This window comes from Molothrus aeneus, chromosome 3 (genome assembly GCF_037042795.1).
Source record: "Molothrus aeneus isolate 106 chromosome 3, BPBGC_Maene_1.0, whole genome shotgun sequence".
NCBI lineage: Eukaryota > Metazoa > Chordata > Aves > Passeriformes > Icteridae > Molothrus > Molothrus aeneus.
This window is the reverse complement of record NC_089648.1, coordinates 89,447,722-89,591,900: the sequence shown is the minus strand read 5'-3', so window position 1 is coordinate 89,591,900 and position 144,179 is coordinate 89,447,722. Positions and strand designations below refer to the sequence as shown.

At 40.4% G+C, this 144,179-nt stretch overlaps 2 protein-coding genes across 8 annotated transcripts; one reads left to right on the top strand and one right to left on the bottom strand.

Annotated features, from left to right (window-relative positions):
• The first annotated feature begins 56,909 nt into the window (after positions 1–56,909).
• NT5E (5'-nucleotidase ecto) lies at positions 56,910–82,899 on the top strand. Its single transcript, XM_066547367.1, has 9 exons — positions 56,910–57,230; positions 61,761–61,983; positions 67,476–67,664; positions 72,182–72,379; positions 73,795–73,946; positions 77,170–77,282; positions 78,122–78,267; positions 79,776–79,976; positions 81,566–82,899. Exons 1-9 carry the CDS (start codon positions 56,910–56,912, stop codon positions 81,721–81,723), a joined length of 1,701 nt encoding a protein of 566 aa, XP_066403464.1. The 3' UTR covers positions 81,724–82,899.
• A 1,260-nt stretch (positions 82,900–84,159) lies between these two features.
• Positions 84,160–137,614, bottom strand: SNX14 (sorting nexin 14). 7 transcript variants are annotated; one of them, XM_066547360.1, is made up of 29 exons: positions 137,492–137,614; positions 137,289–137,409; positions 136,391–136,467; positions 136,200–136,278; positions 129,573–129,616; positions 124,823–124,910; positions 121,115–121,199; positions 118,704–118,860; positions 118,352–118,427; positions 117,475–117,519; positions 117,312–117,392; positions 117,053–117,167; positions 116,506–116,661; positions 116,095–116,219; positions 114,976–115,034; positions 111,453–111,479; positions 99,434–99,566; positions 98,610–98,811; positions 97,572–97,655; positions 97,340–97,440; positions 96,940–97,051; positions 95,141–95,181; positions 94,859–94,978; positions 90,560–90,683; positions 89,848–90,012; positions 88,728–88,823; positions 87,933–88,024; positions 87,722–87,778; positions 84,160–84,342 (listed from the first exon to the last, which is right to left on the bottom strand). In XM_066547360.1, exons 2-29 carry the CDS (start codon positions 137,391–137,393, stop codon positions 84,304–84,306), a joined length of 2,685 nt encoding a protein of 894 aa, XP_066403457.1. In that variant the 5' UTR covers positions 137,394–137,409; positions 137,492–137,614; the 3' UTR covers positions 84,160–84,303. The 7 variants fall into 7 exon arrangements, with proteins under 7 accessions (XP_066403457.1, XP_066403461.1, XP_066403462.1 ...); XM_066547364.1 differs by having other exon boundaries at positions 84,160–84,345; positions 136,391–136,464; XM_066547365.1 differs by having other exon boundaries at positions 136,391–136,464.
• Positions 137,615–144,179: the final 6,565 nt, after the last annotated feature.

Genomic DNA, 144,179 nt, shown 5'->3' with positions numbered 1-144,179 from the left:
AGGCTTTGCATCTTGCACTGTTATATTTATTTGTTAGAACTGTTTTTAATTTATAGTATTTTGCAAGTGAAGTTTAGTTAGTTCAGAGGAAACTTGGGGTATACATTTAAGGAACTGGAACAAAAATTATATCACAGTTTTATATTTTTCAAAAAACTCAGTCTACATAAATCACAGACCTTTGGATGCAGCAAATCAGCACAGCACTACTGCAATCAGCTCTATCTGCAGCTGTGTCTCTGGCATGGGTAAAGCCTTTCTTGTTGAATTAATAGCACTTCTCCTTGTCAGCATCTCCCTCCCAGACAGTCGTTCTCAAGAGCACTGGTTATGGCTGCTCAAATATTTTATGACTAGAGAAGTAGATTAATAATGATAGGCCACACAGTAATGATATTTCTTTCATGTCTTTCTTTTTTTTGTTGTTGTTGCAAGGAACAGGTGGACCCAGGTCCCAGTCCCATATTTCATCAACTCTGTCATTTCAAGTAGAAAAAAAGGCAACTTTCAATCAAACATCAGGAGTATGCAGGTTGGGAAATAGAAAAAGCCTTCTAGTGGGATTACTTTGTAAATACTGGAATAGATTTCCTGTAGGAATTACAGCCTCTTTAGTGGACGTGCATAATAATAGGAAAGATAAACTCCATGGGAGCAACAGAGCGATACTGTATCTTACCTCTAGACAGGATAATGGACAAGGTGATGTCTTAGATCCTTACAGACTTATTTTCCTGATTCATTAGTACTGTCAGTTATTCTTCAGTGTATGTGAATATCACATCTCTTTCCTATGTGCCATGTCAAAACATTTGTTCCATTTAAATCTCCTTCTCTGACATTGCAGTGTCACATTTAGTCCTTATCTGCAGTTGTTTATTATGCAAATCTGTGATCATTAGTTTACAGAGTCTCTTCTAAAATTTCTAAATACCATAAATTTATTAATTAATTCATTTATTTATTTTATAATTTCTTTCAAACTCACCAAAATGTTGCTCTCATTTAACCAGAATTAAAGACATGTTACAAGGCACCAAATTATCAGATGTCAGAGAGCAACCCAAATTGAAGTTCATAGCTAGCTGTGTATGTGGTCACAGATACTGTACCAGTGAATGGTGAATGATTCAGCCTCCCTCTGGGGGATTATATGCAGGAATCACTGCACAATTCTGGATATTTTAATACCAGAAAAAGGCAGTGGAAAGATGGGCGTGTGGAAAAAAGAACCAACATAAAAATAATTGATCAGCTGGGGGGTTTGATTTATGAAGAGACATTAAAGGAATGATGTTTGATTGTCTGCACAATGTCCAAAAGCCATATGTTAAACACTTCAAGTATCTGAAGAGTGTAAACAGCAAGCAAGGGAATAATTAACTAGGCTACAACAAGAAGGTGTAACTAAAAATACAGAAAATAAATATATTAGGGGAAATTCTTAACAATGAGCTTTGTTAATTACAGATAAGTATCTGAAGAAAAGCAGCAGGAGCCTCATTTTTCCTTGTAACTTAGAGAGTGAACTTGACAAATCACTGAAAAAAAAATTAAATATCTATTTGGGGCTTGTTGGCAAGAGAGCTTGACAGCTATTATTGTTTGATAATATCTTCCTTTGTGGTATTTGTAAATCAAAATGCAAAACACAAGTGGCCACTCAATGAACTGAAATAGCCATTTACCTCAATTAACCCTACTTTTCTAAAATGTTAGAGCAAACTAAATAACACCCTTATGCAAACCATATTCATGAACACTTTCCGGAGGTATTTTCTGTCAGATATTTTTCAAAATAATAAAACCAATAACACTGCACATTTAAAACAAACCAACAAACAAAATTGTTCCTACACAATTGTTTAGGACACAAAGTTGGAACCATTAACAGAAAACCAGCATCTTCTGCACTTGTAATCCAGAATTCAGGGAGTCTTCTTTTCTTCTGCAGCTTCAGAAATGTTCTCTTGTACTTCTCCTTTGCTACTCAGCCAGGCTGTTATAAGAAGAAAAGTTTGTTCCATGTCAAAAGGCTGGAATTCCCATTTATTAGCAAAAGAGGAACTTGATATTCCCACTCCTCTTACACAAAGCCATATCATTATTTACTAATTCCCTCTTAGTCCTGCTACTGTGTTTTAAAGATGGATTAGAAGGTGCAAAAGATAAAAATGTACTCTAGATGAACTCCAGGGAAAATTCGCCTCAAAAAAAAATCTGCTTTGGAAATAATTAGACTCAAGCTCAGCCAAATAAAGGTCATAAGAAACAGAATGGGTTTGAGTTGGAAGGGACATTTGAAGGTCATCTAGCTCCAACTCCCCTGCAATAAGCCTGGACATCTTTTACTAGAACCAGGTTGCTCAGAGCCCCATCCAGCCTGGCCTTGAAAACTTTCACGGTTAAGGCAAGTACTACCATCTCTGGGCAACTTCTTCCAGTGCATCACTAGTCTCACTGTAAAAAATATCTTCCTTATATCTAGTCTAAATTGACCCTTGTTCAATTTTGCCCCTTGTGCTATCACCACAGGCCCTTGTAAAAAGTCCCTCTCCAGCTCTCTTGTAAGCCCCTTTAGGTATTGGAAGGGACTATAAGGTCTTCCCAAAGAGAAGGGAGATCAAAGGTCTTACAGAAGTCCTTTGGGAGATTGACTTCCATGCTTCCATGCTTCTGATTGTAATAGCATGAGTTATAACATCTGTATTGTCTCACCCTTCACATGAGACTGAAAATAGAATAAAAGTTTTTAAAATGCCTTTCAGTTGCCCCATCTCTGGGTCAAAAAAGAGCTTAATCTGACATCAATCCACTACTCAACAATGCAGGAAAGGAGATTATACCAAGAGCTGTCTCATTTGAGGAAATTTAATTCCAGTAGTAAACAAGGGCCTCTACAGCTGGGAACAGGGTCCACAGCCAAAAGAGGAAACAAGCCAAAGGAACTTTGCTGACACGCTGGTACAGCCTAGAGTACACACTCACAGCTTCACCTATGGGGGACAGACACCAAAATGCAAAATGCTTGTAAGAGTATCTAATATAGAAAGGAAAACCCATTTTTCCAAAAAACAATTTGAACATAGGTGGAGAATTGTTGCTTCAGTCCGCTTACTAAGTTTACAGCTACCAACATTATACATTCAAATAATTTCTAAAAAACAGAGACTGCTTTTTCAAATTGAAGTATTTTGTGTAATTCACAGTGCTCTTATTTTTAAGCTTTTTTTTTTCTTACTTTCCCGGCCATCCCAGAAGGAATGAATCTAGAAACTAAAAGCAGAAAAAGTGAGAGGAAAAGGGGGAAGAAAGAGAGAGAAAACGAAAATTCACCATGGAAAATGTATTTCAAAATACCAGAAAAAGCTAAAAACAAAAGTGGAGAAGTCTCATCAGGATCCAATGAGGGGCTTTCAGGTTACTATCTCATCTCCTGGTGAAACTACTCACGGAAATCTACCCAAAACTTTGGCAGAGCATTTAGTAAACAAAGGAGCAAACAGGTGGAAATCCACGACTGAGAAAGAGAATCCATCCTGCCAAGCTGGCATCACAGCCATGACCTGCTGGCTCCAGCTCTCTGCAAGGTTTAATGCCCACATCCTTAAAAACAGTTAATGCATTTAATAGGGGTCAGTGGAAATGAAGAACCTACATAATGGTTAGTCACCTACATAATGGTTAGTCACCTAAATATCTTTGCAGATCCAGGTCTTATTTCATCAAAGGGCACAATAGAGCACTATTTGTCATGGAAATTAAGATTCACCACATTACCAGTGACAGAAATTTCTAAAGGTCCCAAGCTGAGCAGCTTTCTTTGGAAATGACCACGTGTGCAGCAGCAGCTACTTTTCTGAGCAAATGTGCACATTTACACTTGGTTCCCAGGGAAACAGTTACAAGAACACTGAAATATGGAAAGAGTTTTGCTGTATCAGGTGTTTTTATAATAGAAAGTTTGTCTGTAAACATAGTCCTCCAAAAAGGAAAGAAAAAAAAAAAAAGAAAAATAAAGAAAGTGTGACTAAAGGGGGAAAAAAAGCATCCAGGGCAGAACAGAAAGTAAGCTAACAGCCCTGTGAACCCAAAACAGCCCCCAAAGAAGATGTGTCTGCCAGCAGAGCCAGCCGCGGCGTCAGCCAAAGAACTCAGCCACAAAGCCAGACACGGCTGCTGGAAAAACACATTCCAGGTCCTACACACTGCTGCCAAGTCCACCCCATGATTATAGCCATCGGATTTTGGAGAACCCAGAGGAAGAAGGTGAAAAGGAATAGGATCAACACTGCCTACAGGGAGAAGAGGCAATGCCAAGGCAACACAAAAATTACTGGTTTATCCGATTTTACTTTGTTCTTGCCCTACTTTAATGGAGAGTCTAGCTACAGCCTTTCAAAGTTTAAAGGAGACTTTGTCATTTTTGGCAACAAATCCAGCTTTCATAGCAAACATGATAATGGCCTTACATTATATGGACTTATGGCCCAATGGATTCCAAAGCGTTTTACAAACTTCAGCTGATACATGGCCAATGTATACAGGGACCTCTTCATCCCCCACTGAAATGTGCTCAGCCTCTAAGACAACCTGTCACAAATACTTAGCAAAGCACAGAAGCTCTCCACAGTATTTAAGGCCAGGATATTGCGCCACTGAATCTGAACGGGAAGGAGGAATAAAATTATGTGAGCAGATATTCAGTTGCACTCACACTCCTTCTGCTCTACACCTGCTCTTAAACTCTTACTACAGTGCCTTTCAGTGTCACAGTTTGATGACCTTTCTTTTCCAAAGTCTCTTTGGGTAATGTCCTCAGCTACACATTGGATTCTCTCTATTCTGACTGGTGCATATTCTGGGCTCACACCAGTGGTTACCCCTCCACACATGTGTCCCAGTACAGTTCCCAGCCAGATTCAACTTCTTCTGAGACAGAAATATATAAAGACCAATAAAATTCTGGGTGAAGTCTTGTAGATCTCTTCTCCTTTTTTTATTTACTGCACAGTGGTAATTTGCCATATATGATGCTTTCTTTCATTTCGTAAGCATTGATGTATTTTAACTCTCTCTTTCAAAAAAAGAAAAACAAACAAACAAAAACAAACAAACAAAAAATCAACCCAAACCACCATTTCACAAGCAGTACCAAGTTTTTCAGGCCCAATGTCTACCTGTCAACATGAGCATTCATCTTAGCCACAATTTTATTCCATCCCCTAATTTTATAACAAAATGATCACTTTTACTCTAAGATCTCTATTAAGCACATAAATCTTGTGGCTTTCGAAAGTCAAGAGGTCAAATTATTTAATCCTGTAAAAAAAGCTTTGTATAGCCAAGCAGATTTGTACAACATCTAGAAAGTTTGATGGATTTTGAAATGTGACAAAATGTAATGCAGATTTTCAGACACAACAACAACAGAAATCACAGATACTCTAAACAAAATAAAATCAAGCACACTTCTAAACTTCACCTCCAAGACAGGGATATAGACACATATTTCTCTTCAAGGGATGTTAGGGAAAAAATATTTCTAGTTCTATTTGTTTTCAACTTCCTTTTTCTTCTCTCATTAAGTATTTTCTCTGGTAAGAAGAATTTTTACACCTGTCACTCACACTGCATCTAAATTTGGCCCATCCAGTGCCACCACGGACTCATGTCAGGATAATCACTGTAAGAATGTCAAACTCTGATTTTTTTTATTTTTAGCTTTTGAAAACAGATGGTATTTTCCAAAGGTAAAATATTTCTGGTCATGTGTGAGAAAGAAATATTAACTGTCATTGACTGAAAATTTCATCCTAATACTGAGCAGATGGTCCCACCCCTTTCAGCTCACCTGAGTGTGTCACACAGTCCTACACTGTGCATCCAAGTACAGACTCAGGCCTTCTTCATATGGTGTATGTACTATCACTTCCCAAGGATCAGGTAGGAAATCTGTAACAGTCTAGAAGAGGTGATAAAAATATGACAAAATTGACTACATTTGCCTCAGGAAACTTCTACAAATCAGGTGCATGCAAGCCTTGGAAAACTGCTTTCAGAAGCTCATACACATCAGAAGACCTGAAATAAAACTATTTATTATACCTCAAAACCATGCCATTACACTTCTAGTAAAATCAAGCACATGTAAAAGTCAAGCCTGTCAATCTCAAGCTGGGTTGTATCTCAATGTTCTTATTTTCCTTAAAAAGCTTCTTATACCCAAAAAGTGAGGATAATGTGCTAGATCTGGATCCCACGGTCTGACTTCACAGGCCTTTACCTCACACCCAGTTACTCCTGTGCTGGGCTCAGCAGGTTGAGCTGGGCTGACTCCTGTGAGTGCAGCACACCCATCAGGCACCAAGGCTCTGGTTTGATTTGCAGATATCCAGAAATGGAGACACCAACATTCCACACAGTGGTATTTTCCAAAGGTTAGTCTTTTCCCTGTTAAAACTTGTGTCTTATTTCCAGTATGATTTTGTCTGGCTTCATTTCAGGCTATTGGCTTTCATTATTCCTTGGGCAAATAAACCTGTTCATAATCATACACGTAGATACACAGCTCCTATCCTGCTTTCTCTGCAGCTCCCAGAGATCTGAACAGATGGCAAAGGCAGATAAGCTCATGTGTTAAAAATGGGAAAGCCCAGCTAGGGAAAATACTGCACTTAAGAAAGTTGTTTTGTTGTTTGTTTGGTTTTTTTTTAAGAAGACAACAGCACCCACAAAGACATGCAGCATTTTGAGACCACAGTCTTTTGTTGATCTTCTCACCACCAGCTCCTTGCTGGAGAGCTGTCTCCACAGAATCCCTCCCCACAGCAGCTAGTGGTGAAAATACTTTTCCTGCTCCAATTTTTCTTGATGGGGGAACCAAATTTATTCCTTGGTTTGCCACATTTCAAAGGGAATTGTACAATGCCAATCTCTTCCAGTGCTTCCCTGTTGGACTGCTACTCTTAGCTGAGGTGGCTGCAGAAAATCACACCAGGATTTTAATGAGGAATTCAGAGAAGTTAAAAGACCTTTCCATTGGTGTTTAAATCTCACACAAACACCAGGCTGCAGCTGTAGCCTTTGCTGCTTATGGATAAATGTATTATTTTAGAACATGGCCAAGACCTCCTTCTAGGAGGTCCTGCAGGAGTGGAGCCAACAAGTGATTATGAAAGGCAGCCTAAAGAACATTTGACACTGTTTTCTGCCTACGCTTAACAAGCACCTCGTAGTTCGGGCTGTAGTTTGCACGATTTTGGCTTTTAGAAAATATGAAACACCTTAGTAGATGGATTTTACGTCTAGGAGATTCCATGTGAGGCACTGAACCCACCCAGTTTTATTACTTTCAAAAGGTTGGGAAAAGCTTCAAAGTCGCATCTGACAACTTCATGAACTTATTCTAAAAAAATATCTGGAACTTTGGCATCCATGCACTTTTTTAAAAAATAAACACATACAAAAAAAGATCTACACTTCAAATAAATCTCACTAGACTTATTTTCTTAAGCTAAAATCAATGAATTTGTTCATTATTATGTATTTCATTTCCTTTGAATAAATAAGCCTTTGTTTACTACCTTTTGAAATACTACCCAGTATGTCACTCAGCCCTAGTCTGCCTTGTGATCCAGTGACGGGGATGGGAGAACCAGCTGGCGACTGAGAGCATTTGAGTGGAATAAAAGCAAAGAGCAGAAGCTGCAGACTGGGCAGAGCTACAAAGGTGAAGAGAAGGGCATCATCCATTCCAGGAGAGAAGCTGGGAGCACTGTTAGGAGCAAACTTCTGAGGACTGCATATGGGTTGCCTCCCTCTCCATGTCTTTTCTAATTATTTTAATAAGACACACTTGCCTTGACCCACAAAGGCACTTGGGTAAATGGTGACAATCTTATATAGTGCACGGCCATTAGTGTCAATTCCACAGCATTGAACAGCCACTGGTGCTCACTGCATTCTGCACAGGGCTATCAGGCAAGAAGACTGGATTGAGAATGAGGACCATACTGGAAAACCAACAGAAAATGCTACAGAGAAGTTACCTGCACATTTGGGATTTTAATTTCAGGTAAAATAGTGTAGAGCTTTAAAAGACTTGATTAGAGCTCAGCTCCAGTCTCCCCCAAGTAACACTCACTTACTTGGACACAAAGACACCTATCAAGTTATATGAAATTTGCATTTATTTCTACAGAGCAGCCCAGCTACAAAAGGCAGATTGGAAACTGCCTCTTACAATGTTAAGTTGATCAATATCATTCTCTCAGAGTTCATCTGAGAGAAGAACTGACTTTGGTTTCCCACTCTTAGCAGAGTTATTTGTCCTGGGTTATTTGTCCTGACCACACTAGTTTGTGCTGGAGGTGTCCATCAGAGGAGCACCACCAAATCTGAGGATGGAGGTGGTGTACCCTGATAAGAAAGGCAGGGAGGTTGCTAATTTTGGCCACTGCAACTGTAGGTACTCTGCTGATGTGCTGTCTTATGAACTGCTTTTAAATATATTGCAGTTGTTTGCAAAGGTGTTTTCTGCAGCATTGCCTGCTGCTCACAACCTTAGCCCAGAGGGACTAAATCGAAGGAATATGAAGGAAACAAGTCTTTTTGCAACATCTGACCTTGGCATGCCAGAAAATCAGGTGTTCATCCACAGGATGAGATCAATAGAAGTATGGGGGCAAGGGACAAAAGAGAAAGAGCAAGCAGAGGAAGGCAGCACAAAGTAATAAGTAAAGGGGAAAAGTGAACAAATGACAAATGGATCATGGCAAATTTCCACACAAGCTTGAAGTCACAAATGAGAAATTAGAAGCTCCAAATGAGAAAAAAAGAAATCAGAAACTCCCTTAAAGACCATTAAGGAAGACAGAGTCTGGACAAGCAATCTAATATACGAGAGGCAAGGCTAGACTTGGGCAGGCCTTCAGAATTTAATTAGGAATGGAGCAGGCTGACTCTACCCAAGAAGGAGCTCAGAGGATAAAAAAAAGAATGTAGGACAACCTATACCAAGGAATTGTGTAGGGTTACTAGCCCACCATTCAGAGATTTGAGCCTGGCAGCTCAGACATCCAGTGACTGAAACACTTTAAAGAGATGCACAAGAGAGCATGACCACTGGAAGGACCATTACTAAACAGAACTCCAGACTGAGAAAAGTCAGCAAGTCAGACAATGATGTGAGGAAACAGCTCAACCTCACCCACGCAATAAAGAAAGCAGTAACATCACATTTTGTTGGGCCAGCCAGCTTTCCAGCATTCCAACACTTCTCATCCTCTGGTATCATAAAATATGACTAATTCAAGAATTTCAGGTAGAGAACAATTGCAGTTGGCACTGCTGCATTTCTAAAAATATGCTCTATTAAACCAAAAGTGCACGAAGTCTCCACAAAGTCGCTATGCTCCTCTACCTTCAAAATTAATTGTTATTAATTGTTACCTGCAGGAACCAGATAGTGTTTTCCACCATCATACTCCAAAGTCTGCAGTTTTCTGGGCCTAGCTTAGTTATTCCAGTTAGCCTAGGAACAGGTTAGCTCTGGACTGTTTTAAATCCTAATTCTTGAATTCAAATACAAATTCAGCAATTTGCCATCAAGTTGCTTGAGCTTTCAACCCTTCTACTCTGCTACCCCTGGATGTGAAACTAAACATATAACAGCTGAAAATAAACTAAAATTATTGGTAGATTGTAGCAGTAAAATTATAAGTAAATGAGTATGTCTTGCAAGAAAAGGTGAATTATATATGAAGCAAGTTAGGACAAGTATGCTTGAAGATTCTCAATTGAGGTGCTAAGACAGTTATTCATTTATTACACAGTTCACAACTGTGAATGGCTTACCTTATTTTCTCTTCTTTATTTACTTTTTCCATTTGATATGGAATATCAGGACAGGTACTCTTTTCAAGTTTGGAGAGGAGGATGAAAGTGTTGTTTCTTTATAGTATTCTGTCCTTTTTGTTCATGTACATAATGCCTAAAGCAGGACCATAATGGAAATTATGGTTAAAGTATTTTCTAGAGGAAAAGGTCAGCCTAAGCAAGAAAGAAGGATGATCTCATATTTCTGACAGCTCAGATACAAGCAAATCTTAGCACCAATAAGTTATGTCATCTGTTAAATTCACATAAGCAGAATGCTTATGTAGATTTTGCACTGTTATGACAAGGCTGTAGAGCATAGGGGTAAATATTCCATATGAAATAGCTATCTATACAGGGTTAGTTGTATCTATTATTATCTTTAAATAAATCAACTTGAGAGTTAAGGCCAGCATGGTTTTCTATTCTGTCTTCAGAGACCCGAGCTGTGCCACATTAAAAAACATAGAAAGCATAAATTTCTATTTGGCCAGAATAACAGAAAGCCATACCTTAGTATCTTACTCACTGAGATACTGTCCATCCTGACCTTGGCTGTAGCTCCATATTTTACACACTATAACTGTCATAGTAACAGACAGAGCCAACAATAATTTGCTTATACAATTTACAATACATTGTCTCCCAGCCACACTGAGATCTCTTTAACCATCAGCAGATGTGTTGCTTGTATTAGCTGTATTTGAACAAAGCAGAATCTATTCAGCCCTAAAGTCCCTATGGCTGGTTGGCTGTGTTTTGTGCTTAGTGCATAGCTAATTTGGTGTTCATACCACTGTAAGTAATCACTGCACATCTGAGGAGGTCCAGAAGTTTTAGCCCATAATCTGCTGTCTAAATTTCATGTGTTTCTCTCCTTGCTGGCAACTGAGTTTTAGGATTCCATGCTCAGAAAAGTTAACTGACAATTAATACTGTAGATGTTCTGTGATGTTCAGTTCTTAAAGTTCTTTCTACGTGAATAATGTCCAAAATTTCTTTCACCATTACCTTAAAATATTAAATATCACTTTTTAAATTCTCAGTATTCATGCTTCATAATAAAGCCACAAAATCTTGGACAAAAATCTATAGTCACATTAATAATCATGAAAAATAAACTAATGCAAAGAAGAAAAACACCACCACTGTTGTCCCATATAAAAGACAGAAGGGCTGTGGGTTTTTAATGTACAGGTATGGACCTACTTCTGTACGCAAAGGCACTAAATAAAGAAAAAAGCAGACACTCCCAAAAAAGGAAAGTCTTTTGTTCCAAATTTGGGTTCCTGATACAGCAATACAAATGTACCTAGCACAGTGCAATAAAGAATGCAGCTATAATTAAATTTTTTCTGGGTATAAAGTCATTCTGACTGGTGAAAACAGGTTGATCCTAATACTTGGTTAGGATCAGTAAATAACTTAAACTAGTAGTCCCTGAACTCAAATTCATTTGGACAGAAAAGCTGTGTGGTTTCAAGGCTGGGAGCTATGACTACTGTCTTTAACAGTAGAAGTAGACAAAGAATTGCCTTCCCAGAAGGTTCCTCAGACAACTTTTGCTTCCTATTGAAAGAATAAGAAGGAAAGAGAAACGGCTCAGAAAACTGCAATATATTTTACCTTTCTTTGCTAATTTTTGTTCTTTTACATTTCAGAATTAGAAGACAAGGAACAAGGCAAGTCTGAAATAGATGGAGTTGACTCAAGCAGTCTGTATATCCTTCTGCTTACTTACCCCTTCTTCTATCAGTATTTCCTCACACATTTTACCCAGAATACAGTCTTTTCTTTTTAATACCTTTATCCCATCATTTATTTCCCTTCCTGGTATCCATAATACCCATCTTTGACCTCTGGCTATTAAACCTACCATTATAGCACAAGAAAAAGCATGGAGTTTATAAAGCTTGTTGATTATTTTGATAGTGTGGCTCCACAGCCCAAATATTTTGCTTTTAAGCCTGACATATCCAGTCTGCAAGGGATTCATACAGCTGTAGAGATGTTCTTATGCCTGTTAGAAAATGAGAAATTTAGGTTCAGAATTTCCCCTTCTTCTTGCTGCCTCCACAGGAGATAGTATTTCTCTAAGCTGATCCCCAGCTGCTTTATTGGACCCTTGAGTCCATTGCCAGATAATACATAACCCCAAACAGCCTGAAGTTTGCTGGAAGTTCCTGAAGGGTCTGGATGCAGGAATACTGCAACTCAGAAAAAGGCAGCTTTATACTTCCTCCCCTGGGCGTCCTTTTTGCTCTTTGGACATAATAGAGCATCCGGACTTCATATTTCACTTCTTTCTCTCTGCTTCCCTTTCTGGAATGCCAGTGTACATCAGGCCTCATGTCTAAAAATCTAGGTGAATTTGCTATAAAGTTAGATATTGGTCTAATTGCTGCAGCCTGGATGTTTAATCCTTCTGCTGCTTCTCTGAAAAATCACAATGCCTGAACTGTCAAGCACTGGCAATGTTTCTCTAGGATCTTTTGTTCTTATATAATAATATTCATTTTAGTGGAGATGATTATGAAATGAAGAACCTTATTACTTTTCCTAAGATGGTTTTGCTTAGTTCCAATACTTCTCCAAATTTTCTGAACTTCAGGGTAGTAATTGTCATCGAAATAGATAATTCTTTTCTTATACAGCTCTTCATTGTTCTTCCCAGCTGCCTGAAAAAAATTATAGCTGAGTTTGATAATTCTGGAAACAAAAAACAACGTATCTTGAGGGCTTTTGTGCTTCTGCCCTTTAAGAACTTTACATAAGACTATCAAAATGCAAGGATTGTATAAGTGACAGAGACAACATTCCCACATTTTAGTTATTTTCTGTGTTTTTAGGAATGCCATAAATCCTGTCATTGCTTCTCCTTTGAGCTGTTTCCTAAATCACCACATTTTACTCTTCGGAGCCTGTTCTGTTTTACCAGGAAAAATGAGATGTGAGTTCCCTGCACAAGGTTAATCGATAAAATCTTTACAGTCTCTTCTCATCTGGCCAGCCTCACTTTAATTTCAGTAACAGTGCTGTCAACTCACTCAGAGAGGCAGTTTAAGCTTTCTGAAGCCTTTGTACTTCTTTTCCCCATTCTTTTTCTCTTTATTGCCAACTCTTTTGAATGTATTATCCAAGTTTCTGATAGCCAATTGTTTTCACAAAACCCAAGCTCTTCAAGTCATGTTACCTTGTGAAAATCTCAATTTTTAAGAGTATCTGTTAGCCCTCAAAGGTGTGGAAGATTACTTGGAAAACATGTTGTAATGTTCGGGAAATACTGAAAAAACAGGGTACAAATATCTTCAAATGCATACTGTCCCTAAAAGTTCTAATTTTCTTCTTAATCTTGTGATTTTTGAGGCCTGATTCATGATTTTCAAATGCCTGAGACTGGCAGTGATATTTTTTCTCAAAAGCAGAGCAAATTTTATTTTTGGCCATCTGAGTACCTCAGGACAGTTCTGGACAAGAGTCACTCTATATCTCACCACTTAAGCCATTTTCCCCAGGAGTTGCTTAATACCATACTTCACCTTCGTTCCAATGGAAAAGACTCTTACCAGTGTTCCAAGTCCTTTTACATCAATTTTTTCACCATCTAAGTGTTGGAATGGACACAGTGTGGCAGGCAACATTTATTTTAAAGACATATTTTCCAATACCAGTCACATTTACACATGCATCTCTGCAGCTTATATACACAGAGACATGTCAGAAGATTGGGTGATCAGGCACAAGAGCAGAAATGAATGCTCAAGGACTGTCAGGATTTGGTTGTGCCAGACTATTTGGTGCTTGTGCCAAATACCTCACCACAGCCTGAGGTCTGATGGAACTGAATGTTTTGGAGAATACTGTGAAAAGCTGTCAACATTACCCTTAAAATTAAAAAAAAGTATGAAATATTGTATTTAATTTTATGACTCTGAGAAAAGTAAGCTATTTATTCAGGATAAGCTTTATGACTGAAATAGATTTTTTTAATTGGCAATTTCACTGTACCTTATTTTTTCAGATCCATCTGTCTGATGGGAACAGGAGCTGAAATGATGCACAGAACTTAAGCAAGGTACCAGGGCTGTTCAAAATTTGTAACATTAATGTACTAAAAATATCTACTATGTACTAAATGTACTAAAAATATCTACCATTTTTCCAGTCCTCTCATTGTAATATTTGAGAACCTGAGATTTTATATTCATAGCATTCTAGTTTTTAATTAAGGGAATTAAATTATAGGCATGAAAAACAAGGAAACGAGAATAGTGAAAAACAGCTAAACATAATTCAAAGTGAATCTTCCTTCTATCATGGCCTAAAGATTACTGCATAGGCAACAAACTCAAAGTTTTCCAAATAAAAATTACCCTAGACAGACCTGACAGGAAAGCTGAGAGCTGAGTTGTTAAACACTGAAAGTAGTGCAAACACGAAAGCACAAAAAGGCCTCTTGGGCAAGTCTGTAAAATATATTTGAAAATACAAACCTGAGGAGATCTGGGAGTCACTGAAGAAATTTAAAAGCTAACTTAGGCTGGTTTATACTGTAAATTTGGGTGGGTCTACAGTTCTGGATAACATGAAGAAGGGATCAAATACACATGGCAGCTTCCACTGCAAAGAGCCACATATGGCTATCAAAGGGCCATCAAATGCAGGTAGTAAGAGCCACAATTGAAACAAGCAGGACATGGCAGCAGCCTGCAAACTCATGCAGCTCCTCAACTAGGAGCAAAACAAATTTTACATTCTGCAGCATCATACAACTAAATTTTTATTAAAATTAATTGTTATTCCAATAGTTATAAATTCCATCTTTAAAATGAGGGTTTTTTTCCAAAATATTCCTTTTAGAGATATTTTAAATTAAAAAAACCCTCAAAGTGAATATTCTTCTTTAAATAAAACACAAATTTTAAGAAGATTAGAACTAGAATGTGTTTTAAAACCTACCAGTTTGGTGTGTTAAATAACAAATACATAATGCAAGAATAGATCTTTTTCTGTTCCCAGTTGTCTAGAAGCAATGTCAAAAATCTTTCTAAACAGCAGGATTAAAATACTGCACATTACTTATTATGCTGCTAGCAGCTGTACTATCCTCTGCAAGCTTAGCTTTTCCAAATGATTAGAGGTACATATTACAAAATCATGGTTTGTTTACTTTTCTATCTAATACCTTTAATTTGCACTCTGAATGGAAGTGCTTTAGGTTCCAACTCAAATAATAGTAGGTTTTGAAGCTGTAGCCACAAGGGCTTTAATCATGTGCTATATGGAACAAGTCCTAAATATTAAGGAGAATATGAGCTCCACAAGCTAAATAAAAGGCTGGAATCCAGCAAAACTTCTCTGCAAACACAAACTGAATCTCACTCTCTGTGTGATCTTGAGCAAGCTACTTGATCTTTTTGTGCCTTGACAAGACAATTATTAAAACTTGGACTTCTCTGACTAACAGATGTTTCTGTACAGCAGCATAGAGAATACTAGAGTAAACACATTACTGAAAACATTCATGACAATAAAACGATGTGGAACCAAATTTCTTTCATTCCCTGTGATTTGCATCCTCATAATTCTTACTGCAATCACTGACAAAGCCACTTAAACCATGAGATCACTTGTTTTCCAACAAATTAAGTCCCAATACTTGCCAATCACTCTGCTTCAGAGGTCAAGGAAGATAAAGTCCTTCTCTTCCTTGCATAGATCCTTAAGACCATTAGAATTACATTTATTTGCAAGAAGTGCTCACAAAGCTAACAAGTTCCAAATGTTTCCTTTTCTTAAATGCATGTTTGTTTCAAATCACATGTTTTTAATCTGCACAAACTGCCCATTTCTTATGTATCTCGAGTATATGCTGTCCAAGAGATAGCATAACTAATACAAGTTAGAAAATACTTTTTTCTTGCTATCACACAAACTGTTGAGCTAGACAAAAAAACTCTATCTTCTCGTGATCAAATTATGATGTCTGTAGTACCACATAGTAAAATACTAGTTGCAGAGAGTATCATTAGTAAAGCTGATTATTTAAAATAGGCCTAGCCATAATTAACACTGAATACATCATGGTAAAATGTTTCAATGCTTTGGAGTCACAACCACATTTACCTAATCAGTGTAGGTTCATTACATGCTATCCCAAGGTGATCATTCAAAGGTTAAGTTCTTATTCAAAGCTCATCTTAAATTCTAGATGTATCTAAGAGAGGAAGGGAAATGCTTCTGAGGGAGGGACATCCCACCCTCAACCAGCTGATTAAAGTCACCTGTCTCAGTGTAGAGACAGTCTACACAAAATTCCTAGTTGAGTTATCAGGTTGAACACCTAAATTCAGGTGAGAAAAATGCCAGCCAAATGTGGGACAGTCTTCTTAATGATGCCAGGCAAAGAATGTAAAATTAACCAAGGTCAATAAGTCTGTTAGATAGCAAAATACTTCTAGGTCTCAATTTCTTTTATGTGTAATGCTTGGTCATTCTTCCTTGGGAGGAAGACCTATGAAGCATCTTAAAACTATTTGGTTTTTGTATTTTTTAAATTTATATTCAGATGAATCAACATATATTTATGTAAATAGAGAAATAATATGCTTCAACATGTGTTCAATGGTTCTACTGTAAAAAGAGCAGTGTTGAAAGAGATAATGCATAAAACAGAGAAGGGAAAATATTAAAATTCAGACACACAAGAAGCACCATTCCATAATTAGTATGACCTCTGATAGATTCAGATTATTGCTAATGTAAAAGAAAAACCCATTAGATGTTGCAGACTCAAGATGGTTCCATGAAACTTGCTCTTCCAGTAGATATCATTATAGATTTTGGGCATTATTTTATTTTCATAGCATTGATAAGCTTTTATCACAGGGCAATTAAAATACAAGTGTTTAAACAGTGGGTTGGAGAGTTTTGAGGGGATCTTTTTTGCTTTGCTTAACATGAAAACATCCAATAAAAATTATTACTTCCACTTAGGGTTATTATATGTGAATCCATATTTTGCCAAGGATACAACCTTGTTAAACAACCTTTCTAAGATTGTTTAACAGTTAGGGTTTGAAAAATAAATTCATGTATATTATATACCTAGACATAGATATATATATGTCTAGGTATATAATAATATAGGGATTAACCTCTCTCTGGTGTCTCAGACTGATTCCAGAAGGTCATCCAACAACAGCAATGATGTTATATGTTATGTGTCATATATGCATCTTGTCATATCACAGCAAGAACCTATTTCATACCAAAAGGAATAATTTTGGCAAGGAAACTAAAGGGATTCTTAGGTCATGTCAGCTGATGCTTACATGCTGTAGTGGTATCCATTCTTCCAACAAATTAATGGGGACTAGAACTAGCTGCAGAGCTGGGAAGATAAAAGGGTAATTTAAAAGAATTTGTGAGCAACATTGATGGAATTATGCTTCCAATTTGAGTCTGGTATGAACTCTTATGAGGTCTCTTATGAGACAAGTGGAAATTTCTTTTCTTTGCCAATTGTATCAAAATAGCTCCAGAAATTTGCACTTAACTCTAGATGCAATGTAATGAGTTTTCTCTCCATTCTTATCTAATTCTTAGAGACATTGAAAATCTAACAATGCTAAGTGCTTGAAAGATGTCTTCACAAGACAGTTTCCAGCACATAACATTGTCAAGGCTCTCACCCATTTCCATGCAGTGAATGAAATACTGACATATAAAGATATTAATCCAAGAAGCATTTTTTCACTTCTAGGTTAAAAGAGCCTCACAACAAAACCCTGCTGTATGTCAGTATCACACAGGCAGTTGTCATTGCAACTGGCTCTGTCTAGCTTTCTTTACTGTGATCAGAGCTTGATATGAAACCTGAAGCCTTTTACCATACCTCTCGAGAAAAGAAAAGAAAAAAGACAAAACAGCCAAAAACCTGACTTATGTTTCCCAAAGCTGTAAATGCAAAGTGATGCTAGTTAGCAGGTTTCTAATGCGTATATGAGTAATTAATCAGTTTCTTCTGGGACAAAACAAATCTGCAAACATCAGTTATACTGTTGACCAGGGGAAGAGTTAGGTTTTGAGGGATTTTTCTAAGACAGTAAGAGTAGAAACCCATATGGACTCTTCCTATGGATTGGCTTCACCTTCTTCTACATGGAAGTAAAACATAAGTTCTTTCCCGTGCAGAGAAGTCCCAATTTAAATGTAACATTTTTTTCCTTTGAGAGCCCCACTGCAAGGCAACTTCATCAAGTCTCCTCCACTGTCACCTCCTGGCCCTGGCAAAGCAGGCACCCCAGGTCTGCAGGAGGAGGATAAACGACAGCAAAGCTCACAGCAAATTTGGGGGTGACGTGCATCCCCTCTTTCACTCCCCTTTTTGAGTAGAACCTGGCACACCTGGAAGCTCCCACAATTTCCCTGGGCACTCAGTGTCCCCCACCCCATCCCTTAGCAATCTCTTTCCCAACCTTTATGCCATGCCATGTCATTTCATCTTTCATCAGTCCTCTTCCTGGTTTAATTCCTCTGTTTCCTTCTTCTTGGCCCCTCCCAATTGGTCAAGACTTGGTTAGGACTGAACATTTGTCCTAAAAGGAAAAGGACAAAATAACCACAATCTAGTGGTTACAGATGCTCTCCTACCTTTCAGTCTGAATGTATCTATATCATTTTGCAGCCCTGTGCCCTCCTTCCAGAGTTAGGTAAGACTGAGTAGATCCCAACTTTTTTGTTTATTCTTATTGCCCTAACCCACAAATTACATCTATGAACTATTTACATCCCTTATCAATCTTCATCAATCAGGTTAAATATAAATTATTTTTAGTCTGCCTTCCTGAAGCAGGTTTCCTCTTCCACCCTTCTCTGCACCTGTTTCAATTTGAATATTTTTTGTGTTTTTTAACACAAGCAGATAAAATTGTATGAGAATTCAGCTAAGGTCATATTGGCACCACACAAAAAAATTCCTCTTTTGTTTAATGCTTCTGCTAGCAATATTCCACTTGAGATTTATATTTACTTTTTTCCCAGCTGTACCACATCCTTGGCTCAGTCAGAAACTTTTGTCTTTCCCTGCTTTCAACTGCAGCTTCCTGCTTCACATAAAATTTAAGAGAAGCTATGGCAATGAATTGAAATGTGTTTAATAATGTCTTGCTTCACTTAATTTAGTCACAATGAAGATTAAATGTTATTTATAGTGCTATTTTACTTGTTTAGATTAGAAGAATTTCTTATTCTTGAAATTCCAATAACTCAAAAATTATACCAACAATTATAAACCAAAGGCAGGGTGAAGAGCAGGCATCTGTGCTGGTCTGGGACTGCAGTTCCAGAAGCTTCAGCTTTGCTACTGTCAGCTTCAAAGCCTGACTACAGTTTCAAAGATGTCATCATCTTGCTGTAAAAATTAAGGCTATTTTAAGAGGTTCCTCAGCTGTTTATAGGGATTCAGCTCTCAGCACAGTCAACTCAAGAGGTGGGGGCACATATTTGAGGACATCTCTGGGTTTCTCAGACGTGCATTGGACTTTCTTCAGTGCATGTTCAGTATCCTGTAGAGCCTGAGACTTATCATGGAAATTAGCAATGAGTTGAGCACCAAAAGCCACAATCATGCTAAACTAACTCTGGTTGAAACATGAGGTTCTTTGCTTTTTCATATTCCTTGAAAAGGTCATGGCAAAATGACAGATTTACAGATCACATAATCTTTCTCCAGCTGTTGCTGAAGCTGTGTCTCCTCCCATGCTGGATGTGGCCAGTCAAGCCAGCATTGTTGCTGTGAAGCATTAGTAGATCAACAAGCCCAGGAATCAAGGCCTTTCATAGATTATGATGCCAGAGAGATTATCCTTTGTAACAGATATAATTCCTCAATCTAAATATCTTGCAGCTGAAGTAGCTTTATCAGTGCTGTTAAACTTTTCCAGAAAATGCAAAACTTGCTGTATTATTTTACTGGCAAAGTATTTTTACTTTGCTGATTGCTGGAGTGTGTGCACATTAGGAAGCTGGCCTTCCAGGCCATGCTCTCTTTTTTTTTTTTTATTTTCCTTCAATGATTTGTCATTGGATAAAACAAAAGAGCCCTGGGGGCATGATCTGAAATCCCAATTCTGCCCTTGGCCCAAGCAGAGTAAAAGACTAGTCAGGCTCCCTTCTACCTCCTGCTCTCCCCCTCCTATTTCTCAGCTGAGTGTCTTTAGAACTACCCCATCATGCAAGAGGCAGATGGCAGCATGTCAGATGAGGAAAGTTGCTTCCCTGACCAGATACAGTACCAGAATGCCTAGAATTTGAACATTAGGACAGTGTTAAGTGGGAAATAAATTCCTCTCTTGAATGAGTGAGAAATATATTCAAGACTAGACATGAGTGACTTAAATGAAATTCTTCAGGCTGTATGGGTTGGTGTCCAATAAATCTGCTTTCCTGTGGAGCTGCCACATAAAAAAGTAGGTAGATTGGATGACCACTTGGCCTGTTCCAGAATATTTCTGCCTTTTATCGCTCCGCTGCAAGGGTTAATGTGATAGGGGCTGTAATGAACTGGCCAGCTCCTGACATGAACAGAATCTGATTGATTATATGCATAGTACACTAACTCTGTGCAGATGATAATGGCCATTCATGTATCATGCATTCAGCAATCACCAACATCTTTAATACAGATGTAAACCTTTGTATTGATGCCAGTTATGCTACAATGAAGAGAGAAAGAATGTCAGAGAACATTCATTTTATTTCAAAGGGTCACTCCCAGCAGTGCAGCATGCCATTTTGTGCTGCCGTTGTTTCTCAGAAACATAATTCCCAGGAATGTACTGTTCCTAGTTTCAGAAGTAAGGACACAATTAAACAGAGAAATACTGCAAACAGATAAAATCCATTGCAGCACAGCTCTCATCCTTTATGCAACAGCATGACAATGCAATGGCATTTGTGACAAGATGTCAAAGGGGAGAGGGTGACCACTGTTCCCTGCTGGACCATTTAGGATGAGCTGGACACTAAATAAATTCCAGTAGGTTTTTCTTACTTTCAGTTCACAAGAGTATTTGCAAGTACAATGTCACGGCATTTTCAGAATAACCTCAGATCCTCCTGGAATCAATGAGAGACAGAGGCAGATATCACAAAACAAATCTGCAGAAGAATAACTCAAGGAGAAACTTGTGCAGGGAATGGAAATGAGGTGCAAGTGGAAAAGAGGATAGTATGCAAAAGAAACAAGAAACATTTAAGAGCAAAAGAAAGGAAAGAAAGGTGAGATACCTACATTTCCTAGTTTTCAGTATGGCAATATCACATAAAAACTTGCATGACAGACTAGACAGGCAAGGAACAGACAGCAGGAAAGCATGGGATGGGTCATAACAGAAACCTGAAATTGCCAGGACAACTAACCTGAGCTGAAAAGAAAGGTGAGATAAATAATAATTTCAAAGGATATGTTTCTTTGCAATTTAAGCCAAGATGAGTCCTCCTAGGTGCAACTACTATATCATACTGCTAAATCCTAGCCTTGTGTTGAACACAGGCAGGGCTGGAGATGGTGCCCCCGGACCCTGCCCTTGGGTAGGTGTCACCCTGTTTTGCTTTACACTCAGCTCTTTTCTCTCCTGTGCAAGCACAAGCACTGAGGCAGCAATGCACCAAAGAGCTCACCTGGATGAGAAGTAAGAAGGAAAACACAGCCATTCCTCACCTGCATCAGTTTTCCAATCAAATTCAGTAGGAGCTGTTGCAAATGGTTCTGTCAGCATAACACAAGAGTCAGCAGACAGAGACTGGCATGAAGAATGAGTGTTCATGGAATGGGGCATGGACACATGCAATGAATTACACCCTTGACATTTGCTGCTTCTGCTTCATATCTGAAAGAGGGCTTGTATGCCTGAAATCTTGTCTGTGTTATTTTATCAGTTAGTCTAGTAAACACAATAACAGAGAAGGGTCAGAATTAATATTTAGAGCAAAACCAGCTCTAGTTTGTAACTAAAATAGTTGCTCCCTTGAATAAGTAGATTCACAAAGTTAGCTCTGCTTTGCCTGTATGGTTCAGTACACTGTAAGCCAAGTTTTGAAGCAGTTGGAATTATATCACAGTAATGGGATTGGTCAGAAAACAAATTATAAAATAGAGTAGCTTAAAGGTCAAAGTCCCAAAGAGTTAAGCATTCTTTGAGGAATATTTCCATTCCCTAATGTAGATGGGTGTAACTCTCAGGCTTGAAGTCATTGATAGGAGTGGCTGATTGCATCAGGTGCATAAATATGGCTCCTGAGAGGCCAAAATATCCCTCAACACCAAATTAGATAAATAGGAGATTTGTTTTCTCTTTAACTCTCCAAGTGGTACTTCTTGTTTACTTCTTCTTCCTCTCTACCCTCCAGCAAATGTGTAAGTCACTTTTCATGCCAAAATGTCCAACCGGGTTGCTTCTCCTTTCAAGACAAGCTTAACCTATCTGATGTGCCATACCAAAACCATGACAGATATTCAGCAAATCTACATTTACCCACACTGTATTTAGGCAATATTTTGATAGAGGTCATTTAACACTGGGACAAATGAGATGGTGTTAGGTGTCTGTACTATTTGAAGGAGGGGAAAATATTTACCACAATTATTTTTGTATGTATGTAATTCTGAGAGACCTATGTATTCTGGTACTTAATAATTGTATGTCCATAAGAAAAAACAGTCACCAATTCAGTTTATTCAGTGGTTCTTGCTGTATTAAGACACTAAGAAAAAAAGAGAAGCAAAAATATCTTCCATGTGCTGGAAAAGAACAGTCTAGGACACCAGAGAGACAAAGGAATGCAAGTCCACTTAATGTATAATCAATTCACCTCACTTTATAATGGGAATTAATCTCACTTCCTCTCATGCAATAAAAAGTATGCAAACAAAAAAGTGTACCTGATGAAAGTATATAAGAAATGTCAAATATTCCACAGATGCAAGCCAGGAGCTCAATTTAATTGGCAAAGTACAATCAAGAGAGAAAATAGATCTAAGAACTTACTGTACTTCTCTTTTTGTATAGCTAATTCCCATGTATGTTAATGTCCTGCAAAAATTATTTGGCCTCAACACATCACAAAAAAATCAGAATTAACTATTTCATGCTGAAGGTGTAATTTTAGGAGACTATGGTTCAGCATTTGAACCACTCAGCAAAAGCATTTAACATCAATTAATATGTCTGAAATTTTCTGGGGGAGATTACTGAAACTAGGATCTGTCACTTTCTTTGTTTGTTTGATTTGTTTGTATCCACAATGGGGATTTCAGACCTCTGCGTTTCCTCCCCAGGAAAGCGTCCCATTTCTGGCATGGATTCAGCCACCTGTAGGTCTGCCCAGATGCTCAGCTCTTCCACTCAAGCAGAGATATATAGAACCTTCCTACAGCACAAATTCACTCAGAAATAGCTGAACATGGCCACCAGGAACACAAATAGCTCCTATACATAACAGTGTTGGTGAATTTATCTTTTTCTCCTCCAGAATGAGTCACACAGAAACTGATGTCAATACCGCCCCTGAAGATGATGATCAAATCATAGGATCATAGAATAATTTGGGTAAGAAGGGATGATAAAAATTCATCTAGTCCCTGCTTTGTGCAGGAACACCTTCCTCTAGATAGTTTGCTCAAATCCTCATCCAACCTGGCCTTGCATACTGTCAGGGATGGGGCATCCACAACTTCTCTGTGCAATCTGTTCCAGTGCCTCACCACTCTCATAGTAAAAGAATTTCTTCCTAATGTCTAATCTAAACCTACCCTCTTTCAGCTTAAAGCCATTGTCCCTTGTCACTACAAGCCCTTGTAGAAAGTCCCTCTCCAGCTTTCTTGTCACTCCTTTTACATACCGGAAATGCTAGAAGGTCTCCCCTGAGCTTCTCTTCTCCAGGCTGAACAACCCCAGCTCACTCAGCCTGTTTTTCTTAGGAGAGATGCTCCAGCCCTCTGATCATCTTTATGGTCCTCCCCTGGACTTGCTCCAGCAGGTCCACATCCTTCTGATGCTGGGGTCCCAGAGATGGATGCAGCACTCTGGGTGGGGTCTCACAAGAGCAGAGCAGAGGGGCAGAATCACCTCCCTCAATCTGCTGGTCACACTCCCTTTGACTCAGCCCAGGACATGGCTGGCTGTCTGGGCTGTGAGGGCACATTGTGGATCATGTTGAGCATCATATCACTAAGATAACCTATCACTCCCAAAGTCTTCTCCTCAGGGCTGCTCTGAATTCATTCTCCACCCAGTCTGTGTTTGTGCTCAGGATTGCCCTGGCCCAGGGCCAGGAACTTGCACTTGGCTCGGTTAAACTTCATGATGTTCACTCAGACCCACCTCTCAAGCCTGTCCAGGTCCCTCTGGATAACATCCCTTCCCTCCAGCGTGTTGACTGCTCCTTGCAGCTTGGTGTCATCAGCAAACCTGCTGAGGGTGCACTCAGTACCACTGTCCCTGTCACTGAAAAAGATGTTAAACAGCCTCCATCCCAACACCAGTGCTTGAGGAATGTCCCACTCTTTGAGCATGACCATCTAGCCAATTCTTTATCCACTGAGTGGCTCATCCATAACATCATGTTTCTCCAGTTTAGAAACACAGATCTTGTAGGATGAACAACTAAAATAGGGAAAGATTTGTGTATCCTTAGTTCTCTACCTGTCTTGATTTTGAGTGAGTAGTTGAGATGCAGAAATCCAGAACAACTTCAAAATAAGATGTAAATACCTTCAGGGCTTAGGATTCCAGCCAGCAGCAGATTTCCTTGCAGGTCACAGTTATTTTTAGTGTCAATCCTGCTGTCCCCAAAACATTGAGTGGCTGAGGTCTCTAACATTATAGTGCTTGTTACAGAAGTTCTCCTGCTCTGTCATATCTCAGAAGAGGTATTGGAGAGGTCTCTTGCCTACTGCAGAATTTGTTGAGCATCTCTTGCAGATCATTTTCAGAGCTACGTGCCAAAACTGCAAGTCCAAATAGAGCCTATGAGCACCACTATGATATCCTACTATAACAGTCATCCTCATCACCACGACTTTCTTGGCTAAACAGAAGGAAGAAGTACCCACAAACAAATGGGACATACAAGAAAATCTAGGACTAATCTCTGAAACTGCAGGATGTTCTTCTTCTTGATGTCCCCAAATTACTTCAGGCTCCCCTGAAGCCCTTCAAAATTAATTTCTGGCAACCACTGGGAAATACCAGAGGATGAACTACCTGACCAGCTCAACACCTACCTAACACATGAACTCTCTTCAGATCCACAAACCAGGCAACCTGTTAATCTCTCCTGAGACACTCAATCCAGCAAGTGCTTGAAGGAACATGCAAAAGGCAGTGGAGGCTGCCATAGTTTTCCAAAACAGCTCAGTTTAACCAACACTGGATTTGCTCCCTCTCTTGCTGCCAGCTATGGAGACCTACCCTTCCCTTTCACCAGCTCTTGCATTAATTTGACCCCTTGGAAAGTGAATTTAGCTCACTAAACTGGCAGAAATCTAACCCAACAAAACAAAACAAATCAAGAAAAAGTGAATACTTTTCACCACTTTAGTGAGCTAATGGATCAGACACATCCCAGGGATGACAGAAGGGAGACAAATGGAGTGTGTGTCCAGGAACAGGCCTGGCCCTTTCACCAGCAGCAAATTCGTGGGCTGAATCAGCTGCCTCATGAAGCCTCACCCACAGGAGAGGATATAGCCTGTTGTAGAGGCCAGATACTCTGAAGAGGACTGGGAGAGATAGAATGAGACCTTTCTAGTCCAGCTGCAGTGCTGGAGGGCCCAAGCTGCTAGAAAATCAGGGCCAGGTAAGTCTTCTCAGAGGAGAGTTGTGACACCCTCTGGCTTGAAGTTTGATCACCCACCAGCTCCAAATGGAAGGAGAGGCAGGAAGGGCAAGGGAGGCTGTCAAAGCCTGTCAGCCCCTGGAGGACTGCTGGACTGGTCGTGCCTTTGAAACCGTAGTGCTACATTGAGCTGTGAGCACAAAAAATGATGTGTCCTCCAATAAGAAAATTAAGGACCAATCACAACAAAGTTTACCACAGTGACTGAGGACATAAAGGCCTGAGCTGAAATAAAAGCCGATCTAACACAACAAAACTGGACCACATGCAACATTTCTGGTTAGTATATACAATTGAGAAACATCAGAGAGCAAGAAGTCTGGGTTGACAAAGCAAGTAAATAATTTGTCAAAGAGAAGAACCTGCCCCGTGTTATATCCATGTATGGATATAATTGACCACATTTCATCTTAGGAGAAAAGAAAAGTTGTGGCCAACTTCAAAGGGAACTGAACAAAAGTATTCTAATGATTAATGAATTAGCATCGTTGAAGTAAACGAGCTATTCTGAATGCCTGCCCAGAGGCAGTAATGGGAAAGTTTCCAGAACTATTGTCATTTTTCCTGGAACTCATTGACTTTAAGGACTCCACAGCTGCAAGAATTGTGTGAGCATTTCAAGACTGTCATTTTCACCACCGATTTTCTGAAAAATTCTTCCTGAACTGATTTTTATTGGTTTCAGCTGGGGAATCCATTGCACCCAGCCAGGAAATGCCACATGCCTCCTAAGCTACTGCTCTATTCTTCTTGCACTGATGCTATCAGAGACTCAAATTCACTGCAGGGAGAATGCTAGGGGCCAAATTTGCCCTCTGATGTATGCACACAGCTCCCATAGAGCTAATGCAGAATTTTTTCGCCTTTGATGCCTCTTATAAAGAAGCCTGGAAGTATTGCATTAGAACAGGGAGTTCACACTATTGGTGGTCCCCATTGTCATTAACACAGTTAGTGGCGTTCCAGTGCAAAACACAGAACAACTCTTTTGTTTGTTTGTTTTATAAGCAGATTTTCCAGGGTGGGATCTGGCTTGCTAAAATCCTGCCAAAGATGAAACTTCAGCCTCTAAAATCCACGTAAACCAAGAGTGATCCATTCTGCCTTCTTTTGAGAACTGTCTAACCTTTTAGGCCCTCAAATAAATCAGGCACTCTCCTCCTCTGCCTGAAAACTCTACGGGCAACTAATTCACAGCTCCATGCTCAGCAAGGCCAACTGAGCACACTCCCAAAAGGAGTTAGGGAGGGTATCTCACTCCTGTTCCCACTCTTACTCTCAGCTACACGAAGCCATCCCTTCTGTTGTGCTAACTGTGATGCTCATGGGACCCTTGCTGTGGCAGTTTAACTCACTGCACAGCAGAAGATCATCCACTTCTTTGCAGGGCTTGTTTTCTGCTACTACAGTGAGTTGGATCAGCTCCCAGAGGGTCTCAGTCCCACAGACAGCCCTATGTGGTTGCACATGCAGACAGGAAGTGTGAAAGAGACCACTCTGACAACATTTTTGGCTCATGAAACTGGTTGCTCCATTGCCAGTTCATGTTCAGAAGGTCCATTTCTGCGGAGAGAGGAGCTCTAAGTCATCTGCTGCAACTTGCAAGCAGAAAACTACTCCAGATCTACCCCTACCCTCAGCAAAATCTACATAACTAAGTAAGGCCAAGACTACAGCTACTGGGAATCACTGACTCTTGAAAAAACCTACATCAGGCAAACTTGTTCAGTTGACTTGGCTTTTCTTTGATACAGTTTTTGGACTTTTTCTATGAAGTCAAATAAAGACAGACAAATTAGAGCAAATCGTTAAAGTGAATTAAATACATATAAACATGATTTCACATTGAAGGAAACATAAGTGAAGACATGTAACTTGGAGCAGAACTGAAGTCCATGCCCACCAGCTGCAGCCAGTTCACCTCCTCCTTCCCGCATGAGCCCACACCCCGGGTGTGCTGCTCTGTGGAACTTCTCTGGTCCTCTGTCCAGACTCCCAGCTTCAGCAGAGCTTTGATCACAGCTCCTTCCTGAATGCATTCTTGTGTGCTGGAGCAGCCATGTGAGGGGCCTGGATGGGACTGAGTGCTGAGAGCCGCAACAGAAACTCATTTAGTTTGATGTGACAAAACTGCTCCTCAGACAAATGCTCCGTGGTGGTCCCATGGTAGGAACATGTGTAGAAGGCCTTGCTGAAGTAATAATACTGAAGTAATTTCATGCCTCCACCCACTTCCAGGCCTTGAAAATTTGTCATCCTCAATTGGTATAAATGGATGCAGCTTCTCTGAATTCAGTAAAGCCATGGTAATTTACTGAGGATTCAGATTTACTGAGGGTCTGGTCTTCATGGTCTTACAGTAAACTACCATAATGAGCTTTATTCTCCGTCCTATTTATAAATAAAAGCTTGTTCTTCGTAAGTTCAATCTTTCTCAAGTCACAAAAATGCTCAATTTTTTCTAGCTTCTGATTAGAGAATAAACTTATAGATACATGTATTTATAAGTATCTAAATACTTAAACTCCTATTTCACAAAATTAAGGACCCAAGTCCTGTAGGAGATATCATATAAAAGAATTCTTTCCCAGGTCTACAATGACGCTTCAGATGAATCGGATATCCTAAGATTACGAAGAAGAAATATTAACACCTAAAGCTAGTAAATCAATGTATGAACTTTTACAATACCTTCTGAAGCAGTTATTTGTATACCTGTATTCAGGTTCTTATGAGCTCATTTGTTAAGCAACTCCATTGCTTGCATAACTACCATCAGTAACCTACAGACACACATCATTTTGGCAGTCTAATTAATTACTGTTGGCATTTATCCAGCAATTTTTCAAGTACATGGAAGGTCTAGATTCCCAGGACCACCAGTGGTAAAAAAGAAAGAGGATACAACAGATTCCTCTGCCATCAAAAGAAAGCAGCCATTAATCCATCAGGAGTCTTGAGCAAGACTCAAAAATGAGCTTAGACAAGATTTGGGTGCAACAGAAAAATTTCCAGAGAGCTAGATGTGACACATAGGCTGAAATTGCAACCTCAGCTTTGGCTCTCCACAAGAACGGGCCAATATAATCTCATACCTTGCTTGCAAACCTGGTGTTCGAGCAACCATCTGAAATTCCAAAATAAGTGCAGAATGTTAAAACTGTTAAGCTGTTTAAATCTGATGGGACGCATTCAGTGGGGCCAGTTCTCTAGTAAGTGGATGTGAACTGAAATTCATTGAAACTGTGGTCTCTTCCAGTCCAAGCCATTCTGTGATTCTCTGAAACACTGTTTAACAGCTATTTTATTTAATGAAGTACAATCACAACCAGGTTTTACATTTTCCTAAGGCCAATGGAAAAAGTTAGAGCATTAGATAATTTCATTGCCTGCTTAGAACACAACATTTCACACTGGAGCAGGATGGAAATCACACAGATCACTGCCAGGTATGCAGATTTGTTCTTATAAGATCTCTCAGACGCAAACTAATTTTAGAATAAAGAAAAACTCTGCTTCAAACTACCCTGCAGTACAAAAGTTCTAGTGACAAACTTCTACTCTCTCCTTTTATATTCCACATACCCTTTCAAGTCCTTCTCTACTCCACTGTCAAGTTCTGTTAGCATCACCACACTGTGATAGAGACTGGAAACAAACCACAAGAAAACCTGTTTTGCTAAAATAAACCTGATTTTTCTTTTCATGTGAGATGACTAACTAGCATTTAAAACCTAGCATTTTATTTTAGTTTAGTGAAGAGGTTTGCCAGAACTGCAAAATTTTGGATAGAAACTTGGTTTTCAATTTTGTTTTTCAAATTTCTGTTTATACTTTCAAAGTCAAATGGATTTAGGCTTGTGTTTTGACCTCTTCTGCAGGTTTTTCCTCAGTGACCCACCATTCCACTATCTTTCCTCAGAACCTAAGCTTCCTGTTAACAAAGAACAATATATTTGCACACTGACTTTCTAACATAATGAGCATAGTTTTAAACCTGAACTGCTGGACACTTGAAGTTCTCAGGGAATGGTTAAATGAGGGCAGCCACAGGAGGGGCCTAAAATAATTAAAGGTAAATTAGCACTACAATCATAGAGGCTAAAGGACAATGGTGAGCAAGGAACCATCTCTTTTCCATGAAGCAAATAAGGGGGAAAGATCATTGAGCCCAAGGTCTTATTGCAATATTTCATTAGCAGTGGATGATCTATAGAACCGGCATATTTAGAGAAGGTTAGTGTTTTCAGTGGAAAGGAAAAATCTGACATAATAATCATGCATACACTTTCTCTGAATTCCAAACAGAGAGAGACTTGCTGCTTTAAGATCTTTGGACAATATTAAAAGGGCTAGAAGACTATTGGGACTGTCTTGAATTAGAACACAGCAAAATATCACATTGGGAAATTCACACGGCAAAGCTTGTGACTGTTGCAACAAAAATTACCTCAAGTGTATAATTTAGTGTTTTGAATTTCTCAAACTTTAGCTGAAAAAAAAGGAATATTACAAGGCCTGTTCAAGTTGGCCAAATATTCAAACACTTTTATAGTCAGTGAACAGAGATAAAATTTGACAAGAACTATTAATCCTAGTCAGATATTCTAAATGGAGTCAAACCATCTTGGGAGTGCTCCTATCTACTGCCTGAAGAGACAGCCTGGACATCTGGTCCAGAAATCCAATGTCTAGATGTGTAGGATACATGAGCTGACTCCTTCCCAGCAAGTTCTTGAAATGTATCTGTCCTGGAGCAAAAAGGACAGTACTTGCCTGGACTCCACTCTAAGGAGTAGGGAGGGATGGGGTGGAAAATGGAAGTGGGTTTGTGACTGTGGATTTTTAGAAGACAAAGTGCCAAAAAGCAAAACAGACAATGAAATTTAGAATGGAATTTAGGAAAACAGCTATCAAGAAATGCCACATTAACAGGTTAGAAAAAGAGTCCAGTTCAGGACATTGTTAAAAAGCAGTAATTCTTCCAATTTCTCCAATGTCTCATTGTCAGATGGTGGCACATCACATCACAAAAGATGCCAGCCTCTTGTGGGGAGCCTGAAGAAGATGTCTAGAAATACAAGGAAAATTAGGAATTGCTGAAAGAACTCAGAATATTTAAGTCTAGGAAAAAAACCCAGACTGATTTACAAAATTGTGATAATACTCTAAAAATAGAGTAGTGCAACATGAAGGAGATTAACCAGTTAGCGTGAACATGTCTGATTTTGAATTGGTCAAAAATGCTCTGAACTTACAGCAAAAGATGTTTAGGCTGACATTAGAGACTTCTTTCTCTAGCAAGACTAGTGAGGTTGTGCAGTGGAAATTCAACAGTCCCAATCTATTAACAAAACTCCATTAGAGTTTTATGAACAACTTTCATCAGGGCCTGCAATAAATGTAGATAATTGCCTTGGAGTAAGTGGTGGAGTAGATGAGCTCAGCCATTTCCTAAAGCAGACTCCAGTAAAGCTAATTTTAGCCTAGAGATGCTAATTCCTCTTGGCTCTCTCCACAGTTAGTTGAGAGCAGCTCCTAAAGATGTAGATAGAGAACAGAACTCTCCCCACTGGCCTAACATGAAAAGCTCCAATATTTCCCCAAAGCTAAGTACATCCATCCTGGTCCCCTCCCTCCACTACTGCCACAAATAGTTTTGTGCTCCTTTCAATCCACTCACAGTCTTCTCTTCCTGATCTTTTCAAATACCAGACCTCAGCCTGTGAAACCCGAAAAGATTCCCATTCCTTCTCACTGTTATCCTTGTTCCTTATTTCTCAGTTTTGAAGAAGCATAATTTATCAAGAATTCTTACAAAACAACTGATCAGAGTATCAGGGTTGTGTATGAGAAATGCCTTGGTCTGAGTTACAGTCCAATCTGTTTTTCAGGAAGTGCAATTACAGTATCACAAGTGTCCTTTATCTCAAATTTTTTTTAATCAACACTAACTAATTGGCAGATATTGGTGCTCTCTGGAATATTCCCTCAGGTTTGAAAAGTAGTCACAAGTCAGCAATCATTCTTAAATACTTGCACAAGAAAAAAAGTGCCCTCTTTGCCTTCCAAGAAAACTTCATAGAGCCTTCAAAATTAACTATAGTTTAGTAGGGCATATTGCCCAGTTGTGAAAACAAAAACAAAAACATAATCCCTGACAGACAGAGGTCAACAGCAACAGCAGGCTCACAGTCACTCTCAGGTTTCTGCCAGGGATAGGGTTCAACTTCCACTGTGCAGGTTATGTGCAGGTTCAGTGCCCACAGAACATGCCCTTGAGCCTCCCACTTTCCTCAGGATAAGCTGGCTGCAGAGTGCCCCACCCAGTGCTGTCCTGTGCAGATGCTTCAGTCTGCATTGCATGGGCAGGCCTGACCAGGGACACTGATCACTCAGGGTGAGACCACAGCCAATTCAATCTCAGAGGCACACACACAACCTCTGTGCTGTGCTTCCTCTAAGAGCAAGGCAAAAAAAACCTTTGTGGCCAAAAGTATTTTATTAATTGTTTTTGCTTGCCAAGAAACGCTTGGGGACACCTCATTCAAACCCTCAGTTCAAAAATCAAGATTCTATCTAAAGCCTCAGGAGATAAAGCATAGTACAGGGTAATCCAGACACATGCAGGTTTCAAAATTATTAGAAGAGTAAACACTTGAATCTCAAGTACTGCTCAGCCCTTAACATTATGGTCTGCTAACTCCAGTATTATTCAGCTCCAAATCCTCTCTATCACTTGCTTCTGTCTTATAAGCTCCCATACTGGGAGTCCCTGGGTGAGCGACAGCAGATGATGTGATAGGACAAGGCCAGAGCCCAGTATTGGCACAGGCAGCATAGCCTCAGCACTGAACCCACCTAACTCACCCTTACATTCCCACTAGCCAGCTGCAGGATAAGAAGGGCTGTGGATAACTGCTGGGGGCTGTAACAATAGAACCACAGAATCATTAGACCTCCAAGATCATCAAGTCCAGCCTTTGGCTGAACACCCCCTTGTCACTAAACCACAGCACTAAATGCCACGTTCAGCTGTTTCTTGAGCACTTCCAGGGATGGTGAAGCACTTCGAGGTGATGGCTGTTTCTCCACCACTTCCCTGGGCAGCCAATGCATTGGGTGTGACAGCACTTTCCACGAAGAAACTCATCCTGATGTCAAATCTAATGGTTTGGAAGGAAGCAAAAGTTATGTTTACACTGTTAAAAAGGTCCATAGGTCACGGCTTCTTCCTTAGGAGATACTAAGCAGTATGAAGCCAAAGCAAACCACTGGGCTGAAGTGTTGTTGGCAGAAGAGACTTGAGGCTTGGCAGAGGAACCCCGCTATTCAAGAACTGTGAAAGGAGTAGAGTGAATGAGCAGCTACAAACTCATTCACATAAGAACATTGAATCTGAATTAGATACCATTAAAAGGTAAAACCACATTATCTGTTGACAATCAGACAATCCTACTAGGTCATAAGGGGGAAAAAAACCTGAAAATGGCAGAGAGAGCACATGGATTGCTCTCTGTGAAAACCAGAATGAGAGACACGAGAGATAGTTTGCTTAAAGTAACCAGAAAATGGCCAGAGAGAAAGAACTTGCTAAGAGAGAAAAGCAGAGCATCACTTGGTGAGAAGGTACAGTCTGTGGCCATTTCTGTAAGTAAGTACCAGAACTAAGGCTCAAATAAGGAAGAAGTCAAGATGCAAGAGATTAAAAGGTCCCTTTAGCTGCACCCCGAGCTGGAAAAGGAAGACTGTTCAGGAAAAAAGAGCAATCAGTAAATAGGTAAAAAACTTACTAAGAAAAGTAAACAAACAGGAAATATCATTCAACAGACACACTTGGTTTATTTTTCAGCTCATTGAATTGAACTCACTTAAACAAGTTTATGAACAAGTTTATGATAAATGTTAAGACCCATGCTGCCTAAGAAAAGCAACAATGTATTAACATAAGCCATGCCAACTGAATACTGACTGCACCATAGGAATGCTATTGAATAAGAATGAATAAGAAATATTGAATGCCTGGAGATTATTATCTTGATGATGCCTCTATTATTCATGCCATAACCAGAGCTCAGCACTCCTACTGAGTAGCCCTTCATAGCTTCCAGCAAACCCCTGTTTCTTTTCTATTCCAAATGGTGAAGTTTTGTCTCAAGGTTTTAAAAAGGTAAAGGACAGAAGACAGGTCTTGGTGAGGTACATGATCAGTCATTGACTCTTCTGACAAATATTCACCATAATTATGATTTTAAAACAAAATTTCTTTGAAGCATTTTCAGGCATTGCTTTACAGTTTTCCACACATAAATTTTGGATACAAATAGCAGCAGATTCTAACATTCTGCTGGCATTTCCAGTAGTCCACAGTCATCAAACTGGCAGCTGCACGGCACCAGCAACACCACCTGTAATTTAAGATGCATACATAAATAGTCAAGGGTGTAAAAATAGGCTGTCAGCTTTCCTGAATATGAATGCTAAAGAGTAAAGTGTTGCAGTCCCTTTTCTCAGGTGATTCAGATTTATAATGAACAAACTTCTTATGAATCCTCAGCAAGTATGCAGACAACTGAATGCTAGCCAAAGATCCAGCACAAAGGTAGGTTGAAACACAGGAAGAGAAGTGTAATAGTAGCAATATATAATTTATTCCAGTATCCCAGTTACACTTGTATCTGCTTTCATCTCCACCCAGATATTTTCCCGCACCCTATAAAGAAATGTCAAGCACATTCCTAATCTGGTGTTGAGTGTAATCCGACATTTGGAAAAGTTTGGTAACTAGAAGGTGAGGTCACATACACCCCTGAGAGAATCTGGATACTTCAAAGGATGAAGTTACCAAGCAAGCAGAAATTATTTTTGCAACTTGCACCACAATACTAAGATTAATTACATCTTTCTCCATTATTACTGGATGGAAAATAATCCTTATTCGAACACTATTCTTCAAAGACAGCCAGAGGTTCTAGGCAGATAGCAGGGCCCTTTCACTTAAAAAAAACCCATGAAAAATTATTTTTTAAATTCTGATTACATTTCTAAAAGAGGAGGAGGAAAGGTTCTCCATAAAATACCCCAAATAATGAGCAACATAGGAGGGTGAGAATGGCTGTGTAGCAGATTGCAGAGTAGCCCAGCTTTCAGTGGGATCATAAAAATTCCAGTAGATCTCCTGGTTCCCCCTGTCCCTGGCTGTGCCAGAGCAGCAATAGTGCTGTGGTCCTCACTTCTGACCCACCAGGCTCCAGCTGTCCTTTCCCTGTATGTAGATTCCTGTAGCCCACTGACAGGGGGGCTTCTCATGCCTCAGTTTTCAGTCTGCCCAGCACATTTCACATGCACCTCATGCTGTTCCTCACCAGTGCCTCACAGCACCATGGGCATTCCTCAGGCCCTTTCCCATCAGAAGCCAGCTCCACACAGACTTCCTCAGCCTTTCTTACCTTCCCCTGTCTACCAGCCTTTGTGAAAGATCCATATCCCACTTGATGAGAGTAAATCATTAAGTCATCACCATTTCTAGCCTGTCTTTTACTAGAGATCAGATCACCTCCCCCTGCTGTTCCACAGCTTCATTCTGCTTCATTCTGTCTTCCCTGCTCACAATTTCTTTTGTACAGCAGACAGCTTCAAACCTCATTTTTGCCATCTGGAAGACAAGACAGCATGCTTTGAAGAGTTCCCCTCCACCATATTTAATCCAAATCCCTTAGCCTTGTGGGGATGAGTTGGTTTTGTCAGTAATTTGAGTAATAAGAGCACAAACAAAATTGCTAACCAAGCCAAGCTGTTTCTGAGCTTTCCTCAGTAAAATTCCTGTCCTAAATCACAGCTCCCTGTGTTTTAAGAAATAATTGCTCTCCCAATTCCATCTGCCTTACAACCAGAATGGAGTCAGTGTCTTTTACCTGACTCCAAATAAGCAAGAGAGATGGAGGAACCAGAAATTTAGCTAACAAGAGGGATTGAGAAGATCAGCAGTGCCAGCTTGCTATAGAAGTTCTAATAAATGAGAACAGTCCAATTAATAATGGCCTTTTTAATTTTTCTTTCAGTTCTATTTAGTAGATGAGAAATTCTTTTCAAGAAAGATATTCCTAGTTTCTGGTTTGGTATTGGACCCCCTAGCAAAAATTTTTCTTTAAATTCTGTGGCCTATTTGCCTTCATTCCTGATGACTTCTTTTTCTTTTTTTCAAAGCCCATGAAAGCTCTTATTAAGCGTTCATCAGAACACACACATCAGTTCTTGTGTGCTGCCTTCTAGCAGAATGCTTTTAATTGAAAGGAAAACCCGGCCTCCTGCTAGGTTTGGGTGGGTTGCAATTAGTTCCATACTAGTTAGTTTTCCCAAAAAGTCATATAACTCTTCTACACAGGCATTCCCACTCTGGACCAGCTGCAAACAATATGCTGAGTCAGAAAAAATAAAAAAAAAGGGGGGGGAAGGAAAAAAAGGCAGCAGAAGGAATTTTTCATTGAATTAAGAATCCATTCTGTCCTCAAATCTTATAAAATATGTGTTGTATTCCATCTGCCTTGGAAGATACCCACTCTGATCATGACATTTCCTGGCACTTGCATGGGACCCGTGTGCCTGCAGTGATACTGCAAATTCCCTCACTGCATGGCTTTGGACTCCATCAGCCAGGGACAGCACCTTGCAAACTAATGGAGTGGGCCTGTGTGGGAAGCAAGATATAAATGTCCCATTTTGCCTGAACCATGCTTCTCAGTGAAAAAAAAAAAAAAAAAAAAATTGGCAAATTCAGATGCAAATGAAAGTTGGAAGAAACCTTTTTCAGGGTACTTCTGGTTTATTTGAAGCCAACAAAGCATAAAATGGTCTTAGCAGTTTGTTATTTTTTGATGTAATGTGAGGATCCAGAATCTCTTGACAAGTGGAGTAGGAGCTCGAGTTTCAGTTCGTTGATTGGTGGTTTTCTGGATTCGTCCAAGAAATGTATTCAAACAGCATGTGCAGCAGAAACCGTTGTAGTCATGAATGTTCAATAGCAAACATCTGAAAGTGGACATCAGTTAAGTAAATAATCATTTTCATTTCCAAAGACAACTGTTAGAATTGGGATATGTTTTATCTTCTCACATGCACCAAGGTCCGTGCTGAGATTTTTCTATGTTCTAACAGAAAACCATGAGTTGCAGGCACATTCAGAGCCTTTACTAGACCTAAGAAACACTTATGTTGAGACCCATTAATTTTGTGGGGTTTCATATCCATGGCTTGGATCAGCACAGTTGGTCCTCCAACATAACAACTACTGCATAAAAATTCAAAATAGTCAGCCCATATTTAGCTTATTCTTTCACAAGCTTCTCTTGGTAGTAGTAAAAGACACCAGGTAAATTTTGCATTGTTAACTATAAGTAAAAGGAGTGTGTTGCATTTTATTTCACATGGGAAGTGAAAAAAGGAATCTTTATTTGAACTTTTTACTTTAAAGTTGCAGTGATTTAGTACGAAAACCATGATTTAGAATGAAAAAAAAACTTTTGGAGGTATTTGCTGTGGGAAATTGAAAGTTTCCAGTGGAAATTAAGTAACACCATAAAAAATCCACATTAACAAAACAGTATTTTTGGTAAGAAAATCTTCTGCACTAAATACTGTGGCCAAGAGTAATTACAATTTATCCAAAAGCCTGAGAGAGCTACAATGGATTTTTGGAACCTTTTAAATATCCCACCTAGTGCAGTAATAATGTTGCACAGTGAGAGCATGAAAAGATTATAGTGAAAGGTTCGTATCTCAGCAGCACCTGAATATAAACAACATGTTTGTTTAACTGACAACAGCTTTTTCCATACATGATTTTCAATTTGCAGAAAACTATAAATAGATAGCACTTTCACTGAAAGCATTAAATTAACCAACTGGGTACTCAACTTCGTAATGTGGAGCAATGTGGAGTGATAATGAATACCATGTGTGTGTGATAATGGGGGTTGTAGAAAATAGATCTGGCCAGCTGAGTGAAAAGGAAATGCTAAAAAGGAAAAAATCTGAAGTCCAAGCCAAAACAAGTGACCTAGTGGAGCAAGTAAAGGTTTGTATTTGGGGCAGGCTAGAGGCCTGAGAGAGATCAGCAATTCAGCAGGGTATTTTTAAGCACATGCTCAAGGCCCTCCTTATTCAGCAGGAAACTTAAGCATATGCTCAGAGGTTAAGCATCAGCTAAAGTCTCATTGATGTCAATGGGTCTTAAACACATGCCTAGAGATACATATGTGCTGAAGTGCTTTTACAAATAAAAATGGACTGGGGATCAGGGCCTCAGTCCCCTGGTATTCCATAGCAGGCTAACCCTGCAACCTCCTGGCTTTCCAAATTCTTCGGAGTAGATCTCATTTATTATACACACAGGACCAGACTTAAGCGTTAAGAACTTGCATTACTGTACATAACTGCCATTGGCCCTTTGGTACCGAAATAAATAGGAAAGTACAGATACATTTATAAAACACCAGTTATTTCTACTGCAATGTGTCCAAAGAATTGTCTTAATGATAACAGTGAAAGCATAAAATAAGCAGAAAGACAACTTTTAAGCAGGTCATTTAGTCTTTCCAATACTGATGTAAGAAGATTTCAACAATAATGCATTTAAAGATAAAACTGAATCTTAACTGGAAACTGACTTTGAGTAACTTATTCTAAAAGAGCACACGGTGCTCTTAATTTTAGTGCAACCAATGGATCTGTATTTCCTTATGACCTTCTGTGCCTGATTAGTCACAGATAAGTCCACTTATCAACCACAGAGCTGACTGGACATCAGTGCAACAACAGAATAATCACTTTGGCAATTCATCTTCATGTAGGCAAACTGCAAAGCATTAATCTGCCATGATACAAATTTAGAAATCCACAACAATTATTCTCTGAATCTCAGATGGCATATTAACATTATGAAAAAAGTCTCCAAAAATTTTAGGTAAGTTATGTCAGACTCAAGTATGGCTTGCCCTTCTTTAAAACTGCATGAAAATATACCATAAAATGGCATGGGGAATTCTATGGTCAGGCTACTAATGATATTAAATATTGTTTCCATGAAGTTAGTTCAGAATTTGAAATTATCAGTGGAAATCCTTCCTGTGCATTTCAGTGAACCTGAACAACCACTTGGTCTTTGCATTTTGTAACTCTCCAAGGACAAATATGTGGCAGAGGAAATGGTAATAAAGATGCACTGCAGGGCCAGTTGAGAGCTACTTTAGATGGATTCTGTAAATGATGGCCCATTTTAAAACACTCTTAATGCAACAGGAGCAAACTGGGGTGCATTTGACTATCAGGACACTGCCAGAGTACTGCTGTGTGCAAGCATTGCATTGCTTTTCTCTAGTGATGCCACAGAAGCAATTATAGCAAAAAGCTGACTTAAACAAACAAACAAACAAAGATAACTTAAATAAAATTTATTAAGAAAATCTATTCTTTGCACGTGTGTTTTCCCTCTGTCAGAGGACCCATGTCTTTAACTGGAGAGCATTGCAGTTTGGCATTTCCTGCAAATGCACTGAGGAAAAGCCACAGCAATATAGTACTCCTTCCATAGATGTTAACGTTTAAAGACTCACAGAAGTGGCTAATGTTCAATTTCTGGTTAACATTTGATTACTTTCTTGCTTTGTTTTTCCAGATGAAGACAACCTGGTGAAAGCATTCCCACATTCCTCTTTGCACTTCTGCTATGACAAATCTTAGCTGATGTAGGCAAATTCAAGTTCCAAAAGCATATATCTTAGTCCAATTTTGTTTCAAGTTTCTGCCGCGTTATTAACTAGGGAAGAGCACCTCTTCCTTCTTGCCCAAGAAAGCTGCTGGTTATCATTCCCATCCCTCCGGTCGGTTGAGTAACACATGATGCTAGCCTAGTATAAATAGGAAACAGGTTCCTATGGAATCTGAAATAGTGTTTGTACATCCTACCACTGACCACAGTGGAACAATGGTGTGCCAATGACAGAGAAAAAAAATAACTCTATTTGCTTGCTCTTTCTGTGCCTCTGTCTGAAATATACCTAACTCCAAAGCTATTATTTATAGTTATGAGGTGACAACTGAGAGCTAGCAGTCTGCTGAGTGAAAAAATGTTTGCATTTATCCTTTCTAGAGATATCCTATATATGCACACACATGCATGTGCAGCAGCTATTCATACATACTGGATAAGGAGAAATACCTAATCAACTACAGTGCTTATTCAGTGCTATGAAAGAAAAGTAAAGAAAAGTTCTTTATTTTGTGTGAATTAAGTGGCAGAACTTCATTTTTTATGATTATTCAAAATGGAGATAATTTTAATCAAAGCCTACAGCTACATTGGCATTGTTTAAAACACTGAGAAGCAGTGTTATAAGCTTTCTGTGAACACTTCTGGGTATCAATTTTATTAAAAAATCACCTCTTCAGAGTTGCAATATGTTGTAACTTGCAAATATGTTTTTTTTAAAGTCAATCTTGGACGAAAAGGTTGGACAGGAGAGACATTAGGAGGAATATCTTCACAGAAAAGATTGTCAAGCATTGCAACAGGCTGCCCAGGGAGGTGGTGGAGTCCCCATCCCTGGAAGTTTCCAAGAAAAGACTGGACATGGCACTTAGTTCCATGGCCTAATTGACATGGGGGTGTTTGGCCAAATATTGGACTCAATGATCTCAGAGGTCTTTTCCAACCTAATCAGAGGTTTTTTCCAACCTAATTGATTCTGTGATTTTTTTTTTTAAAAATGACATTGTTCACACAATCACCAAAATGCTGATGTTGGAGGCGTCTTCTGGAAGTTATCTAGTTTAGCTGCCTGTCTGCAGGACTATCACCAGCACCAGACCAAGCCACCACATGGTTTTCCTTTGTTAAGTCCTCAAAACCTTTAGGGATAGATATTCTGCCTTTTCTTTGGGTGCTCTGCTCCAATCATCCAAAGCAAAAACATTATTCCTAACCTCCATTCTAACACACAATTTGATGTTGTGACCCCTTTTTGGCCACTTGAAGCTGTGAAGAAGGGTTTAGCTTCATCATCTCCATAGCTTGCCCTCAAGCAGCTCCAGACTGCCCATAGCTCTTCCTCATCAGGCGCTACAAGCACAGCACCTTTCATGTTTCTGTAAAAGGCACGTCCTCCAGGCTTCTGGCCACCTTGATAGCCCTCCATGTGTCCCTCCCTAGCATCTCTACACTCCCGAAGTTTCAGCCAATCTCACACATCTCTTCTGTAGTTATGACAAATAGGATGAGCTCAGCTTCATTGGGGTTGTTTGTAAGGTTAACACTGAACAAGCCCTTTATTCTGTTGGGATTTATGGTACAGCCTTTGACAGGCCCAGCTGAGGCAGTCTAAGACATTGGTGCCCCAGGCTGTGCCTTTTCCCAATTCCAGAGGTGACCACCCCTAGCTCAGAGATGGCAGAAAATGTTGTGCCCCAACAGCCCTTTTCTGTTAGCTCTGCTCTGGGGACAGCACAGGGTGGCAGATCATGAGGCCTGTAATGGCTGCTATCACCGCACCTAAATCCCTTGGAGGTCATTTCCAGGTGGACTTTACCTCTGAATTTCAAACAATGTCTTTATTCCTGGGCCATTTTTCTCCATGAATGGGTCATTTAAAGGAAATATAAAAAACAGTTCTATGATCAGATGCAGTCTAAGTCTTATGACCGCTGCCCTTGATTTAAGAGGAGCAGAAATCCCCTACACAACTCTTTCCAGCAGAAAAGCATTTAATAAATCTTGTGAAAGTGTGAGATAAATATGGGGGGGAAAGAGACACTGATAAGAGAAATACTTTCAAAATAGACAGTAACAACAGACAGTTTAAAGTAATTTTCTAGCCAAGTAATTACAAGAGTTCTCAGTCATAATTTCCCACGGAGGAAAAAATTCAAAAACAAATAGGTAGTAATTTGCTAGTCTGAACCACAGAAAATCTGTTGTACTGTCCTTCTAAGGGAAGGTTAGAACTTATGTCAAAATAGGAGGTCTCTGTTTTTCTAATCACAAGAACATGAAGTCTACATCAGTTCTTGGCCCTTGATTGCATGGGTTATGGTGGATACTACCCCTCTCATGAGCAGTGCAACTGACTGTGGCCTCTTCTTCAGCAGTTCAGCTGCGTACTTCCCTCCTTAAGGTGGGAGAAACAACTACTGAACAGAAGAACTACATTCTAATAGCTGTGATTCCACCCAAATCTCATTTTTCAGCATGTCAGGATGTTGTGTCCATGTTTCCTACAGAGCAAAGCTAATTCCATTTCCCTATTCCTTTAGGTATCTCCCTGCTCAGTGCCTTGTTTATGCTCTCTGGGCTGCTTTCCAGAAGCCATCAAAGCTGCCTGGCTCTCCCCACATGCTAGGAAGAGGGGATGAGGTGGGATTTAGGTTATCTGACCATGGCCTGAAGCAGAGAGTCCAAGTATCCCACCAGCCGGTGACAATTGCTTGACTCTCCTCACCTCAGCCATCATGCATGCCTGATCCAGGCCAAATCCCACCCAGCCCAGGGGCTACCCATTCCTACAGGCTTCCAGTCAACATTTGGGAGTTCAGTGTATACACACACACACTCCTCAGGCAGTTCCCTGTGAGTGTGCCAGGCCATTAAAAATGTTTCTTGTTCCCAGCTTGGAAATATTTGACCAGTTGAAGAGAAATATACTTTTGGCATGTACTCCCAACCCACACTTTGTTTTCATATTCTTTGCTATCAGTAAAGACATTTTAATATGCCACAAAAAAAGCTCTGGATGAATTTGCTCAGTTAAAAGTATTTCTGAATCTACACCATAAACAGAAACAGAGCTGACTCAACAGCAACACTTCCTAAAACTCCAAAACTCAACAGCAAGTTACGTACAGGAAACAAGATAGTTTTAGTCATAAAAAGCAAATTCTAATCTCATATTGGGTATTTCTGTCATCTATATGAGGCACAGTAATAAGTAATCAGACTTCTGTCATGTTATTTTCTCAATGCCTTAGGATGCAAATTAGTTCTGGAGAAGTAATGAGCCTATTATGACAATATGAAGGAGACATCTTTCCTTTTTGCACACCAGGAAACTTGAAAACCACCTCTAAAGATGCCTACATACATTTGCTCTCCAGCCATCAACTGACACAGAACAGCAGTGGCAAAGGCCAGCAAATTCTCTCCAGAACTCTCCTGGAGACACACTGATGGGATGGGATTTAGGATTTTGAGTCAAGCTAGATGTCAGCTCAATTTGTGCCATCACAGCATCACGGAGCAATTACAGCACTGAAACCAGTGGATCAGCCACGTGAGCAGTTCCTGCTCTGTCAGATCCCTCTATGCAGTCTGGACACGGGTACAAAGGAGACCATGTATAACCAATTGCATGAAGCTGCATATTCTCAAGGAATAAACCTTCTAATACCCTGGGAGGCTGAGGCTGGAGGTAAAAAACCAAGGTTTGACAGATTCCTCCCCCCCTTTTATGCCTGTCTTAGGATTAGAGGTGTCATTGGGTAACCCTTTCTCAAGGGAAAGGGAAAAAGAGAAGTTCTGGTAGTTGATCTGTTGTTTTTGTGAACATTTTGTTCTAAACTCCTGAAACTGTTTTCAAGAAACAGAAACAGTTTTCAAGTTTTTGCTTTGCAAGGACAAAAAAGTGCTCCCCTTCAAAGAGAGGATAGAAGTGCATCAAAAAAAAAAAAAAAAAAGAAAGAAAAACAAAAAAAAAAAGAAAGGCATACTTTAGGAATGTTTCTCACAGGAAAAAAAAGGACACTCATACAAAAGGACATATAAGGCAAAATTCACAGGGGTATAAGATCATAATAAAAGAAACATTAAAGCTTACCAAACTTTTCTGGTAATCACACAGCTAACCTGTCTGAGTCCTCTCGCACACGACCAGACAAGCTGCTCCCAGGTGAATGTCAGTAAGAACAGACCCCACTACAGCAGGCTCAGGATCTTGACCCAGACTTACACTCTTACATGGACACTAAGGACATTGCTAAAGAAACACAGGCCCTATTGTTAATCATTGCTTTTAGCAAACTTCCCTCACAGCCTGAGCTAAGCACCATATTAAATTGTGAAGAAATCACTAGAGCTACTATGCTGCAAGTGACTTTTAAATCAAGTGCATCAGTTATACGATATTTAGCGCTGTGCTGTAAAGGGTGGTAAATGGAGGTGTCATAAATATCTGACTTTATCATCTGTTGACTCATAATCCAGATGCCAATGGGATATAAATCATGTAAAGCATGTTTCCAGATTAGGAAAGTCTGGCTGTTCACTATTGTTCTAGCAAACCACGTTATTTCTTTGTAGGATCAGGAGTGCCCTCTGATGGATAGCAGCTATTACTGGGAAGTAAGAGTTGACTGGAAAGTGACACCTCCTAAATTGTGTATGCAATACAAGATATTCTCACTTCCTGCATTTACAGTCTTCTGTATGCTTAACTACTATAATAACCAACTTTTTTTTCTCGGAAAGAACTTTTTGCATATTTCTCTTTCCATTTCCATCATTTGTATTAGTATTAGGAATGCAATCTGGGCTCTGCATACGCATACATCAAGTTGTAAAATAAATAAACTGAGAGAAATTTAAGACATGAACTACAAAATTTGTGTAACAACCTTTGAGAAAGGTCTTGAAAGGCTCTGACAAAGTCAGACACCTGAAAATTCAAATATTCAGCTGAATATAAAAAAATATATAACTGGGGAAACAGGTAAACTCTCCTAAGTGCTTATATGCATGTAAAAGCCCAAGAGCTAGTATGTATTTTTCTAGCTCTATAAGGTCTATAACCTAATAAAACATGTTACCTCTCTCTGCAAACTTTGCCTCATTCATATCCTTAGGCAATCACAAAAGAGCTATGAGAAAACAGGAAATATTTTTTTTCCTCTCCCATCTGTTACTTTACCTGTGTGTCAGCAGCACCTTCAGGCTGCTTAAAATTTTAAATTTTATCACCTCTGATATCAACTGCACTTTCCAAACTGATTTAGAAGCTGGAGAAGAGTCACAGACTTGGAATTTTTTGTGAAGATGACTGTGCCCAGTACCTGGTAATGTCTCTCCCTTCCACTAGAGTAGCAGGACTAGAGCTAACTCCTTTGATGAAACAAAATCCCCTCAAACTGGTCTCAAACACACACTTTCCCTACTTTACACCAAAACAAATACAAATACAAATTTGAAATATCCAAGCCCTTATGACACTCATGAACAGAACCTTAAGGTTAACAGCAATTAATATTAATACTGACCACTCAAGGACCCTTTAAAAAGGCAAAATACTAAGAATTGCACATTGTTTAGTAAGTTACAAATGCAGACACCCACAAGTTTCAGAGCAAAGCCCATCTCCTTAGATGTGCAAAGGATGATGGGTGGCATCAAGGAATGTGGCTGGGGAACTGTGTGCATTTCCCCACATCTCCACCACTGCTGCTGATGCACAAAGGCATTTGTGCAGCCATTTCATCCCAGGTCTCTTGTACCCTGTTGGCAGAGACCCACGCAAGCTCTGCTCTCTGACTGTTACTTTATTTTATTGTTATTGTTAAGAGCTAAACCAAACGTCACTTTTAGATTTTCCCTCTGATGAGCAAAGCAGGAGGAGACAGCTTCGAATGAAAGAGATCAGAAGAAAGTTTTTCTGTGATGGATTTTACTCGAGTTTTACATATACCATAGAACCCTAAATATTCTGAAACAGCCAACACTTGGATACTATGATTGTAGCGTCCCTTTCTCACATGGAATTGCGACCAGCCGAGACTCAGACTGGGATTGTCCAGACACTGCCCTGGGTGGGGTATGAGGCATCTCCTCAGCACGTCCGTCTGGGAGAGCTCCCGTGTGGAGGAGCCCAGCAGCCCGGCCGGCCCCGGAGGAGCGGGCCCGCTGCCGGCAGCGCCTCCGGGCTCCTGAGGGCTCTCCGTCGCTGGCAAAGGACGTTCCTACCGCTCGGTCTGAGGAAGGACTGCCCAAGCCCTCGTCCCTGAGGGTTTCTACGCCTCGGAGGAGATGCTCTGGAGCGAGCGGGAGGAGGCAGGCGCCCTGCTCGGGCCGGGCGGGACCCGAGGCGGGCCAGGGGCTCTGCCCGGCCCCTCCTGAAGGCACCGGCCCCTCACGGAGCGCGCTACAATTCCCCGCTAGCGATGAGGAAGGGGAAACCTCCTGCAGTGTCCCCTCAGCTGCCCGCGGCCCCCAGTTAGCCACATGCCGTCTAACAGAGCTTCACGCAATCGCTCCCGACGGGCTGAGCCCGTCCCAAGGCTCCAGCCTCCGCCGCGATCACCCCAGGCTGCGAGAAGGAGGCAGCGGGGCGAAGACCGAGCCCTGCGGCTGGGAGCCGGCAGAGCCACGGCCTTTTCCAGCCGGAGGGTCCCCGCCCGTCGCTGCCAGCACTGCCAGGGCGATGGGTGCGCAGGGCGGCGCAGGAAGGGCCGCGATCCCAGCAGCCCCGCGCCTCCACCGCGAGTGCCGCGGGAACACAGGGCCACGGGTGCCCGGGGTGTCCTGGAGGGCTCGGAGCCGCCTTAGAAAAGGCAGGAAAACGGCCTGGGAAATCGCTTGGAATTTTAGCTAATTTATGCTGAATTGGTGGAAGAGGGTTAAGGTCGAAATGAAACATCATTTCCACTTTTCAGTGGGCCAGTTAATTTTATATTCAGATTTGTGAAAATATCGAAAGCGGTGCCTTTTGGCTGGTTTTAGAGCAGGATTTTCATTTCCATGCTATAACCTTTCCCGCACATTACCACTGCCACCCCACCGCCCTTTTGAAGGTGCTGAGGTGCTGTGCTGAGCCTCGGGGCCATGCCACATCCTTGATTCAAGCCCATCTGAGTCCAGATCCAGCCTTCATGCCTAAATACCCCTCCACATTAATTTTGTATTTTCTTGCATTTTCCCATGTGGGGTTGGGGAAGGTTGGGGAGCACAAGTCTTATAAGGAGTGGCTGAGGGAGCTGGAGATGTTTAGCCTGGAGAAGAGGAAGCTCAGAGGTGACCTTATCACTCTCTACAACTCCCTAAAAGAAGGATATAGCCAGATGGGGGTCAGCCTCTTCTCCCAGGCAGCCAGCTGCAGGACAAGAGGACATAGCCTAAAACTGCACCAGGGGAGGTTTAGTTTGGACATTAGGAGGAATTCTCCACAGAAAAGATGATTAGACATTGGAATAGGATGCCCAGTGGGGTGGTGCAGTCACAATCCCTGAAGGTAGATCTGGTAAAGACCAGATGTGGTGCTTAGTGCCACAGTGTAGTTGACAAGGTGATTTTCAATCATAGGTTGGACTTGATGATCTCAAAGATCTTTTCCAACTTAATTGATTCTGTGATTCTGGTGCTGTCACCCACAGGCCTGCTGTGGTCTGTGAGCTTGGTGGGTAACTTGCATATACATGCCCCGGGCAAGTGGCATTATAGCTCTGCAGGAAAGATTTGTAGCAGAAAACTGAGTCTTGTTCTAAAACTAGCCAAAGGGCACCACTTAAGATATTTTCATGAAAAATAATCCAAATAGAAAATAAAATAGATCCACTAAAAATGGAAAAGTAGTTTTATTTTGGCCTTAACACTTTTCCACCAATTTAATAATAAATTAGCTAAAATTCTAAATTATGTGCCATTCTAAATTTAAAAAAAAGTTTCAATTTAAAAGGTGAGATGAGTTATGCTCTTAGCATCTCTTCAAAACACTTTTCCATTAAGATCTATAGGAACTAACCTTTTAAGCTTGACATTTTTTTTTCCAAATGTAAGCATTGTGCAGTGAGATAATAATCATCATAATAATCATCATTACAATATCACCAACACTATTTGGCATCACAAATACCATGAGATCCCAGTTCTCTTCTGAAATCCCAGTGTCTCCAGTATCTATATGTAGGAGTGTGGAATACCTGCTGTTACAGTTTAGCTATGGCAGTAGCATCTACAAAATATAATCTGTTTTCAAAATGTGAAATGGGTGGTAAAAAATATTTGGCTAAGGGAAAATACTTGTAGTTTTCTAAGAGGAACTAAGCTCTATGGGAGTAGCTCAGAAACAGCAGCTGGCTTATGAGTATGCAAAATAATATGGTAAAAGAAGATGCCTCCTGGGTCCTTCCTGTGTTCAGGGCCCTTGGTGAAATGCTTATGTTATGAACAGTGTCAGAAGGAAAGTATCTGAGCTGGAGCAGGGAAAAAGTTACAGGTTTTTGAGGTTGTCCTTCAGTGAAAACAATATAGTTTGAAATTGTTCTGGGTTTCTTTAGAATAAAATACTGCCTTTTGTTGCTGCATAGCACTGGAGAAGCAAAATTACTGCATTTGTGCTCTTAAGCAATGAGGGTATTATCAGTTAAGTAGTATGACACCATTCCTGTGTGAACACATGGTTTAAATTTATTCTCCAAAGTTTGACTGGACTTACTCTTTATAGGTGAGGCCTTTCAGATCCTGCATACCTGTCTCTGCCATAAATAAGGAGTCAGAAGTGCAGTGTTGTACTTTTCATTTTACTTGTCATTCCTCTGATCTGAAATCTTCTTTTGATTTGCTGACAATTCAGGGCAATCGTGATTTAAACCCAATAGATATGAGAAAGGCAAAATTAAAAGCAGTCCAGAAACAGAACTCTATGGACCAAAAGGCAGTGAATTCCCTAGTCACTGGATGGATGGACTTTAATTTGTCAATAATTCATCAGTGTTATGGAGAAGTATCAATAATAAAATGAGATGAAAATACCAGTCTTGTTGCTTTATGGACAAATCGACCTAGCCAGTCCAACACCTTGAATGAGGGGAGACTGACATGCAAACCATGGTCTATACATCTTTACCCTTCAGGCATGCTGAGGTGATGGCAAGATCAAAGAGGCTTTTGAAATGCCAAGTTCTGAGAAAGGAAATTGGGAAATATAACTCCAGAGTTAGCTGGAGGGGGCAGGGATGAGGGTCATGTTAGAAGGTGTTAACCACTGTAGAGAGAAGAGAGACTCTTATCCCAGATGGTGCAGACATTTCATTGTTGAAATACAACTGTGACCAGCGCATGTTATAAGGTAATGAAATCTGTCACAACTGGAACATCAAAAGTGGTCACAGGCTATAAAGGAACGGTGTTTGTGGGAGCAGTAGGGGCAAGCAGTGTCGGACACTGGAGGCTGTGTCTCTGAGACGCTGTAGCCAAGAGGATCAGAAAGGAGAGGAAGGAAGAGACTGTCTTGCTGACAGCTGCCCGAGGATAGGAGCGGAGGACAAGTAAGATATTGCTTCCTTTGTAATGAATCCAAGATGTACCTCTGTAGCCTGACATTTACTGAGTAAACTGAGTTAGTTGCTCACTCAGACAAGTCCTTTCAGTCCACTCTGGTTTTCCTATACATTCTTAGTACATTCTGTTTTAATTAGACCAGTTTAGTCCTTGATTGTTTGCAAATTTCATGCAGACTTTTCCTTAGCGGTGCTTCTAAAGAAGAGAAACTACAGGAAGATGCCTGGAGCCTATCATAGTTGGGATGTTTGGTCAAGGGGGCTTGGACTATGGAGAATTCTCACAGGAGATGGCACTTGCAGAACTGGGGACTGGCAAACACAAAGGAAACACCTGGATGGTTGGATGTCTTTTTGTCTTACTCTGATTTTCTTATGAGTTCGAATTTGAGAATTATGGAAGTCAAATCAGAAAGAGGGCTGTCAGTCAGCTTTCATGAAAATCGATGCTGCAAAGTAGAAATGTATTGAAAAGTGCAAACTGATTGCAGGAAAATAGGGGAGAGCCGACTAAAAAATGCAAGTAGCAGAACTAGACACTTCCAGCAGAGTGCAGCATCACCCTGGACGAGCTGTGCGTGAGCATGAAGGCTGAGAACCACTTGCCTACTGATAAAAGATAAAATAGTAGGTGTCTGTTGCAAATAAATCTCTCAGAAAACTGATTGCACCTTTCAATTTTTGACTTTTGAGTGATACTTAGATGCTCTTAAATGATTGACTGTGTATGATAAATGTGGTGGGGATGAAAAGTAGGAGAAAGAATCTGGGACAGGAATTGGAAGTGGGAGGCGGGAAGATCCAGGCCAGGCACATGGAGAGGAGTGGAGGGTCAGCCAAAGAAATAATGAGTTGACTGGTAGCTTGGTGATAGCACAGGACATTGGAAATAAATGAACTCATGGAACTGACAGAGCAGAGAATGAAATGAGAGGAAGTACAGGCAAAGAGAACAGGATTAGTACCTGGAGCCAGAGACAGGAAATAGAAAAGTATACTGGAAGAGATGAGACAGGTGGGATCAAAGAGAGAAGGAACAAGCAGAAAGGATATTCTGTTAGCCAGTAAAGCCCATCTCTCTACAGAGGCCTTGGGATGCATATGTGGAACTATTCTGCTTCCTGCAAGTCTCTGTGAGACCCCATGTCTGACATAATATAATACTGTCCTATCAAGGATGAAAACATACTGTTGCTGTCTCTCTTTTTGAAAAACATCCCCAGGATTTAGTGATCCCAAACCAACTGTGGTATCATGGTGATAGTAAGATGCTGCCACATGATAGAACTTATGATTTTTTTTGTTCTCATTTTATTTTTTAAAAAAAACTAGGACATTGCAGACAAAATTATTTTTTAAAACCTTCTTAAGTTTGCAGAGTCAAATCTGAAAAATCAGGCAATGAGACAGTCAGGGGATTTTACCCAATCCTCTGTGAAAAAGCATTGTGATGGGTTCTTGAAGCACATTGCCACCTGGGTCTTTTTCCACTGGAATTCTGTTTCATTTTCTGTATGGAAAAAAGCTTGGTTTGGAGGTGATCAGATTTGTACAGCGAAGGAGGGTGACTTCCCTCCCTTTATACCTCTTTTGTTGCAGAAATACAAAGGACATAAGACATGTGGAGAGAAGTTTATAGAGAAGGACAACGATATGGTAAGAGTCACTGGACAAACCCTGAATAGTAGCACTTTACTTCAGTGCCCTAGCACCTTCCTAGCTTTGTGAATATCTGGGAATTCAGTTAGTGAAACTTTGCTAGTTGTTTTCGTTTTCTTCTGCTTTTTTCAGCCCACTTTTGTTTTCTATGTGGTGATCATGTCATAGGGTGCTTGGCTTGAGGATCAGTGGTATGCAGTGTGTAGCACTACCAAAGGCTACAACTGAAGCAGTATCGTGCTTGAGACAAAAAAAGTACTCTGGAAAGCCAGGTATCAGGAGACTGAAGCTGGGGAAGGTGACAATTCTAATCCTAATTTCTGTGCACCATAAATTCCTGATTTATAAAATTGTCATGATGATGTCACTGCATTACCCTAGAAAAGCAATCTAGAAATTAAATAACAATTTGGTAATACTGAGGGTACAGCAGTGAGGGATTCCATAGTCCATCTTGCACATGAATCAGAGGTGCAATTGAAAAGCATATTTTATGATCTTCTCATTAAAACCTGATCATAACACAGACAGAGTGAGGTGAAATTAATATTGTGTGGCCAACCTGGGATTCATCTGACCTAGTTTTAGTCATCTAGACTTGCTCCAGTCAGTAGGGATTTTATTCCAAAGTAGTGTCTGTGACAGGCAGGGCACTTGTCTCTCTCTCTATGTCTACTTGCTAGCTGCTTTCTCAGAAAAAATTTATTTAAGAACTAGGTATTTTGCTTCATGGCTTAAAAATTACTGTGCTATTTCACATTGTTTGTGAAAACCAATGTATTTTATTAATGGCATGTGCAAAATACACAACAACACCCGGTGAGTCAAGAAGAGACACAATTATCTGGTGAATTTGATTTCTAAACTTTATTTTCTGACCAAACAATAAAGGTGTAAGTAAAACCCAACTTTGATCTCAAAACTTGTTTTATTTTAGATTCCTACATTATCCTTTCCAGACCCTTTTTTTTCTACCTGATACTTTTCCCTAGACAGTTCTTTGTTTAGCAGCCTGTTCCATGTACTCTTAATCTGGACTGTAAACTCTGGGCTAGGGTCTCTTTTTTATGTGCTGTCTGTGTAACACCTAACATCTGAGACACCTCTTGGGTTTGAAACTAAGCATTTCCATAGAACAGGTAATAAATACTCATAATTCCAGTATCATAATGATTTCAGTCAGGTAGAAGTGAAGCAGCATAGGTCAGAGATCCATGGCTGAATCTTGCACTGCATCCAGATCTAAAGAGTACTGTTGAAATCTCTACAGTGAACCATTACATGCAGGTGCCATAGGAACGGAAACAGAGACTAAGGAAGTTAAATCTGCTTTCAGTAGCAGCACAGGGTTCAACCAACCACACGTGGTTGCTGTTCCATTCTCAGGGAAGAAGTAGTGACTGTCCCATAGCAGCTGGAAGGGATGCTATGAGTCACTGGTACCTTCCCACTCAGATCTACTCCAATGTGGAAAGGAAGGGGCATTTTTCTAGAGGTTTTTTGCACATTTCTGACTAGCTAAACTGCCTTAGAAATTTCATTATAGAACTCCCCCAAAAAATTAGGGGCAACAGACGCTCTCCTTTCCCTATCTCCCCAGTCATATGCACAGAGCAGTGAATTATCCTCAAGAAAAGCAAAGTGCCTCCTCATTTTATTAAATTAAAATCACTATACTGGACATAAAGCATATGTTTAGATATTACATCAGTTAATGCCGCAAGGCTAACAGCAATTAGTGCTATCAGCAGAAACTGATGCACAGACAATTTCACATGAATATGAGGAAGAACTTCTTTACCATACAGGTGACTGAGCACTGGAACAGATTGCCCAGAATGGGTGTAGAATCCCCCTCACTGGTATTTGAGAACCATCTGGATGCAATCCTGTGCTTGAGGAGGGAAGGTGGACCAAATGAACCACTGTGGTTCCTTCCAACATGCCCCATTCTGTCATATAGAGAAAAGTAAAAAATACAGCTGCATCAAAAGGGACTGAGTCTGTTTGGACTAAACATTGCAATGAAAATTCATACTTCTAAGACACAGAAGGGAGAGACAGTAGATGAGAATCCCCACTTCACCAGGATGGAAGTGAAAATGATGTCCAGTCAGGAGGATTGTTTTGTTTTTTAGACATGCCTACAAGCCCATTACCAGAGGCATGAGACTGTGCCCAAGGAGAGCATGCTCTTGTTCAGCCCTGGAAAAGCAATGACAGCATGTCTCAGAGATTATGTAAACCAGGGCAAAATGAAGCCATTCTTGGAGGTGATGAGCTATATGAGAAGCCAAGGACATTTTTTATGTCCCTGATGGCCTTCTGAAGTTGCTGAGACAGTTCATTGCTCTGGGTTCTCACTCAGTTCAGACTCCCTCCATCACACAGCTAGAAGGATAGCCTATGTGAAGGCTGAAGACTGAAGTCTGGTTATTCCTGTAATACCTCCAAGGAAAGAAATGCTGTGAATCACCATTCCTTGCAGTTTAGTAGATTGCTGAGCCACACCACCCTGGAATCTTTGTGAAGAGTATGAGAAATTCCACATATGTGGGGCATTTACCCAAGTGGCTGACAGGCTCTGTGACAGCTCTTAGTTGTCTCAGAGCCAGTGCCTGAAGTGAGGACTCTTCTGGCCTCACTGCTCTGAGTTCCTCATCGAGTATAGCTGAGTGGCCCTCTCTTGGCCCATTCCAGAACATTTGGAAACCAAGTATTTTGTAATATCTAATGTGAGCTGCTAGGAATTGCAACAGAGATGTCAGGAAGGAATACAGTGACTAAACAAGGCTTTTTTGTGGACACTCTAGAATTTCTTCTTAGCAACATTTGAACCCTAAGGTCAAGATATATAAATTAGCCTTTGTTCCACGCTGGCCTCCAGAGTAAGACCAAGAGTTTGTTTCCCATCCAGTTCTGCTGAGTTACCTAGAAGGACAGTACAGAGCAACCTATCCATAGAGGGAAACAGCAAAGGAGAGGTAATACCCATGGTCTCTCAAGGTACTGCTGGCTGGCCGTGGAGGTCACCAACCAAGGTTTGCAACACTTGCCCATGTCAGAATTAGTCCTGTGTGAGAGGTTTGGAGATGGTTAAAGAAACTTCAGAAGAGCATTTATGAGATATATGCCTGTTCTGAACATGAAGAATGATCTCCACTGTCCTGGGATGTGCCACTGACATTCTGGAGCAAGTCTTAATCACTTCTTTGTGAGGAGCAGAAGGGAAGGAAGGAAGGAGTCAATTGCATTGCACATTAACCCCTTTCCTCTCTCCCTTTAGTTCTCTCTCTTTCTCATAGACTTTCTAGACAGACACTTTCTGATGCTCTCTTGTCTTCTCTCACTTCAGTTTCAGCAGTCTCAGGTTTATTTCTGTATATTTTCGTGATGTTACTCTTTTCCTTAAAGCATCGGCTGGGGAGGCAGTGATAGGAGCAGATGGATTAGGTATCCAGGGACATCTTGTTTTAGTAGCACATCCCTTGGCTCAGATACCCTTGTTTGGGGCATCCCAGCATGATTCTGGAGTAGACCATTTTAGCAAACAGTTAGTCCCACACATTTTCCTCTTATTGCCTGAATTAGTATCCAAGAAGCTATTTTCCAGCATAAAAGCGGCATCAAAGAGCCCTTCCCACAGCAAAAGGATGCCTATTTATGCACCGATTGCATTGTAAATGGATGTCACTTGAGATGGGACCTTCACGGCATCAGAAGGAACAGCTTCCTAAGAGAGTCATCATGGACAGCCAAGGCCAGCAGACACAAGTGGCAGGGTGACCCCTCACGAGTGCTTCACTGTCCACCCTGTTCCATGAGGTGCAGGGTCAATTCAGGACAGCCCAGGCTATTTCTGCTGCTCTCTGCCCAACCAGACTAAAGTATGAGTGTTCCAGGCATGGAGAGCTCTGTGGAATTTGAGGTAGGGCTGTGCTCTACAGGCCAAAGACAATATTGTGTATACAAGTCCTCTTTGCTTCATTTGGGGTTTTGCTGTCTCTCTATTTGCACACAGCTGTGGTGGACAGAACCAGCATCTGTTTAGAAATGGTGTGGCTGTGGATGGGGATTGATGAGGAGAGGAAACAAGGCCAGACAGATGCCAACGAGATAAATGGCGTTGGTGCACACAGACATCCAGAAGCAGAGTGACTGGCCAGAGTTATCTTTGTTTCTCACACAGCTGACTTTCCAGCAGATTTGAGACACTTGGTAATGATGGTGTTGCTATTTGTCGAGCAGATTAGAACAGGGCCACTGGATGCGGATGAAGTGGATGTGACTAAACTCAGGACTGGTGTTTACTTTCAACATATTGTGAGCCCTTCAAACTCACCAGGTCAGCAGAGACCTAGTCTAGGGACTGCACCCCAAAGAGCAATCCATCAGGCCTGCCATGGCGTGTGACACTCACTTGTCCAAAAACAGCCAGCCAGACACCCAGGCCTCTGCCATATGAGGCTGGCAGGTATGGCACAAGATCCTCCTTACGGAGGGAAACCTGGAGAGCACCAAGCAAAACCAGCACCTTTGTTTGAGTGATGAATCCCAGCTGGTGTGTCTACTTTATTGTGACCAGATCCCTCTCTAACTGCCCATGACTGTCCCAACCAGATTTCCTCTGGCCACAGTGAAAGTTTAAGCAAACTAGAGCACATGTAGTCACCTCCTTGTGGACACCTGAATGTGTCCTGGCTTTGAGCTGAATCCCAGCCAGGCTGCCAGCAGGGGCCAGCTGAGGAAGAAAGCATAGCCAAAGAGGATGTGAAAAGGAGGGCAGGAAGCACAGCTCCAGATTTTGCTTGCATGCAACTCATGCCATTAAGAATTGCCCTGTGGTGAGGTGGGCAGTGCACAGTGCAGTCACCAGGGCAATAACAAGATACCACACAGCTGTTTTAATTCAAGTCACGTCTGGGAGCACAGGACAGCAGAGCATAGCCATCATGGAAGAAAATTCAGATTCATTCACTTTCCAGCCATCTGAGGAAACAAACAAACCAAATGAGTCCAGATTCCATTCTGTGGACTTCGGGTACTCAGGAAACTGGGTCATGACATCATCCAGCAGAAAGGAGACTGCAGCTTGTTCAGCTTCTGTAGTGCTGTAAGAAACCACCGCTTCTCTGCACAGTGGGGGAGCTCATGTTTTTAAGGGAAAAAGTGACCTGTCAGTCACCACTTACAATGTGTGATTGTCCAGAAGTTCCAAGGAAGTGCACAGAGGTGGCAGCACTTCGACCTTGAAAAATTTCTTTCTCCAGATAATTTTTTTGTTTAATAGTGGAAGAAGATGTGGACTCTCACTGTGAGTGCATGAGTCAAAGGAGCAGGTGGAATCCCCAGTCAGTCTGATTTTCCCAAGAGATGGTCACCCCATGCTGTACCCCTAACAAGCTGTTTATTTAAGGCATTGGCAGATTTTCCCCTCACCGTGCATTTGCCAAACCACAACTAAGAGCTTTCCATTTAGCCACGGAAGGAAAATCTTGAAAGCAATTCATGAGTCTACACTAAAACCACTAGAGCTATAATTAAATCAACTCTTAAAGTAGTGTAACTCTTTTTATGGCTGAAATAGCAGTCTTTATTTTCAGCAGCATTGGAGAAAGAGGAGGAGAGAGGCAAACATTTCCATGTGAAGGCTTGGAAACTCCTTTCAGCGTACTAAACATTCACCAAGGCTTCCTGTGAGCACTGGAGTTTGTCCTTTCCCTGCTGGCTGGATTTTCATCCCGTTTGACCTCCAGCAGCCGGCTGAAAGCCCTTCTCCAACCCGACAGCAGCTATCTTCGGGTCAAGGACATCGGTGGGACAGCGGGGACTGGGACGTGCGCGGGCGCAGGACATCGCCTGGAGCTCGGAGAGCCCCGAGGACGGGCGGACAGCGAGAGAGCAGCGAGGGGCACAGCGGGCAGCGCGGGCGGCCGCGCCGAGCGCTGCTCGCACACGCCCGGCGGACGCGGCGCACCTGCGGCGGGCGGGCCGCCCGTGCCTGGCGGCGGGGCGGTCGCGCCGGAGGCTGCCCGGGGCGGCGCGCAGCCTGCGCGGTGTCTCGGGAGGCTCGCCCGCTCCCCGCCCCAGAGCCGCGCCGCTGCCCAGCCCTGCTCCCGGCCGCAGCCAGCCCGTGCGCGGAGCGGCAGAGCCCCCGCGGGATGGCGGGGCTGTGTCTCTGGCTGTGCCTGTGCCTGAGCACGGCGGCGGCGGCGGAGCTGCGGCTGACCCTGCTGCACACCAACGACGTGCACGGGCGGGTGGAGGCGCAGGGCGCGGGCCCGCGGCGCTGCGCGGCCGGAGCCCCGGGATGCTTCGGCGGCGTGGCGCGGAGAGCGGCGCGGGTGGCGGCGGAGCGGGCCGCGCACCGCAACGTGCTGCTGCTGGACGCCGGGGACCAGTACCAGGGCACCGTGTGGTTCTCCCGCTTCAAGGGCCGGGAGGCGGTCCACTTCATGAACCTCCTGCGCTACGATGCCATGGTAAAGCGGGCCGGGAGACGGCGAGAGGCGCGGTGGGGTCTTCCCCTCCCTCTCTCCCCTTGGGTGCTGGGTCTATTCCTGCCTTTCCTCGCCCGATGCCGGTTTTTTGCATTGCCGCCTCCTCCGGTGCTTAAAGTTGCATCAGAAAAGGCTGTAGGTAATGCTAAAATCGTGACCAAAGGCAGGTGGGAGGCAGGCGAGGACAAGGGAAGTGATTTGGTAATGGGTAATGGGTTCCCGGCCGAATTAAGCCGTGAGCTGGCAGCCCCGCGGGCATCCAGAGACCGGGAGATGCTGGCAAGGCTACCCAGAGTGATGCAATGGAACTCTCCTTCGCAGATGCGGGCAAGGGGCTGGATGGGCTCTGTTGGAGAGGGGGTGGCAAGCCATGGAAATGACCCAGCAAAAGCCAGGCGAAGGGTCTGGTCTGAGACAAGGGAGTTAACTCTGCCTGAGGCCCGCAGCCTCTCCTGCTTCGGTCCTGCAGGAGGGCACAGGTGGCACAGGTTGGCAGTGCTATTTCAAAGGGGGGAGGTTTTTAATTTTCATCGGTCCCACCCCGGTTGTGTCCAGTGGCCTCAGAGCTGTGGTCATGACAGGGTATATAAGGAGCTGTGTACAAGCAGCCCAGAGCCTACAACAGCGCCTAGTGAGAAAGGTCTCGGAGGCTGTGCCAACCGCGCACCTTTACTCTGCCTCTTTTGGTCATGCAAGTGCTGAGAGGAAGGCAGAATTTGTGGCTGAGGTTGGGGGATGTCACTCCATGTCCTTAAATCTTTTGTCGCAGGGCAGTGGCTTATTTTGCTTGTGTACAATCCTGGAAAGGAGAGAGATTAAAGTCATGTTTGAGCATGACTGCTGTTGTGAGAGTGACTGGAACTTTATTTCATCCCATCTGTCAGCTTGAGGGGAAAATCTTCTGGGCATATCACATTCTCTGTCTTCATCTTTTTTGCTTTGTCTGGAAAGGACGGTGCTGTCCTTTCCAGGTGAAAATGGCTTCATCTGTGTATTCCCTCTGCTTCAGGACAGCTGTTGAAGGGAAAGTCATGCCCCAGTGCACTTTCTTAGGCTAAGCACCAGACAGACAGGTCTGTGAGGGGTACTGCTCCCTGTTCATGTACCCTAGTGAACGTTTTTTAAATTGTGAAACATTAACAGGGTCTTTCCTCCCAATGGTGATGGAGAGTGTGTACATTCAGGACTCATCCTCACTGAGAGCTGGAGAGCACCTTGGGGTTCTGCAGTGCAAGAAATAGCTTGAGGTGGTTTTTCCTACTTTCTTCATAAAGCTTTCTGCTGTCTGTCATTTTTCAGTCTTGTGCTTGCTGGTATAACTGGTTCATGGGCAGCCTGCGAGCCTGTACAGTTCCTGATTATATCACAAGAAGAATTTTTTTCAGGCAGTGTTGAAGAACTGTTCAGTTTTAGAAAAGTTATGTAGGAACAATCTGGTTTGGAGATACCATGAGTTTTTTCATGAGAATAAGCTTTAAAAAATAAACCCACCCCATACCAGATATCCAGAGGCTTGTGCCAGATGTGAATGCCTTAGGCGAAGTAGCCAACCACTTGTCCTCTGTGGAGGTGCTGCTTATTACAATTTGAATAGAAGGTGACAGGATAGCTGTTAAACGTTCTGTAGCTTCTCAGTCTTTCTCTGCTGCCAAAAACCCTGAGGGATAGATGCCCAGTGTCGGGCAGTGCTGCAGCATGTGTTTCTATTCTGTCTGGGGACCGTGGGGGGCCGTGCAGTGGGGATGGTGGCTGGGTGGGGGCACAGGGAGCAGGGCAAGAGCCGCACTGAGAAGGGTGAGATAGTGTTTCTTTAAGCAGAATTTGGGGAGCCACATCCCTGACAGTAGGGGTGGGGATTACTGAACGTTTAGAAATGGCCTACAGGAGTAGGATTACAAACAGGGTGAAGGAGGGAGCATGAGTCATTAAAGTTGTTACAGGATGCGGGCAGGAGCCATAGGAGGATTTGGGACAGCCTAGAAGCATTAGAGCTTTTCTCCACAAATAGGAGAAATTTCCTTTTTTAAGTTTACCTTTTTCTGATTTATACCTGTTATCACCTCCAAACTGTTTTCTCCTGTTTCATTTCCTCCCAAAAAAATTTCATGACACCAGCCTTTTTTTCTGGTGTAATTAAGACTAAAATCCAATATAAATTCCTCAAATGCAGTAATTGGAAAGGTGATACAAGTCTTCTAGCTTTACTTTTAAGTTTCATCTTTCTGTTAATTTGTATCCTGTTTTTTGAAATATTTTTAGACTTGCTACTTGTGAAAAACAGGATTATATTAATCACATGTTGTGTGCCTGAATATTTCTGTTTATTCCCCCTTGTGACTTGCACTTATGCTGGCCAAAAGATTCAGATTTGGTTAAGGGATATTGCACAGGTGCAGAGTCCCAGGAGCTCTGAGTGTAAGGGTAGTTAGGTAGAGTATAGCAACCCAAAATTGTCCACATCTTCCTCCTCAGAGAAGGAGTAGCATCAAAAGTAAAACTGTATTTTTAGCCACCAGTGATTTCTCATTAACAACTTAGTTACCACCCGCACCACGGGAAAAGTTTTGATTAAAGCTAGTCTCCTAATGGACATGAAATAATCCAAATGCAAGACAACGAAGCCAAGAGAAACAATCTTTCTTAACTGGTTGGTTCAGTTAGGATTTTGGGATTTTTTCCTCAGCAAGCTGGTGGCAGTTATAGCCCATTCAACTTCTTAATTCATTTGCAACCTTTTTTTTTTGTTGGGGTTTAATTGCATATTTATGAGGAACAAAGGGATGTGCACTAGCCATTCCAATACACTCTACCAGTCCATAGATATCTTTTCAGAACATGCAGACAGCACGAAGATTAATTTTTTTCCTCTCTTTATTAGTATTTTTTTTACGGCAAATTAGATTGCAATTAGAATACAGTTAGAAATGGAACATAGTTGGAGTGCACTGTGTTTTCCCAAGTCAGGATTTTTTTAAAGATAGTTCATGGTTCTTTTGGAAAAGTGCTGCAGCAGCACACAAACAATTTGGCTCCTTCCTAGGGGTGTGAGCAGTGTTCTCACCAGTGTCAGCAGGGACAGCTGATTTCCAATGCACGTTACTGCTGATATCTTGAAATTTCCACCGAGCCGTTGACTAACTGCCTGTGAGGATAAAAGGAGCCAGGAATCTTTGTCTATTCCAAAAGAAAAACACTACCAACCAATTGACTGAAATACTGAGCTCCCAGACCTGTGGTGGCTTAAGGTGCTCCTTGGTTTGGAATGTGATCAGGGTTCATACAGCCAATTCCAGAATAAAACTGGGGCAAGCACAGCTGGGTGTGTGGGCTGTTTAAGTAGAACAGAATGGTACATAAGCCTTCTGAGATGATGAATGCAGCTTTACCCACTTAATTTCAGAATGAAATTTTGGAACACTTTTGCCTGGAAGAGTTGGCCCGTTGGCTTTGGTACCTCTTATGTGCTTTGCTCCAGCTGCAACCTGAAACCTCATATAGATTTATTATTTACCAGGTTACACAATTATAGTGTTTCTGTGGCTACATCTTTTCCTTGCCTAACACCTAAATATGCTACAAAGTCCTTGCATGTATTGTGCTTCTGCAAAATGCCATCTATGGAGGTTTTGCTGGCTTATCACCAAACTTGCAGGCATGGGCATGTGGCAAATGAGGCTGAGTACGAAAAAGGGGCAGATAGGGGAAATTTTCCTCGAGGTAAGTCCCTTTCAAAACCAAACATTCTCATCTGGGTGGTATTGCCTTGCTAATAAATAAACAAGACTGCTCGTTTTGTGTGGCAGTCTCAACATTTCACATGTTAAGTGCCCACCACCTGTGTGCACACACATCCACTGTGAGTTGGCTCTGGGGACTCTCCCTGACTGATAAACATTGCATCTTCCACAGGCTAGTAATGATATTGATGGAGGATAGGAAATGATATTTTCTTGTTGCATGGTAAAGCACAGAAAAACCTTTACTAAGTGCAACGTAAGTATGTTTTAAAAACTGTAGTCTAAGAACAAAGCTCCTAAAATGCAATTTTATTTAAAGACCGGGCTAAATATCAATGACAATATTTGTTTTCTTCAGTATTTAAACAACGTATTTTCCATACGCAAAATATATGTTTTCCTTTGTGGTTATTGTTAATCCTTTTTTTTAGAGCTACAGGATGTAAAATGAATGGGTTTTGATCTGATACACTGTCACAAACAGATAGGTTTTGGATTTTGAAATCTGTATCGTGTATCTGTATCACATGATCTGTATTTCATATCTGAATCCATGTAAGAGAGTCTGAAAAACAAAAACCTACATCTAAAAGGAAAAATAACCCAACCACTTCTGTGTTCATGAGAAACAGGAATGTATTGTTTTAGAAAAGTTTGGGTTTTCTTTCATAGAACATAGACTTTGTTTTCTCAAACATACCATGTAAATAATTATGAGACAATTTACACCAAATATTTGAGGTAGGGTCTCATATTTTCTTCTTGCTTTTCGCAGGCTTTGGGTAACCATGAGTTTGATGAAGGTGTGAGTGGATTATTGGATCCTCTTCTTAAAAATGCAAATTTTACAGTCCTGAGTGCAAATATTAAAGGGAAAACTCCATTAGGAAATGAAATGATGAAATATGTTCATCCTTATAAAATAGTTCATTTTGACTCAGAGTCAGTTGGAATTGTTGGCTACACTACAAAGGAAACTTCTTTTCTTTCCCAGCCAGGTATGTTTTCTTTAGTATGTAAGTTTTTGTCCTTTGTTACTATTTTGCTATTTGCCTACTTTTTTTAAATCCAAAGATGAATGTTTGCAGCAGAAAAGTAGGAAGGAAGTCTGTTGCTTTATCAGTATCTACTTGTATTACTCAACTTTGCCTGATTTTTAACCTTAAAAAGACTTGCTAGCATTAAAACCCTCTTTTATACAGACCTGGACCGTATCTGTGAATATCAGAAAGTCATTGAGATTGCAGAAGAGCTCAGGGGTTGTTGGGATTTTTATTCTTGCTTGGGTTTTTAAAGTTATATTCCATGATATTTTACAGTTATTTATCCATTTGAACAAAAGTTAAAACATGAATACAACTAGTCTCTAGCATGAAGTGTGACATTTCTCTGTGTGTTGAAATTTTGTTCTTGGATGCCTCCATGCCTAAAAACAAGAAGTTCCTACTTGTTTTTGAAGCAAAATTTGCCCAAGATGTTTTTAGCCTCTCAAAATATTTGCAGAAATTTGACTACAGAAGGAACACCCATCCAGCTTTTACCACAATTGCTTCATTCATGAGTAAAATTAGAATTGATGAGGAAGAAGACTTCTCAATTTCTGACTATTTTTTCCAGCTTTTCAGGGGGTTTGGTTTGATGAGGGTTTTGTTTGGGTTTGGGTTTTTTGCTAAAATAAAATGGTCTACTGGAATGAGAAACACATTTAAATCAGCTGTAGGAGATATGAGTCACTGCCCGCTCAGAGTTCAGCCTACATGTAACAAAAACAGAGTTTCTTCCCTGGGTTTTGCAGTTAGGGATACTCTTAGCACTGCTTTGTAACACTTTCACATTGAAAAGGGACTTCATATTATTATTTCATATTATTATTTCTCTTTCTATTGCTTAGTAATACAGAAATAGTGCATTGTTTTCCTGAAAAAAAAGGAATATTATATTCTAATATATTCTAATACTTTGAGGAAGTATTAGAATATAAAACTCTTCCTTCTGTGATTTTTAATTCCAATGCTGTATGTTTAACCTGTCGAGAAATGGACATCTGAGGTCTGAATAGACTTACTGATCTCACTTCTATTTTTTAGTGACGTGGTTTTGGGTTCCTGTCTTTTTGTCCCCCAACAAAAACAGAAAACTAATCTGTTTTTTGTGAAGGCAATAGTATTTTACCTGTGCCTGAGGGCATCAGGGTGGATGTCATCAGATGTCATGCTAGGTTTGAATAATGACAGCCAATATTGTCCTCTGTTAGGGAATAATAAAATCTGCTGCTGCTCTTCTTCCAAACACCTGTGTTAGGGCAGTGAGATCATCAAAGTAACCATCTTGCAAATAAATACACTAGGTGAAAATCCAGATAGTGCTGGAATGATTCTATGAAGCATTTGTATAAATTTCCAATAACATTCAGGCATCATAACGAATGCCTCAGTATGCTGAGATACTGGAAGAGACCACAGCTAGATAAAAAAGCAGTGGTAAAAGGGAAGTCCTATTAACTCCATAGATGGAGCTGAAGCATCCCTAAGGAAGTATATCCCACAGTGTAACTGAGCAAAAGGCAGAGGAAGTTTTAACAACAACATTTATAGTGATCAGAGTTTTTCTAGTTTTCTGCTTTGCCTTTTTGGTGTGTGGAGGAACATTTAGAAGCTTTGAAAATGTGAATTCAGGACATGTTAATACACCTCAGTGTCTGTATCTTGCCATGACCTAGCAATCCTTCAGACTGGTAAAATCATGGCAGACATGGGTCGGTGGCTAAATAATTATCAATCTAATTCCTTATATTCAACTGATAAGGGACCTTGCTAATTTTAAATTCAGCACCTTGCTTATCTCTACACATTTCTTCCAGATGATTCCGTTTTCTCTGCCTCTGTGTGCTTTGGCATGCTTACACTCTTAGGACATTCTCAAGGCAAACAGGAAGCTTGAGAATGCTGAAATGTGAATTCTTACATTACTGCCTTCTGTGGAAGTATTTTGTGAGTGTGTTTTCTTCTATTGTTAAATCTCCATAACTTCCACCCAGCTATGAAATTATAACTTGTACTTTTCATAGTCTGCTTAAAAAAAAGGTTATCAAAAGACTTGAACAGAATATAAAGTCCTTAAATCTCAGTGTTTGCACTGGGAGGGACCAACTAATCTCTGCTGAAGGTACTGTTAATGCCACTGTTTGGAAACCATAGGGATAGGAAACACATTTATAGATTACAGCCAATTGGCAGTTTTTCTGGAGTTCTCTGTTTTGCTATGTACAGCTATCTCAGCTGAGTGCCCAGCAGGTTTTCCCATGTCCTGAAAGAGTAGCTCATAACTTGTCACACAGACACAGTTACCTGTGTATTTACTTTCTAGTATTTGATGGTTCCAGCCCACTTGCTTTAGTTCTGTAATGTTGTTTGGTCCACTGTATTTTTTTATAATGTGTAAATACAAACCTACTTACTCTGTAGTAACCTTACAGGCAGCAAAATATTTACTTAAACTATCAACTTGGCAGAGTTTTCAAAAGTGGAATTTTAAATTGCATTTATTCCACTTCCACTTTATTTTGGCTATCTTGCATAATATTTTTAACAGGCAGACGGTTCTTCTCCCTTGTTCAGTTGTAACAGTTTGGCTGTTTTTTCTGAAACTCTACCTCACCTAAAAAGAGAAGAGGATGCCAAATCAGCTTAAAACTTTGAAAGAGAAGTGGAATATTGACATGAGCAATAAGTTAGTAATTTTGATTCAGATTGTTTTGAAAAATGCCCAGATGAGTGCTAAGCAGAATGCTGCTTTTTGCCTGGTTTCTTAGAGAATTGAACACTGTGTAATTGCTCTTACAGTTCCCCACTGTAAAACTTTCAAACCTGCTAGCCCATTTCATCTCAACTGCATCAAATACTCCGATGACCAGGATGCAGAGCTGTGTGCAATGCCATGGCTAGGCCATGGAGAAGGGGTGAAAGAAGCCCCTGCAGCCCCAGGCAGAATTCCCTTTCTGAGGGCAAGGCAGACAATGGGACATCAGTGGGTGGGTGGATTGGCAGTGGGATGACCCACCCGAGCTCTGGTGTCTCTCTGTCCTGACATGACAGTCCTGGGAGAGGGATGGGCTTACCTGCGTGGGATGGGCCTTGTTCTTTCCCTCATGATGAGACTGGGTCAGTTTGTTTTGATACCTTTTCTCTACAACTGTCTGGAAGAAGGGTGTAGCAAGGTGGGGAACAGTGTCCTTCTCTAAGTAACGAGTGACAGAGGAAATGCCCTCAAAGCTTTTCCAGGGGAGGTTTACGTTGGATTTTTGGAAAAAATTCTTCTTGGAAAGGGTTGTCAAGCACTGGAACAGACTGCCCAGGGAAGTGCTGGAGTCACCATCCCTGGAGGTGTAGATGTGGCACTTAGGAACACGGTTTAGCGGTGGATTTGGCAGTGCTGGATTAATGGTTGGACTCTATGATCTTAGAGGCATTTTCCAGCCTAAAGGATTCTATGATTCTGTGGGTTGAAGACTAATAATAACATGTCTTCAATGCAGAAGGCTCATTTGTATGCTGCAATGGCGTAGAGGCATAACAGAGCTGGTGCTGATGGGGACAGTTTTTTGTCATGGACTGCCTGGCTACTGGCCATGGGAGAAGTTAGCCCAAAGGCACCTGCATGCTGGCATAGCTTGTCAGTGGCTTGTTCCTGCTCTCTGTTTCAAGAGCTCAGCTCTCTTTGCAGAACTGGTCCCCACACCAGTGGGGTGCAACTGGTCCATGGTGGAGGGAGGAGTACGTGAGGAGCCTGTGCTCAGGGATCAGTTCTTGCACTTCCCTTTCTGCCAGCTGCTCTGCATCAGGCCCAGCTGCTTTCAATGCAAGGATGTGCAAAGAGGGGCTGAAGCCAGTGGCTTCCTTCAGCCTGGAGAAGAAGGCTAAGAGGGAACCAAACGCAGTCTTCCACTGGTATAAGGGGATTTTTTAGAGAAGACAGGGACAGAGACTTCCCAGAGGGGAAGAGAAAGGACAAGAAACAATGGGCTCAAGAAGTAACAGAGGGAATTATGGTGGGGATTTAAGGAAAAAATTTGTCATGGTAAGCATGGTTAAGCCATTAAACATGTTGCCTAGAGAGACTGGAATTTCAGCCAGCTCAGACTAGACCCTGAGCATCCTCATTTGGCTTTCAGTTCCTGCTTTGATGGGTTTTGGACTACATGGCTCCTGGAGGTCTCTTCCAACCTCAATTAACTTCTGACTCTTTAATTCTGAGAAGAGGTCCACAGGAAGAAAATGTGGGGATGCGCTGCGCAATTCACTCTGCAATGTGCAATACAAAGATTCCCTCGGGCACTAACAGAACTATTGAATGGGTGTGGTGCTGAACCAATTTATGTAACTCTCTTTTATCTCTTCCATTGTAGCAGCTTCCTCCTCATTTCCTGAAACATTTTGCAGTGGATTGTGAATTCGTTTCACTCCTCCCTTTGTTATGAAATAATGTAAATCCTTTTACTTTAAAGGCATTTTTCAAAATGATTTGATCAAAAAATTCTTCAGGAAGGAGAGGAATTAGGTAGAGGAGGAATTGGTAGAAAATTCACTTGGTTGTCTTCACCAGAAAGTCAAAGTTGAACCTGTCCTTAAGCTTTATTCTTAAAACTTTGTCAGGGAAATTATCCTCTTACATAGGAAGTCCTTTTGTGCAACCCAAACCACTGTGCCCAGGATAAGAACGCCTGTTCTTCTAGAGTTCATGTAACTGTTTGTAACATTAGAGTAATTTCAACAGGCACAGAAAACTTGCAGAAAGACTGTTGGTTTCCCAACATCCTTGTCCAGAAAAGGTTTCCCCTTTCCAGACTTTCCGTTCCTTATGCTGTTGTTTCAGGATGGTAGCTCAGATGTGTGCTGTGCTGTACTGGCATTACTCAGACTGGTTCACATTAGGTGAGATTATTTGTATCAAAAGGCAATTCAGAGTTTAATGGAGGACTTTGAAGAAGTTGCTGTTTAAAGCCTTGGGAAGGGGGGATAAAGGAAAGACCAAGATGAGTGTGCAGTAAAAAGGGAGATTTAACTTGGGAGAAGATAGATGGTCTCCAAGAAATACAGTTGGGGAAGAAAAAAACCTTTGTAATAGAATACAAGTGTTTATATGCAAACATTTCAGTTTCCTTTCCCTAGTATAAATAATAAAAATCATTCAGTTTTTTTACCATTGATGCCACTGAATTTTTTTATGAAGTTATAACTTTTTTTAATCTAGGCAAGTACATCCAGCTTGTTGCAGAAATGTTGTATTAGTCTAAGCACACAGGTGCTCTTGAGAGGCTGAAAAACATTAGCTCAGATCAAGAGCTTGAACCAGCTAAGGATATTTGAAAGGCACTGCCATTCAAAGTCCTTTTAATTATACAAACTAATATCTGATGCCAGCTACTTTATCTCAAAGTAGCAATTAAGGTACTTTGTAAGTAAATTCTTTTTGTTTATTTTCTTTTTTTAAGGGGATGATGTAACCTTTGAAGATGAAATTGAAGCATTGCAACTGCAAGTGAATAAACTTACTGCTATGGGAGTGAACAAAATAATTGCACTAGGACATTCTGGTTTTACTGTGGACAAAAATATTGCTCAAAAAGTGAAAGGAGTGGATGTTGTGATTGGAGGACATACAAACACATTTCTCTACACAGGTATTTTACTTCTTACTAAAATGTTGCTTCTGAAGCTAAGATGAAACTGTTTGTTTTTAAACTTGGAGAACTTTCACTAATGTAGTTTACTGCTGGCTGCACCCAGCCAGGTTCATAGCTGGTACATCTCCATAATTTCCATGGAAGAAACCAATTCAAAACAGCCTGTTCACACCAAGTACCACAACTCACTGAGAGCTTCCACAATGCTGTGGATGTTCAAGGTGACCTATGCAAAGTGGGGAAGAGGAAGAAAGGTAGTAATACCTGTAAATTACTGCTAAACATACTATAATTTAAGCTCACATCTATAAAAGAGTAAATTGGTTGTCTACTTTTAAACATGCATGTGTCTTAACCAGAAAAATCAATCACAGAAGACTTCAAAACTGCTACTGGTGTTGATTTTCTCTGTGATCTGATTCTATATTCATAGGTCTTCATTTAGTCTGACATTAAAATACTTTCCTCAAGTTTCATCTGTTTTTCTCAATACCTCTTTTATTCTTCTTTATTCTTCTTTCCTTTATTCTTCTTTTCTCTAGAGGCAGATGTCATTCTAGAGATAAACATTGCTAATCAGTTTTCTCCTGCAGTTGTGCTACTTTAGGCAACACCTGCCATCAGCAGCCTCCCCAATGCTGTTACCTTCCCCAGAGTGTAAGGACACAAGTCAAAGAGAGGCTGTTTTGTTGTTCTGTTTGATTGAATTTTAAAAATCCTTTAAATTTAACAGAAGCTTTAGTAAATAGTTGAGACTATAATGGAAATTTTCTGTAATTTTTAGAGAAGTTTCCTATGTTATCAGAGATAGCATTATGTACCCTACCCTAGGAGCTTGACCACTTAAAAGGTTTGCACTATCATCCTCTCCTCTCCCTTTCCATCTCCTCTCTGTTTCTCATGCCTTTTTTTTTTCTTATCTGCACTCTCACCTTTTGTTATCTCACTTGTTAAAAAGAAACAACTGCATGCCACAGTTACACACTGAGCAGATCAGAATATCTCTTGAATTTGGCCTCAGAGAATAACTTTGATGACTAATCTGGAGGCACAAAGCATTTGCACACCTACCTACAAGTCAGAGCTCACAAACACTTTGCATGGCGGTGCAGCAGAGAAGTAGCCAAAGTGGAACAAAAAACAGGATGGAGCATCCCAATACCATGTGTCTAAGAGTGACCAAGGGGGATGGTTGAGGGATCTCCACTGGATGAGCCTGTGGAGACACTTTACTCAGATCTGCCCATGTTTCCCACCAGTTTGCAGCTCAGGGATTCCCCAAGATAGAAATTATATTTTGATATTTGCTGGCTCCATCTCCTCCTGACTACCTTCAAGTTCCACAGCAGCCTGTATGTAGCAGGGCCTTCCAACACTGACCTGCACAAGCCACAGAGACCTTGATCTTGTCTTGGGGTGCAGCCTGCAATTTTACTGAATTATTTTTGAGATGGGAAAAACAAGGATGGATTCCATATCCAAAGTGTGCATTCCTTGTGGATTTACACAGTGAAATCCATATTCTTTTGCACTGCGTTGTGCACTATGTCTGTAGAGAGTGTGCTGTGTTGGCCAATGCCTGTAGAGATTTTGTGCCTCATCATGGTAGCCACAGTAGTCAAAATACCTTTTTGGGTGTGATCCAAAGAGGTGCCACATGTCACAATTTGGAACCATGATGTGAAGTGCTGCAGGAGCTCATATATCTGAGCTCATATCTTGTCTAGATCTGCAGGAGTTTGCAAGCACAGCTCTAGTCATCCTAGAGAGTAGCCTGCTCTGATCAGACTAGACTATGTCAAGCTGTTCCACCCCTCCCTTTGAAGATGTCCAAGATTCACAGTGCCAGAGAGAGCACAGGAGACTCTGCAGCCTTCAGATTAAAAATCTCAGCCAGGAATGAGTTCTGGTCCCTTTTCCAAGGGCTCTACTCTTTTGATGAAACAAAACTCTCTTAATAATTAATACTGGCAAGGTGAGAAAAATAAACAAAGTAATGTCTGGGGGAGATACACCAAAAGTATCTATTTAGTCTAAACATAAACAAAGTAATGTCTGGGGGAGATACACCAAAAGTATCTATTTAGTCTAAACACGATTTTTGACAGAATGTGGTCTGAGCATATAATTTTTATCCCAAACACATGCTCACCCATTCAGGAGCATCCTGAGTGCATTTGTGAACCATGCCCTGCTGAGTCAAAGCCACCAGTCAGCATTCCCAGAGAAACAGCCACATCTGTGGAGGTGCTTTCACAGCAGAGTAAAACATCCGATTTGAAACATCTTTCTGCATGTCTCATGCTTATATTAAGCTTGTAAGCTCTCATTTAAATCAAGAGGTGTAATCAATAAGTGTCAGCAGAATCTGGGTGAATGTTCCAGCTCAGTCTAAGTGGAGATGTATGAGCTGCTCAGCCTGTTCTGTCATGGAGGTTTAGAGACATACTGCCCATGGAAATGTCTCCACAGAGAAATCTTAATGTAAGGGTTTCATCTTGGACTAGTCCAACCTGTCTCTAAGATATTTGCCAATCTCCAGTTTATCCACAGGTTATAAGGCAAATATTGTCCTGGCTTGTTCAGGTGTGCATTTGGTTTGTAGAACTGATTCAAGCAGCAGTGGCAGTTTTGGGTTAGAGCAGTTAAATTTCTGGTTTTCATCAGAACTGATATTATGAAAATGTAGTGTGTTGGCTAAAAGAGGGTAGAATATAGGAAAGTGTTACAGGTTCTTCAGTCACCCAGTATGAATTTGTGCATTTGTAATGAAGCAGCGTCTCATGCCTTGACTGCGCATGTATTCTAGTGCTGCTGGGGTAAGATGCACTGAATAGTCTTCGCATTTCAGAAGGAACACATCTATCTTACAAGGGAAAGATGTCAGAGTGCTAATTAATCCTGAAAGGAAGCATCAGAATCAGAAAGTATTTTGTTAGAAAACAAGAAATGAGTAGGACTCTGGACAAGCACTTAACTACACACAGCTGATATAAACTATAATAATGCCTAGAAAGAATAATCTTCTTAAGATTAAAGAAATATCTTTCTTTATCTGTTCATTTGAGGACTAAAGAAGGACAAGAAATCAAAACTTATTCCTTTTTCAGTTCAGAAAACCCCAAAGCCACTTTTGCTTGCATAAATACTAGAGAGTTCTCATTAGCTACAGGATTTCTTAAATTCTTCCCTAAATAAACAAATAGTTAAGTGGCACTCCAAGGAACCAGCTCTGTTGGCCTGGCTGAAAGTAGAAAATCTAGTTCTGTGGTAAGTTTGGTTCAGTTTGTTGCAGCTCCTCTCCCTGGAGAAATAGGAGGGATTAGAGAGGAATATGAATTGTATTGGAGTTCTAGCAGGAATATTTATCATGCTGCTTATCCTAGGATTTGCTATTAAGTAAACAAATGTAAATGGAAGAAAACAAGTTGTTCTGTGAGCAGTGGAAGTGAAGAGGCTGCTTTCCTCTGGATCCACCTCCTCTGCACCTGCCTCCCCCGCCCTGCCTTGCCAGCAGCCCAGAGCTCACCAACACACGGATAGGAAATGAGCAGGCTCTGAGGAAGCTCTGTCACACAGCACAGAGTGATGGCTCTTGGAGCTACCCAGCCTTGGTCTGACAGTGGGGCAGAAATAATGACAGGAATAACAGCAGGGAGAGATACTACTCAGATAATATTGTCAACATTCAGATAATATCAAGGAGACACGGAGAAGCCTGGTACCCTTGAGGCAAGAGCTGTGCTGTGCAGGTCCGGTTTTCTTTGCCACTTTCTTCCTTGTGTGGCTTCTAAATACTGTGGCCAATTGAGCTATCTCTTTTTTGCTGCCATGCCAGTGCCTTCCCTTAATCTGTTTCCAAGTCCTATCTCTAGTCATCTTTCTTTGCATGTTGATAGGAGTTTTAAATTCATGACCACACAACTTTAATGCTAATGAAGGTTGGTTTTGCAGAGGGTTTACAGGCTGTCTGAAATTTTGGAGGCTGTTTGGTATAGTGAAAAAAAAATCAGCTGGCTCTATGTACAAATTTACAGAACTGCTTATAGGTATTCTGTCTGCTTATTAGCAGTAAAATGCATTAGACTTTTTCAGACCAAGAAGTCTGATGTATGTTTTACTCCGATTCTTACTTTCTGCCTGATGCAGAATAATGTAGTGTGAAGGCTCAGCAGTAAACTTTTGATCCAGTGGATGGTATGTTTGCATTACTGAGGGGTTTAGATTGCAATAATTGGAATGAAAAGTTGCTTTGTTGCTGTTGTGATGTGATGCCATGGCAGAGTGTGCTGTCATAACTTCAAAAAACACTGTGGTAGTTATTTGAGTTCATGTCCTGAAAACAACATTGTCTCTTATGAGATAACTGAGCGATCAAATATCTGCTTGTTAGCCATGGCTGTTTCTATCCTAGCTGGGTTTGTTAAGGCTGAGAAACATTTGAAATGTCACTGTAGTAACTCCTTGAAGGTCACATGAGCTGAAGAGCCACTTTTCATGCTTGTTCTGTGCAGGCACCCCACCCTCCACTGAACTGCCAGCTGGCCCCTATCCATTCATGGTTCACTCAGATGATGGCAGGAAGGTGCCAGTTGTACAAGCTTACGCTTATGGAAAATATCTTGGTTACTTAAATGTTACATTTGACAAGAAAGGAAATGTAGTTGAAGCAGTTGGAAACCCCATTCTGCTGGACAGCAGCTTCCCTGAAGGTATGTGAACTAGGCATTTGAGTTTGCCTGCAGCACTCTGCTACAATTCAAGTCTTGTCATGTTAAACACAATGTCTGAATAAGAATTCAGCTTTCTTTCTGAGCTTGCCCATTCTCTTCTGTGAAGGGTTCAGCCTGAGTAACAGTTGAATATGCATGCATTCAGAGTGTGTTTTTATCTATTTAAAATCCCTGAATGTCCTTTTGTAAGAGTTCAGGTGATACAATACCTTACCACTTTGTAGGACCTGTTTTAGCTAGTCCTGTAATTGTGATTTAAAAGATTATGAGGACTAATTTACAGTTTTGCACAGGCTGGGTTCTTCAGAGCAGAGTTTAGAGCAATATGGAAAGTGGAAATGTTCCAGGAAAAACTTGAACTACCCTGCCAAGTGCTCTGCCAAAGTGCAAATACAATGCAAAACTGCATACAAACCCATGAGTTCTTGTATGCAGTTTTAACTCTGAAACATTTAAAGAAGTGAGAGGAGGAGAATCTCTCTGTCACTTTTTGTTTGCAACTCCATCTGTGCTTTGTTAACTGGTTTTTTGTCAGCTCTGCAATTACCCTGATTTTCTAACCTATTTCTTCTCCAGTGTTTGCTGTATGAAGTTCTGAGGTTTTATCAGACTTTCTACGTTCTACCTGAGTATTTGTAAAACAAATAGTTTAAAAATTATTTGTTAATACATATTGAATGTGTTATTCTCAGTGACTTAATAATGTAGTGAGATGATGTAGTGAAACTTTACTTTCTCCCTCTGAAGTCAGTAAAACTTAAAGTTCAGATACACTGATGGTATAATTTCATAGATGTTGTTCTTGCTGACAGGTGTGAGCAAATTGATTAAAAACTAGTAGCTGATATAAAATAGTTGTAACATCTGTCTGCATATATAAGTATCTTTGGTTTCTTTCTGAAATAATTAAATTTTCACCTAAGAGACAGATGTGCATAAAGAATTAATTTCTATAAATTGTTTATTCCCTGACATTGATATTTGAGCTATTTTTCCTGTTAGCACAACATTAAAAGGAGGAAATTACAAACAGAAAAAAAAATAATGCATCAAAGACCAATCTCACATGTATTTTTAAAAATCTGTCACCTGTCAAGGTAGGTACCAGAAACCCCATCAGTCAGTGGTTAGAACAGGACTGGGCAAAAGTACAGAGGAGGTAACCTTGTTGTGGCAAAGGACTGGATTATTCCCTTGATTGTCCTGTCCTACCTTCTCCCCTTACAGGCTTTTTTTGAAGTGAATATTCTTGCCATGTTGCTTGAGAAGTTTTTAGGGAAAGTGCCACCTTTTAGAATCTTGAATCTTTTCTTTTCCTAACTTTGTATTCACTGAAACATCATTAATACAAGACATGTATGATGCTTATTTTACACTTTTATATTACTTTACAGATGAGCACATTAAGGAAGAAGTGGAAAAATGGAGAGAAAACCTGGGGAATTATTCTGAAGAGATTGGAAAAACTAGTGTTTACCTGAATGGTACAAGCCAAGCATGCCGTTTCCAAGAATGTAACATGGGCAATTTGCTTTGTGATGCTGTGGTAAGGTGTTTTCACCACTACAGGTGCCAATTACATCTAAGGGTTACTGCAGAGCTATCCAGATCCAAACAATCAGCACATGGGCTCTGTGCCTGCTTTTCTACTGTGCAATATCCAGCGTGTCCCTAGAAAGACCTGGCAGAAGCGAGGCTGTAAGGAATGCTGCTGCAGAGAGTAAGCAGCAGTTTATTCTTTGTGCACAGCCTCACAGAGAGAACAGCTTTTTCACAGATGGCTTTGAGGCTGCACTTTCAAGGGACGTGGCAGTCTGATCTAAGAGCCCAGCAAGGAGGAGAGCTCAGCTCCCCTGCCCCTCTCCTGCTACTGGCCCCTGCTCACAGCACTCATCCTCTGTCCTCTCATTACTCACTGGGCTTTGCTGTCACTTCAGTGCACTGGCACAGAAAATAAATCTGAGTAATTTTCTGTCAAGCTGCTGACAAGAATTGTCCCCCTGAAGAGCCCAAAAGGTGCCAGCTGAAGCAAGGAGGGGGTGGGAAAGGCCATGAACCCAGCTGGGCACAGGACACCCCAGCCCAGAAGGAGCCACCAGCCCCTGCTGTGTTCTGGCAGGCACTACTGAGCTTTACAGTCACATAACTCCAGAAAAGTCTTTTTACAAGAGGTCGCTTCCAGTTTTTAAACTTCCTGAGTTTGACTGTTTTACTGCCCTGCAGCAACATCATTTCATTTAAGTGTTTCAGGGGGAAACATTCACTAATGTAACTGTTTCCAGAAAACTAACTTACCCATAAAGGGAAAGTTAAGGGACAGTTAATAATCATGACTTTTGACTTAGATATGTCCCCAAAGCTATTTATCTAGTCCATGGTATTGCTCTTATTGTAGTCCTCAAAATAATTCTCTAGTTCATGAGCTGATTTTCAAATCAGACTAATGTTTGGGAATTCTGCATAAAGTTCTCCTAGAATTGGAGCATCTTTCTTTTTTTTTCCATCTGCTAGAATTTTTAATATCTTTATTTGCAAAAATGTGAACAAATGCTTTGGCACTTTTCAAGCTTAAAGAAAGTAACCCTGTAATCTTTCAGAAGTCTGTAGATTTTCTTGCAATACATTTTTTCTTAGGGGATCAAATTCTATTTTAGTTCAATCAATGTCCCCAGACAATCACCTGCGGTCATCAGCAAATACATAGATTTCTCTTCATGTTGCCTTGCCGGTTCTGTACTTGCTTTCCTGTCTGCTGACATGTGGTCAGAGGTATAAAGGTAAAAAATAGATCTGCCTGTTCCACAAGCTTTAATATTTAGAGTTGTCCTGAGAAATGGAGAGATTGAGAATTGCAAAAGACTGATTGAATGTTTGTGCTGGGTCAAAACAGAGATCCATTTAGTTCAGTGATGCATCTCAAGCAGTAACCCAAAATCTGAGAATAGAAAGGTTGACAGGCCTAGATGGCATTTTACAAAGGACTTTAAAGGGACTCAGAGGTGAAAAGACTGTGAAATTGGCAACAGCACTGTGTGAGCTCCTCTTTTAAGCTGCCTCAGCTCAGGGCTGGGAAGTTGCAATCCTTTGATTAAGAGTTACAAACCTAAGCATGGATCTGGCCTCAGGGCATGACTTTGATGACTAAGCTGAAGGCACAAAGCATTTACACAGCTCCAAGTCAGAGGTCACAAACACTTCACAAGGGGTGCAGCAGAGAAGTGACCCACCTGGAACACATGACAGGATCATTCATCCCAAAGTTTTGTCTCCAAGAATGACAGAGTGGGGATGATAGGGGAGGAGCATACTCCTGGACAAGCCTGTGGAGCTGCTGTGCTCAGATCTGCTGTGCTCAGATCTGCTGTGTCCCCCACCAGCTTGCAGCTCAGGCATTCCCAAGGCAGAAGAGGTCTCTTGACATTTACTGGCTCAACTGGAACATGTGAGGAGAGCAAGAAACAACAACAGGGAGAGAGGGAGGGAAAAGGGTAGGGAGACAGTGGGGATTAGCTCCTGCAGAGTGGCTCCACTGCCCTTTGCCTGCCTCCAGCCTTCCCAGCAGCTGGTGGCAGGGTGTTCCACTGTGGACCTGCACATCCTGCAGAGACCTTGCTCTTGTCAGTGCCTAGCTTGCTGCTGCCCACTGCCTGCATAACTGCCGGGGGTCAAGAGGCCCTTGCTCTGGAACTTGCTTCCTATCCACCATCATACCACTCATGATTTTATAGCCTTCAAGAATACTTCCTTCCATGATCTCTTTACCAGGTCAGACAGTCCAAGTCTACATTATCATTCTACATTCAGAAGTTTTGTGTGTCTTTGGCCATCCTTGTCACCCCTCTCTGAATCTTTTAGGGTTTTTATCATTCTTGAAATGAGAAAAGACACAAATTCCTACCCAGCTTCCACATGCCCTTCTTCATTTCATAGGCTTCTGTCATGTGCTTCCTGTACTTCTCTCTGTAAAACTGAAGAGTTATGGCCATAGTCACTCCTGCATGGAAAGCAGTCCATCCTTTCTATTATCCTAGGTCATTTCAGCCTTTCCCCATTCTACTCAGTTATTTCTGAGGATTAACACTGGAGACTTATCATCCTGATGTAACTGGGCAAATTTCTGGTCTCCATTTTCTTTACTATTAAGGATGTCACAAGCAAATATTATCCTGTCCTTGCATTTTGTCAGAGCCTCGCCACTTAACTGCTGGGGACCCATTGCTGTGCAGAGTAGACTTTCTCATCTAGTACTCCTGTTCTTCCACTGTTCGACACCTTTCTAGTTACCCTAGACCATTCCAAATACTAAAAACCAACCACAGAGAAGCTGAAAAAACTTAGTTTCTGACAAAATGATTAATTTATGCTTTCCCTAAGAGATTTTAATGAACAACAGTATTTAAGGTCCTCTTCACTTCTCAGTTCCCCAAATATGCTTGAATCATTTGTCTTTATCACAGTCACTAAAATAAAAAAATCACTTTTCCTTTGTTCAGCTGGCCTGCCTTGACCATGCCATAGACACACAGACTAGGGCAGAGCCTGAGAGTTCATTACAGTGAAGGGCAAATATTTTTCATGCTAAGAATTTTAAAAAGCAAAATAGTTACTTGGGTTTTTTTAGCAACTAAGTATTTTACAACAGGGCTGAAGATAATAAGAAAAAGTCAAAACCTTTCTGTGTTTTTTCAATCTCAGATTGTACTTGGTGTAAATTTCCAGAGGCTATAGTAAGTGAAGATAAAATCTGTTTAAACATTTTCCTTTGGTAGCTTTATGAGAATGTCAGGCGTCCGGATAAGAATTCATGGAACCACGTTTCGATGTGCATCCTGAACGGAGGTGGGATACGGTCACCCATTGATGAGCAGAGCACTAATGGTAGGTAAAATTACCAGTTGAATGGCAACTTCATCAGACAGAAGGAATCAGGTTATGTCAGCCTGAACACAGCCATAGGTATGGGCTTATTCTGATGGGGTTTGCACAGTGTTAGGTGTGATTTCAAACTTTTTCAAATGGTTGTCCATCATTTGAGCACAACTGCACTCAGGCTGACATTGACAGAAGTCTCTAGCATTGTTTGTACACAATGCTTTTTACAATTTCCCTCTCTCCCTGCTGCCTTGGAACAAAGGAAGGTCTCCTGCTGTACAGGGTCATCTGGTATGGTCGCTGTGAGCCTTCTGTGGTCTGCTGTAGAGTAAGTAAATTCTGAGGTTTCTGAATGCTAAGGTTTTAGTTTTTATTTTCCTGATACCACATAAACGCAATGTGAAAACAAACAGCTTTCTCAGTTCAGCTAAATCTTTCTGTAGGACTATGTGAATAAATCGTGACTGGAAAAAGTGCCTGATGTAGTATGAATAGCTGTGTTTCATCTTAGATTGGTGCTTTGTCATGTATTTTAGTAGCTCTGTTCTAATAGCAATACATGCAGTTACACCAAACTCTGATTTATTGGTCTTGATACTTGCTGGACAATAAAAGATATAGGTTCTTTTGGAACCTGCAAAAAATATGTGAATCTCACTCCTCCAAGCCCTCATTTTCTTAAACTGTATTTGCCATGTTCCTTGTCCAAAACTTGATGTTAAACAATCCTAAAATAATTCTGTAAACAACAGGAAAAAGAAACACACGCACACACACACACACATATACACCAACAATAACTAAAAAACCCAAGCAAAGAAGTGAACAAAATCTCTTTCCCCCAGGTAGCATTACTGTGGAAGATTTGCTGTCTGTTCTGCCATTTGGAGGTCGTTTTGATATGGTGACATTAAAAGGCTCCACACTGAAAGAAGCTTTTGAGCACAGTGTGAGGAGATATGGAAAAGGAAGTGGAGAGCTGCTGCAGGTTGGAGGTATATTTTCTTCTTTCCTCTTCTCAGTTTTCCAAAACAGCCATCCCTCCTGTTGGCCTTTTTACATCTGGAAAGGCTTTTTTTAAGAATGGAATGTCAAGCTGGCCATACATCCTCACCCTGTGCCTCCCACATGCCAACCAGCAGCCACTTTTTATCCCATGTGTGTTTAATTGAGCCACAGCAGCACACAGCCCATCGCTGCTCCCTTCAGCAGAGACAGTGCTCCTGAGCTTCCCAAACCCATAATGGCATCAGTTTAACACTGCAATTAACCTGGGGAAAATAGAAATTAGTATAGCTGTAGCACAGAAACAGCTACAACAAACTCCAGTTTTTAGTTCCTAACTGGCAGCCTACCTGAAACGCCAAACTGCATAGCTGTGCTGAATTTCAGTTTATCAAAATCATTTTGTGCAATTCTCTAATGACTGATGACAGTTTTAGAGTTCATCCAACTGGGCTGTGGAATTGCTCCAGTGAATTTCTAAACATTTTATGGATGAACAGTTAATATAAAAAATCTACTCATATCTTTAATTGCAGCTATCTATATGTTTATCCAGATGTGTATTAGGCTACAGTCATGTTTATTCCTGGTCTCTCTGTGATTTAGTGCAGATTTTATTGTTTAGTTAGCAGAAGAGCTGAACTTTAGGACAGGGGCTGATGCATTCCCTCCCTCCAAGCCTCTCATCTCATACACCCTGACAATGTGATCCCTCACACGCCACAGACACAGTGTCTCACACTTTCACCAGTTCTTAGGTACCTCTGAGGTAAAACAGGAACAAGCTCTGCTTGCTGCCTCTCCACAGAAAAAGAAGAAAACCAGTAGCTCTGGAAAGGGTTCAGGATGAAGATGCAGAGCAGGAAGAGTGCCGGGATTGGAAGAGCCTCAGTGCTTTGAAGGACCCTTAGTGGCTTCCTCATCTGCAGGATTTTGGCAGGGCTGCTCTGGGAGCCTGGCTCTCCCCTGGCCTTGATCAAGGCAGGCTCACAATGAGAAATGTTGCTTCTCCTACAGTGAGGAGACATTGCAATGTACAGCCCTGGTCTGTCTTTCCTTTTTCAGGACACTGCCTATTACCCAGAATAGCTACCAAATTAAGCTGTCTGGCTTTGAAAAAAGTAATTTCAGCCAACAGCCAGGCAAATGAGAAAGCATGTGACTACAGAAATAAGAGAAGGTATTTTTATCTTGCAGTACTCCAATCCCATGACCAGTAATTTCCTTTTGTGGAGTAGTGATGAGAACAGACATCAGATAAGTAAATGAGGTGGGACAGTGCTCCAGCAATTCTTATTTCGCTGGAATGTTCTTGCATAGTAGTTGAGTAAGTGTGCAAAGGACACAGGGCATTAACTGGTGCAATTCAGAATGATACAACTCTCGGTCACAGAAAGCAATGCAAAGATCCAGCTGAAGATGAGGGAGAATGCTGCTTCTGACCCTGTGTGTTCAACATGCCCTGCACTAAGGGGCATTCCAATGTGTATTTTTGTAGGCATCCATGTGGTCTATGATCTCTCCAGAGCCCCAGGAAGCAGAGTTGTTAGCTTAGAAGTGCTTTGCACAGCATGCAGAGTCCCAGCCTATGTCCCACTCCAGATGGATGGAATATACAACGTGACTCTGCCATCCTATATGTTATTTGGAGGAGATGGCTACATCATGCTGAAAGACAAAAATCTGGGATACAGTAAAGGTAAGGGGGATACAGTCCGGGTAAGTATGGGCACTAACAGGGTAGCAGGCAAACAACTCACAAAAATTAAAAGATCTTTCGACAGTATAAACCTCAGACTTTTTTGCCTATACTCAATGATTAAATTTGCTTCTACCCTGACAGCTTCTGGCTTGCTACATTTGGTTGTAGGCAGCAACTCTATTCTTTTTTCAGTTAAAATCACAAAAGTTTCAAAGAGAAACATTATCAATTCAGCAGTGCTCAGAGAGCAGTCCTGAGGTTGTGGTAAACCAGAAAAGCAGCAAAGAACACACAGAGTACATCTTACATTGCCTTGCACTTATACTCATTACTGAACAATGCATCAAAAAGAAAGGTGCTATTTCTACAGACCTTAAATTTCCACTGTATAGAAGTATTTAGAAAGACAGAATCATCGCCTCCACTGTTAAACAAAATGCAGCTCAGGTGAACAACATAAGGTGAGGGGAAAGATGCCAACCGGCTTGAAGGGAATTTTGGCCCAGCCAAAACCAGGGAGCCCCGGGAGCTCTGCAGGCAGCAGAAGGCAGCTCTGCAGACATCACACCACAGAGGTGGGAGAGAGGCGTTTTATAACACTGGCTTAAGGTCCTCTAAAGCTGCATGCAAAGTGTTAGAATGTCTGTGTTTGTACAATTGGTATCGTCCATCCTTTAAGATGAAGGGAAACTTGAAAAAAATTGAGATTAAAATCCATTATTCCTGAAAACACAGAAGGGATGTAGTGCTGTATTTTTAAAAAAATGTCTTGTTGGAGCCCATCTACATTTTTGCAGAACTTTAATTTTTTATGTTCTGCTTGTGCATGGTGAAAGCATGCTTTTACCTCAAAATTTTCCTTCTGGATCTTTGTTACGTATTTTTTGTTTCTACAGGTGTTTAAATTTAAAGCGGATTCTCACAGATACAACTGGTGTTTTAAATCAAGTTCAGCAAAATTTGATTTAAAACATCAGCCCTACTCATGAGACTGAGAAAGATCATTAGGAATAGGGAAAGGCAACAACCTGTAAGGTCTTTCAGTAAAACAGAAGGGTAAAACCGTAATTATTCTTAAGATGGACGGTTAAGAGCTTGGATCAGAAGGGGCTCATTGCATGGTTGGCAGCCGTGACTGAAAAGGGTCTCCCACTGTAGAAAACCCATGTAATACCTTGTGCTTGTGTGCACACAAGCAGTGCCAAGACTAAAAACTTCTCCTAAAAAAAGTAAATTTGAAAAAGTATAAGCAATAGCTTTGCCAGGTCTACAGCCCTATACCCCAAACAGGTGGGAGACTATCTCAATCTACCTGAACTGGAAAATACCATTATAACAAATTCAAAATGAAACAAACAAAAAAAAAGCCAGACAAAACAAAAATAATTTGTCTGTTTGTTTGTAAAATACAAGTTGCTACCACAAATTCTGGCTACAAAACACCACAGGTGATGTGTGCTGATTCAGAATAGCAAACCATAGAAAACAATTTGATTCTTGAGCTAAAACTGGAATGTAGGCAAGTTTTTACATTTTGGTTAAGAGCTTGGCAGATGCAGAGAACAGTTTTGTGTTTGTTTCTTTAGGTGAACCTGATGTTGAGGTTGTTTCCCGCTACCTCCAGAGAATGAAGAGAGTTTACCCAGCAGTTGAAGGTCGAATAAAATTTTCTTCTGGAAGTCTTATTGAAGCTAGTCTCACCCTGATCTCTGTATTGTTGACTGTAACATTCTTGCACACTTGATTTTCTGTTTGGAGGAATACAGGAGGAGAGATGCTGAGGAAGCTGTAAGAGACCTGTTCTCTTCTGTTTCACCTTACAATGAATGGGCAGTGAGGTTGCTGCATGTCAGCAGTCAGCAGCCCCCTGCCTTGTCTTTAACCTGGTGCTGCCACTGGAGCACTGTGTCCAGGGCAAGGGGGCACAATCCACAACTTTTCTTGGTCAGAATCAGCAGGTACCTGAAACTGAGGTCTCAAAAGCAAAGTTTCAGTGAATACTTACTGCTCAATCATAAAACAGTGACAGACTGAAATGGGGTATTATAAATCATCAAATTCTTTTAGCTGCTTTAGATAGTGAGTTAAGAACCTGAACCCAGACATAAACAAGATTCTAGAAATAGATTTATTATAGATATATATTCCTTTCTTTGATGTCCACTCAGGGTTAAGGTATTCAATCTAATATCTCTATTTTGCTTCCAGTCATATTTATCATACCTACATGAATGCCCAAAAGAGCTGGATTAAACTCGGTGCCATTAAAATCATGAAGTCTACTTAATATGTAATTTTTATAAGTTTTTCTTTTACTACTGAAAAAGAAATAGCACACTTTTATTTTTCATAAATAAAGGATGCAATGAAAGCTTGACTTGATTTTGACCAATTTTAACAAACTGAGTATTCTTCACTCTTAAATATGACCAGTTTGGGGACTGTATCTAGAGTGAGAACTCAATCTGTGACTGTACTTCGTATAAATATGCTCACTTTTAAACCTCTTCCAAAGAACAAAGCACAGGACTGCTGCCTGTTACTCTGCATCAGCAACATTCCAAGAAATGTCAGATACAGACATTGACTCCTGCAGCACTTTTGGCACCCTTTGGAAATAGTCAGGTAATGGGGCTTTTTACAGCATAACCTGGCTTTATGATAACTGTGATTGTATCTCTTCTATGGGAAGGCTGTGCTTAAAAAATACTTGTAAGAGACAGACTCGTAAGTATGAAATCATGTTAAATGCTAAATGTACATTGCTGATGCTTTATCAAGAAATGATTGCTTATAAACAAGGGTGAAAATATCATTATTTTTCTAAGATTACTGGGAATTTTGACATCAACATGTTTGGGTTGTTTAATGCTGTTTTAAACTGATTGTTTTGAATAAACCTGCTATGTTTTCCTGGAAAGCTCACCATGCTTTTTTTCAACACTGAAGCTACTTGCCTCTTCCATCCATTGCTGCTGTAGATTTCAAGGAGCAGATCCATTAAGATAAACATTCAGGATGCTGAAATTTAAAGACCCCATTCTCTTCCACATCCATTCAAGGGCTGTGCCTGAAAGGCTCTGGACCCACAGCTGTATTAGGTGTATAAGGGGTGTAGAAGAGGGAGAAAAACAACAACTGACCTTGTCACACAGCCAGTCATGCCCTGGCATTGATGATTGTCACTTCGACTCCCTAAGCTGTTAATTCACAGAATGGCCTTCCCTCATCAACATCAAATTAGTAACAGAGAGGGCACTGACAGAGCTGTGCCTGCACACCGATTCTGAGAGTGGCAACAACTGCTTTGGCAGAGCCAGAAAGGAGAGGAATAACACTTTTACCTTCCTTTGACAAACAGAAGGAAAAGGTCTGCAACAGTAATACAGATGAGTTATATTGACAAAGAACACCAATGCTGCATTAGATTGGTGAGTTTGTAAAAAAGGAGAAAATATAAGTTTGAAAAGAAAAATTAAGGAATGCCTATTAAAGCATCTCTGTATTGTTCTGCAAGTAAAACTTTTATAAAGCCACACATAAAAGTCCTTTTCAAAATGTCTTTTATAAAGGCTGGGTCAACAAATTAAGACTTACATAGAAAAATCTTCCACACATTTTTATATGAATGAACTTTTATAAAATGCTGTGAACAGACTCACATCCTCTTTTCTAAGCCTGTAAAGAGGATGTCAGAAAAAACCCACAAAGCCAGATAAGAAACTGCAAAAAAAATTCTTTTCACATCCATTATTATTTTAAGAGGGCTTTAGATTTGAAGGTCAGGTTTTGAAAAGACTCAATTACAAATGTAATTTTCCATGCTCACAGAAAGATGAAGGCTAAAGACAGTTCTGAGATTAGTTGATTATTTCCAATAGATTCAATCATATACCTTTGTTTGGGGAAAAAAAAAAGGATTTGTTAAGACACTTTAAAATAACTTAATAGGAGCATTCTACAACTTCTTCCAACCAATTTTTCTACATATACTTTCAGGAAGACATCCAGTAATTGCTCTTTTATCAAAGCATAAGTTGGCTGATTGCCCAGCTGTCTCTTTTGATGTCATCCTGTAATTTCATTCACTGAGAGATTTTGGTGAAATTAATTAGACTTTTACTGGTAATAGCTAAAACAAATTTTAAATTAAAAGTACAAATATTTTATTTACTTGCAATTGGTATTAAATTTAAATATCTTTATTGCATAAAGGTATTTTTGAACTTAAATTTTATGTTATTTACAACAAAATATACAAGGCAATGTTAAAATGTCACATGTCCATTACAACAGTGCACAGCAGATCCTACTGGGTGTCCACTCACATCCAGCTTGACACAGAGCTTGCTTCCTTTGGACCCTGCTAAACAGGAAAGGGGGAAAATTTACTTATTAAGCTTGAAAATGTGTATTTACATAGAAATGACTGAACTGAGCTGCAACGATTAATGGTATCTGAAAACATCCACTTGAAACCAGAGTTAAGAGAACGGATTGAAACCAGAGTTAAGAGAATGGAAGGCTATTGAGTTTTTAATATGATTTCTCAAAATAGGTGTTTTCTTCTTTCTCTAGAAGTTCCCACCTCCCCCATTACTAACTGCTAAATACAGTATTTTTAACACAGCAATTTTCTGCTCTGGAAATTGTACTGGAGAGATATTTTTTCAATTGGATTTCTTTCCTTACTCTGCCCAGAATGCTTTTTCCCTTTCAGCTGTCCCTTTTCCTTGTATCCTGTCTGACAGACCCCCAAGGGACAGGCTGTACACTATCTCAGGATGTTTTCAGCTCTTGGGGCTGGCTGACTTACATGTGCTGCCATCAGACACAGCACACACCGAGCGATCCAGCGAATATCCGCACAGGTACGTGCAGCAGGAAATGCCTGCAAGATACCAATCTCAAGAGTGGAAGCAGACTGACACCCCCACTAAGGAAAATATTCCCATTTCTCCCATCACTGTTTTCCCTGCCAAAGGAGCAGTGCTCAAAACAAAACTTCTGGGATGCTCAGTTTCCCCTTTACTGACTGGCCGGAAACATTTTTCCATTCTTCAGTGTAACTACAAAAACATTTTGGTGTGAAGCAACTCAAAAAGGACCAGTCAATGCTGAAAAGAGAGAACAGGCATTGGATTGATTCCCCAGTACATACATGCATGGATAGCTAAGTAAGAACCAGTCATTACTTTTAAACTTCCCCACTGCAGTTGTTAGGAAGAAACAATTCTCTTTCCAAGTGGCTTCACAGTGACAAGTGTTTGCCGTGGTTTTGGGAAAATGTTTTTAGGGCTCTGGATGAAAACCACTGCTATCCCTCCACCCAAACCCTCTCCACCTTGCATTCCCCCCTCTCAGTCCTGATACACAACCAGGTCCCACTGCCAAACATCACAGATGCAGATGCTCTGTACTGCTCTCAGTAAATAGCTCCAGTTCCCAGCTGAAGTATTTTACTTCCTTTCCCCTACTAAAATCAGGGCCAGAGATTCCCTTGCTCTGTCCCCATCAGCTTCCGTCACAGGGGACAGGGGGAGCCCACCCCTCACCCCTGCCATTTCACCAGGAGCAAAGGTGGCACTAGAGGCCTTTCCTCAGCAGGTGGTTAAGAAACACTGCAGAGCAGCAGGGCAATGTCATGGTTAAGCAGGAAAAAAGGATAGAAAGAAGCAGAAAACATGATCTTGATTTACCTTGAATTGAATAATCTTTCTCTTGGTTTGTTTTTTGAAGAAAAAATATTTTTCCCCATTAAATGTACACAGCTATGAAACCACAGCATGGCTGGGGTTGGAAGGTGCCTCTGGAGGTCACCTGGTCTAGACCTCAAGCAGGGCCACCTAGAGATGCTCAGGACCATGTCCAGACAGTTTTTAAATACCTCCAAGGACGAGCATCCCACAGAATCCCTGGGCAACCTGTGACAGTGCTTGGTCACCCTCACAGTGAAGAAGTGTTTCTTCATGTTCAGAGGGAACCTTTGGTGTTTCTGTTTGTTCCTGGTGCCACTGGTCCTATTAGTGGCCACCACTAGTTCTGTCTTTGTACTATCCCCTCAGTATTTATAGACACCAGTAAGATCCTCTGAGCTTTCTCTTCTCTAGGCTGAACAGTCCCTGCTCTCTGGCCTCTTCTCACAGGAAATATGCTCCAGTTCCTTCATCATCCTCATGGCTCTCCATCAGATTCATTCCAGTATGTCCATGCCCATCTTGTACTGGGAAGCCCAGACCTAGACACAGCACTCCAGGTGCCACTGCTGAGCAGAGGGGCAGCATCACCTCCCCTGACCTGCTGGCAGCACCGCTCCTATTGCAGCCCAGGATACCATCAGCCCTTTGTTCCACTTTGTGAGCTGGCTGGCCCCATCCTAGCACCTGGGGCTGTTCTTCCCCAGGAACAGGACTTTGCACTTCCCTTTCTTGAAGTTCATGAGGTTCCTGCCAGTCGATTTCTGCAGCCTGTTTAGGTCCCTTTGGAAGGTAGCATGGCCCCCTGGTGTATCAGTCACTCCTCCCAGTTCCGTGTCATCATCAGGCTTTGCTCTGTCCCATTATCCAGATCATTAATGAAGATGTTAAAAGGACTGGAGCCACAACTGACCCCTTGGATAACTCCATGTTACTGGCCTGCCTCCAACTAGACTTCATTCCATTGATCACCACCCTCTGGGCCTGACTGGTGCTTTAAAGACTATTTAAATGCCACTCATTTTTTCCACAATCAACTGAAGTGCTCCAATAAATATATATAATTAGCTGCTGAGATACAAAACCAGTTCAGCTGAGTAAAATAGCAGGGCTAAGTCAGGTCTTTTTTTCTGCACTCAAGTTCCCAGGCTACTTCCTTGTTCCCTTGGTCAGCTGTCTGAGCATTGGCTGGAGGAGGGCAGCTACAGAGCTGACACAAAGTAGGTCAGACTTGCTGAGCCAGCCTCATTTCACTGAAAACAATGCAAGTGTCCTGGCTTGTTCCAAAACCTTGTACTTGTTTCTGTTTGTCATGCAAAACAAATCACTGCTGACACTCTGCAGTTGTCAGGCACGGGGTTCGTGCAACGAACATTTATTGTTAGTGAGGGGGCTTTTAAAACTTGTTTGGGGTTTTGTTTTTTACTGGCAAACTAGCAGGTACTTCCTGCTTGCCACGAAGACCAAACTGTAAAATTGCTATGTAAAAATCTGTCAAGTTTTGATATACACAAGAACAAATATCAGATAGATCACAAACCTAATGATATGCATTTATACAGCCATTTCTCTTGTGCAAATTCTTTCTCCTTTGTCTGGATAGCTGAAGTTAACATTGCAGTGACCAAATCAGAGGTAAGAAATCCTCCTGCCAGATATTGTCAAGAAAAATACTGCAGCTTGACCTGAACTTTGCATGCAGAATTCCCTTCCTAAATTGAAAAATGCATAAAATAGAGTGGAGACAAATCAATCAAAGAGAAAGGCACAGAGATCCCAACTGCTGGTTGATCTGTCCAAGTCTCCTGAAAGGCAACTCAGACTTGCTGCATGCTGAACAATCTGGGCTTGAAGTGATTTAGAAAGAGCTAATTAGCCAAAATGTAAGTAATCTGGATTTCAATTATTTCAACATACTGGAAAACACATAATTTCCCCCAAAATTAAGAATTAATATTAGTAATAACAACAGCAAAAGTGCACCAGCGATCAGACTCAGTAGCAGCTTGAAGAATTCTGCAGTTCTTGAATGGAGTTAGCACATACCTTACTCAGCTCTGGAAAGAGCTCTTGAATCCCAATGTCCAGCAGAACATAAGTTAACTAAAAGAAAATATAGAAAATTAAGGACACTCCAAGGCAAAACTACTGGTTTTTATTCTTGATTCTGAGTAAGAGCCCACTCCTCTACTATATCAAACATTCACTTTAGGAAATCCTGTGCCAGAAGGCAAGTTTGTCACACATTATGAGGTACCTGTTTGTTGAGCACTGGTTGCTGCAGTCCATCAAACAGAAGCCTGATGCCTTCATATTTAGCCTCTTCCCCAATGCACTTGCCTATTAAATCTAGACCAAATTCCAAAAACAAATATACAAACCATGAGGAAGTACTGCAAAGCAGCTTTATGATGCAGTCATAGAACTTGATTAATTAATAAGAAAAAAACTGTTTAAATTAGAGTTCAATTTCTTTTCTGTCTGAAATGGTAAATGGAAAAAAAACCCACACTTCTGGGTTCATCCTTTTCTCCTCCCTTACCTTCAGGGCTCCACACCTAAATAATTACTACACTTTCTGTAATATTTGTAATATTGTTTTGTTCTAATGCACTGTTTAATAAACCACAAGTGGATTTTAAAACATTACTTTTAATTAAACAGGCCCCTCTTTCCTAGTTTATACAGTGCAAGGACTCAGATGTACCTTCCAGCTTAATGATGTGCCTTTTTTTTAACACAGTTTTCATCTGTATAAAATACAAAGCATAGGAACATTCTAAAGATGAAAAATTACAGTACTAAGTACATGTTAAAGCTCTTGATTTCCATCACCATGTCTTTACTAAATAATCACTATGCTACAGCCTTAGTCAGCAACAGTTAAATGACAAAACTGAACTGCTGGGTTTTTACACCTGGTATTCCAGCAAACTCGAATCCCAGCAGCCCAAGTATCATTTGATTTGGAAAGACAGTGTGACTGTATTTGGGTTAAATATCTGCTTAAACAATTAACCACACTCATACAGGCAGTCATGGAATACAGAACCTGGAATGTATCTCATCATTTCTTCAAAAGTCTGCTTTGCTCGTTTCTGTTTGTCCTGGGGAGAGCGAGGCTCAGTGTTCTCACAGAACACGGCATCTGCAGAGAAGACACATTGAAAAAAAATGTATCTTTAGGCAGCTACATTGACATAGAAATGTGTTTTGGATTGTGGCTTCAAAACTGAACTTCTTCTTTGTATTGTCTTGATTAGAAGGGAATTCTAGTCTTGTCACATCATACTTTTTGCTTACATTAGCCCAATCAAACCCAGAATACCCCTCCTGTTTGAAGAACAATCATCTTTTCACAATTTGTTTCCACTCTTTTCAAAGTTTAAAGAACTCTCTTTAAAGTTTGGATCAATTTCATTTTAGGTTAGTTATGATCTCCTTAATCACAATTTCCCTTATGCTTTCAAAACTATATGCAGTATTTACAGCTTGTGCTAAAACACTGTCTGGAACTGTCAAAAACTTTGAATTTACCTATGAATGAGGAAGCAAGTATTGCTATTAATCTGAAGTAACAGGTGCTCAGTTTTGGTTTTAGGCTCTCCTTTTTTGCCTTTCACAAGCTTCATTTTTGGTTTGGTAAGGACAGAGCTATCCTGAATCCAGAGTTTTGGCCAGATGCATTGTTTGGATCAGAATGCAGTCATGTAATACTCTGCAGTTGTGAGGCAATTTATAATTTTTTTAGTCACTCTCCTCTTCCCTTATCTGAAGGTCAGGAACACTCAAGCCCTCTCAAGAGCCGACCACAACAAAGGGAACCAAAAAATTAACAATAAAAGACTGATGTAGTACACAAGTGAAGTAACTTGACAACTTCATGAAACATTTGCATTGATGTACTAAATCACTCTATTCTGTTTTTCTTGTTCTTTGCACACCCAAGCAAATTACTATTCATAATACTTTCTGTAATCATCACCGACAGACAACATAGGTGGCTTAACATCTTTCCACAACAAGCTCTGAAGTTAGTCCAGGCCCACTTGGTTTTCAATAGTCCACCGGTGTTAGCATTGCGAAGTTTAGCACTCGGAAACTTCACTGAAGGGATTTCAAACACCAGACTAAAGCAATATTTTTTCATCAAAGATGTAACTATTACTGACCTCTCAGCAGTGTTATCAGAGAAACCAAACGGTGCTCCTCAAATAGCTGTTCTAACTTGTTATGCAAGTAATAGTCTGTGTAGAGTTCCAATGTGTTTTTGAAGAGAATTCTTCCTCCCATCAAGAGATGATGCAGCCAGTCAGGAATGCGGAAAACTACCCTACCTGCAAAGTCACAGCAACATCTATGAGTAGTAACACATATGAGGGTCTCCTGCTATTCATGACAAAAGAATCATTTATTCAAAAGAAAAGAAAAAAAAAGATTGCAAGCAAGAAAAAAATATTTCAGTTTTGTTAGTGCAGCACTGAAAATATCAGTACTCTCCACAGTGCTTATCAAATACTTCCTTTAGCTATTTCTATTAATTTAACAATTCCAATTCCCAGAGTCTACCAGCAGCCTAGGTCAACCTGAGAAAAGGGATGAGACCTACTCTCATAAAGTCATACTACTGAGATGCAGAAAGATGGAGACATAACAAAGCAACTAAGCAATGATGAATGATAAATGACATTTTAGCACCACAATAAATAAATAAAGTCTTCTAATAATGTCTTCTAAGGAATGACCATGTCACTAAGTTGTATATTAGCTTCAAAGCGTTGAGTTATATATGACTGCTACAATAGGATTTCATTTCTTACCAGAGACTGTGAACTTCATATTTGTCATGAAGTATATGAACAATTAAGAGAAATCACTTCTTACCAACATACATTAAGTAGTCATAGACTCCTTCTACAGTCATCATTTCCAGGAAGTAGTTCTGATTTTGTCGCCTTTCTGTATTCTCAGACCGGTTTGCATTGTTCTTGAATAGATCATTAAAAAGCTAAAAACAGAAACATAAGACTGAAGCCACTGTATTCAAAGGCAAAAGGATAGCCACCAGTTCTTTGGATTGGTTTATTTTTATAAAAGCAGCTTCTTTCCAGAGCTTTCAAAGAACTGATCAGGGCTATTGATTTGTTTCATTGTTTCTGGTTTAGTTTTTTAAAATGCTTCACTTTCCAATAAAGAGCACATCACATGCTGCAAGATTCACAACAACCAAAATACCTGGGTTCACAACAAATCAGCACTGGGACAATAATTCATGAGATTTTCTGCTCCCACTACCTTCTTCCAACCTAAACAACTGCATGACTGTATGCATCTAGATTTTTGTCATAGGCTCTGATTTCCTTGATGCACCCTGCTCTGAAAATGAGGGGCTAAGACAATACAGAGTTTGTCTGCCTTAAATCACAAGGGAAGCCTACAACATCAAAGTACTCCTAAAAGTTCCTGTTGGCTTCCACTTTAAATAAATACAATGGTTTCTAGACAAAATATACGAGTTTTTTACATAGAGAAATACCTTTTTCCCCTTCATGAACTAACATTTAGGTTTCTTTCCATTTATCTAATTTCTCAATTATATTCCTTTAGCCTTCTATTCTCCTATGTCATCACCTTCCTCCCTGATCCCTGTATTTCCTTGCCTTTGGTTCTTTCTGAAAAGATACCCCAATTCTTGCAAAAATCCAAGAGGTTCTTCCCTGCACAGCAGAAGGGGTCCCAAACCACCTAGGTAGCAGTCCTTGCCTCCCCTGCCCCCAGGTCTGTGAATCCTAAGAGAAGGAAAGGAAAAATCAGGACCTAAATCCTGATGCTTTCCATGTTTAATATCTAGCAATCCCTACTAGTAGTTTATTTAAAAATAAACTTACCGGCAAAATAGTTAATCTAGATATAAAATAGGATTTATACAAGATACTCTGTATTATGAAAAGAAAGTTCAAAAGTTTATGCCAGGGTTCTAAAAAAAATCCTAGAATTAAAAGCAAATGCAACATAATCATAGAATTGCCTAGGCTGAGGTGATTGCCACTCAGAGAGGTTTTTTTACTACTCCCAAAATAGCATTAGTTCCAAGGAACAGGAAGTAATTTGCTTATATATGGTTCACCTTCTGTACTGCAATTCTCCCCAAAATAAATGAAGCCAAAAACATGCAAATCACAACATCACTCAAGTCTCTAAACAGAATGTTTTGCACTCTTAGGAAAAACTACATCAGGACATCTGGCAAGAGTCAGGGTTTTGACCTGTACTCCTTCAGGCCCTCTCTTTTGTTAAGTGCTGAGCTGCTGGTATTACCTTCACAAGGTTCACTCAAACTAAACAACACCAACATATTACATAAATTACACAGAAGGGTAAATATGGCTAATGCACTGGTGGACGACTGGTATCCAGGAATGTAACAAACCTAAAAATAACACATAATTATTCACACCTACTTTATGGAAGCATCCCTGGTAGGTTGCTTAAAAAACTCCATATAAACTGAAGTCTACATCCTCCATAATACTGAAACCAGAACAGCAGAAAAACCTTAGCTGTAGTATTGTAACTTAACAAGAGCCTCCTTTATTTTTTAGATACACCTGACAAAGGTGATACATACTGAGCCAACTCAAAGCAGCCCATTGTGCAATGCAGACCTAGGTTCAGTGTCTGTAGGCCAAACTAAATCATTCACAGCAATCTGGTAGGTAACCTATAAAAAAATCAAACATGAAGGCCAGCTTAGGGCAAAGCTTGATTTCAAGTGCTATTTCCTCTTTCACCCCAAACCAGAAGCAGCATCTTCTGAATGCTGACTGTACCTCCATACATGGATGATCTGTGCTGCACCTTAAACACTAATGGTTCCTTGATCAGAGGCACACTCTGAAAGCATTTCAGAATGCAATCTACAATGCACTGCAGCAGCCATAATACCCAGTGGCATTAGACCTCTACTTCCATGTTTTACACTTTCCAGTATCTTGGCAGAGAAGAAATTCAAGTGAAAAACACACAACTGGTTATCTAGCACAGAAATTGAGATTATACTCACAACTCAGATAAGCACAGGATTTTGCTTTAGATGTTTCTGTGCATGTTAATATTTGAGACTCACACCACAAACCTCAATGCTGTCATTATTTGTATCTTTAAAATTAAACAGTAATTATGATTATAACCATGAAATATTCTTAAAAGGTTTACAATGAGGAAATTCCATGAACTAGTATTGATTAATAATGGTAGTCAAGCTCTTGAAGTCAGTGAAATACAAAAGGCCTGTATTAAGAAAAAAGACCGAAGTAATCCCTTGTACAATAGGCTACTATGCCTTATTGGGAAAAGCAAGCAAAGGAAGCATGAATGCTCATACAAAGTGCCTTACAGAAAAAAAAAAATTACACAATGGTGAGTGAATATGCAAACATACGCCCATACATTCCAGCACAGGTGTGAACTGTACAAAAACAATACCATGACTATGAACAATATCTACAGCCAGAGGCATAAACCTCTCTCCTGTTCTTCCTGCTCATTTAAAAAGTACAGAGGACACCAAAAGAATAAGAAGAAAGATTTTATGTAGTCTCTGAATCATATCAGTCAAAGTGTCCACGTCTTCTTCCAAGTAGCTACTCAAAAACATTTATTATACTGCTGGAGTTCCAAAACCAGCTTTTATTGCTGTTGGCAGGCCATCACAAGCCAGCAGAACAATGCCTTTATTGGCATCTTTTGCAAAGTCTGCATCAGCTGAGAAGTCCTGACCTATTATAGCAAGTCTGACAAAAGTATGTTCAGAAGATGATCAAGCTGCTTACAGACCTTCAGAACCAAAACATGACCAGAAATCCTGCTAGTGCCCCTAGGAGGGGGAAGCAGAGTTTTTTGCTCATTTTTTTTAACTAGGCAGGTTAGTAACTCTTATTTCTAGTGGATCTGATACTGAATGAAATCCAATTGCTCCTGGTTATATTGGGGTTGACTACCCACTTTCATCGTGCATTTTTAAATAGAAGTCTTTCCACCAATATTTAGACCACACAAACATACACACACCCCAGGAACACTCAAAAGAAAGGAGCATGCAGAAGATCTGTCAGAGCATTAGGCACATTTCTGACTGGGCCTGCCCAGACAGACCTTCAGGCATTTCTTATTCAGCCTGCTGAGGAAGAGGGAGCCTGCAGGTACCTACTCATGGCAGCACTGGGGAACGTGCATTGTAATCTCAGCACAGTCCAACGTGCTGAAACTGAAATAAACAGACCTGTGTCAGAAAAGACACATGAGAGCACTGTGGCAATACAAGCATAAACTGGAAGTCAACCACCATTTATCAAAAACCTGAGGAACTCTCTTGCTCTGAGATAACATGCTCTTTTCCCAAATGGGCACTTGGGAAGCACTAACCTTTCGTCTCTTTGGCTGCCTGCCAGATCCCCACACAAACTCCATGCAGGCAGCTCCCACTGTCCTGGAACAGACATTTGGCATTCACCTCCTTCACCAGGAGTGAAGTGCCTTGCTGCTGCACAGCAGTTACTGCACAGAATCACAGAATGGACTGGCTTGGAAAGGACCTCAGAGATCATCTAGTCCCAATCCTCTGCCATGGGCAGGGACACCTTCCACTAGACCAGGCTGCCCAGTGCTCCATCCAGTCTGGCACTAAATACTTCCAGGAAGGAGGAATCCACAACCTCTATGAGCAATCTGTTCCAGTGCCTCACACCCTCACAGTTAGACATTTTTTCCTTTATATCTCATCTAAACCTACGCTCAGTTCCATTTCCCCTTGTCCTGTCACTAAATGCTCTGAAAGTATCACTCCATCTTTCTTGTAGGCTTCCCTCAGGAACTGGTAGGCTACACATCTGCACAAAGATGTCACATCTCACAACAGAAGTGAAAGTGCAGAACTGAACAGCTCAAGTCTATGCCACACATATCTGGGGAGTAGGAAAGTGCGTCGCTCCAGAGTCTACTTTTGGTCTGGCCTTTGGACTGAACACCCTCAGTGTCTGCATTCCTAGACAGCATTCTCCTGTTTGGCTTCATCTGAAATAATTTTAGTTAATGAGCTCTAAGACAGCTCCCTAGTATGAGAGAAAATGTATGGTCAGTTTTCCCTACTGGTGTAAAATGGGAAAGGAACATGACTTACTGTACCTTCTTGTTATTTTCAGAAGTGGGACTCAAAATGGTAAGTTCAGGCCTGCTTGGTTTAGGCTTGGGAGATTCACAGGAGTTGATAAAATTCATGATGAATGGCTCCAAATGCTGACCTTTCTGAAAAAAAGATATGAGTGACTTGTCACTTGCATAATTATAGAAAAGTGAAAACAAAAACAACAAAAACACAAGAATTTTCAAACAAAGTTTTGATTAGCCTGTAACTCAGTAATCTCATAAAATTAGCTAATGAAAATATTGGCAACTTGAAAGACTCACCTCTTTCATCAGCTTTCCTGGAACAGATTTTATGATTTTACCTACAATTAGAAAGAAAGAAACAAACAAATATTTTCTGTTATCACTGTCTGATTTGAAAGATATTTTGCTCTGCTAGATGTTATGTACTCATTGTATATCAGTCATTTAAAAATACAATAATTTTAAAACATCTGCTTTTTTTTTTTTTATTTGGCACAAAACCCTATGAAAACAGTCTTGCACATAACCAGCTTTTAACCTAGTGATTATTACTCTTCAAGAAAATATACTTAGAAATATACAGATTATTAATATGAATACTTTTTTAAAACCCCACAATAAAGTACTGTAGTTCTACCTCTTAACTCTTCCAGAGTTTAATCATAAATAGCTCTAACACTGTAACAATAGTACTGCTTCAACACCAGTACAGGCAAAATTCCTTGTATTTAAGTTACTCCTAAAATCATGAACACTTATCACAGAAGAAATCAAGATAACTCAGATTCTCCTCTTCTTGTGGAAAAATCAGCAAATATGGAGAGATTCTGTGGTGAACCAGCCTCAAAAACCCTGGTGAGTAAAATTTTCTAAACTGGACAGGTTACAACCATGGTCTGAAAGATCAGCTCTTATGTCCTGATAAGGCTATCAGGATATGGCACAGGAACTTTGAATGCTGAAAATGAAAGTGTCTAGGACTAGTTTTATTTTAATCACTACAGTTACAGTAATATTTTTCTTATTAACATGTCATTAAATTTGGAATTTACACTGAAAAGTATGTACAATGATCAAATGATAACAATAAAAATTCTCATCCTCACAAAAAGCCCTACCAAAATGCCAAGACTTGTTATAATGCTCTTTATGGAAGTGAAACATGGTCTCAGACAGGAAATGCATTACAGTAACACCATAATTATAAACTTTTATAAGGATGTACAGTTGGATCTAGAAGGGAGACCTGAAACAAAACCAAAACTTTTTGACTGAAGGCTGAGAACAGAAATCTCAGTTAACAACTCATGAAGCAGACCAAGAGAAGGGCTGCCCCAGCAGGACCACACCGTGACCAGGAGCTGCAGAAACGCAGCGACGCAGCTCAGACACGGCTCTCTGGGACCACAGCCACAAGTGGCACAAGACATGGAGACAGAATGGCCATGAGGTTGACCTGACCAGCTCAGGCCCACTATTCTGAGACAGCTACGTTGCAGCCAAGTCACACTACAGTCAACTTTTTTGACTCATTATGAACTACTGTCATTAGACATTAGAACTTCTCAATTTCCACTTGACCTGCCTGTATCACACACAGAGATTCTATTAACTAGCTCATGTTAGAAAATATCTTAACACCAGCTAATACTAGAAATATCAAATACTGGAGTTTTCAGAATAAAAAAATAAGAGGAGTTTGATCAATTAAAATCCAAAGGTAGTTTTCTAAGTGTTCATGCCTTCTCATCTGCAAACAATGACAGACACATGCAGATTTGATCTGTGACAACACTGTAAATTTTCTTGAACTATGCAATTTATTAAGAGAAACCTTATCTTGCTTGCTGACACAAAAATTCAAAAGCCACTTAAGCAATTTTTTCCATTACTTCAAAATGTCTTTTTTCTTCAAGGAAGAAGTATCAGCATATCTTCCTCGCTGAGCTATAATTTTAGGGGCTGTGAAGGAGCAGAGTTCTTATTTCATACATCCACAAGAGTTATCTATTCATTACAACAGTCAATCACAGAATTCAATCACAGCATCCACAGCATTCCTATTTGTCAGCATAAACAAGTAGCATATTACATACCAAGATTCACATCAGGCAACATTTTATCAAGAAACTGAGTCTCTCCTCCATTAGGGGATAGGAAGTCAGCTAAAAGCTGGCTGTTACTTAGTTCTGGATGTTGCAGAAGTTTCTTTGAAACAAAAGGAACAAAGGAGGTATAAGTACTTTAAAACTAACCTTAAAAATCCATTTCTGTATAGTAAAAAGATATTCAAAGAGTATTATACTGTCACAGATATTGGCATTTGCGAGAGATTTCTATTTTCAGTCAGGTGAAACTTTAACATTGCCCGCTTGAATCCTTTCTGTAACTGTAAAGTTACTTGGAAAAAAAAAACCACCCCCCCCCAAATATTCTTTTATTAGTTTTATACCATTAGTTTTAGAATATTCTTTGCTCCAAATGTTTGTTTAATACCTGCAGATATTCCTGAAACTCCTCTCTCTTGGATTTTAAGAACTCATAGTTCTTGGGGCCAATGATTCTCTTTGAGGGAAGCTGAGCATCAGGAAATGTACCTAGTAAAGATAGCAAGGAGTTTAAATTATTCTTGTAGTGCAGTAAACACTGATTTTATTATTTTAAATTTAATATAAGTAATGAATGATAAGCAGGGGGAAAATGACTTTCCAAACGACAGACAACGTACCATGAAATTCTGTAAGTTTTGATTCAAGCACGTAGAATTCAAGATACCTCCTGTAGACAGACCAGTGTTCAGGTTCATGTCCAACTGATGAAAAAAAAAAAAAAGTTAAAAATAAACCAGGTTTTATGGCACCTGGGAGACAAATTAGGAACAGCAAACATATGCTGAATATCATAAGAAAAACCTCAATGACATTAGCCCCCTGTTGTAGTAACATAAACCTCAAGGTACTTTTAATGTTACAGTAAAATGCATAACTGGTAGACAGATACAGTACTAGCAAGGAAATTATCATTTATGGAATCACTACAATCTAAACAATGGAGTCCTGCATAACTTCAACATTTATGATGGCTGACTACATTAGAAGTAGTTTCCAATGTGGAACCAAATGATTTACAGAAATAGTACTTGCTGAATACAGTCCTCTGCACCACCAATTTGAATGCTGATGATTCTTAATCCTATCACTAAAGATATCACTAAATGCCTCTTAAATACTTTCTACTCATTGTGGAGGTATTAGTCTCACTAAGATAAATCCCAGTAGCCTTAGGATGATGCTGTTTCCACCCTCTCCATATGGATGCATTGCTATCCAGATACTGGTAAACTAACTGCACGCCACAATGGTTCCTAATAAGCACAGCATTTTCATTTCCTAAGAACTAACTTTAAGGTTATAAAAAAAATTATTTGTTGTTCATTATTCCAAAGTTCAGAGTGGGTGAAAAAAATATGACAGGTGTTTATTAATATGAATTTTAATGTAAGTATTTTTGGAAAGAGAGCATTTCAAACTTTGGTATGAAGTCTAAATAGAACTGATTCATGCTGAGGAGTCAGTTCTCAACTTGCAAATGCTAAATGCGATCATTTATCTCCCAAACTCATTTCCTCAGAAATTTCAAGCCATTATTTTGAAATCATAAGAACACATATAAAAAACACACTTGCAAGAGTCAACAGAATACAGCACACTAGAATATTCTGAGTTCACTTTCAAATGACACTTTATCGATCTGCAGAATTGCATACCTGCCCTTCTGTCATTTCTCTCTACATCAATGCAGAATACAGGAATTCTCTCCTTTCTGTCTTTTCTTTCCAAGGAGGGATCATCAAAAAAATCAACGTATGGGATGCTGATTTTCCAAGCAGCAAGGTTGCGGGGTGTATTTGGAGTGGTAACAGCCTCCTCAGGAGAATCATCTTCCATTACCATAACACCTTCTTCAATCTGTAAGGATTCAAGCAGAGATCTCCAGTTCTATTTTAATTGGTACAGCCTACCTCTGCTTCAAACCAACTCCCTCCCCTTCCCTTTTTCAAATTTTCCATTTGTCCCCCAACTGTGGTTTAGGTAACAATATCCCGTGCAGTAAATTCTACCATTGGCTCTATTCGTGACTATTTAGCATGGAAGAAAAACATTAACTCAGGGAGATATCTAAGACAAAGGAGAAAGGACTATTGGCTCCTGATCTATAGAGAGAATGCTGCATCACAGACCAACATGACAGTGATTTCTATGCTATGTTATTTATGGTTTTAAGGTCTTGTGGCACACTGAAGATGAAGAGCCATGCACGCAGTCTTGTGCATGCCTTACTACTCAGAATTGGAGAAAAAGTCATTGCTTTTGGTATTACGAGAACAATAAGCTCAGAAGCACAGAAACTGGGGATGTGACCTTGGCTTGTGAATGAATACAGGGAAGATAAAGCAACCTAATCAGAACCCAGCACATGAAAACTGTGCAGTGAAGAAAGCAGAAATTCAACATTTTCAAATGAGCAAAGGAGGAAAAAAAAATCAAAGCCCAGCAAAGACTTCAAGTAAAATTTAATGGCTCTACTCACAAAATCATCTTCTCCTTCATTTATGTTATAGTTAGGCAACATAGCTCCTTCCATTGCAGAACTCTTGAATACACCTTTTATTTTGTTCCCTATTTTGCTGATTCCAAATGATTCTCCTCTCTTTTGCGTGGTCCTAGGATTACAGAAGCCACAGTTCACAACACAAGGCATATTATTACAGCTGCTCATTAGGCCATTGCACACCATTTGCAGATAAGAGAAACAACTCTATAAACAGGTATCCAACATATTTACAGTTCCACTTATTTAAAATTCATTTATGGTATATCTGTTCTCTGATCAACCAGAAAATTTTCTTGATTACACTTTTTAAGAGACACAGGATTCCCATATGCTTAACCACAAGTAAACTCTTAAAATAGTATCCTAGTAATTGATGACACAGAATAAACAAGTAGCTAGGTAAAACAACTTTGTTTTGACAGCAGAAACTGGGATATTGCTACAGGCATGCACATCAAGTAGGTCATTAACTTTGTCCTTTTCCTTGTACTTGTATTTAAATATTTATCCTTCTACCAAGTGTAGATACATTTTTCTAAATGGAATTTTACAAGCATATATCATTCAAGATAGATCTCAGTTTTTAAGCAGTAGAGACAGATAAAAGGAACATGCAAGGAACAAGACTAAGCATGAGAGAAAACAGATGCAACTGAGGAATCCTGCCTTGAAGAGCCAGTCTGACCAAAAGATGAAGAGTTTTTAAATTCTCGCCACTTATGACAAAGCATCCAAAAGCCAACAAACCAGGTATGGGACTAAAAAATATACAAATACTTGGGCAGCAAGCACACTCCTCACTGACAGAACAGATTTTTTATCATTCTTCTGCCCTTACACAAGTCCTGACACTGAAGACTATTTCCTGCGTAGAAACACTAGCAATTTTGGAAAGAAAAATGTTTCTGTTGAATATAGAATCAGCCTGAGGTTCCTTATGGGTGATTCAATATATACAGCTGAGGGACAAGTTAAAAATCAATACAGTGAGCTTCAGAATCAAACATTCAAAACAAATTTATGGACTGCTATTAGATGCACAACTAGTACTTTGGAGGACAAACAATCCTGTTTCTTTTTCCTTTAAAATAAGAAACTATTGACTTCTGGAAGGGATTACAAAGAGAACTGCGGCAATCAGCAGGTAAAGCATATTCATCATTCATAAAACCATGCAGACAACACCAGCTGCTGACTCCAAGCATGCACATGCATGTTACTAACTACCTTCCTGTTTACAATCTTACACAGACTGTGTACATGACTGAAGTTGCGTAAATAACCCACTGTTTTCCCAATTTTTTTGCTTTTTCTATCTCATCTACTTATCAGCTCCAAAGCATACTGGCACCATCTGTCTTAATTATCTCGTCTATGCAATGACAAGGTTGCATGGCTGTTCGCAATCTAAATCCGTATTTGAACAATCTTACTCCATTCTTGAACAACTCCTACTACATGTTACTGTGCTGAACTGAGCTGCTTCACATAGGGGATTGACCTTGCCTGAATATTGCTCACGTGCTTCAACACTGGGCTAGAAAACACAAACCTCCATGAGACAAAACCAGCTTTTCTGGAAGGCTGGTATTTCAGACCTCTGGCTTAACCTTGAAGGGAATTTTCATAATTTCTCTCAAAACTAGTGCAGTTCTCAAGAGTTTGAGCAAAAACATTGATTTGCACAAGGTCAGTGATTTGATAGGAGAACTCCAGTCTCAAAGCAGTTCTTCCCCACACTGAGCATGCTGCAGGTGAAAGCAGCATTCCCCTGTGCCTGTAGTGAGCTGTATGCAGCCAGAACTCAATCTGACAGCCAGGAACCAGCCCTTCCAGCCCCAACACAGAGCCCATGGACTACAACATGTGAATAAAAAGCAATTACTGAACTGGACAAGTATCAAGTAACAAACTAGGATGGGAATCTCTTCACAGGAAGGGACAAATTCAGAACAAACACCGGTGAATGAGATGTTACACAGACACTCTCCACTATATATGGAGACAACACAGGACTGGTTTGGCAAAAATCCTTGATCACAAATCACATTAGATGAGCATGGAAAAGAAATGTGGGTGTGTTAGCAAAGATGGATGGACCAACAACAGGATGACTTGGCACTTCAAAGAAACGGAGCAATAAAAAAATATATACAAAAGGTATCATGATGAAAATCTAATAGATTCGCTGGCTAAGCAGAAATAGAAAAAAGACCTTGAGACTAGGTAGAAGGAAAGATGGGACTAGGATAGGGGTAGGTTCAAGACACAAAGGACCAAAGATGACAGGAGGTAGCCAGTTTAGAACAGAGACAAGATTTTTTTAAGACCTGTCAACAAATATATATACATCCAAAACTTGATGGAAAAATAACCCACTCCCTCTAGTGCTAATCCATATAATAGCATTATTTGACCATCATTCTATAGTTGCTTTCTCAGGAGGGCCCTCTGTGCAGAGTCTACAGGCTCCAAAATTCCTGAAGAATGATGTGACAACAAGAGCTTGGAACACTTGTTTTTTTTTCAAACATTCCAAAAGTAACACATACCTAACATTAGGAAAAATTATAATTATTGTTTACTCTATAACAGGGAATTGTAGACTGAAGAAGTCCACTGTGCACTGTGGCATTCTTCAGTCCTGGATGCCTGCCTCATTCAGTGCACTGAACAGACCCTGCAGGTGATGAGCCAGGGCAATGCAGCTGAAGAATGATGCTGTGAGCCTCTCTGGGTCAAGAAGGACCAGACCAGTTGTATATATCAGACAAGGCAGATATTAACATGCATGTGAAGTCATAGTACCATTTCCTTTGGCTGACTAAACTCCCTACACACAGTCAGGAGAAATGCTGCACTTGAAAGTCAATGAGCTGCATTTATAACTCAAGAACTCCTTATTGCTCAACAATCAAGCAAGTTATAGCTCAACATGCTGAACTGGTACACAAAATATAAAAGCATCTAATTACCTTGATTCTTAGCTTGAAAAATTAAGTTGAAAAATTTCTCCTCAAGACTAATATGAGCAAACTATGTCATACTTATCCTCTGTTAAATTCTAAGGAAAAGTCCATGAGGAAAAGATTGTTTTCTGAGTTTGGATACCATGTATTTAAAGAGGCATGAATAATGAGAAAACAAACCACTGGACAGCTACTAAGGCATTAATGAGTGGTCATATACTACCCACAGCAAATTATAAAAACTAGCATAGGTTGTCATCAAACCTGTAACAGACACAACTGTAGGGTTTGAGTGCTTAAAAATCATAAACTGGTTATATTTGCAAGTGATGTTAGACAATGATCACTCCAGATACAGCTTGCAAGATAAAACAAGCACCTAAGTGGATAACAATATGACATGAAGTAAAGGAAATTTTGGAGCAGCTACCAGTCAGAAGTAAAAAAAAAATGTTTCAAGCTCTGGAAATATATTTCAAAACAAATAACAACAGACAGAGTGTTAAAAGCAAAGTGTTAATGTACAACAAACTATTAAATATTAGATCCCGATGTTTCCAGGTGTGGGGGGGCCTGGCTTCTTCTGGCCCTCGCTGCTGGACCAAAGGCAGCACCTGTGGTGTTTTCACCCCAGAGATACCTTTGGCCAGCTGGGTGCTGCAGCTGGGCACTCAGAACAAATCCAGGCAAAGTAGGAACTCAGTTTACCTTTGGTGGAAAAGGTTCAAGCAGCAGTGAAAAGGAGCGGGTTCTGTCATAGAGCCTTAGTCCAGAGTTTTATTGCAGCATGGTAGACCTCTGAATGTGGTAACAGCTCACAGACAGACACCCTGGCCGCATGGTCGCCTGTCCTTTTAAGCCCCTGGGACAGGGGGAGGGGAGGGACAGGTGAGGGCCAACCAGGTGGGAGGAGGGGAAGGCTCCAGGGAGATAGACACTTGGATAGGCCAATGAGCCCAGACCTGAGGAGCATCTGCCAACCACACGATGCCCTGCTGGAATGTTAAGATTGATGGACAGCTCTTAGGCAGGAGGGCAAAAGGGGGAGGGGGAAAGGTTGGCACACCTGAGGAGATTGGGATAGGTAAAATAGGAAATCGCACTGCAACATCTCCCCCTAGTTTTGTTTAAAAAGAAGAGAACTGGGTTTGTGGTGCAGAATGCTTGCCAAACTATGGTTGGTAAATCGGTTCCTCCTCTACAGGAGGTTCAGTGCTTTCCACTGAGGGTTCCATGTCATTCATTGGAGCACTAAGGGCTTCTAAACGGTAAACTTCGGGAGGGGGAGATGAGCTTGAAATCAGCTTGAGAACCATGCATTAGACTAGTCCAAAAACAATGCTAACAACTACAACAACGATAACTAATACAAACAATACTAAAAACACAGTTTTCAGAATAGATCCCAACCAGCCCAAGAGTCCCCAGCCTTTGAACAGTCCACTCAGCCAGTCGTCAGTTTCTCTCTTGTCAGAGGTCTTTTGCCAAGGTAGTCCATACGTGCTTTGGGCTGAGGGACTATCCAGGAGATCCCTGGTGGGATGATCATGAGTAGGACGAGGAGCAGGCTTGGTTTCATGGAGTCTTGAGGCTACACACGAACCGTGGGATCTAAACTGGTACAAGGAACTTAAGACAAACATATCACAAACTGTTCCAGAAAGGAGGCTTAAATGGAATTTCCTCCAGGGAACGCGTGCGGCGTTTCCTTCTCCAGGCAGCATTGGCAACCTGGGGCGCTTCTGTCGATTTCTCTGAGACCTTGGGAACATAGGGCCTTACCCATTTGGAAGGAACCCACTTTAACCCAGAGGGGGTGGACACACAGGCGTATCCACGTCCCCAAGTAACCAATTTGTAAGGTCCCACTGTTTTCCAAGTCTCAGGGTCCTTTACTAAAACCAGAGGCTTTTCTCTCAACATCATATGACTGCTCCCCCCAAAGTGGCGCAGGATGGGCAGGTTCAGGCTGTCAAAGGAACAATTCAGAAAATTGATTGTGAACAGCGCCCTGGACAATCGGATGTGGGGGGGTTCCACCTTCAGAACCTGTTGCTGCTGGTCCAGGACTCTTTTAATATTGCAGTGAGTCCTTTCTACAATGGCTTGACCTGTGGGGGAGTAGGGGATGCCAGTTTTGTGCTCTACTCCCCATTGCTGCAGGAAGCTCCCGAACTCCTTAGATTTATAGGCAGGCCCATTATCAGTTTTCAACTCCTTGGGGATGCCCATGAAAAAAAAAAGCCTGTAAGAAGTGCTTAATGGCATCATTAGATGACTCTCCTGTGTGGGCAGAGGCATAGACTGCTCCAGAAAAGGTATCTACGCTAACGTGAACGTATTTCTGCTGTCCAAATGACCGTATGTGTGTAACATCTGTTTGCCACAGTTCACAACTGTTCAACCCCCTAGGGTTTGTTCCCATACTCACTGTAGGGAGTGCATGTTGTTGGCAATTTGGGCATGTGGCCACAATCGCTTTGGCCTGTTCTCGAGTGATGTGAAACTGACGAACCAGGCCAGGTGCATTTTGGTGGAAAAGCTGGTGGCTGATTTTTGCCTGCTCAAAAACATTTGGGAGAGTGGCCATCACTGCAGGTGCAGCAAGGGCATCTGCCCTTCTGTTGCCTTCAGCGATAAATCCTGGCAAGTCGGTGTGTGACCTGACATGCATCACATAAAACAGTTGCTCCCAGTGAGTGACTAACTTTACAAGTTTTGAGAGCAATTCAAAAAGTGCGATGTTAGACACTTCTTGCAGTATTGCTTGATCTGCCCTGGACACTACTCCTGCCACATATGCAGAATCCGTAATCAGATTGAATGGTTCTGAGAACCTTTCAAAAGCCCTAACAACAGCAGCCAATTCAGCAACTTGAGGTGAACCTTCCACCTCAGCGATGTCCGTCTCCCAGTGCTGGGTTTGAGGATCCTTCCAAATCATAACAGACTTGTGGGACCTCCCGGACGCATCTGTAAATACAGTCAGAGCCTTTTTTAAAGGTCTCCTACTCAGAGCACTTCTCAATTTCAGAATAAATTGAACATCTTGTTGGAACATTTTGTGGGCAGGCCGGTGGACAGAAATTTGTCCTGAGTAGGAATCCAGAGCAAACTGCAACACTTCATTTTCTCAAAGCAATTGTTCCAATATTTGCATAGAATTTTGACCCGATTACAACTCAATTGGAATGTGAATGCACTCAAAGTCACATCCTGCTAACTCCCTGATTCGGGTCCGTGCTTTCCGGATAAGTTCTGCTACCAGCTCCTGAGGCTTTGTCATTCTCTTGGACCTTTTGTGACTGAGGAAAACCCATTCTATAATCAAGAGAGGGTCCCTCTTGTCTTGGCCCTTTTTAGGTGTGCCCTTCGCCTTAGGAGTTTGTTTTTCCTCCCACTGGAAAATGATTCCATGGAGGTGTGGCGACGTACCTAAGATGATAAATTTGAATGGCAGGTCAGGCCGGTATTGGTGGGCCTGTCTTGTGGACATTGCAATCTGAACCTTTTCTAGAGCTTTCCGTGCCGCTGGGGTAATAGACCTAGGAGCACCTGGGTCCTCTCCCCCTTTCAATAAATTGAAAAGAGGGGCAAGGTCTTCATTAGTCAGACCGAGCCATGGCCTTACCCAATTCAAAGACCCACACAACTTGTGGACATCCGCAAGAGTCTTGATCCTTGGATTGATTTCTAGTTTTTGAGGAACAATGGTCTTATTTCCAATTTCTAGGCCCAAATATTTCCAAGGTGGCATCTTTTGAATTTTCTTTTCCTGGAGCTCGAACCCTGCAACAATCAATGCATCGATCATTAGGTCAAGCACATGTGTGAGTAGATCATCATTGGGGGCACACACAAGGATATCATCCATATAATGATAGATGATGGCCTTTTCTGCAGCTGCTCGCACTGGGGAAAGCAGGGAAGAGACATACCACTTGCAGATAGCTGGGGAAACCTTCAGGCCCTGAGGGAGAACTGTCCAATGGTACCTTTTCATAGGGGCTTCCATGTTGATGGTGGGGACTGAGAATGCGAAACGCGGTGCATCATCAGGGTGTAGGGGAATATGGAAAAAACAATCTTTTATATCAATAACAGCTAATTTCCAATCCTGGGGAAGCATTGTTGGGGATGGCATACTAGGTTGGGAAGAGCCCATATCTTCAATGACATTATTAATTTGTCGGAGGTCATGGAGGAGCCGCCATCTCTTTTTGTCCCCTTTCTGAATGACAAACACCGGAGAGTTCCACGGGGACGTGGTCTCCACAGTGTGACCCTTTTTCAGTTGCTCTTCCACTAGCTCCTCAAGCGCCTTTATTTTTTGTTTACTGAGCGGCCACTGTTTCACCTCAACTGGTTTGTCTCTTTTCCACTTCAGTTTTTGGGTGGGGCACTGTTGTTCAATGACCGCTGTACAGGAATCCTGTGGAGAGTCTGGAATATCAATTGTGACACCCCACTGGGCCATTAAATCTCTCCCTAACAAAGGTTCCGAATAATCTAACACAAATGGACGGATATTTGCTAATTATCAGTTTGGTCCCTCTATTTGGATGATGCTTTTGGATTGTCTTGCCAATTGCAGACCTCCTACATGTTGAACATGACCAGCAACGTTTTGCAAAGGCCAATGTGCAGGCCAGTCTTGTACTGGGATCACTGTGCAGTCTGCACCCATGTCTACAAGCATCTCAATGCATTTTGACTCCCCACCCCCACTGACATTACACCATAATTTGGGTTTGTCTCTCCCAATAACTTGGACCCGGGCGACCGTGGGCCCTTGTTTTTCAGTGCCTTCAGGCAAAAATGGCACAGGGATAGTTTGTGCAACAATTTGACCTTTGGGAAGAAACAGGGGTGGGTGGAAACAGTGCAGCCCGAGAACGAATTGCTCAGGATCTGATGCTGTCATTCCTGGAGCAATTTCAATCTCATGCGGTATGTGTTTGGTATCCCCAATGACGATGTACTTACAACAAATTCGGTGCCAAGTACCCTTCTGTTCTGGATTGACAGAGACAAAATGCCAGTCCCTATCTTTCAGGTGGAGTGATTCTGTCAGCTGCAACCTGTAAGGCTCATTGACAGAAGACGTGGTTCACATAGGTTCACTTAAATCATAACAAAGGTTATTTTGTTGCATTTTTAACAGTGGACCAGCAGACGTGGTCTTCGAAGCATCTGCTTCACTTACAGAAATAGTAACATTACCGCAGCGCGCTTGGTTTGTTTTGCTTCCCTTATTCCCTTGGCCTGCTCTTTTTGTGTCTGCACGCCTGGCAGGCCATCACTCCACATTCAGTTTTTTTGTTGTTGTCGACCCCCTGGGAGTGTTTGTAATTTCCCTCCCGTGCCATTTCTAAATTCATCAAATTGCTTTTTCAGGGGGCACTGGCTACTCCAATGCCCAAGGCTGTGGCAAAGCAGGCATGGCTTTGTGGGGTCAACCATTGCTGGTCGTCGCTGCTGTCCAGGGTACTGCTGTGCTGAGGGAATGGGCACAGGGCTGGCAATGGTGACACGCTGAGGTGGTCTTGGCAGCAGCCTTGGTCTGGTGTCTTCAGCAACACTCATCAGAGGCACTTTGCTGTTACAGACTAGAAGCATATCTTTTAGTGTAGGGGGGGGGTTCGAGAGGAAGGCTCAAAATTGCCGCTCGACACTGTTCACTGGCATTTGTAAATGCCATTTCCTCTAAAACCTCTTCCCTTGCATTCTCTTTTTTAACTTGGATTTCAATGGCTCTAGTTAACCTTTCTACAAATTTCAGAAAAGGCTCGGATGGTAGCTGCTTGATCTTACTGTAGGGCTCAAAAGGCCCCTCAGGTTGAAGGGAAAAGAATGCTTTTTCAGCTGCTTCCTTTACCTTCTCCAGTGCTACTGCAGGAATTACAGTTGCTTGGATTGAGGGTGAAGACCACTGACCATCACCGAAGAGATGCTCAATGGTAATTGGCATGCCATTAGCATCTTTCACTGTGTTTGGATCAGCATGCAAGCCTGGGAGAGCCTCCTTTAACAGTTGTTTCCATGCTAATTCCCATAATTTGAATTCTGTAGATGTCATGAGGCATGAGAAAAGCTGTTTTAAATCATGCGGGACCACTACATTTCTACTCAATTCAGAATTTAAAAGGCCACGGAAATATGGACTGTGTGGACCATACTCCTTGTGGGATTTACAGATTTCTTTAATCAACTGTCATCCAAAGGAACTCCAATTAGCAGTTTGGGCTGCTCCCCCTTGGGCTGCAGGCTGATACAAAACAGGGGCCGAATGACAAAGTGGGACCCTGTATTGGGTCTGCAGCTTCCTGCCCTGTATCCCTTGAATTGGAATTATTGGGAGCACAGAAGCAGATTTGGGGACATGCAGTGGGCGTGCCCCCACCGAGGGAACCCGGGGAGGGGGCGGGGACACAATGGGAGCAGGGGGCGGAGACAGGGAGAAGGCAGGGGGCGGGGATACCATGGGAACATGGGGCGGAGACAGGGGTCTGGCAAGGGGCGGGGATACTGTGGGAACAGGGGGTGGGGACACCTGGTGATGTCACCTCAGCAGACGCCCCCTGGGAGGAGTAGAGGGACAGAGCTGAGGGTAAAGCAGGTAGGGGAGGGGGAGGGAAGGTGTCACGAGGAACAGGAGGAGAGGGGGATGGGGAAGGAATTTTGGGATGCTTAAGGAAATCTTGGGAAGAAGATGACCAGGTCTGGGAAGGTGCCACGTGGCATCCTCCATCTTGGGTACCCCCTAGACACTGGGGGCCATTTTGGGGATCACTGCTCTCCGAAAAGCTAACATGTGCTCTGGGATTTAGAGCGGGGGAAACAGGGTTTTGGGAAGTTTTCCACGAGACCTGGCCAGGGCCTTGTGGACAAGGGGACTCGGGCATTTTAATCTGTTCTGGGAGTTGACTTCCCAGTGCGTGAGCAGGATTTGCTCTCTTTAAAATACCAAGTTTTGGGGTAAGAGTTTTAGGGCTGGAAGGGGGGGACACAGGCAGAGCAGAGGTACATGGCTTAATATTTGGCTTTTTCTCCAATTCCCTTTGTTTGAGCAAAGCGGTCCGAATTTGTAAGCTCCAGAACACAAATTTAGCTGAGGATGTATTCCCAGACTGTCCCAAGGTTATCAATTCATGCCCTACTTTATCCCAAAATTGAATATTGTGGACTTCCTCAGGAGAAGTTTGTGGGAAGTGCAGAAAAAGCCACCTTATAAACTGTTTCAATTTTCCTTTAGAGAACTTTACATTTGCATTAACTAAAATTCCAATAATATGATAATACACTCCTTTTTGTGCTGTGCTTAATTTCGAGCCAGCCCATCTTAGATGTAAATGGCACTGAACAAATTCTCGCTGACCGAATACAAAACCAAAATCAGCTACCGATTTCTAAAAAAAAACCACGGTTAAAAGGCGATAACAGACGAAAGCTTTCACAATGCAGCTGTATACACTGCTTTTAAAACTGCCGCGGCAGCAGCAGGGAGTCGGGACCCGCCCCGGCCGCGTGGAGAGACAGACAAAGCCTCCCCCGCCCGCGAATGCAGCCCCCACGTGCGCCACGTGGCGAGCCGAAACCGGGGCCGCCCCGCGCCGCGTGTAGAGACAGACAAAGCCTCCCCCGCCCGGGAATGCAGCCGCCCCGCACTGAGAGCCGGGCACGCGGCGCTGCCGAGCCGGGGGGAGGGGCAGGCAGAGCTGTCCTGCTCCTCCGAGGCGACGCCAATTCTAAAAGCGGCTAAAACACGCTGCAGAGTTAAAGCTTTACAGGGAACCACCTTTAGCTCCGCAGGACTGCGCAGCCTAAAATGCAAAGAGCAAAAAGGAACTCGTCTTACGGCAAAGATGGATTTTTGAGCTTCTACCCCCCTCAAGGAGCAGAAATACTAAAAGAAATCGAAGCTGTTGCTGGCAAAGTCAGGCAGGCTGGTCTCTTCACTGAATAGGACCCCTTGGGCAGGAGGGGCTCCCCTATTCTCCCCTGGAAAATTCGCTCACCAGAAAGGAGCTGTTTTTCCAAAGGCGCAATGCGTTCCTTGAGGCTTTTTGTGGGTTCAGTCCCAAGTCTCTCTGGAGAACTGTGCAACCACAGCTCTTTCCAGTGGAAGCAAAGCTGCTGTAACGCTTTTCCAAGGTTCTGAGATTCCTTCTGAGGCTGCAGGTCCGTGCAGCCCGACGTTGGGCGCCAATATATTAAATATTAGATCCCGATGTTTCCGGGTGTGGGGGGGCCTGGCTTCTTCTGGCCCTCGCTGCTGGACCAAAGGCAGCAGCTGTGGTGTTTTCACCCCAGAGATACCTTTGGCCAGCTGGGTGCTGCAGCTGGGCACTCAGAACAAATCCAGGCAAAGTAGGAACTCAGTTTACCTTTGGTGGAAAAGGTTCAAGCAGCAGTGAAAAGGAGCGGGTTCTGTCATAGAGCCTTAGTCCAGAGTTTTATTGCAGCATGGTAGACCTCTGAATGTGGTAACAGCTCACAGACAGACACCCTGGCCGCATGGTCGCCTGTCCTTTTAAGCCCCGGGGACAGGGGGAGGGGAGGGACAGGTGAGGGCCAACCAGGTGGGAGGAGGGGAAGGCTCCAGGGAGATAGACACTTGGACAGGCCAATGAGCCCAGACCTGAGGAGCATCTGCCAACCACACGATGCCCTGCTGGAATGTTAAGACAGCTCTTAGGCAGGAGGGCAAAAGGGGGAGGGGGAAAGGTTGGCACACCTGAAGAGGTTGGGATAGGTAAAATAGGAAATCACACTGCAACAACAAACAATATTAATGTAATGCAAACATGTGATATTAGTGATTAAGCAATTTCTAAACACTTGTGAAAAGGACATGGGGCATAAAGCTTTTTGTGAGGAGCAATGCACCTCAGACCAGAGAAGACATTCATGTCTTTTACAAATAAAATGAACAGTTAATTACTGTTACAAAGGCTGTATGTTGAAGTCATGAGAGATGCAGCATAGCTAACACACAACATTGATTGAGTGTTAGATAGACTTACCGTAAGTCATCCAAACTCAGGCTACTTCTGCAACAACAGGCAAATAAATTACCTCAGAGCCCAGCAGGAAATCAAATTAAAACATAACCAAAACAACAAAAGAACCCAAACCAAACCAACATAATTGAATAGGCTTTGACCATCACCATGGGTTAAGAAAAGAGGTAGTAGAATTAGGAGTTCCTGACCTAGAACCCCAAGAAAGTGAAATGTGAACAGTATCTACTCATCATCACAAGTCTGGCCTTTGGATTTGAACCATCAGATATTGAAACTTTCAGGAGATTCAGCACAAGCAAACACAAATTAATGGATGCCAAATAGCCAGCTAACTTTTCCTGTAGCCTGTATTCAGAAGTCATGTAGGAATCAAGTTAATTTGGCCAATACAATGAAAAGGGTGTGTACACTTTGCGTAATAACACATGCTCTCTCCCCCTCTGTATTATTACAGTATATACATATATAATACAGTATAATATATGTATTAGGTATAGTAAGAGCCACTACTAAAAGTTAAAATTTTTAATATTTGTATTTCACAGGTTTTAAGAGCTGTCATGCATTTTTGACATTCTACATTCTACTGGTACATAGAACCAATGCCTCAGACATCAACCCAGTAATTTCAATCAAGATGTTTAAATGAATTAACTATAAACACTGTCACCACACACAGGATTTTAATTCATTGGAGCTACTGAATTCTGGACAAACTAACATGAGATAAAAACATTAAAATTTTAGATTTTGTTTTACAGAAGGATCTGATTGTCAGACATCTTACACTGCCTTTGGCTTTGTAAACTGTGAAACTGGAAATATAACCTAGCAGATTAGAAATGATGATGACTATTACATTACATAGAACTTTTCAGACTTAATTCCATGGGTTTTTCTCCTAACCACTCCCTGAAATTTTTGTTATCTTTTCTACATGGTCCTTTAACTTAAAAAATTATTTCATTTCACTGCTATTTAATATGAGAGACGAGGGTGCGTCTATTTGCATTAGTGGTTCTTGTCTGTAGAAAATTAAGACAGATATACAGAAATCTGGGAATTCATTCTACATAACAGCTTTTCTTTCTTTGTTAAGACTTTCAACACAGACTACATTTAAGTAATGTAGTAATGTATTATAAAGACATATAATGAGAGAGGGAGAGGGAACTCTTGTTGTCTCTTCCATGCTACCCAAATTAAGTTGGCAGAACTAGAACTCAAAACATCAGTTATCATAGGCCACACACATTAAATATTAGGTAAAAAAACATCAGTTACAGAGTTAAAACTCATGACAACCACAGTTAGTTATCAGGCTGTCAGAACAATCTCAATGTGACTTCTTTACACTCCAGAAACCCTTGGCACTGCCCACCTATTGCCTTTGCAGTTTTCATAGGACATTATTTGTCCTGTCTGCAAAAAGCTATGATTGTTCTGTACAGTTCAAAGAAGTGATTCAAACCAAAAATTACACAGATGTCACTTCTTCCTACTTTTCCATCTATATTTTCTAGAAACTCCAATTTTCTTGTCTTGCAGTAAGGGAAATGTTTCAACACATTACCCTAATGCACATTCCACTGGGATTTCATACCTACTTGATCTGGTTTTTTAACCAGCAGTATCTAAGCAATACACACACAGTACCCATAGCAAAGCACATCAAAAATATGGGAGACAAAACTCATCTCTTTGCATGTAATTACTTTCAAGTGGAACTAATGCTAGAATAAGAAAGATAAGGCAGGACAAAATAAATGGAGTAACATCTGGAAAAATTCTGTGCGAAACCTTGATTTTTCCCCACCCACTTGGAAGTGACTGTACACAATTCTGCAGAGGGAAATTCCAAAGCAACAGGCTAGAACCTCTGTTTCATGGAAATAATCACTGAGGCACCACTTCTGGAACACACAGTATCTTGTATTATAAATCAGCATATATACTGAGAGCATTCATATTGTTCTAAAATGTAAACCAGATACATTTTCAGTAAAGCTAAGGATGCTGTTTGAGAATATGCTGCAACAGCTGCCAAAATTTGTTTATTTTGTAGCCAGAGATGCATTTCAAAAACTCCAGGCAGCAATGGCTTGTAACTTCCCCCTGTCTGTTTTTAAAAGCCAAGCACCAAAGAGGTGACCTACATGTTTTCATATTTTAACTAGGTTTAAGAAAAGTATGACAGAATACTTCTAATCCCTGACATGAATAATTTGGGGGAAGAAACCAGAAGGCAGATTTAAAGGTCTAGGTGAAACCCCAGAGCCATCCTCAACAGAAGCTGAAGTGTCTTTAAGGTCATCCTACAAGGAGTACCATATGTAGGAAAGGAATGCAGTTTGGGCTAGCTGCCTTCATCCCATGCCTCTTTGTTAAGACACAGAAGTTTGCCAGCACCACTATGAGACAGCACTACACCATAGCTCCAGTCCTGGACCTACAAAAACTATAAAGACTACATAAAAGATGTCACCCATGGAGACATAACAAAGACAACAATCATCCCATTTTTGAAGAACAGGAGCAGGGAAGAAAGGTATGTGCCAGTAATACAAATCTCACAGTGGGCTGTGAAAGAGGAGTTTACTGTCAGGTCTAACTCTAATGAAAGCAGAAAAGGTTAAGTGAATGACTGTTACTCCTCTGGAAGAGGACAAGCATTAGCATTTTCCAGAGTACCATGGATCTTACTTCATATCAAGAAAGAAAGCATCTTCTGATGTTTTCCCTTCTTTTGGCCAGGCCAGAAAAGAAATTCATTTGGGCTAGTCCACAACTGTCAGAGCCATCCAACATAAAGTGAAACACAAGAAATTCTGAGACCTCAAGGTTTATCAACCTAGCCCAAGCCACAGTGGAAGATCACCCATCCCCACCACAGGAGAGGCTCTTTTCCTCCACAGGCTATAAGGAGCCTGAAGGGGCTCTGGACCATAAGTAAGGAGCCTGAAGGAGGTCTCGACTATAAGAATATGGCCCAAGCCCAGAAACAAGGCTTCTGATGCTGCATTTCTGCAATGGAGTGGGGGAACAGAAAACACATTCGATCTAGGAGAAGTGGCAAACCTTCCTTGTGACAGTAAGAGGAGATTCCCATCAAATAACCAGACTGGTTTGGCATGGGTACACTATACCTATCCCTATAACATGTGAAGAAGATACAGCTTGGCACCACTAAAACGCTATTACATGTACACAGCCAATTAAATCATCACTTGATTTTCACATAATCTCATTCTCACTGCTTATTTTTTTTCCCTTCCCTCTTCTCAAATATTGAGGTCTGAATCACATTCTGAATTCCTGAATGTAAAATACTTCAAGAGAAGAGACATCTTGTATAATACTGCTTGCATCTTTAGTATGTAATTTGTTCACTTAAAAACAAAAAAGTAGAGCTAAAAATTTAGTCAAATTAATATCAGGCAATAACAAAATTCTTACAGTTTCATATTTTGATGTTTTAAATTAAAAATCAAAGAAAACCACTTAAAAGTTCTACCATACCTACCTGTTAAACTTCGAATTGCGGGTTGGTGACTCTGCTCCTCTTAAAAGGTGTCTGAAGTACTGTAGCAGACAGATAAGGTATCAAAGGAAACACTGGATTAATTGAGGTAAAGGCTACTGTGCAACAATATTGCAAAATTCAGGAAATGAGAACTGAAGGAAAATCCAAACTGACTATAATCTAGCAGTTAGAATTTTAATCTGGAAAAGGACAGACCATACAATAATCAATACATGAGACGACGACTACTTACTTAACCTTACATAATCATGAGATTAAAACCACAAAAGCAGAAATAAAAATTAAATTAAACACCAAAATCCATGTCTTCTCCTTGTTAAAAAATCAAGCCTTTTGAAGCATTACATCTATCATGTGAGAGATGACCATCAAAGCCATTTTTGAGAAATGTTCTTTTTATCAATGCCAAGTAAGGCAAGTACCCTGGACAAATCAATATATTCTGCCTCAAATAAATGCAAGAAGCTTAACACACCACCTGACTTACACACATAAACTTCTGAAAGGAACATGAATTCAGACTCACTCCTGTGATTAAAGTGTGTCCTACTAGAAGGCCTTAGGCAGATAAAGTCAACCCTGTGCGGGGAATTCTTAAGGTGGCATTTAGAACCCAATCTCACAACAATCTTAAATACCCTGTGAATTGCATTGAGTGATCTTCTTGAAAACAAACACCAGACTTTTAGCTGCAGGAATGCATAATGCTGAAAAAACCTAAATACAACTTTTGTATCTTTAAATATCGTTATATTATTAAAAGTAAATAAGGAGATTGAGTTCTACATCTATCAGGCAGATTATTTTAGCACCAAATTTGCAATCATAAAGACAGGGTGGAGAGGATTTTGGAATAGCTGTGATATACACAAAATATTACATCAAAACCAAAAAATTTTCCTTTTATTCTGTGATTATGTGTTGGACTAGAATGAATTTTATTTTCCTACTGAGAATGGTCCAGCCCTAGAATGTCAACTGAAGTGGAAAATGAAACCATATTTTTCAGTTCCACATACACGAGACTGTTGTAAATAGCGTACCCTAAAAAAATACAATCTCACTTTAAAGACTACTCTTCCAATCTTTCATGCTTACCTCATCACTGTGACAGAACATGGGAGTAAAAACATTCTCGAGCAGAGACAGGACGTGCTCATAAGCTTCAAAGAGACAGCGCATAGTTTGAAGTTTCACAACATCCTTATATGGACCTTCAGCAACTATTAAAAAAAATTTAAGTATGAATAGAGAGAGATATACATAAGGCATATAAAGTTTATGTTTTCTCCTGGTCAGAGTTTGTGTTATTTTGCAAGCTACTCCAAGTTTTATAAATAAAAATATAAATAAATTGACAAAACAAGGACTAAGCACAATATAGCACAGCAATAATTTATAAAACTGGCAAAAAGAAGTGTGATGAAATTCAACAAAATTTCTTTTCACTTTATTACAGAACGTTGTTTAAATTTCAATGTACATTATTCTTTTTGAATTCCAACTTACTTCTTTGAATCTCTTCCACAATGAACGGGTCAAATCTAATCTTGTCAATGCTTTCATCCAAACAGTACGTTTTATAAATTTTCTGTACTTCGTCATGAAGAGACATCTTTTCAGTATCTGATAGTTCTGGTCTCAAAATTCGGTCATTGAATTCCTCTGAGAAATAAAGGAAAGAAAAAAGCATTTCTTGATCAACTTGGCAAACAAATAACATCTTGAAGCACCCTATAACATCAACTAATTTTCCAGTAGGTAAGTAATTTGCAAAACTTCAAAATTAAAAGAAACATAAGACAACCCAAAATCTGAGGTAATAAGGCAGCTGCCTTCATACTAACTATAATTCAGATCTGTTCATAAAGTTATTACCAAAAATATATTGCAATTAGAAGAAATTATTCCTTATCACAGAAAGGATAAATTCATGAGGTTGTTCCTGGCATATGAATGATTTTTTCTTCCTAAATTACCCAGACGCAAATTGCAGTGTTCCATTAGAATGATTTCCATATCATCAAGTAACATCAGCACATGTCTGTAATCTTACCCACAGCCAGGCAGAACTGCAGCACATGGACAGCCCCTTCCTGTTTCAGGAAGTTCATAAACCGAAATAAAAGGTCCTGCTGATCTCTGATCTCCTTTAGCTCCAGTTTCAGTACCTGAGTAGGTTAAAAATGCAGTAAGCCAACTTTCAAACTTGCAGTCAGCACATAAATAACACAAAGAGCTGTAGAACAAAATCAGCAAGTAAAGTAAAACACTTATTCAAAACAGGAAAGGAAATAAATGTTGCCTTTGCTTACAGATGGCTTTTTATTTCTTGGCTCAGCAAATTTCTGAAGGAATGGAACCAATGAAGAAGTAGGCTCAGTTGCTATCTCAGGCTGCAGAAAAAAATGACAACTGGGTAAGAAAGCTTCTTTCATGGGTGATCAAAATGCCACTTTTAACTTTGTCAGTACTCACTGGACTATCATCAATGAAGATCAGCAGTAAATGATTGACAGTATCCTGCAAGAAACACAACACAATAAATAAGATTATTATTAAAGAAACTCAACAAAATAGATTAAAATAATTTCAATGCTATGTTTTACCCACATTTAAACATGAGTATATTAATACTTTTAAAAAAGCAAAGCCTGGCAATACACATTTGAGAACTGACCTTCAACGGTCTTAAGTTTTTACAAGTCAGGGAATTTCTGAAAAGACCTGCACAGAAATATTCTTTACCCAGTGGAAGAAAGACTAAAAACACTTTGGAGGCCTAAGTGCAGATCTAACAAACTAGTAATACTTCCACCCTACAGTACTTTCTGCTTGCAGCCAGGTGACGCCTGCATAAGCACTGCCATTCTGCCTATTAAATACATGCATATATGAAAACAAGGATGGCAGTGTTGCAGCTTCAGAAATAAATGCCCCCTGATTTGCAGAATTGAGGGGAAAAAATTGATTTCAATACAGTTGCAAAAAAAGCTGGTTACTAAGACTATAAAGATCCACAGAGCTAGAGTCCAAGTAATCAAGCCCTTTTAAATGTAGCAATAGTAACTTGTAGATGTTTACATTTAGCACAGCATCCTCCCATTTGACAGCAGTTGTAATCCTTCACTGAAAAATACATTCTTAAGAGACCACACCAATACTGTTATTTCAGTCAGTTCAGTGAGTTAATTCATATGAACAAACAAAAAAATTGGCCACAATATTTCTTTTTCTTTTATATAGTCAAATGGACAGCAAGTCATTGCACATAATTTGCTTTACCACAACATACTTAGTAGGTAAACAGTAATTTTGAATAAATTAAGATTATTCTTGTGCTCCAAAGTCTTACAGGGTCAGCTAAGAAATCCATTGAGGGAAGGAAAACTGAACCTGGGAGAATCTCTCTAATCAGAAGGGCCAGGGATCTGAAAAGAAAATAGAAGAAAGAAAATAAAAATCCAAAGCAATATTAGATTACATCAATTTCTAAGTGAAGTTTCCAATTCTGTCATAAACTACTGGGAAATATTTCAGGATTTAATAATACCATAAGCAAGATATTTTAAAGACAAATGCAAAAAAAAAACATAAAAAAGGGGTAAGAAGGAAGATGACTGTGAAGTTCATTCTTTAACTTTCCAAAATGATTGTACTACATAATATGGAAACACTTTAAACACAATTCTAAGTAATTTATATACCTGCACTCTGTTGACTTTGGGGGCAAAATATAAGGAAAAAGAAGTTCAGTAAGTTTTCTCAAGTAGTGAAGTTCATCTCTTCTGCTTCTCAAAGCAACATGCAGTTCTGGTCCATATTCTTCTAAAGCAGCTTGCTGCAAAAATTCTGCATTTTTTACTGAAAGTAAGAAACAGCGTTACAGAGTTGCTTTAGCTTTTTCTTACTGGTAAACAAAAGGCAATTGGTTGTTTGAGCTAAAAAGTTAGTATTTGTAGTACACACACAACTGCCAAAGGGATAAAATGGTGAAACTTTATAAAAGAACCTTGGCTTAGACTTTGAAGCCATGCTATATAAAAATAAAACCTCACACTGAAATAAGAATTCCTTCACCAAACAATTGCAGTTTGCATAGTATCCAGAATGCTTTCTCATTTATCATTATATATAAATATATATAAAATAATATAAACTTTTAGTTATACATTCAGTTTATACATATATATATAAACTAAATATAAAAACTCAGCATCTGGATTCTCAAAAAAACTGCATCGTGCAAAGTCTGCCTCTAATTGCCTTTTTCCTGACCTTCTTCATGATCTCCATTTTTTTGGCCTATGACACAATTTGAAATCAACGTAAACTTTTACTCAATCCTGTAGTATCTGTTTCCTCCTTAGAACACTTAAAAACAAATGTGAAGGAGCATACATTTTAAACACAGGGTGAATGAAGCCAAAACCTGCAGGAGGATCTGCTAGAGTACTGCCTCTTAAATTACAGTGGAATTGAAAGAATACGTTTTTATCAGATTAAAAACTACAGATATTAATTAGAAGCAACAATGTTACATTTCTTCAGATCACTTCAAAGGCAAGAACTGAGCTGCTATAAATCACACCTAGCTGAACTAGCAATGTGGCAGAGCCTCATGTCAACACCACCACCAGGCATAGTGAGGTATGTAATATATTCCTCAGCTACCCTCAAAGTTAAAGCTTATTCCCAGCAAATGAGAGAAACCTGCTGGCTTGGCCTTCACAGCCAAACCCATGAGTGGTATCAGCTGACAGAGAGGATGTAGGAATATACATCACCTGGTAAATCTGCCTAGCTGGTGTCACTAAAAGCAGAGAGAAGGAATGCACCCTCTAGCGAGGGCAGGTAATGAATTGTGGAGGTGTCTGTGCAAATAGGAATTACTAAGAGAGGTAAGGGTAACAAGAGCAGGAGAAAAGGAAATACCTCCTAAAAGCAATCCACTTGAAAAGGATTTAGAAAATAAGGAGAAAAGGTTAGGCTCAACTAGGAACCAAAGCAGGGTCTGAAAGCTGCCTCTGAACCACATATCGTGGTAGCTGCTTTAGCAATGTTTACTAGAAAGTGCTACTAAAAGTAATTTTCAGTTGCTACTTCACATATCTACCCTTAGGAAACAAGTCTTTTTTTGTTTAAACACTGAGAAAAAATGGCTATATTTACAATTAAATACATTTGTACATTTAAAATACATTGTTGTACGTTTAAAATACAGTTCTTTACTGCTAAAGAAAAGTGTTTCCAACTCCTTGGAAGAAATCAAAGGAAACATGAAATTTGGCATAAACAGCACTGCAAGATTATCTATCTTGAAATTGCTGTTGTGCCATGAAAGACATCCAACATGATTAAACTATGTCTCATTACTCATCTTAACCATTAACACTACTCACAGGACCAATAGCATGTATTTATGGATATCAAGCAGACTTTTGGAGGGAAAGAAGTTCATGACTCCAGTTAAAGTAAACATCAACACTTAAAAACTGAATGAAACCACATTTAGTAGATACAGCACTGTGGAACACAGCCAGTGAAAAAATAATAACAACAGCAAGTGCTTCCAAGTATTTCTTCTATGTGTAGTTTAAATATAACTTTTACATTAGGCTTGTGAAGATACTCTTATCTTGGATAATAAATATGCTTTTGCTCAAAGTCTCTCCATGGCTTTTCAAAGTATTACAACTTCACTAATGCAGATTTCAAATCATTCTACCTACAAGAGCTATGAGGTACAGTGCACAGATGTACAAATCCCTTCATCTACAACTGCTCATCTGGAACATAAAGGAAACGCTTCAAGAAGCATTCCTAAATGATCTTGATTGCTCTAAATAGACAAAACCCATATTCCTGTTCACCCCTGTACAGAGAGAGAAATTTTGTATTTTTATTGTGGGGCAATAACGATCAAAACAGATAATACAATTATGTACTTTTTCCCTATTTGCCTTCGCGACCACCAGAAGAAAAATGCAAAAGGATCTCATTTTTAAAAAAAGAGGCCATAAGGATAAAAAGACGAAGTAATATAATCTCAAACATGCATAAAAGAATATTCATACTTGGCCTTTGAAACTGACAACATATTAAGTCTTGACATTACCTTTTTGCCTGGCCTTGGCTATTACTTCAATGTGTTTCATTGCTGCCTTGAGCATCTTCTTCGTTACAACCGTTGGAATGTCCACCTAAAGAATAATTTCGAAATCAAACCAAAACTGTTCTATTGCCCCCCAAAATTTATTACAGACAACCATCAAACAGTAATTTGCTTATATGTTCTGGTTTGAACCATAAAATGAACCATTAAGAAATAATCAAAAATTCTCTAGGTGCGCTTACAGTGTCCTCATTCTTCTGCCAAGGTATATAAAAACACACAGAACTAAATGCCATAAACAACACAGTTAATACATTTATTGCCAACTCATTCCCATTATGATTTTTTCATTGCAATAAATAAAACAAGGCAGTGTGACTTTTGAGTCACAGTAGATGAAGCCCAGCTCCATGGGACGATTTGACCACCAACAAAAGGATCAAGTTAACTATGCTCTGCTTCTAGCACCTGCATGCCTTAACACTCTGCAGTCATGTCCACAAGGACTAAAACCAAAGAGAAACCTTCCTACGCACAGGCAGAAAAAAATGTCACCCCTCATGTGACAGAACCAAAAGAGAATTTGAGTTACACAGTCAAAAGACCATTAGTGCCAAAACCAAAACCATGTGATCATGAGCCAAACAAAAAACATGTATGATTTAATAAAGGACTGTATTAGGGTCCTGCATTTCTATTTTCTTTGGTGGCTACAAAAATGGAAGGAGAACAATTCAGGCACAAATGACTTTGGGTTGCCTTAGCCCTGCTCCAAACAGGCTCTGATCACAGTGCTCATGGCTGTATCCAAACTGGTGCTGAAAACCTCCTGAGTTGAACACAGTCATCTCCTCCAGCACCAGGGTGGCTCTCCTGTTGAACCTGCTCCACTTTCTTGTAAAGAAGAGCCCAAAACTGGATTAGTATCCTAGATGCCAACCAAAGAGCATCCAGTGAAGGCAGATAATCACTTCCTTGATTTTATCTCCTCCTGTCATTACAGCCCAAGATGCTGCTGGTGTTTTAAGCTGCCACTGATGGCTCATATTCAGCTCACAGCCTACTATGGGCCCAGGTCCTTTGCAGCAAGCACAGCTTCTCCCTGAAGCCAGTCAGTCCCCAGCCTGTACAGTTTCGAGGAATTCTTTATCACCTGCAACAGTTTTCACAGAAATTCATCTAGAAGGTGTTTACACTTTGCATACTCTTTATTTTAAACAAGAGACACCTTAGAGATGCAAAAACATACACCTGTAAGTGTTCAAAATCTAACAATTCCAAACAAGTTTCTTTCCTAATGGAGGAATCCCTCCTTGATACAGCATCTTGCCAGACAAGAAAGAGACAATGCAATTGCAAAGGCCACCAGAGCCAAGAGAAAAGTTGGTGGTTTTTTATTCAATTGTACAAGGAGAATATTGCATATTCCTGCACACTCCCCTATAATATTTGAGGTGCACAGCTATGACCTGACCTGGCCCGCCCCGACAAGCCAGTATAATTGACTGGAGCTGCCTAAAAGTAAGGTCAGCTCCTGTTTACAAGCACAAAAGGACAAGCTTCTGCTTATCAATGGAAAACCCTGTCTTTTGTGCTTCACATTCCAACAGTAAATTCTAGAAATTAAGTTTCTTATGGCATATAAGGATAGGGCAGTGTTTCTTCCTGCAGAGGTACTCAAAGAGCACAGACAAAGGACTTGTTATCAACTCTGCAGCAGACACTGTGAACTTTTGTCAAAAACGTCAATCAGATGCAAGGTTATCTATACCACCCCCTACTAAGGCATGGTATAACTCTACCCTTTCCCTTCAAAATCCATAACCAATCCAAAAATGGCCTCAGCAAGGAAAATCCAGATTTGAAATATTTCAGCATACATATTAGAGTTGACTGGCCTGAAGTGCTTCTAACTTAATTCAACAACCATGCTTCGACCTAGGCAGCTTTAAACGGAAAACAAAAGCATTCCTTTCATTAAAGCAATTTGTAATTTTAAGTCTCAATTCAAAAGTAGAATATTGTTTGGCAAAAAAATTATAAAGATATAATCTAAAAAAATGGAAAAAGCCTGTGTTTTCTTACACAATTCTTCCTTAATTTAAACATTTTATCTCTATTAGCTAGAACTATTGCTTTCAAGCATTTAATAATAAATCCAAAACAGAGTACAGCTGCTTGGCAAGATATACAACTATTTTATTTTTCAAATGATGATGATGAATTTCTCCTCCGTGTATGTATTTCTGTGATGAACTTTATTTTGTAGGTCTCCTGACAGTGCTTAATACTGGCATATGTCTTGATTGTTTGTTGCACATACTGCCTACCCAGAGAACTGAAGAGACTACATTTAAATCCTCACCATCAAAGGCAGAGATTGTAAATTAGCACTCTACTTCAAGGTGCTGTAAACTCACTTGAGATATCCCAATCAATGGCCCATTACATGATCAATACAGGAGACATGGTCACTTTCTGAGTCAACAATGGATCCATGCACAATGCAACTAACACCAGCAAGTATTACAACTCCAAATTAAATTTTAAGACCTTGGTTTAGATTTTCACTTTGAAGCTTTACTCCACTTTCACACCTCCATACAATGTCTGTGCTACACAGACATTTCCTCATCTTCTCCCGTGTCCATTTTAAAAAGTAACATGCCTGATTTAGAGTAAACAAGAAAGTCATCTGGATTTGATATGTGAGAAGGAGAGAATCGCACTGTTAATAAGTCATGACAGGGTACGTGTACAACTTGTAGCTCAGAAAAAATGCTGTTAGTAAGGAGGGGGGAAAAAGACACATATTTATGGTAGTGGCTCCAACAGAGAGGCCAGCACTGACTAATTCTGGAAATTGAGTTAGCAACACTTTATGCTCAGAACAGCCAAATAGTTAGAAGCAGTTCCTGTGAAACAGGCTTGGAGCACTTTACCAGGAAATAGCTGTGCTGTTAAAAAGAGAGCACGCAGAAAAAAAGGATATGCTAATAGATTAAACACATCAAATAAAAAGTATGTGCTAATAGATTAAACACGGCAAATAAAAACATTTAACCTTTAGCACTCAAAATGCCCCCGAAGAACTGCATTAATGTAAGAACCACATCTGTTTTAATTCTTACAGTAACCTGGTCACCTAATGACAGTCTATTCTTTATAGACAATGTAAGGGCCTTGTTTGCATTTTAAGAAGACAAGCAAGCAGAAGCTATAACACAGCTCACCATTTCCTGGTAGGTTTTTTTCACTAATTCTCAAAATGGTTTCCACTTGGATTAAGTCAGCAAAAGACAGCTAAAAGATCACAAGGTTTTAATAATGCCTTGCACTGGTGTAATAAATATATCCATTTGCAAGAACTGGGAAAAGGTTTGAGTCACAAGGGACCTTCACATATCACTTATTCCAATCCCCTGCCATGGCAGGGACATCTTTCACTGGAACAGGTTGCTCAAAGCCATATTCAACACAATGCTGAACACTTCAAATGACGAATCTTCAGAGATGGTTTAACACTAGGAAGGGAATAAGTTCCAGAAAGATGGGGCAGAGACCACAAAGAAATAACTTGGATGGTTAGAAACAACCTACAACATAGGGCTGACTTTGGAATCACAATTAAAAAAAATAAAGAACTCACAAGAGATGGATATTAATTAATTCTGATGGAAAACCAAGACTAATACCTTTAAGTCACCTTACCTTGTGAATTCTCCGAACTAAGACAGATGCAAAAAACCGTAGCGTCCCTCTCAGTTCATCCACTGAGGACTCATCATCAGTAATATTTCTGCAGTGTTTCAAAGCATGGCATATGAGAAAACAGAATAAAATAAATTTCTATTAATCCAACCACAATACATTTGGCACTATTAAAAGCATAAGAGCATTCAACAGTGATACTTCAGCTGAATGAACTGAAATGAAAGCTACCAGAGAGTCAGCAGTCTTTTGTCTGAGGAAAATACACAGCATTCCCACAATGTCTCTCCGCACAACAGCTTAAGAAAAATGTCAGGAAATTGTAATGATATACCAATTCCTGCTATCATATACTATCTGCACAATTTTGACTGAGTAAAATCTAACCTAGTTTCTACATATGGAAACACATCCAAACTCAACAGTATAAAGGAAATTGAAATTATTTAAAGTGGCTTCTGCTTGGAAGCAAAGAAGAATTTAAATAGATTTCCAAATCGCTATGTCAAAATATCATCCAAACTTTTAATCCGGCTTGCCAGTTTCCATCCACTGCAATAAAATATGTTCAGTGAAAACTCACAGTAAAAATAATTAAATGTGATTCAGGAAGAAAAATACCTAAATCCATTACTTTTTTGGAAAATTGAATGAAAACAGGAAATACACTAAGTCTGAGATGAAGAAACTGCATCTAAACTGAGTGGAAAAAGATCACAATGCCAGCATACCACAAAATGCAAGCAAAAACCAAAAATCTATCTGTTATTAATATGAACTTCAGAGCATGACTAACATATTGGTAAAACTGAACTATAACAGCTGAATAATGACAAAATAAAGGAAGTTGCATCCAGTTTTAACTAATGATCATATGCAAGAACCATCACACGTTTTGGTGATAAATTAGTGTAGTAAGTAGAAATATTACTTTCATTATAAAAGAACACTACAAGCAAGAACAGGACATTTAAAAATAATTTCTAAAATTATGTATAAAACATTTTATATTATTCACTATCCAACTTTTAAAGCACTTTTAACCTGGGTTACAGAACATTCAAAGGCATGTTGATGATGAACAATCAGGTAAATATACTAGAGATACCAGTGACCTGAGAGTCAAAGTATGTAACTAATTGCACGAGAAAAGAAAACACCTCAAAGACAGCAGCCTGGCACAAGAAACACAATTATCCTCCAACTGCTAATCACATGCAGATAAGAACACTGTAGGGGAAAGTTTGGTTTAAGATCAGCAGCTGATATTTTATAAGCAATATGGTTAGAAAATACCCACATTGTCAAAGGGATTAGCATTGCCAAGGAGTTAGCAAACCGACTGCATTAAGGTATTACTAGCATTTGACAGACAGGAAGATAAATGAAGTAATTTGGACCAAGAAGTTGTTATTTTATTGACAGTTGGATAACCAGTATCTTGGCTAGCTCAACTTGGACACAACCTTATGCCACATATTCTCACAACAGATTTGCAGAGACATTCTTTTAATCACCAGCAGACTGAAGACTGGCGAAAAAAACATCATGAACCTGTAAAATGTCAAATCTCCAGTGATTCAGGGGAAAGTCCAAATAACCCTCTTGGAAACATTTTAAAAGCTGGCTGTGTTTTCCCAGAACTTTAGGAATATCAACTGTAAACAGTTACAGAGTCTAATGTCTCAAGAGAGATACACCCAACTGCTATTGCACGCAAAGCCTTACGGGATCCACTGATAAATGAAAATCATATACAAATAACAAAGTGATATTTTTCCTCTGTGTGTCAATTATTCTTACAAAACTTGGCTAACTCCTTTCAAAAAGATGTAGAAAATAAGTCACAAGCTAATAAAAATGTACAGCTATGGTTTGTAACTCAACAAAAATTCTAAATTTTTCTTGCATTACTTGCATTTAACAAGAACTTTCATTTAAAATAGAAGCAGCTCCACATGTGAAAAGACTGTGTTTAATCACCATCAAAGAAAAATGTTTTCATAGTAACGTATCACAAAAATGTGGTAATTACTGAATTCTGTCCTAATCTGAGAGAACTGGAGTTGCAGTACCATCAATGACCAAAAATATTTAGTAAGCAAGAGTGACCCATTCAAACTTTAAACTCTATTTAAAATAAGGTCAGTATAAGCAAGATATTATATAGTCTTGCTGTACAGCATAAGCAATAGACTTAGACCTGTGTTTTGTAGCTCTACAAACTTGGCATTACTTACAACTATGTTTGATTCGTCTCATACAGTTGAAAAAAAAACTTAATATAACCAGCATAAATACTTTGAAAAATAAAAAACAAAAATGCACATAGGAATAATGACCTATTTCAGTAGAATTCAATGGGTTTTAAGCACTAACCCTCATTCCCCTAAAGTGGTCCAAATTTAGGACCTGCTTAAATTTTAACCTGCTAATAAAAAATTAGAAATTCTTACACCATTTATTAATGAAACAAAGATAAACCAGCTTTTATATGCTTACAGCACTTTTATTTCTAAGCAAAAATTCCATGATTTTATCTTGCAACACACCCTGGAAACATAACACTTCTCTGGCTTCTGACTGAGATACATCCTGGTAACACTAATGTCCAAGACGGCATCAGTTGGCACAGCACATAAAACAAAAAACAAGGTCTTTTAAAAAATAAATAAATAAATAATGAAAAAATAGGTAGCTTCTGTGCAAAATCCATTCACATGAAAGGCAGAGCAGCTAGCCCAAGGAATTATGCCCAAACTTTTCCATGCAAAGGAAGGTAGCCAAGTGTTTTAGCAGCCTATCTGTCAAGTATGAATTCCCTGCTAGTGCTCACCCAGCCACACTGCTAAATAAGGAGAGCGTGGAGCAAAGGCTCTGGGAAGAATTAACCTGAGTTAGGTTTATTTGCTCAGAAAACAAACATGCCCTGGATGCATGAATTCTATTTCTCAAGTGATGTGAGCTCTGCCAACAGTGCAGGTACAACTAGAGTAGGAAAAATCAGAGCTGACATGCTCTACAAGCCAGCTCTCAAACTATGGCACACAGACAAAGTTCAGGTCTCCCTGCACAACCCCTGCTGGAAACACCTTAATGTCAAGACTAAATAGGGTCAGATCTGACATTACTACTGTTAAACTGAAACCAGTAAGCCTTTCAGGACCAAGATGCTTCCTGTAGAATTGCTTGGACATCACAGCACTCACTGTAGATCACTGAACTCCTGGTATTTCAGGTTCACTTGAAACTGAAATTTAATAACCTTCAGGCTGCTAGATTTCATCAGCATGGTGTGAATTTACAGAACTAGCTCAAAATCCAGAGGTACAGCCATGCAGAACTTAAGACAGGGCAGGAACACCTACACTGCTCAGCAGGGGGCAAGATGGAGCACAATGGAGGCTGGTTGGCTTCATACAAGGTGTATTTTACACTGCATTTCTAACTGTACATTATAGATATAGTGAATTATTATCCCCACCAGATGATGTATTCCAGACTTCCACTGCCTTGGGTATCAGAGAGGTAAGTAATTGGTGGAAGCCAAGTTTTCTTGTCAGTCCATAACAAAGACATTAAAGACGCTTTCAACCAGCCAAGAAAAAACTGTTTTCCAATCATGCAATATAGGAGATGGTTGCCTTACATTTGTTACTTTATCAACAACCCAAGAGAATATGCTCTAGTTTTCTGTATTTCAAAATTTAAAACCTCAAGGTTTCCAACTTGCATTCACAACACATGGTGCTAAAGCTCCCTCTGCTGTTTGCATCAGCAGTGAAGTTTTACACTTCAGCATATTCAACACACAAAGTTAGAGATGTGCAGGTATTGGCCACAATCAAAACCCAAAGGGCAAAGAAGTCTCAACAGTAAATTTTGGGTCCCAGAGACAGAAAAAAATCCAAATGACACAGAGTAAAAATAAAAGAAAGCATACTTTTTTTAGGACAAATTGAACTTTCCATTCAATGAAAAAGTCAAATTCAGAATTAAGGCAAGATGTTGTTTTAACACATTAATGCCAGCATTATCAGTTATAATATTTTAATATTTTAATATCAAATATTTTAATATCTTCTTACAAAGTATTGCAAAGCACTATAATATATATATAAAAGTACAAGGAAGAAAACCTGAAAAAAAAAAAAAACAAGACAGAAAAAATAATCAGCCATAGTCTTTTCTTTATTCACTATTTAATAGTTATTTACACAGCACTAGTCTATTCAGCACAACATAATCACCGACAGTCTTAAAAGTTGGAAATTTATGAGATGATGTCCAAGAAGTTGGCCATAGGTATATCTTTTCTTTAAAACCCTGCAAATTTTGTTGTTTGGTTGTTTTTTTTTTAAGCAATGTGATAGATCAGTATGCTTCTAATCTGGAAGTAGACTTCAAAGGTAGTGACAGGCTGAATTTTCACATAGATTTTCATCAATCTGTATTTAGTTCCAAGTAAGAGTTTTTATGTTCATCTCAAAATGAACATAAAAAAATAGACAATCTAAAAGTGGTTTTAGGATGAAATCCGAATTTCAGAACCACCTCTATTATAACTAAATTATCAAAAGATCTGTTCTACTCTGCTAAGAGACAGTAAAACAATGATTCCTAGCACTCAAAAGGGTCCTTTATCTTTCACTAAGGAAACAGAAATGTTTATTTTCAGGTGTCAACTTCTTAAACAGGTTGATACATATTTATGATATTAAAAATAGTAACTTTTAGGTAAAGCTCGTACCTGTACCATGGATAAATAAAGTTTTCCAGCACCAATTCAAGCACCTGTGCAGAACAAAGACAGCCATGTTACAAAATAAACAGTTTACTACAAATCTCTGTTAGAAGAGTTAACATCACAAACACCTTCCAAAACTCATAGGACATCATTTTTACATGATAAAACATAAAAATGTGTAAGTTGTGATCCTGTTGCTAGATCAACCATTTTGCATCGTAATCAGTACTTTGGGCAAGTAACATCAAAGTGATGCTTTCATCAGATATCAACACAAAACATCTGCCACAAGTACTATCAGTAACATGAAGCACAGTGTCACAACCGCTGTCAGGCAAATGCTACAAAAACTGTAATCTTACCTTAAACAGCCCATCCCTAAATTTTCAGATCAGTCCCTGTTCTTTTCTGACATAGCATGGAGTGTCCCACAGGCACAGTTACATACTACCCCTTACACTCACCTCCATCCTTTTACACCCAAACCTCCATCCTCAAGATGGGACAGTCATTCCTGCATGCTCACCACTCTCAAAGAAAGTAAAAGAAGAGTCACAAATAGCAATTCCTATGCAAGCCATCCATAACAAGGAAAAGACAGAAGGATGCAGTTTTCTTAAGATTCCTCTTCCTTCAGTATAGCCCCAAGATATCACCCACACTACCTTCTCCCACTGCAACTTATCCCTCAATTTGAATCAGGGTTTTAGAGATCAGTTTATCCCCAACAGCATCAATGCTGATGAGGGGAGTAAGAGAGAATATATGCTGCTATGTGAGGGTGCTCAGCCATGCTCTGCTGAAGGAAAGGTTTTTCAAAGTCGCTGTGTACGAAGAAAAATGTGAAGTCTGTTAGAAAGGAAAGCTGAATGTAACAGCTGATATACAACTGTCATTCATGAGAATAAGTGCTACTCTTCTTACAAGATGTGCTGCTGCACTCATTCACACTGCAAGAATTCAAGACTTATTAAATTTATACTATCTTTAGGGCACTACATGCCTCTGCTCCTCTCATGATTATAAAAGCATACTCAATAAAAAACACACATGGCCTTTTTAATTCTTCTCAACCCTTCAGACCTGAGCAGCTCATGAATACTCTTTTTCTGTCTTCACTAGTAAGAATATCACCTACTCAGATTGGATAAGATACTTTCTCTTTTCTAACTGTTCCACTTCAGTGATTTCCTTTCACTCTCTCTGAAGAGATGTCTTGCAGCTTGGGATAATATTAGATGTCTGTGTTATGGACCACACAAAGTCATCAGTGTCTTTTCTCTTACCCTTATGTGCTACAGCAGTAATAGATCTCACAAGTGTAATACCATCATGTGTTAATGATGGATGGGTAAACTAAATGTTTTATCATGTTGTCGTGTGACATCCCCACCCCCCATCTCGTATTTCCATTTATAAGCAGGTGGAAGGGTAAGGGAAATGACAACAGATGCTTCAATTCCCAGTCTAGAAGAAATTAAGAAATCCCAAGGAACCTTCTATGGAAGTCAATCTTCAGACAATAGAAAGGAGACCTCATCCAGCTCCAGTCAGCAATCACAGGCCATTGGCCTTAAAAGCAGTATATTAAACTACTTAAACCAATTTCCCTGATGCCTTCCACAGCACTGCCACTACATGAGCCACAATTTACTCCACAGAAATCTCAGTCTCACAGGTATGGTGACACTACTTTTCTTCATGCAGAGTTTCTAACAAAATAAACCTCTTTCAAGGCTCAAAGTGCACTCTTCAGAAGAAATGTGTTACAGAAAGCTTGCAAAAAATCAATCTGTCTATTAAAGGAGCCCTTTTCCTTCTTCCTCCACTTTTCCTCTGTGCTTCCCCATCAGGAGCAACAGCAGCAGAGCATCTTCTGTTTGGAGTGGAAAGCGCACTTGCAGAGCCTTCAAGCCCAAAACAGTGCATTCAAAGGTATACAATGAACTCCTCTTGAAACAGCTTTCTTCATTTATGACTACTATTTTTGAACTGAGAGCCTGTCTATCAAGCTTTCCATAAATGTGCCACTAAAAATTCAGTTCATTAGATGCTAACATAACTTATTGGCCCTCTCTTCCTCTACAGTCCTATAGTGGCGTCTGAAGGCACTTGAAGAATTGTTTCCAGCAGAGAGAGATCTGATCCTTACTGCTGCCTGAGCAAAACACAGTTCTGAGATTCATCTTCCCACAGTTATTAAATAAGCAAGGAAAGTAAAAAAAGGTGCAAAACCTGATGACCCTTCCCACTCAAAAGTGGAAGACAAAGTCTCCTTCAGATTCATCCAATGTTGTAGTAACTGAGCCCCAGCTGAACCATTTTACAGACTTGCCAGTGTTTCTCTTCCACAGCCACACTGTAAGTGCAAGCTTTATGGTACTGCTTCCATGGAACACTGCAGACAATCCCACCAGGCAAAGACACAGAGACAGCACGCACAGAGACAGACAATTAACTCAAAATACACTTTTCACTGGAGTCCGTTTATTGCTGGTCAAGGTATCAGAAGGGAAGACACGTTCTACTAGGACTCAGGTTACCTATATGGCCCTAATAAAACATGTGTGGGCACAGAAAGCAGCCCCTACTTGCAAATTAATTAAACACGTGGCATGGCAGAGGCAGTTAAGTATGATGCTCCATTCCACCAAGGTGTTGAACAGAAGTTAAAGCAGAGCTGCTGTGTGAAATCATCCCTACTGCAAAACTGGAAGTGCTCAAGAAGTAATAAACCATTGACTGCCACTCACTGGATTTCAAGGCATGTAGTCCATACTGGTTTTCCTTCAACCCTATCAGCATTCCAGACTGTATCAGTGCAATTGTGCTTGACAGAAAAAAATTGGCCACATCATCCACTGCACTTTCATGAAGCACTGGGGAAGCAGGACATGTGTACCCACTTCCATTCTATCAAGAACGAAAATATTATTCAGGCTCAATTGCTCACACTTCACACACGCCAATGAAGTAGATGGGACACCTAAAAAATGACAGCTAATGATAAGCCATTTCCTTGTCTATAAAGTATTATCCTCCAGTTTTAAATACAAATGATGAGTCATTTCATTTAAAGCCTACCTATTTTTCAAGCATTTTGCGTGGGCAGCTTGGAATTGGAAAAAGATTACAAGTGTAAAACCAAATACAGCAGGTAGCACTATAAGGAGCAGCTGAATTAAAAAAAAAAAAAAAAACCAAATTATTTTCTAGCATGCACTACAACACTGCAAGCTAGTCAGTCTTTGCTGCTGAGACAAGCTTTTTGGGGACTGCCACACAACTGACCCCAATTGTCAGGAGGAGGAACTGTGCAGACGAATGATGCTGAATCAGTAGCAGGTCAGAACTACCAGGCCCTATCAGAACAGAAAGGAGCAAGGATTTGATACATAAACAATTATAAAGCCTTAAAAGACAGCACAACCTGACAGCTGAGGCCACTCTCTGGTGGTAGAACACGCCATTCCAATAAGAAAGCATACACTCCATTGTGCTACTGCAAGAGTTCAGGACTTGCAAAGAGCACATTCAGGCAACAACTGATTTCTTGTCAGGCATTTGTCTATTTCTTGCTTTTAGAAAACAAACAAAAAAAAAACCTCTAGTTCCATAATTGAGTCAAAAACCTGAGAAGAATTAAATGAGATCAAAAGACAGCAGCACCTTGATCCAGTGAGACTTTTTCACCATGCTGATAAAGAGTAGCTGAGCAGCTTTCCACAGATTTGACTTGCAACCGTCCCTCACAGAGCAAAAATGAGATTGTAGAGAAAAAGATGAATTCATTACCAGAACAACAGGATTAAATTCTCTTTTATACAATCTATAGCACCTGGATTATACACAATGTAAAACTGACCAACTGATATCATGTCCTAATTCAAAAAGAAAGAAAATATTGAAGAAACGAGCATAATGCAAAATGGATTAGAAACTGGAAACAAAATTATACTTAGGTCACTGCATTATTTTTGTGCAGGATGCAGCCCAAATTATAAAATATTGATGGATGCATGGTTGAGACAGTTTAGCATTCAATTATAACAAACATAAACTTGGGGGGAAGAATGTCCAGGCACAGGTTTTGTTATTCTTCTAAACTACACACAGCAGCTGAATAGACTAAAACAAGGCTGCAAATGATTAAGAATTTGCAAAGTGAGACAAACTATCATCACAACCCAAGACAGAAAAATCCATACTTGTGAGGAAAACTTGGATTTCTTCTGATTTGAGTGTGTATTAAATTATTCTGAAAGCACTTGAAAAACACAAGCTTGAAGGCTATGCACCTGGCTCAAATTAGAAACATTTGGAAATGAGGATATTGCCAAAATTCTTCAAGCTGCAAAAAAATAACTAGAAAAATAAAAACATAATAAAAAATTCCAAAATTATTCAAAGTATTTGAAGAAACTGCTTTTTAGAAACAGACTGCACTCTGCACTCCTTTAGAATCTAATTAACCTTATTCAATTCACACTGTATCAGCTTCTCTCTAATGTATGACTAACCCACAAAAGAAAATAAGAGCAGTCTCTCCTTCCAACCTGAAGCAGGCTATCCAATTCCAGACCAGCATTACATGCTGCATCCTCAGAACAGGTGGTGAAGAGGAATATGGTGTGGGCAGAACTCCTTGCTACCCTTTTAACCAGTAGAGAAGAGCTGCAGTGAGGAACCATGCAATGAGATTTCTCATCCCAAACAGTATCTGTCCAACACAGGTGAAAAAGGTAACTCACACTACTTGTTTGGGCTAACTGAGGAGGGTGACCATGGCTCGATGCCCTGGGAAGGTCCAGAACCCAGGCCTGGCTCTTCCCTCCAGGTAAGCATACAAAGGAGGTAAAGGAATGAGAAGCATGGCCATGGAAACACATGACCCACACCTGCAGTGCTAAATACAGCAGAGCCTGGGACGCGCCACTGAAGTGAAAAGTAACAGCAAAGAAAAGGCCACTATTTCGGTAAAAGCAGAACTACAGCAATCACACAGAAAATGCCAAGAAGATAACTGTGGTATCTACTCATATCATTTGCAAAGAGATACTACAAAGAATGTTTTTAGCATCAAATTCCCATTTAAGCCAAACAAGAATATTTCCAGTTTTTCAGCATCTACAACATCCTTGGTTAGACTGCCCCAGCTATTTGGTACCACAAATCCTAAAAATATTAAATGCACAGAAGGATTTATTTTACATTCTATTATTAAAGCAAGAGTCTATTGAAATTCTATTCAGCAATATTGTAATTTTAATACAGTTAAACTTATTTTAAAAATAAATTAAGTAACTTTAAAAGAATAAATGTTTATTTCTGAAATCACAGAAGAAGTTACTTTATTCAACTAGAGGAAGTCAACAAGCTGTTACCTGTTCTTTTTAAAAAGCATTTCTCAACCGTCCATGCCTTCCATAATGTTTTCATTCTCCTCCCACTCTTTCAGTGGGCCATGCTTGGGACAATGTCTCTCAGAGCTGAACTGAAGTGTCAGCTTATACCACAGACACACATGGCTCTGACTTCACACACCATGCTGCTAATTGCAAGAACTGACACACAAAAACTGACTCACTTCTGCCATGCCAGTTGTTCATCCTCCTACCACAGAATTCCGAAGCTGGAATTCTAAATAAATGGATATTAACCTACATATGTGCTTGTGTATTTTCCTAGCTTCAAAAAACACAAAGCTTATCTGTTTAGCTCCATATACATTTCTTCAATTACTAATCAAGGAAATAAACAAAAAACCAAGCCCAACAAAAAGCTGCTCCTCAAACAGCTCTTTTTTTAAAGAGATTAGAACAAAACAAAATTTCTGATTTACAGTCTTACTACAAAAGATACATATGCTGTTCTTCTTTGAGTAAATTCAGCAATTTCTTTTTAAAGACAGGTTTTGTTACAGCTTTATCTGATGACTTTAAATAGATTCATGGAATGGTTTGGGTTGGAAGGGACCTGAAAGATCATCCAGTTCCCACCCCCTGCCATGGGCAGAGACATCTTCCACTTGGCCAGGTTGCTCCATCCCACCTGGCCTCAAACACTTCCAGGGACAGGGCAACCAAAAGTTCTCTAGGCAACCTGTTCCAGCACCTCACCATGCTCACAGTAAAGAATTTCTTCTTAATATCTAATCTAAACCTACTCTGTCAGTTTGAATCCATTCCCCCATGCTCTTGTAATTTTTTCCATCTTTCTTGTAGGCTCCCTACCATCAAATTCTCATCTTCATTACAGAACTTTTGTAATTGGATCAAATCACCTTTCACCATCAACTCCAAGAAACTAAGCAGGCTGAAATCCTTCATTTTTATGACTCAGACATCTCAATTTTAACTGGAAAAATTATTCAATTTTTCCATTATTCTTCTCAATTTACGCAGACGTGTTCTAGGTGCACTGCTACACAAGCAGTCCATGTTTAAAAGCAGGCCATCTTGGCTCCCTGCTCCCAGCAAACACTCCTTTGACTTGACTTTTACTTGAACAAGTTAAAATATCTGCAAGGTACATCTGAACCATCTAGTGAACCAGAAGCAAAAGGTTTCAAAGACACGTAATAAAAACCCACAAAATTTTAATGTACTGAAGAAACAATGCACCAATTACCTCTGAAAGTGATGCATCAACCTTGGAAGGCACTTTCAGATCCAGCCACGGCTGATAGTTTTCCAGAAGCAAAGTAGGTCTGTAGGAGAGCATGGAGAAGTTTATGTAACAATGTGCAATTGACAGGTTCCTACCGTGATGTGTCAAAGGGCAGCAGCACCAAGCTTAGGAGTGCCACGTATGTAATTTACCTGTGCCTCTTGCATTTGACCTTGCCACACACAGCGCAACTGTGACCACGGGGAAACAGCTCCGGCAATTCCAACTGCTAAGAGATTTGGACAAGCTTACATTCTCCAAAATGATGACTCTATTAATATAGCGAAACATTTGTACATTTCCTTTCATAGCATACTATTACAGAGAACTGAATAAAGACAAACTTATTCTTCCAGCAGGAAAACAAGATAACAAAGCATAGCATGAGAAACAACTGAATCTCAAAAGAAAAATCGTTTCCACTGAAACAAAGTGAGAGGACACAGATATTCCTTCAAATCTCCGCTCACCTCCCTGTACATTAATCAGTCTAGTAACAGACAAGATGGTTTCTCTGCCTTACTCATAGCCTTGAACTATTGCAACTATACCCTTTTAGCCCTATGAAATTCTAAATTGAATTAAGTTAGAAAAGAGCAATTTGCTTTGGGAATATTTTTCTTTTTAAAGTGCAGTACTGCTTAGAGAATTTTGTTTACAGTGAGCAAAGACTCACCACTGGCCTGCCAAAAGGAGAGCATCTTTAGAAAAGAAAAAGCCACCTTAAAGGAGCAAACAACAATACAGTTTCTCCACCGCCTGCGACTGAAATACTCAAAATGTACAATGAGAGGCAGGAAGCAACATCCTTGGACACCCCAACAACCGGCCTTGCAGCCATACGTGGATTTGACGGGACCATGCAGAAACACGCGAAGAATTCAAGTAACCCATCATCTATTTGCCACAAAACACCTGTCAGCACGAGTGTGTGAGCTGTACTGACGCACAATATTTCTGAAAGCAGCTAGGCTTAGACAATAATTGCTACTCCATATAGATTCTTATCGTATTTTTAAAAAGCACAAGACTCTTCGCAGGCATATTTACCTTGGGTTTATATTTTATTGTGAACAGAAAATTGGGCAGGAGGGAGTCCGGTCCCAAGGAACAGTAGAAGGTGACGACCCCAGCCACGAAGGACCAGAAGACCATCAGAACATGAAGATACCTTACAGACAAACAGGAAGGAAAAGCCGCTGCGTGAGAAGGCGCAGCGCCGCCCGCGCCCGGCTCCCCGCCCGCCCGCTTACCGGTTCAGGAGGAGGGTGGCGGTGCCCAACCCCAGGAGGAGGCAGCAGGAGAGCGGGTACTGCCGGCAGGTCTCCCGCAGCCCCTCGGCGCCCCGCAGCCGCCGCCGCAGCAGCCGCCGCCCGGCCGCCCGCACGCCCCCCATGGCGGCCGCTGCCCGCGCCGGCCGGGCCGGAGGCGGGGCCGCTTCCGCTGCCGGCGCCCGCTGATGGCGGCGAGGCCGCGACGGGCCCGCCTCAGGGGCCGCCGGGGCGGGGACGGCGGCGGGGGAGGAGCGGTGCCCGCGGAGCCGGGAACGGCGTCCCGGCAGCCCTGCCGTGGCATTTGCAGCTGCGCCGTGTCACGTAGCGTGCTACGCACTGCAAATAGAAGGGCTCTGATGACAGCAAGCTTACCTCGTTATAAATACTTGGGTTCTGGACAACAAGGGGTTCCCAGCGCCAAGCGGCCAAAAAGTGCTACGTCTGATTAAATGCTCTATATTTGGATGATGACTGAACTAAATCATTCAGTGACTGGAACACTAAAACCCTATAAACACCACTCAAAGCTTCATATATCGGCTGTAAAGAAAAGGAACAGGGTAGGAAATGTAGTAAGATCCCGCCTTAACATCTGTAAGTATACAAGAGTAAGACATTGAAAACAGAGGAATTGTAGAATGTAGTTTATTGCTAGCGAGAAGAATTTAAAGCCAACTTCACACGAATAACACCTTCAGTTACAGTGTCAGCCACAAGCTTTCAAACCACTCGAGTGCTTTCAGCAGCTCTGTAGTTACGAAGCCTTATGAAACTCAACGCTCTGCTAATAAGACACGGCTGCTTGTGGGTGTATCAGTTCAATGGGCAAAATGGAACAACTTCTGGGAGCTCGTACCCATAAAGGGGATTCTAAGTGCAAGTATGAAGGAAACCTGCTCAGAAAGAGATGCCCGCTTTTAGTTGTTTTGAGAAGTTGCTGTTGCCTTGTATGTCCATTCGCATGAGCCCGGCGCAGGCACATTGGGCACACTGAAAAAGTGAGGGCACATGAAATACTGAAATACATCTGTTCAGATGAGCCATGTTTACAAATCTTCACTGAGATCCTCTGCAACTACGCTGTTAAGAAAATACCGGTATTTGGAGGGTGAGTCAGCATCTAGAAATCGAAATCCGAAAACAGCTCTCAGAATCTTTGCTCGGATGCTTTGTCAGTTTATGCAACACTTCCCTTGACCTCTCGAGTAGGTGAAACGCTGCAGCTCGACTTCAGTATGTTGACCTTTCTCAGAGTGCTTGGCAAAAGCCCAGGGTCAGCTTGAATTTCTTTAAGAGTCTCTGTGCAGTATTATTTCATGTCAGTCCACATTTTCTAGAAGAAAAAACCAAGGTGCATTCACATAGCAAATCTCCGTACAGCCTATTCAGAGGAAATCAATTTTCCTAAGATGCATTTTTTTGTTATCAGCTTACTTTATCCTCAGCTTTACTGCTGGTGATTTTTAGTCACTTATCTTGAAATGCTTTTAATAAGGAGTAACTTCTAAAAATCTGTAATTCTTACAATATTTCATGAGGACGCCACAGCATAGCATATCTGTAACACAGGAAGTGACTTGCACAGCGAACCAACTTAAGTCAAACTTCTGCTTCCATTTGCATTCTCTCCTTCAGGTAAAGTTTCTTCAGTTTATAGCTTCATTGTTCAGAATTGTGTTTATTTACTGTAAAGTTGCCACATTCACATCTGGCACTAATTGTACCTCATTATCTTAGAAACTGTGCAATTTCCTTCACAGACTTTACATCTGCTGGGCAGACACAACAAACTGCTTTATCCCATCCTGCTCTACTGGAGACAGCAGTGTTGGCATTGCCCATTACCCTCTGTCACTACAGACAGGCCCCTAGATTGTTCTGGTACACTAGACTAAGCAGATGTTTGTTTTTCAACAAAATAAAACTATAGAAGAACAAAAGGGAACTGCTGACAACATCAAGCTTTTCAAAATTCTTTGAGAAATAAGAACTTTATCCATTCCCTGGAAACAGCAAGATTTGAATAGCAAGGCTCTGAAGTAATGTGGTCAGGATTGGGTTATTCTGGACAGATTTTATTTTCGTATTTAAAATGTAAAAGGATCTTTCACTGATCATACAAGTCATCTTGTGGAGTCAGTTCTCCCTGGTTTGGGGTTTAGGCTATGTTTTCTTTGATGGCTTGGCTATTCTAGCATTTAAGAAGTATATTAGAGCACATTTTCAACAACCTGAAATATAAAATTTCAATTCTTGGCTAAGTAACATCAGTTATTAGGCTGAGATTGTATTTATCAAAGTGCTTCTTTTTTTACCTTAAAAATGCTTTTTTAAAATAAGCCAGACAGTGAACTGTAATAAACAGATTCTCACCAGTTAATTGCATTTAATTTATTCTGCAAGTCTGCTTTTGCTCTTTTCAAGGCCTTACATAGTTCTCTCTTTCAAGGATACAGTTGTCAAGGCTAATATACAATATCTAATCCTTCATATTTACTCAAAAATAATGATTGTTATAATTATAATTATTCCTCACAAGTCCTGTTCATTTTGTGGGCCCTTTCCAAGAAGCTTAAAAAGAAGGCTTCATATTAACCTTTAACTACAATCATTTAGCAGAAAACTCTAGAGAACATTTATTTTTAATATTCAGCAAATAGCTAAGCTTAAGTAAAGAAGTGAAACTGAAGTTGGCCTGTCAGATCCCAAGAAAGGCTAGCATTAGTAGGCTCTTTGTACTTGACTTTTTCAAATTCAAAACTTAAAGAATATCCACCAACAGTTATTGGTTTCCACCTGAGATGATCCAGGTGTAAGCAACAAATGTAAGGTGAAAACTGTCCTTTAGCAGTACTTTCTGGGCTTTAAAAGAGCACTGAAACTCCAGGGAAGGGACAGCTGACCATTTGCTGCACATTTCTGGTTTGGGTAGAACTAGCACTTTGAAAGGCAAAATTAGCTTTATTGTTATAAATACAGTTATATTCATTTGTCTGTTAATGAGTTAACAAACTGTTCATAGTGTAGATTTATGGCATTTGGAAGTCATATCCAATATCCACACCGACCCAGGCTTGCCAGCTGTATGGAAATGTGTGCTGCCTGTAGTTGTAGGTCTTGTATTTGCTTCCTGGATCACATGCTGACCCTCAGTATGACCACATTAAAGCAAACTGGATGAGAAAGTGATAACCTGGGCCCAGAAGCACCTGCTCAATACAGCAACAGGGACTTTGGGCTCCTGGATAAAATCCCTCACAAGTTTTCTTCTAGACAAATGGGAGAATTCAGCTGCTGCAGTAAGGAGCAAAATGGCAGGTGGGAGGGAGAAATGGTTTAAGATGTGTGAAACATTTTGTAAAAGATCACTGGTCTCCACGCTTGCAGGGAATGACAGAGACTTACAAGTTGTGTTGTTTGTTTAGAAGCAGATCTAGAAAGCAATTAAAATTAAGGGGAAAGGCTAAGAAGTTTCAATTATAACACACCACTCAAAATTAATATTTTTTTTTAACAGAATGTAAAATACAGTTCTGTTAGAAAACCTGAAATTACTTACTAAGCTGTGTTTAGGACTAAAAATACCAGTCAGAATAAAGACTTGCAGTGCAAAAACAAGAAAGACAAGGAGACTGGAACAATGGTCTGCAAACCAGGGGGGTGCTGAGGAGCACTGAGTGTGTTGGAATTTCACTGGGACAAGGTCCACTGGGAAGAACAAAGAAAGCCAAAACAAAAAACAGGCAATGTACTAGAGTCAGTTTTGCCTTGAAGAACTTGCAACTCTCAAGGAGAAAGTAAAAAGATTCAGAGACAGACTGGTGTATAGAGTGGTTTTCTTCAACTTGTTAACATAGAAAGGAATTTTATGAAGAAATTCTATCACAGACAAGACACTGGAGAGAATTTAGATATTAGAGATGAAAATAATTTCTTTGGTTGCAAACTACTATTTATGGGACATTAAAAAAGATCAATAAGTTGCAAGGTGTAGAAATTGACTACAACACAATAAGAAATAGAGGCCTGCAGGAATATGTGCAAAAAAGAAGAGAACTAAATGTATACAGGTAACACTGGAAAATTGTTAAAATAAATTATAATTACGATTTATGGTGACATTTGGCAAAGTTGTACTCCCTAGAAATTTTATCTTCATTCACCTGAGCAAAAAAAACAGGTTTTTGGATATGCAACTTAAGTAAAGTTGGTAAATTGGTTGTATGTGCAAAGGAAAGATCTGGCAAACCTAAATTCTTTGCAAAATGTAGGCTGATCAGGGAGGAATGAGGGAATGTCAAGATGGATGTTAGGAATTTGTAAGAAAATGCTTGTGAAAGAACTAAAGAGCTGTACTCATGCAAACCGTTAAAACAATGCCTGAGCACATATCTGAGAGCTCAGTCAAAATGAAAATTAATCTGTTGACTTACTGTGGGGATAAAGAAAAGCTTGCCCTGGACACAAACTGTGAAAATATCTATGTCAGGTCCTGAAGGGAATTCCTGCTTAACAGCCATGGTCAGTGGGGAAAATTTTCAAGTAGGGAGTTCAAGGATGAACTTGAGCCAGAATCCCTTGTTTTCAGCTGAATTAAAAAGCATCAAGATAATCCTGTTAGATGATGTGTTTCTGGTAAATAATTACAAACTGTTGCAGCACCTACACCTCAGAACTATGGTGAGACCTGAAGAATTTAAAGCTAGTTAGGTTTTTCATCATAGATACACACTGGACTCATGGAACAACTGTGTTGGATCAGCAAAAGTTCAGCTGGGTGAACATCCTGTTGATAATGGCTATCAGGGGATACATACCTAGGAAAAAGCTGTAAAAGCATGGCAAGAATATAATAATAAGTTCCTGGAACTCTGATTCATAGTCTTGGGGATATCCTGAGAGAGAATTTATTTCCTAAGTTTCAAGTTGCTTTTGAAGAATGAGAAACTTTAACATCCATAAAAATCATGCAAGGAGTTCCACCCCTTGCACTTGTGTGAGTGAAGATACAGCTCTCCAAACATTCATGTGTATATTAGAGATGGTGAAAAATCATTCCCTACTCAGCACAATTGCTGCTTATCATTTTACCAAAGTGCTTTGGTCACCTGAGAAAACTGTCTTTTCTAAAATTAAGATTCCTGCTCCAGTGACTTGTCCTTTACATAAGAACACTTTTGTACCTTTTATCATCTTTGTTCTCCTTTTCCTTTTCCAATTTTATTATCTCCTCTGTTGTGTAGCAGTGAGTAGGGACAGGCTGCAACATAAGGAACAAAACTGCTAAGAAAATAGCATTCAAAATTATTTTTATTAGACCTAGTGCCTTCTTAAATAGTTTGATTTTTTTGCCCTGCTTCTAGAGTATTTTAACGTATTTGTCAGTGAAGATTTATGATCCTTTTTTCTCATTTGGATACAACTCTCATTTCTGATGGATTAATTTTTTCCACCTTAAAAGAAAAACAGTGAAAAAAATCCCAACCTAAAGCCTTCACATACTCAGGAGATTCTAATCAACAGGCAGAAGGCATTAAAAGTGGAAAAAAGACTAACTGTAACTACAGGTTGCTGCTGTAAGGCAGCTAGTATCCAAGAAAGCTTTCTGTGGATACTTAACATGACCATGTAAACCCAGACCCAGTGATGAGATCTGCAAGATCAGGCTTCTTGTGGTGACTGGTGAGCTGGTATCCTGGAGCCCACTGCTTTTAGCTTCTGTGGACACAGCAACAAATTCCTAGAGTGTTTTTGTCAGGTCAGAATTCCACAGAGATATTTTTAGTTCAAGCAACCAGTTTCTCTGACAACATGAAGAATGTAAAAGCAGCATAGGTTAAAAGTTAAACAACATAAATTGTCACTTTGCAAAGGTTATTTTGCTTACGTGCTTACATCTTTCATCAGACACTTCATAGGAACTGTTACAGAGCCAGTTTTATAACCAGGATATTGTTTTGTTTACCATTTGTTGGCTGAGGACACATGGAATCAATCTGGTATTTTCTTCCTTTTAAATGACATATGGGAAAAACTGAAGTATTTACAGAATGGTTAAAGAGAACATCACACAAATGTTACATTTCCCTAGCAAGAATATTGAATATATGACAAAAAGCAAAAAAAATCTGATTCTGTGCAAACAGGCATGATGCACAAGGTGATACTACAAGAGCCCCTGGACAGAGGGCTGTTCCTCCTCATATTTATGGATAAGTCCTAAGGCTTTTTGAAAACAGCTTTTTGGAGCGCATGGACAGCTTGCCCATATCTTACATATTGTGTAGTATACCTGGAGCATACAGCTCTGTGGTAGAGCTCCACTGCAAGAGGAATATGATTGTTTTAATGAGAGTTTGAGAAGTGGATCTCAGTACCATGCCTTCTGCAAGGCCAGGCTTCCTTACACTCATAATTGATCAATCCTTACAGCTGATCAAAGCTGTCTATCAAAGAGGTACCTAAGTTCCTGGAGGTATCCCAAGCTTTTTTTGCCATCCAATATGCTGGTATATCTAATAGAAAAAAAGGCATATATTATTACACAGCACTTCCCCTCTAGCACTGGCATTAATAGTGCTTCTGCAGAAGCAGATGGTCCATCTGTGGGTCTGCCAGCAGACAAGGAAAAGGCACAAACTGAAATCAAGAAGCAAGGACTATTTGA

What these genes read in the sequence shown, in the direction of transcription:
- NT5E (XM_066547367.1), top strand. Translation starts at nt 56,910, where the DNA reads ATGGCGGGGCTGTGTCTCTGGCTGTGCCTGTGCCTGAGCACGGCGGCG. An exon ending in AGAGCTGCTGCAGGTTGGAG is followed by an intron (nt 78,268 to 79,775) that starts GTATATTTTCTT and finishes GTATTTTTGTAG; the next exon opens with GCATCCATGTGGTCTATGAT. An exon ending in AAATCTGGGATACAGTAAAG is followed by an intron (nt 79,977 to 81,565) that starts GTAAGGGGGATA and finishes TTGTTTCTTTAG; the next exon opens with GTGAACCTGATGTTGAGGTT.
- SNX14 (XM_066547362.1), bottom strand. Translation starts at nt 137,393, where the DNA reads ATGGTCTTCTGGTCCTTCGTGGCTGGGGTCGTCACCTTCTACTGTTCC. An exon ending in CTTCTGAAAATAACAAGAAG is followed by an intron (nt 90,684 to 94,858) that starts GTACAGTAAGTC and finishes TTCTGTTTTTAG; the next exon opens with CTTTTTAATGATCTATTCAA. An exon ending in TGACTACTTAATGTATGTTG is followed by an intron (nt 90,013 to 90,559) that starts GTAAGAAGTGAT and finishes GTGACTTTGCAG; the next exon opens with GTAGGGTAGTTTTCCGCATT.